We start from the raw sequence: 137,528 nt of genomic DNA, 5'->3' as shown, positions 1-137,528 counted from the left end.
TACTTACTCTGACTTACTTACTCTTACTTACTTACTGTTATCTTCTTACTTTTCATTTCTTAGTCTTACTTACTTAATCTTATCTTCTTACTCTTACTTACTTACTCTTACTTACTTACTCTTACTTACTTACTCTTACTTACTTACTCTTACTTACTTACTCTTACTTACTTACTCTTACTTACTTACTCTTACTTACTTACTCTTACTTACTTACTCTTATCTTCTTACTTTTCATTTCTTCTTCTTATCTTCTTACTTTTCATTCCTTACTCTTACTTACTTACTCTTATCTTCTTACTTTTCATTTCTTCTTCTTATCTTCTTACTTTTCATTTCTTAGTCTTACTTACTTACTCTTACTTTCTTCTTCTTATCTTCTTACTTTTCATTCCTTACTCTTACTTACTTACTCTTATCTTCTTACTTTTCATTCCTTACTCTTACTTACTTACTCTTATCTTCTTACTCTTATGTTCTTACTCTTACTTACTTACTCTTATCTTCTTACTTTTCATTTCTTAGTCTTACTTTCTTCTTCTTAGGTCCTTACTTTTCATTTCTTAATCATATATTCTTACTCATATACTTCTAGACTTAACTTTTTACTCTTACTTACTTAGTCTTATATTCTTTTTATCATGTTCAAGGTCTTACTTCTTAAATACTAGGTCCTTAATCTCATAATTCTACTCTTAATTTCTTATGACTAGGTCCTTACTCTTACTTTCTTCATCTTACATCCTCATTCTCAAGGCTTTAATCTTATCTTCTTACTCTTACTCACTTACTCTTATCTTCTTACTTCTCATTTCTTACTCTTACATACCTTCTCTTCATTCTTCAATCATCAATTCTCACTCATCATTCCTTGGTCTTACTTCTTTCTTCTTAATGTCATTCTTTTATCCTCTATTATCATCTTCTTAGTCCTATATTTCTCTTCTAAGTTCTTCATCTATCACTTTTCATCATCATTCATACTTACTTAACTTACTTTCATCTACTTACTTCTACTACATCTTCACCAAATCCGGACTTAGCTTCATATTTCTTCCTTTATTCTTACTTTACTTACATCTTATTCTTATTCTTCCTTTACTTAACCTACTTCTTACTTACTACTACCTTACTTACCTCTTATTTCACTTACATCTAGGTCCTTATCCTACTTTACTTCTCTTATCTTACTTCTTTATTCTCAAAATCCGGACTTAGCTTAACTTTTCTCTCTTTATTCTTACCTTACTTAGCTCTTACATACTTAGCATCTACTTCTTTACTTACTTTCTTCTTACTTATGTGGTAATAAAATACTCGGTTGGGCACTAAGGTTAGGTTTAGCTGTTCTTTAGTTCTTAAAGGGTAAGAATTTAAGGTTTCTATTGAATTATTGTTACTATTTCATTACTATTGTTGCTGTTTAGGACTTATGTTGTTATGTTTTCTATCCATTTTGTTCTTTCATGTTACTAAATTCATTGTAGATTCCGGATTTAGCTCATTAACTATGCTTCTTACTTTTTGTTTTACCATTTCTATGTCTTATATTTCATCTAAGGTACTAATATTACTTAATTAGTACTTCATGGTCATCTGTTTTGGGTCATATGTTATCATTTCGTGCACCTACATGCATAATATCGTCCAATATATGTCATTTAGTAGTACTATGATGACTTATATGAGCATTATCTTACTCATTACTTCATCTATTATCGTTTTTGTACCTTACTATTACTAATTCTGTCTCTTCAGGTGCACTTTGATGCACAATAATGTCAATTGTAACTCATTTTTTACTACTATCATGACTTATATCATATTTATTGTACTTCTTAGGTCAATTATGTTCTTCATCTTACGCTTTTATTATTATTTTTATGTCCTACATTGCACTTACATGCACAATAATGTCCAATATTAGTCATTCATCACTACTATTCTCACTTAGTTCATGATTTTCTTACTCTTAACTTCATCTACTATCATTATTGTACCTTACTATTACCAATTCCAGGTCTAATGTTGCACTTACATGCATAATCATGTCAATCCTAAGTCATCTTTTACTACTATCATCACTTATATCATCATTATTCTACTTCTCAGGTCAACTATCATCTTTATCTTACCTAACTATTACTATTTTCATGTATTATATTGCACCTAGATGCATAATTACGTCAAATATAAGTCAACTACTACTACTATTCTCACATAAGGTGTCATTCTTCTACATTTAACTTCATCTACTAACATAATCTTACCTTACTACTACCAAATTCATGTTCTTAGTTGCACTTACATGCATTATTATGTTCATCATAACTCATCTACTACTACTATTATCACTTATATCATCATTATTCTACTTCATAAGTGAACTATAACCTGAATCGTACCTTACTATTACTGTTTTCTTGTCCAACATAGCACTTATATGCACAATAATGTCCAACATAAGTCATTTACTACTACTTTGTTGACTTAGTTTATCATTATCTCACTTATACCTTCATCTACTAACATCATCTTACCTAACAAGTACTAAATCCATACCCAATTACTACTTATTATTGTCATATGTTGCACTTTAATGCACAATAAGGTCCAACATAACTCATTTATTACTACTATCATCACTTATATCATCATTATTGTACTTCTTAGGTCAATTACTATCTTCATCTTACCTAATTACTACTAAATCTATCACTTACGTTGCACTTAGATGCACAATAAGGTCCAACATAACTCATTTACTACTACTATCCTCATTTATATCATCATTATTGTACTTCTTGGGTCAACTATTATCTTCATCTTACCCAACTACTACCAATTTTATGTCCTACCTTGCACTTAGATGCACAAACATGTCCAATATAACTCATTTACTACTACTAACCTCACTTATATCATCATTATTGTACTTCTTGGGTCAATTATTGTACTGATCTTACCCAACTACTACCAATTTTATGTCCTACGTTGCACTTAGATGCATAATGATGACCAACATAACTCATTTACTACTACTAACCTCACTTATATCATCATTATTCTACTTCATGGGTCAACTATTACCTTCATCTTACCGAATTACTACTAAATCTATGTCCAATGTTACACCTAGATGCACAATCATGTACAACATAACTCATTTACTACTACTATTCTGTCATTATTCATCACTATGGTACCTCTAACTTCATCTACTAACTTCACTTTACTGAACTACTACTCACTTCCTGTCCAATTTGTACTACTATTTGTCATTTCATGCACCATCATGCACAATAATGTCCAATTTGTGTTCATTATTACTGCTTTTACCTTACTACAACATCATTTACTACTACAATGCCCATATATCTACGACTCCGGGCTTAGCTTTACTATAACATGGTGTTTCTTACTACTACAATGCCCATATATCTACGACTCCGGGTTTAGCTTTACTATAACATGGTGTTTCTTACTACTACACACACTTATAATCTTACTACTTCCTCTATTTAATTACCACTTCCGCGTTTAGCTTCAACATATTACATTGTTTTACCACCTTGTGTTCAACCTCACTAGTGGTGTTGCACTAAGGTTCAAGGTTCTCGGGCTGTTTCTTTAGGTTGGGGGGGGTAAACCTAGTGGTATGTTGGTGTATATGTGTGTGTGTGAAGGGGTAGTACCACTAGTTTTCTAGTTGTTCGATGTGTTTTTAGTTGTGTTGATGTTGTTAGTTGGGTTAGTTGTACCCATTTGTGGTCATGGTTCACCAATTTTTGAAAAATTTTTTTTTTTTTTTTTCGGACTTCTAACTATCACATTCATGTCTCCTTGATGTGTTCTTAATGTTGTTATGGTTTTTTTTAATTTTTATGAAAATTTTTCAAAATCGAAATTTTGACCTACCTGCACCCTCATGCATAGATGATGTTGTAGATGATGTCGTTTTTGTTATGGTATGTTATGTGCAGGGTACATATTTGGTGTGTTGACGTTGTGGAGGTGTTTTTTATCTACATTACGATTTACTTTTATGCTTTTGTGTGCATTATATGTTTACTTATATGCATGGAGGTGCATTTTTTTACTTACATCGCCATTTTTACTATCATATGACTTCATTCAGTTAATTTACTCCTGTTTTTATTCTCTTCTTGGTTGGACTAAATGGTTCCAAATATCAAACAAGCTGAGGAAGATGTGTGCAATGTGGAGCATTAAATTCTTTTCTTACAATTTATGACATGCACCTCTTTGCATTTAACAATGATGAACTTACTAACTGCCAATAATTACTACTTCCTAACAACATCTTCCTGTTTTTCATGAACTCATAATTATAATGTCCAAAATCATTACCCTATATTCTATTTCATGTCTCCTTTGCACACATTTTTACTAAAACAACCTCATTTTTTTCTCATCTATGGTCACTTACCAACTAATGAACACGTCCAACCTCAATTACGAAACATCAACTTTCATGCTAACAACTCCAAATAGGTCTATCTCATTTTTCATTTTTCATCAAAATTTCCATTCCCTAATTACCCCCAAAACACTGTCATTTGTACTTAATCATACCATTATGGTGCATGGTAGTGCAATTCATACTTACTTTGACACTACTATTACTAACATATTAACTCATACAACACATAATCATCCTCTGTTTATTCATTGAAATGACATTGTTTTGATTTTGGACTAAATTTCCCCTTGCACTTTCCTTGCACAATTGACATGCACTTGCTCGCATCTAATTACTATAACTTTGCACACACATTTTTAACATCGAAATTCTCATTATTCATCACTTACTATGTAGCAAAATGGTCCTATATTTACCAAACATCCAACATTTCCCATAGTAAAAATTTACCCATTTTTGAAAATTTTCATAGGGGGGGGTATTGCTCTTTGGGCCAATTTTTCCTCAAAATTTTGGACCATTTTTTCAACTAATTGTCACAACTACTTCATTCAAAAGCTAATACTGCTGCATTTAAGTGCTTGATATTCCTATAATTACGATTTTTTGGTCATCCCAATTTTGGCCTTCATTTTCGACCAAAAAACGTCTTTACTATTTGCACACAAAATTGTATAGACAACATCCGAACATGTCATTACAAAATTTTGGCTGCATATTTTATCATGCAACTCATTACTATCACTTATAACTAATATTTCTTTGTCAAAAAAGTACTTCTTTTATAGGGGGAAATTGTACGTGAAATTCGCGATTTTGACCCATTTTCTACAACATCATAAAAATTTCATACGCACTTCATTACTATTCCATCACATAGTCCATGATTAACTATACATACTACATGGTACTATATGTGTCCAACTATGTCTATATTTTGTGTGCACTTCAATTTTCCTTCATAGTCCATTTTCCCCTAGCACTTTTGCTGCACAATTGACATGCACTTCAAAGCATTCAATTACTATAATTTTGCACACACATTTTTAACATGAAAATATCAATTGTCGGTCACCTACTATATGGTCAAATAGTCCATTTTTCCCCTAACATTACTACTTTCACGTACTAAAAAATGTCCCATTTTTCAAATTTTTCATAGGGGGGGGTATTGCTCTTTCGGCCAATTTTTCATAAAATTTTTGGTCCATTTTTTCACTTAATTGCCACAACTACTTCAATCAAAAGCTAATACTGCTGCATTTAAGTGCTTGATATTCCTATAATTACGATTTTTTGGTCATCCCAATTTTGGCCTTCATTTTCGACCAAAACACCTCTTTACTATTCCCACACAAAATTACTTACATCACATTCGAACATGTCATTACAAAATTTTCGATCCATATTTTGTCTTACAACTCATTAATGACATGCATGCTTACTATTTCTTTGTCAAAATGGTACTTCTTTTAAAGGGGAAAAAAAATTGGAAATTCGGGTTTTAGACCCATTTTCTACAACGTCATCAAAATATGGTACGTCCACTTCAACTCTTCCATCACATAGTCCATGATCAACTATACATACTACGTGGTACCATATGTCTTCTACTTCACAAACATTTTGTGTGCAACCTCTTTTTCATTCATAGTCCATTTTCCCCTAGCACTTTCGCTGCACAATTCACATGCACTTGAAGGCATTTCATTACCATAATTTTGCACACACATTTTTAACACAAAAATATCAATTTTGGGTCACCAACTATGTGGAAAAATGGTGTACTGTTACCCACTTACCCCACATTTGTCGTACTAAAAAATGACCCATTTTCCACAATTTTCATAGGGGGGGGTATATCGATTTTGGTCGATTTTTCATAAAATTTTTGGTGCATTTTTTGGACACAACGTACAAACTAGCTCATTTTACTCGCAATAACGCTGCATTTTGGTGCCGGGGGTTTCTACGCTTATGTTTTGAAAATTTCAATTTTTTGGCCGTTTTTGGGCAGGGAAAACATGGGGCAATTGTTCCTTTACATATACATTTATCACTGTTGTGGTAATAGATATATATAGTTTATGGTCCAGAATTTATATAGTGACTCTTTGTTGTCCCTTGGGACCGTTCTATTAGTCAAAAAACAACATCCAATTTATAGGGGAAACGAAACCGGAAATTCGGGTTTTAGACCCAAATTATACAATATAACTACCACTAGGTACGCCAACGTGGATGTTTCTATGTTATAGTCCGTGATCAGCTATACATACTACGTGGTACGACATGTTGTCTACATCACACACGTGGCGTCTACACACCATTTTTTCATTATACCCAATTTTCCCCTAGCACTTTTGGTGCACAATTCACATGCACTTCAAAGCATTTGATGATTATGATGTTGCACACATGATTTTAACATCGCAATCAAAATTGTGGGTCACCAACTATGTGGAAATATACCCTACAATACACCAGGTACCCCACATTTCACGTAGTAAAAAATCACCACTTTTTCACATTTTTCATAGGGGGGGGTATATCACTTTTTGGACATTTTTTTCAATTTTTTTGGAACAAAAATAAAAATTCCCGTAGCGACTAGTTCATTCGACTCAGAATACCGCTGCATCGCGGTGCAGGGGGTTCCCGCCACTGTTTTTGAAAATTTTGTTTTTTGGGCCCTTTTTGAGAAGGTGCTTAAACCCCTCGCCTGGTGTTTTTACCATATATTTTTTCCCCTTTTTTACTTTTCCTTATAGTTTTATGTGGTTTTCCAACCTTGTGGCAATTCCTGTTTTTGGGGCCCGAAATTTACATGTCTGGATATATATGGTTGTTTTATTGGGTTCCCCCCGAAGGGGGGATATAACCAGTGGGGTTACATGATTCCACTAGGCCAAAAATTTTATGTACCCACAATATTGCACATTTTTATGTACCAAACAAAAACTATAGGTAAAAATGTGTGCAACTAATATGGTGTTGTTCATGTGGTGCAAACACATACGGTTTTATATACCCCATATTTTGGGTATAAAAGTACCCCACTAGGCCAAAAATTAGTATATAAAATTTAGTGGAGGTACAATTTTGTACTGTTTTATAGTTCGATCAAAAACTATACCAAAAATTGCGTGCATCTAAAGTACCATTCTGCGAGTGATGCAAACACGTACGGTTTTATGTACCCATGTTTCTGTCCCCTTTGTACCCAAAAATTAGTACCCAAAATTGCATGCACATTAGAGGTAGTAAATGTGGGTGCACACATAGTACTAATATTTGTCCATATAGTAAGTACCTGTGCCTTTGTATATGACACCTAATATGGGATATGTTGGGTCATTTTATGTCGAAAAAACGACATCATTTCTACCATTTGTAGATATTTACTACTATCATAACTATTTATGTTAATGTGATAGTGGTGATATTAGTACTTCATTCTTCATTATTTGTGGTACCCTTTGTTTATGTGATGTAATAGTTTTTGCATGCTGTGTTTTTAATCATTTTTTTTATCATGCACCATTTTTATGTCCCCTTTTACACTATAAACTGTTTCTTTTTGCATGCAATTTTACGTTAAATGCACACATTCACGCACCTTTACGCAGATTACATCATTACAGTTGCACACAAGTTGCATGAAGGTTGTATGATGTTGGGTTACTTCTGACCATTCATCTTTATACACACACAAATATTTGTTGAAGCATTATTTAACACTTACTAAATCTATTTTGTCAATACATTCGTGACTTACGTGTGCCATTATGTGTGCATGTCATGTATGTTTCTTCCAATATTGGTAGAACCTCTTTACGCGATGTTGTTTTAGAGGTGCCTTCCATTATTACTACTAACTTACTACTATCTTACTTTTACCTTAGTACTACTTTATTACAACTAACTTACTACTTCCTTACTACTACCATAGTACAACTTCATTACTACTAACTTGGTGGAACATTACTACTATCTTAGTACTACTTTATTACTACTAACTTACTACTACATTACTACTATCATAACTATTCGTGTTATTGTGTTACGTGCGATGTTAGTACTTTATTCTTTATTGTTTGTAGTGCACTTTGTGTGTGTGATGTTATTAATTTTGCATGCTGTGTTTTTAATCGTCTTTTTTATCATGCAACATTTTCATCTCCCCTTCTATACTATAAAATGCCTGTTTTTGCATGCAAATTGACATTTATTGCACACATTTATGCACCTATATGCAGGTTACATCATCATAGATGCACACACTTACTACTAACTTACTACTATTAACTTACTGCTACATTACTACGACTAACTTACTACTACTTCATTACTACTTCTACTATGACATCATTACTACTTCTACAATGACATTACTACTTCATTACTATTAACTTAGTACTTCATTACTACTACTACTACGACATCTGTATTACTACCTTACTACTACATTACTACTACTAACTTACTACTACTAACTTACTACTACGTTACTTCTACTTCATTACTACTAACTTACTACTAACTAACTACCACCTTACTACTAACTTACTTCTACATTTCTACTACCTTAGTACTACTTCATTACTACTAACTTAGTACTAACATACTACTACTAACTTATTACTAGCTTAGTACTTACTATTACTAACTTACTACTAACTTACTGATACATTACTACTTCTACGACGACATCACTACTACTTCTACAATGACATTACTACTTCATTACTATTAACTTAGTACTTCATTACTACTACTACTACGACATCAGTATTACTACCTTACTACTACATTACTACTACTAACTTAGTATTATTAACTTACTACTTCTACAACGACATGAGTTCTTCTTCATTAGTACCAACTTCCTAGTACATGACTATTACTTCAGTACTACTAACTTACTACTATCTTAGTACTACTTACTTACTACTATCTTAGTACTACTTACTTACTACTAAGTTACTACTACTAACTTACTGATACATTACTTCTACTTCATTACTAACTTACTACTAACTTACTGATACATTACTTCGACTTCATTACTAACTTACTACTACTAACTTACTACTACTAACTTACTACTACATTACTACTACTACTACGACATCAGTATTACTACCTTACTATTACATGACTACTACCTTAGTAGTACTTCATTAATACTAACTTAGTACTACTAACTTACTACTACGTTACTTCTACTTCATTACTAACTTACTACTATCTGACTACTAACTTACTACTACTTCATTACTACTTCTACAATGACATTACTACTTCATTAATACTAACTTGCTACGACATCAATACTAGTTCTATAACAACATCATTACTACTTCTACAACTACTTCGTTACTACTATCTGACTACTGTTTCATTAATATTAACTTACTACTAACTTAATACTACTAACTTACTACTAACAACATCACTTACATGATTACTTACATGACTACTTACATGACTACTAACATGACTACTAACTTGACTACTAACTTGACTACTAACTTGACTACTAACATCATCACTAACATAAGTACTAACAACATTACTAACATGACTACTAACAACATCACTAACATCATTACTAACATGACTACTAACATTACTACTTACATGAATACTAACTTGACTACTAACATAGTGACTAACAACATCACTAACATGACTACTAACAACATCACTTACATGATTACTAACATGACTACTAACATCATCACTTACATGATTACTTACATGACTACTAACATGACTACTTACAAGACTACTAACATGACTACTAACATCATTACGAACATCATGACTGACCTCATAACTAACATGATCACTAACTTGACTACTAACATCATTACTAACATGACTACTAACTTGACTACTAACAACATCACTTACATGATTACTTACATCATCATTAACATCATCACTAACATGATTACTTACATGACTTCTAACATTACTACTAACATGACTACTAACATTACTACTTACATGACTACTAACATAGTGACTAACAACATCATTTACATGATTACTAACATGATTCCTAACATCATAACTAACATTACTACTATCATGATCACTAACATGATCACTTACATGATTACTAACATGACTACTAACATGACTACTAACAACATCACTTACATGATTACTGACTTGACTACTAATATGACTACTTACATGACTACTAACATCATCACTAACATAGTAACTAACATCACTACTAACATGATCAGTAACATGACTACTAACAACATCACTTACATGATTACTAACATGGTGACTAACATGATCACTAACATGACTACAAACATCATAACTAACATAGTAACTAACAACATCACTAACATGACTACTAACAACATCACTAACATCATGAGTGACATAACTATTAACATGACTACTAACTTGACTACTAACTTGACTACTAACATAACTACTAACATCACTAGTAACTTAGGTCTTAATTGTACTAACGCCGTCTCAACATTAATCAGGTCATTACTTAAATAATATAGATCTTAACTAACTAAGGTCTTAACTACAGGAACATAGGTGTATAGGTAAGTAATATAGGTCCTAACATTACATACATAGGTCTTAATGTAACTAACATAAGTCGTAAGGTAAGTAATATAGGTCCTATCATTACTAACATAGGTCATAAGGTAACTGGTATAGGTCCTAAATACCATAACTTAGATCTTAAGGTAAGTAATGTAGGTCATAGGTAATCATATAGGTCTTAGGTAAGTAATGTAGGTCTTAGGTAAGTAATGTAGGTCTTCAGGTAAGTAATGTAGGTCTTATGGTAACTAATATAGGTCCTTGTATCACTAACGTAGGTCATATGGTAACTAATGTAGGTCTTATGGTTACTAACTTAGGTCTTAAGGTCACTAACATAAGTCATTAAGGTACTATGTTTGGTCTTAACTTAACAAATATAGGTCCTAACTACAGCAACATAGGTCTATAGGTAAGTAATATAGGTCTTACTTTTACTAACATAGGTCTTACTTTCATTAATTGAGGTCCTAACATTACATACTTAGGTCTTACGTTGACTAACTTAGGTCCTTACTATAACTAATATAGGTCCTAACTTAACTAACCTAGGTCCTAACATAACTAACATAGGTCTTAACTTAACTAATATAGGTCCTAACTTAACTAATATAGGTCTTAAGTTAACTAACTAAGGTCTTAACATGACTAACTAAGGTCTTAACTTCAGTAACTAAGGTCTTAACTTAATTAACATAGGTCTTAACGTCAGTAACTAAGGTCTTAACGTAACTAACTAAGGTCTTAAGTCATCTAACTTAGGTCTTAATTTCAACTAACTTAGGTCCTAACGTAACTAATATAGGTCTTATAGTTACTAACTAAGGTCTTACATTCACTTATATAGGTCTTATGATTACTAACTAAGGTCCTAACTTAACAAATATAGGTCCTAACTACAGTAACGTAGGTCTTAATGTAAGTAATGTAGGTCTTAAGGTATGTAATGTAGGTCTTAAGGTAAGTAATGTAGGTCTTAAGGTAAGTAATGTAGGTCTTAAGGTATGTAATGTAGGTCTTAAGGTAAGTAATATAGGTCCTAATATTACTAACATACGTTTTAAGGTAACCAATATAGGTCCTAACTACAGTAACTTAGGTCTTAATGTAACAAATATAGGTCCTAACATTACTAGCTTTCGTCTTAGGGTTACTAACTTAGGTCCTAAGGTAACTAATAGAGGTCCTAACTACAGCAACATAGGCCTTAACTTAACTAATATAGGTCCTAACTTAACTAATATAGGTCTTAAGTTAACTAACTAAGGTCTTAACGTAACTAACTAAGGTCTTAACATAACTAACATAGGTCCTAACATTAGTAATGTACGTCTTACTTTCACTCATATAAGTCTTATGGTTAGTAACTAAGGTCTTACTGTTACTAATATTGGTTTTAAGCTTACTAATTTAGGTCATGTAGGTACTAACATAGGTCTTAATTGTACTATTGTAGCTCTTACTTTAACAAAAGTAGGCATTCAAATAAGTAATATAAGTCTTAATATAAGTAAACTAGGTCTTACTATTACTAATATAGGTCTTAAGGTAACTAACATAAGTCATTAAGGTACTAAGTTTGGTCTTAATTTAACAAATATAGATCTCATGATTACTAACTTAGGTCTTATGGTTACTAACTTAGGTCCTAACTTGACTAACATAGGTCTTACGTTGACTAACTTAGGTCTCACGGTAAGTAATGTAGGTCCTAACTAGAGTAAATTAGGTCTTAAGGTAAGTAATGTAGGTCTTAAGGTATGTAATGTAGGTCTTAGGTAAGTAATGTAGATCTTAAGGTAAGTTATGTAGGTCTTAAGGTAACTAGTATAGGTCCTAACATAACTAACATAGGTCTTAACTTGACTTACTTAGGTCCTAACTTGACTAACTTAGGTCTTAACTCAACTAACTGAGGTCATATTTCGACTAATGTAGGTCTTACCTTTACTGATATATGTCTTACTTTCACTAACACAGGTCTTAACTTCACTAACATAGGTCTTAACTTAGCTAACATAGGTCTTAACTTCACTAACATAGGTCCTAACTTGACTAACATAGGTCTTAACTTAGCTAACATAGGTCTTAACTTGACTAACTAAGGTCCTAACTTAACTAACATATGTCCTAACATTAGTAATGTAGGTCTTACTTTCACTCATATAAGTCTTATGGTAACTAACTAAGGTCTTACCTTTACTGATATAGGTCTTACTTTCACTAACACAGGTCTTAATTTCACTAACACAAGTCTTAACTTAACTAACTAAGGTCTCAATTTCAACTAACTTAGGTCTTGAATTGAGTAACTAAGGTCATGCTTCGACTAACATAGGTCTTAACTTAACTAATCTAGGTCTTAACTTCAGTAACTTAGGTCTTACATTAACTAACTAAGGTCTTAACTTAACTAAATTAGGTCTTACCTTAACTAATACAGGTCTTAAGTTGACTAACATAGGTCTTAAGTTAACTAACTATGGTCTTAACATAACTAAGTAAGGTCATACTTCGACTAACATAGGTCTTAACTTAACTAATCTAGGTCTTAACTTCAGTAACTTAGGTCTTACTTTTACTAACTGAGGTCATACTTCTTCTAACTTAGATCTTACTTTCACTAACATAGGTCTTACTTTCACTAACTTAGGTCTTAACTTCAGTAACTAAGGTCATACTTCGACTAACTAAGGTCTTACGTTCACTGATATAGGTCTTATGATTACTAACTAAGGTCTTACGTTCACTAACATGGGTCATAACTTGACTAACTAAGGTCTTACTTTCACTAACTCAGGTCATACGTTTACTAACGTAGGTCTTACTTTCACAGATATAGGTCTTAATATTACTCACTTAAGTCATTAAAATACTAACTTAGGTCCTAACGTAGATGCTAACATAACCAATATAGGTCCTAACTACACTAACTTAGGTCTTAACTTAACTAACATACGTCTTAACTTGACTAACATAGGTCTTACTTTTACTAACTTAGGTCTTAACTTAACTAACTTAGGTCTTAACTTTACTAAGTGTGGTTCTACGATTACTAACTCAGGTCATACGTCTACTAACATAAGTCTAATCTTGACTAACTAAGGTCTTACTTTCACTAACCTAAGTCTTACTTTCACTAACTTAAGTCTTACTTTCACTAACTGAGGTCTTACATTCACTCATATAGGTCTTAATATTACTCACTTAAGTCATTAAGGTACTAACTTAGGTCCTAAGGTAACTAATATAGGTCTTAACTACAGAAACGTAAGTCTTAAGTTCACTAACTTAGGTCTTAAGGTAACTAGTATAGGTCCTAACTACAGTAATGTAAGTCTTAAGGTAACTAATATAGGTCCTAACATTATATACTTAGGTCTTAACTTAGCTAACATAGGTCTTAACTTCACTAACATAAGTCCTAACTTGACTAACATAGGTCTTAAGTTAACTAACTATGGTCTTAACGTGACTAACATAGGTCTTACCTTCACTAACATAGGTCTTAGGTTGACTAACTTAGGTCTTAACTTAGCTAACATAGGTCATACTTCGACTAACATAGGTCTTACATTCACTGATATACGTCTTAACTTGACTAACATAGGTCCTAACATTATTAGTGTAGGTCTTAACTTAACTAACTCAGACCTTACTTTCACTATTATTGGTCTTAATTCATCTAACTTAGGTCTTAAGTTGACTAACTAATGTCTTAACATGACTAACATAGGTCTTAACTTGACTAACATAGGTCTTAAGTTAACTAACTAAGGTCATAATTTTACTAACTTAGGTCTTATCTTCATTCATATAAGTTTTACTTTTACTGACATAGGTCATACTTTAACTAAAATAGGTCTTACTTTCACTAACTGAGGTCATACTTCGACTAACTAAGGTCTTACTTTCATTCATATAGGTCTTATGGTAACTAACTAACGTCTTACCTTCACTGATATAGGTCTTAATATTACTCACTTAAGTCATTAAAATACTAACTTAGGTCCTAAGGTAACTAATATAGATCTTAACTACAGAAACTTAGGTCTTAAGGTAACTAATACAGGTCCTAACTACAGCAACATAGGTCTATAGGTAAGTAATATAGGTCTTACTTTTACTAACATAGGTCCTAACTTGACTAACTTAGGTCTTAACTCAACTAACTGAGGTCATACTTCGACTAATGTAGGTCTTACATTCACTGATATAGGTCTTAATATTACTCACTTAAGTCATTAAAATACTAACTTAGGTCCTAAGGTAACTAATATAGATCTTAACTACAGAAACTTAGGTCTTAAGGTAACTAATACAGGTCCTAACTACAGCAACATAGGTCTATAGGTAAGTAATATAGGTCTTACTTTTACTAACATAGGTCCTAACTTGACTAACTTAGGTCTTAACTCAACTAACTGAGGTCATACTTCGACTAATGTAGGTCTTACATTCACTGATATAGGTCTTCTGATTACTAACATAGGTCCTAACTTAACTAATATAGGTCATAAAATTACTAAGCTAAGTCATTAAGGTACTAACTTAGGTCTTACATTCACTGATATAGGTCTTACCTTCACTAATTGAGGTCTTAACGTGACTAACTAAGGTCATAATTTTACTAACTTAGGTCTTATCTTCATTCATATAAGTTTTACTTTTACTAACTGAGGTCATACTTCTTCTAACTTAGATCTTACTTTTACTAACATAGGTCTTATGTTAACTAACTCTGGTCCTAATATTACTAACTTAGGTTTTAACATAACTAACTAAGGTCTTAACTTAACTAACTCAGACCTTACTTTCACTATTATTGGTCTTAAGTCATCTAACTTAGGTCTTAATTTCAACTAATTTAGTTCTTAAATTGAGTAACATATGTCTTAACTTGACTAACTAAGGTCATACAATTACTAACCTAAGTCATTAAGGTACTTACTTAGGTCCTAACTTCACTAACATAGGTCTTAACTTGACTAACATAGGTCTTAACTTGACTAACATAGGTCTTAACTTGACTAACTAAGGTCATACAATTACTAACCTAAGTCATTAAGGTACTTACTTAGGTCTTACATTCACTGATATAGGTCTTATTTTCAGTAAAATAGGTCTTACCTTTACTAACTTAGGTCTTAACTCAACTAACTGAAACATTACTTTCACTAATATAGGTCCTATCATAACTAACATAGGACTTATCTTAACTAACTCTGGTCTTACTTTCACTAACTTAAGTCTTACCTTCACTGATATAGGTCTTACTTTCACTAAGTGAGGTCCTTCTTTTACTAACATAAGGTCTTAACTTGACTAACATAGGTCTTAACTTGACTAACTAAGGTCATACTTCGACTAACATAGGTCTTAAATTAACTAACATAGGTGCTAACATTAGTAATGTAGGTCTTACTTTCACTCATATAGCTTTTATGGTAACTAACTAACGTCTTAACTTAACTAACTAAGGTCTTAACTACAGGAACATAGGTGTATAGGTAAGTAATATAGGTCCTAACATTACATACTTAGGTCTTACGTTGACTAACTTAGGTCCTTACTATACTAACTTAGGTCCTAACTTAACTAACCTAGGTCCTAACATAACTAACATAAGTCTTAACGTAAGACATATAGGTCCTAACTACACTAACTTAGGTCTTAACTTAACTAAAATTAGACCTTACTTTCACTAATATAGGTCTTAAGTCATCTAACTTAGACCTTAATTTCACTAATATAGGTCTTATCTTAGCTAACTTAGGTCTTAACTTAACTAACATAGGTCTTAAGGTTACTAACTTAGGTCCTAAGGTAACTAATAGAGGTCCTAACTACAGCAACATAGGTCTATAGGTAAGTAATATAGGTCTTACTTTCACTAACCTAAGTCTTACTTTATCTAACATAGGTCTTACTTTCACTAACTTAGGTCTTAACTTGACTAACTAAGGTCTTACTTTCACTAACTAAGGTCATACTTCGACTAACATAGGTCTTAAGTTAACTAACTAAGGTCACACTTCAACTTATATAGGTCTTAACTTTACTAAGTGTGGTTCTACGATTACTAACATAGGTCTTAAGTTAACTAACTAAGGTCATAATTTTACTAACTTAGGTCTTATCTTCATTCATATAAGTTTTACTTTTACTGACATAGGTCATACTTCGACTAACGTAGGTCTTACTTTCATTCATATAGGTCTTATGGTAACTAACTAACGTCTTACCTTCACTGATATAGGTCTTACTTTCACTAACGTAGGCCTGAAGTTAACTAACTTAGGTCTTAAATTGAGTAACTAAGGTCATATTTCGACTAATATGGGTCTTAACTTCACTATCTCTCGTCCTACTATTACTAACTTAAGTCTTACTTTGCCTAGGTGAGTTCCTTCTTTTACTAACATAGTCTTACTTTTACTAACTTAGGTCTTAACTTCAGTAACTAAGTTCTTAACATCACTAACATAGGTCCTAACATTAGTAATGTAGGTCTTAACTTAACTAACTAAGGTCTTAACTTAACTAACTCAGACCTTACTTTCACTATTATTGGTCTTAATTCATCTAACTTAGGTCTTAATTTCAACTAACTTAGTTCTTAAATTGAGTAACATATGTCTTAACTTGACTAACATAGGTCTTACTTTCATTAATTGAGGTCCTAACATTACATACTTAGGTCTTACGTTGACTAACTCAGGTCATACTTTTACTAACAGAGGTCCTTCTTTTACTAACATAGGTCATAAAATTACTAAGCTAAGTCATTAAGGTACTAACTTAGGTTCTATCTTAACTAATATAGGTCCTAACTTGACTAACATAGGTCCGAACTTGACTAACATAGGTCTTAACTTAGCTAACATAGGTCTTAACTCAACTAACTGAGGTCATATTTCGACTAATGTAGGTCTTACTTTTACTAACTTAGGTCTTACGTTCACTAATGTAGGTCCTAAGTTCAGTAACTTAGGTCTTAAGGTCACTAACATAAGTCATTAAGGTACTAATTTTGGTCTTAACTTAACAAATATAGGTCCTAACATTACTAGCTTTCGTCTTAAGGTTACTATCTTAGGTCTTAAGGTTACTATCTTAGGTCTTAAGGTAAGTGATGTAGGTCCTAACTACACTAACGTAGGTCTTAACTTAACTAACTCAGACCTTACTTTCACTAATATAGGTCTTAATTTGACTAACATAGGTCTTAACTTAACTAAATTAGGTCTTAACTTAGCTAACATAGATCTTACTTTCACTAACCTAAGTCTTACTTTCACTAACATAGGTCATACGTTCACTAACTTAGGTCTTACTTTCACTAATATAGGTCTTAACTTCAGTAACTAAGGTCATACTTCAACTAACATAGGTGTTAAGTTAACTAACTGAGGTCATATTTCTACTAATGTAGGTTTTACTTTCACTAACTGAGATCATACTTCTTCTAACTTAGGTCTTACTTTTACTAACTTAGGTCTTACGTTGACTAACTCAGGTCTTACTTCTACTAACTAAGGTCTTACTTCTACTAACTAAGGTCTTACTTTCACTAACTTAGGTCTTACTTTCACTAACCTAAGTCTTACTTTTACTAACATAGGTCTTAACTTCAGTAACTAAGGTCATACAATTACTAACATAAGTCATTAAGGTACTAACTTAGGTCGTAATGTAACTAATATAGGTCTTATGATTACTAACTAAGGTCCTAACTTAACAAATATAGGTCCTAACATTACTAACTTTCGTCTTAAGGTTACTATCTTAGGTCTTAAGGTAACTAACATAAGTCATTAAGGTACTAAGTTTGGTCTTAATTTAACAAATTTAGATCTCATGATTACTAACTTAGGTCTTATGGTTACTAACGAAGGTCTTACTCTTACTGATATTAGTCTTAAGCTTACTAATTTAGGTCATAAAGGTACTAATATAGGTCTTGATAAACTAACCTAGGTCTTAAGTAATATAGGTCCTAAGATCATGAAAGTAGGTCCACAGAGACCTAATGTAGGTAACATAGTTCTTAGGTTAACTAATATAGGTCCTAAGATCATGAAAGTAGGTCCAAAGATACCTAATGTAGGTCCTAATGTAGGTAATATAGGTCTTAAAGTAACTAACCTAGGTCTTAGGTTAACTAATATAGGTCCTAAGATCATGAAAGTAGGTCCAGAGATACCAAATATAGGTCCTAAGATCATGAAAGTAGGTCCAGAGATACTTAATGTAGGTCCTAATGTAGGTAATATAGGTCCTAACATAACTAATATAGGTCCTAAGATCATGAAAGTAGGTCCAGAGATACCAAATATAGGTCCTAAGATCATGAAAGTAGGTCCAGAGATACTTAATGTAGGTCCTAATGTAGGTAACATAGTTCTTAGGTTAACTAATATAGGTCCTAAGATCATGAAAGTGCGTCCAGAGATACCTAATGTAGGTAACATAGTTCTTAGGTTAACTAATCTAGGTCCTAAGATCATGAAAGTAGGTCCAGAGATACCTAATGTACGTCCTAATGTAGGTAATATAGGTCTTAATAAACTAACATAGGTCCTAGTATAACTAATATAGGTCTTAAACTTATTAAGTTAGGTCCTATAGGTACTAATATAAGTCGCAAGGTCACTAACTTAGGTCTTAAGCTTACTAATTTATGTCCTATAGGTACGAATATAGGTCTTAAAAAGTAGTGCACCTATGGTGCACATTAAAAATAGTATCTGTAAACGAAGTGTTCGATAAACACTGGTTCTTGATGCGACCACATATGTGGTCATACCACACATTTAGTGCACCTATGGTGCACTTTAAAAATAGTGGATCTAAACCAAGTGTTCAAAAATAGTGCACCTAAGTGCACCTTAAAAAAATTGTGCAGCTATCTAAACCTAGTGTTCAAAAACAGTGCACCTAAAACCAAGTGTTAGATAAACACTGCTTCGTGGTAATACCACACATACGTGGTAATACCACACAAGTGGTGGTCATACCACACATACGTGGTAATACCACATATATAGTGATACCACACAAGTGGTTATACCACATATATAGTGATACCACACATACGTGGTAATACCACACAAGTTGTGGTGCGACCACACATATGTGGGAAGACCACACTTTTTTTTTGGTGCAACTAGGTGCAATTTATATTTTGGTGCAACTAGGTGCAATTTATATTTTGGTGCAACTAGGTGCAATTTATACTTTGGTGCAACTAGGTGCAATTTATACTTTGGTGCAACTAGGTGCAATTTATACTTTGGTGCAACTAGGTGCAATTTATACTTTGGTGCAACTAGGTGCAATTTATACTTTGGTGCAACTAGGTGCAATTTATACTTTGGTGCAACTAGGTGCAAGTTATATTTTGGTGCAACTAGGTGCGATTTATAAAAAATTTTAGGATCTAGGTCTTGTCTCAAAAAAAAAAAAAAAAAAAAAAAAAAAAATTTTTTTTAAATCTTAAAAATAGGAAAAACAAATGTACGTTTTAGAAAAAAGAAAAAAAAAAAAAAAAAAAAAAAAAAAAAAATTTTTTTTAAATCTTAAAAATAGGAAAAACAAATGTACGTTTTAAAAAAAAGAAAAAAAAAAAAAAAAAAAAAAAAAAATTTTTTTTTTCTATGTCTTAAAAGTATATAAAATAATATATTTCTTTAAAAAAAGAAAAAAAAAAAAAAAAAAAAAAAATTTTTTTGTCTCAAAAAAAAAAAATTGTGGATCTAGTCTTAAAAAAAAAAAGGACCTAGTCTTAAAAAAAAGGATATAGTCTTAAAAAAAAAATGGATCTAGTTTTTAGGGTTTAGGGTTCCCATCTCTCAGGGTTAAGGATATAACTTTAGGGGTTAGGGTTTATATATGGATTATATCTATAATTGTTGAGTAGGTATATATTTTGTTTATATATTTATGTATGTTTTGTATCTCATATGGTTTTATTGTTATATATGTAAAGGATCTATAGCTACTATATAAAGATCTGTATTCTCATAGAACGTGAGGATCTATATATTGTACCTAATTATATATCATAAGGATATATACATCCGCCATGCAAGTATAAATATATATATGTATATGTATGTGGAAGTATAATGTTAAAGAACACATATGTACATCAAGGTAATTTCATACATATGTGATATTCATATTGCAGTGTCATAAGGACCAAGAAATAATAATTCAAAGTAGAATTAAGAGAAGAAGCCTATATTATTATAGTGAAGTAACGAAATCCATAGCAATGTAAGTGCGAAAAATATGAAAATCGAAATGGAAGATACCCAAAAAATCGAAATCGTGCACGGACACATGCAGTAACCGAGAATTATTATATAAATATATATGTATATATGTATATTTGATTGAAGAATACGTATTCTTATATATATATATTTTTATGTTCGAGGAAAACGTATCCCCACATATATATATATATATTTTTATGTTCAAGGAATACGTATTCTTTTATATATATACATTTAAGTTAGTATTTAGTAGTAGATAAAACACTAAAAAAATATATATTTTAAAATTATTATAATTATTAATTTAATCATTTTTTTTTATCTCCTTGTTATAAAATTCTTTTTCTTTTTTTATTTCGATACCCTTTTGTTCTCGATCTTATATATACGTTATATTACAGGATATGTCATGTATTATATAATATATTATAAACTGCATTATGTAAATAAATAAGAATAAGAAATATTATATTTATAATGTATTATTTTTAATATAATGAAAAATATAAATATATATATATATATATATGCATATATATTTTTTTTATGTAGATATATGATAGATAATATAGATAGAGAGAAACAGAAGAACATATTTGCCTCTTTTGTTATCTCTAAAATATATATATAATTAATTAAAATAAAGTGAAAAAAATATACATAAATTAAAGATAATAATTAAATATATAAACATGTTGTATTCTTTTATATGTTTGTATTTTCGTATTTTTTTTTTTTTTCTCATTTATAATTTTACAAAATATATAAAACATAAAAAAATAATATATGTAATTAAATATTTAAATAAAGGAATACATAATATATATAATATTTTTCATAAAATGTAATTGTTGTTTTTTTTTTTGTTAGAATATTTAAATTTATTATACAAGTATTAATATAAATTTTTTTTAAAAATATATATATAAAACTAATAATTATTATTATATACATATTAAATATTATTTATTAATATATATTATATATATATTATAATATTACTACTATTATAATTAATATATATATATAAATATATATACAATACTTATATATATATATTCCAACACAATACTATTATTATTATTCTACCATATTAAAATATACATATATACATACATACAATCACCCCACACCACACCACACCACCTACCAAACCATGTATGCCACGATATAAACCACGTATGCATGTATGACATCATGTTGTCGGTACAATGGGGGGAAGTAATGGCGGTGGCGGTAGTTCACAGGAGCAGGATGAAAGTGTCAAACATATGTTTGATAGGATAGGGCAACAAGTGCACGACGAAGTGAAGAATGGTGGTGCTGATGCTAAAAAATATGTAGGTGAATTGGAAGGAAGTTTATCACAAGTAAGTATTAATTTGGAATCAGCTGGCACCACAGATACATGCAACCTTGTAAAAGAATATTATAAGCATCCTAATGGTGGTGGTGATGTTAGCGATAAAAGGTATCCGTGCAAAGGGTTAAGTGAAAAATATGTAGAACGTTTTTCTGATAAAATTGGTGGCCAGTGTACTAAGGAAAAAATAAGTGGCAGTACAAATACATGTGGTGCTTGTGCACCATACCGACGTCTACATTTATGTCATCATAATTTGGAAAGTATACAAACAAAGAATTATAATAGTAGTAATGCTAAACATGATTTGTTGGCAGAAGTGTGTATGGCAGCAAAATACGAAGGCGAAACGTTAACAACAGAACATGGAAAACATCAACAAACTAATAATGATTCTCAAATATGTACTGTATTGGCACGAAGTTTTGCAGATATAGGTGATATTGTCAGAGGAAGAGATCTATTTCATGGTAATCCACAAGAAAGTGCACAAAGAAAAGTATTAGACGAGAAGTTGAAAGAAATTTTCAAGGAAATACATAGTGGATTGACGAAGAAAGACGCACAAACTTACTACGATGAAAATGGTGGAAACTTTTTTAAATTACGAGAAGATTGGTGGACTGCAAATCGTCACACCGTGTGGGAAGCCATGACCTGTCATGCTGGAGATAGTGATGAATATTTCAGAAAAACATGTGGTAGTGGAAATAATGCAACTCAGGCTAAAGACAAATGCCGATGTAGCGACAACCAGGTCCCCACATATTTCGACTACGTTCCGCAGTATCTTCGCTGGTTCGAGGAATGGGCAGAAGATTTTTGCAGATTAAGGAAACATAAATTAAAAGATGCTATAGACAAATGTCGGGGAGGAAGTAGTAACGATAAATATTGTAGTGGTAATGGATTTGATTGCGTAGAAACCGTTAGAGGAGATGAACACTTTGTTGAAAAAGATTGTCATGACTGTTCGTATTCATGTAGTCCTTTTGTAAAATGGATAGATAACCAAAAACTGGAATTAGACAAACAAAAAAAAAAATACAAAAGCGAAATAACACGTGGTGCTAGTGGTAAGAGTCCTAAAAGGACAAAACGGGGTGCACGTGCTAGTGATGATAATGGGTATGAAAGTAAATTTTATAAAATACTGAAAGAAAAAAATAACTATGGAACCGTTGGTGAATTTTTGAGACTATTAAATAATGAAAAAACATGCAAAGATCAACCTCAAGTAGGAAATGAAAAAGCAAGTCCTGTTGATTTCACTAAAGGTAAAACTAAAGAAACATTTTCTCGTACAGAAATTTGTGAACCGTGCCCATGGTGCGGGGCGGAAAAGGATAATACTGGAAATGGAAAATGGAAAGATAAGGAGTTAAATTGTGGAAATAAAAAGCATTACCATCCTGAAAAAACTACCACTATAGAAATACTTACCGCTGATAAGAAACAGTCAGGTATAGTAAAAAAATATAGTAAGTTTTGTACTAGTGCAAATGGTGGGGAAAGTGATGAAAACGTTCAAAAAGTTGCACGTAGTGAAAAAAGTAAAAACGGTGATCAAATAGTAACATGGGAATGTTATTATGATAAAGAAAAGGGTAGTAGTAAAAATAATAATAATTGTGTAGAAGGAACATGGAAAGATTTTGAAAAGGGTAAAAACGTTATGCCCTATCATCCATTTTTTTGGAAGTGGGTACATGATATGTTACACGATTCTGTAGAGTGGAAGACAGAACTTAGTAAGTGTATAAATAATAAAAAAGGAAGCAATTGTATAGGGGGTTGTAAAAAGACTTGTGAATGTTTTCAAAAATGGGTTGTACAAAAAGGAAAGGAATGGGATGAAATCAAAGTACATTTTAACAAGCAAGAAGATATTGTCCAACCAGGAAGTTTTATCGAATTTAGTCCCTATGGAGTTCTTGACCTTGTTTTGAAGGGCGGTAATCTGTTGCAAAATATTAAAGATGTTCATGGAGATACAGAGGACATAAAATACATTAAGGATCTGTTGAATGACGAAGAAGCAGCAGGTGTTCTTGTTGTTGGTAGTGGTGGCGAAAATAAGACCACAATTGATAAATTGATCGAACACGAAAAAGAACAAGCAGAACAATGCAAAAAATGCGAAGAAGCACAAAAACCACAACAAGAACGAGAAGACCTCGCTCGCTCTTTACCAACACCTGAAGACAGCTCATCACGACCTACACAGGATGCCGACACCGGCACGGACGACATCGACGATGACGACGAAGAAGACGAAGAAGACGATGTCGACCCGGAAGAAGAGGCGGACCTCGGCGAGGAGAACCACCAGGAGGAGTCGGAGGACAAGGACGACGCCAACGAGGCGGCGGTGGTACCACAACCGGAAGAACCACAAGAACCGGTACCAACAGACGATGTAAATGTGTGCGAAACAGTGGCCACAGCACTCACTGGTGACGATCTCAAACAAGCCTGTTCAACCAAATACGGCCCAAAGGCACCCACAAGTTGGAAATGTGTACCAAGTGGTGTCAGTACTGCCACAAGTGGTGAGGGTGGTGACGCCAAAAGTCGTGAACGACGTGAAGCTGGTGTTCCTACCGCCACATCTAGTGGTAACACCACTGGTGGTGGTAAAGACGGAGCCACTGGTGGTAGTATTTGTGTGCCACCACGAAGACGACGATTATATGTGGGGGGATTAACGAAGTGGGCGAAAAAATACACGGGCAACACAGGCGAGTCGAAGTCACAAGAGGGAGTGTTACAGACAAAGGCAGTTGTTGATGGTAAAGCCAATGCGGAAGGTGGTGGCCAAAAGGGTGCCAGAGGTCCTAATGGTGGTACCGAAGGTGCTAATAGTGGGAAAGGCGCACAACAACAACAAGAACAACAACAAGAACAACAACAAGAACAACAACAACAACAACAACAACAACAACAACAACAACCACATAGTACTGATAGTAGTAGCTCGCCGCCGTCGTCCAACCCACGCGACGTCGACTTGCGCAACGCCTTCGTGGAGTCCGCTGCAATAGAAACTTTTTTTTTGTGGGATAGATACAAAAAGGAGAAAGAAAAAGAAAAAGAGGATATAGAAAAGAACGGACAGGATACAGTAGCATATACATCATCCGTCGAAAAAGACCCCCAAGAGGAATTACAACGTGGAGATATACCTGATGGTTTCTTGCGGCAAATGTTTTATACATTAGGGGATTATAGAGATATACTATACAGTGGTGACAAGGAAAATGGTAATAAGTACATGTTGGTTGACGACATAAAAGATATATCGGACAAAATTAAGAGTATTTTAAATAGTGATGTTGGCCAAAAAACCACAGCAAAACAGTGGTGGGATGATAATGGCCAACATATTTGGAATGGAATGATATATGCTCTAACATATAACACAGACACACCGAGTGGCGATAAACCAACACAGATTGATGAAGTGCGCGCACAACTTTGGGACGAAAAAGAAAAAAAACCCAAAAAAACTGACAACGACCACGACTACACGTATGAAAATGTGGAACTTAAAGAAGATGATGATCAAAGTGGTGCCAAAACCCCCTCAGCCTCTAGTGGTAGTAACGACCCCATCAACAACCCCCAATTGAGTGATTTCGTGGAAATACCTACATATTTTCGTTGGTTACATGAGTGGGGAAGCGACTTTTGTGGTACACGGAAACGGATGTTGGGGAAAATAAAACATGAGTGTCGTGGTGACAAGGTTTGTAGTGGTTATGGGGAAAATTGTGACGATCAGCTTAAAGACAATCCTAGTATTTTTCCTTCTTTAAATTGTCCCAGTTGTGGCACACCTTGTAGATATTATAAAAAATGGATAAATACCAAAAAAACGGAATATGATAAACAAAAAAGTGCGTATGAACAACAACAAGGAAAATGCGAAAAGGAAAATAATGGAGCTGAAGGTAATGATCATGATAAAAAATTTTGTACAAGAATACAAAACTGCAATGAAGCTAAAGACTTTTTAAAAACGTTAGGACCATGTAGAACTAATGATGAGAGTGGAAAAGGTACATTATATTTTGATGATGATACATTTAAACATGCAGATAATTGTAAACCATGTTCTTCATTTAAAATATATTGTAAAAATTGTAAGAGTAGTGGTGGTACGGAAAACAAGTGCCCTAAAGGAAAGATTAGTGCAGATGATATTCCAAGTTTGGGAAATTCTACTCACAAACTTGATATGCGTGTCAGTGATAAAAATGCAAAAGATTTTGCAGGTGATTTAAGCGTTTGTGCAGATGCTGATATATTTACAGGTATTAAAGAACATAAATGGAAATGTCGTAATGTATGTGGTTATGTTGTATGTAAACCGGAAAATGGCAATACCGAAACAACCAGTGGGGAAAACAATGATCAAATTATAACAATTAGAGCTTTGGTTACACATTGGGTACATAATTTTTTAGAAGATTATAATAGAATTAAACAAAAAATTTCACATTGTAAGGAAAATAGTGAACAAACCATATGTAAAAAAGATTGTAAAGATAAATGTAAATGTGTAGATGAATGGATAAATAAGAAAAGGACAGAATGGGATAACATAAAAAAACTTTTCATTGAACAATATAAAATGGATTCCGATGAATATTATTATGTTAGAAGTTGTTTGGAGGACTTTGAATCTCGACCTGAACTTAACAAAGCTATAAAACCTTGTCCAAATTTAAATAACTTCAAGACTTCGTGTGGTCTTAATGACACTGAGAGTTCAAAAAAAAAAGATGGTGACAAAAGAGATCTTGTTGTATGTTTGCTTAATAAACTTGAAAAAAAAGCAGAAAAGTATAAAGACAACCATGAAACTAGTGGCGAAGAAAAAGAGTGTGATTCCCTCCCCCATGTTGAAGACGATGACGATCCCCTTGAAGAGGTAGACCAAAACCCAGAGGAGGCAAAAAAGAACATGATGCCAACATTTTGTGAAATACAGGAAAAAAAAGAGAAAGAAGAAGGCACTTGTGAAAAAGCAGTTGATCCTGGTGGAGACGGAAAACCTAAAGGAGACCAAGATGGTGGCACAGCAGCAGGACCTGAAGCCGATCCTGAAGCCGATCCTGAAACCGAACCTGCTCCAGCTGGTGACCAAAAAGAAGCCTCAACTTCAAAAGTGGCACCAAAACCAAAACCCCCACGACCACAACCACAACCCCCCACACAACTCTTGGATAATCCCCACGTTCAAACCGCCCTCATGTCTTCTACCATCATGTGGAGTATTGGAATTGGTTTTGCTGCTTTCACTTATTTTTATCTAAAGGTAAATGGAAGTATATATATGTATATATGTGGATGTTGTGTATTTGTTTGGATATATATATATATATATATATATATATATATATATATATATGTTCATATATATGTATTTCTGTATATGTATGTGTTGGTATGATTGGATATATATATGGATTTACATGTATGTGTTTTATATATATTTTATATATATGTATTTATATTGATAAAGAAAAAAATGAAAAAAATGAAAAAAAGAAAAAAGAAATATAAAAACAAATTTATTAAAATAAAAAAAAAAAAAAAAAAAGGAGAAAAATATTTTAAAAATAATAAAAATTAATATAAAAATATAAATTTTGATAAAATAAAAAATGAAAAATATTATCAAAAAAAAATTAAAAAAAAATTTTATATATAAAAAAAATGATTATAAAAAAAATTTATTAGAAATAAAATAAAAACAAAAGAAGAATAAAAAAACATTAAAAAAAAAATATATATCATAAAATAAAAAAAAAAGAAAAAAATATATTAAAATAAAAATATATATCATAAAATAAAAAAAAAAGAAAAAAATATATTAAAAAAAAAATATATATCATAAAATAAAAAAAAAATTAAAAAAATGTTAAAAAAAAAAAATAAGAAAATAAATAAATAAAAAAAAAAAAAATTAAAAAATAAAAAAATAAAAAAATTAAAAAATAAAAAAAAAAAAAAATTAAAAAATTAAAAAAAAAAAAAAAAAAGAAAAAAAAAATATTTTATTCATACACATACATATACACATATAATATATATATATATTATATACATAATCAAATTTACATATACATACATATATACTTACCTACATACATACATATACACACCTACATATACATACATACCTCTTTTATTATTTTAGAAAAAAACTAAACACCCTGTCGACCTTTTCAGTGTTATTAATATCCCCAAAAGTGATTATGATATACCGACAAAACTTTCACCCAATAGATATATACCTTATACTAGTGGTAAATACAGAGGCAAACGGTACATTTACCTTGAAGGAGATAGTGGAACAGATAGTGGTTACACTGATCATTATAGTGATATTACTTCATCTTCCGAAAGTGAATATGAAGAATTGGATATTAATGATATATATGTACCAGGTAGTCCTAAATATAAAACATTGATTGAAGTGGTACTAGAACCTAGTGGTAACAACACAACAGCTAGTGGTAACAACACAACAGCTAGTGGTAACAACACAACAGCTAGTGACATACCTAGTGATAATACACCCACACCACAACCCATTACTGATGATGAGTGGAATACATTGAAAGATGAATTTATATCACAATATCTACAAAGTGAACAACCAAATGATGTACCAAATGATTATACAAGTGGAAATAGTTCAACAAATACCAATATTACTACCATGTCACGTGATAATGTGGATGAAAAACCTTTTATTACTTCTATTCATGATAGAGATTTATATACTGGGGAAGAATATAATTATAATATTAATATGAGTACTAATAGTATGGATGATCCAAAATATGTATCAAATAATGTATATTCTGGTATTGACCTAATTAATGATTCATTAAATAGTGGTAATGAACATATTGATATATATGATGAATTATTAAAACGAAAAGAAAATGAATTATTTGGAACAGAAAATACAAAACGTACAAGTACATATAGTGTTGCAAAAAATACAAACAGTGATCCTATACTCAATCAAATAAATTTGTTCCATAAATGGCTAGATAGACATAGAGATATGTGCGAAACGTTGAAAAATGATAATGAGCGGTTAGCCAAATTGAAAGAAGAGTGGGAAAATGATACATCAACTAGTGGTAACACTCACCCTAGTGATAGTAACAAAACGTTGAACACTGACGTTTCTATACAAATAGATATGGATAATCCTAAACCTACAAATGAGTTTACATATGTGGATAGTAACCCCAACCAAGTGGATGACACCTACGTGGATAGTAACCCTGACAATTCTTCCATGGATACTATCTTGGACGATCTGGAAAAATATAATGAACCTTATTATGATATGTATGACGATGATATTTATTATGATGTAAATGATGATAATGATATATCAACTGTGGATACTAATGCTATGGATGTACCTAGTAAAGTACAAATTGAAATGGATGTAAATACTAAATTGGTGAAAGAGAAATATCCTATATCGGATGTATGGGATATATAATATATGTATGTATGTATATTTGTTTGATTTTTTTTTTTTGTGTACATTATATTATATTTTTTATTTGTTGATGTTATATTATATTTGATTTGTGTATTATATTATATTTTATATTTGTGTATTATGTTATATTTTTTAATTGTTCATGTTATATTATATTTTTTGTTTGTGTATTTTTTTTTTTTTTTGTATTTAATTTTTAGTGTTACAAATTATATTATATATATGTACATATATATATCATAATTATATTGTATTATATATATATATTTAATATGATAACAATAATAGTTAAAATTATTTAAATTAAAAAACATAAACTATTGGAAACGCATTGAATATAATAATATATTACTATTTGTATTATTGTTATTAATACTACTATTAATAGTAATATTATTAGAAGTAGTAATTAACAGTATAACTATTAATTTTATTAGTGATAACAGTACTTTAAAAATTTAATATTTTTATTTTTTATTTTATAATTTTTACTTTTTATTATATTAAAAAAAAAAAAAAAAAAATATATATATAAAAATTATTATTATAATTTTTTTTTCCTAAATGTGTATACAAATAAAATATTAAAAAAAAAAAAAAAAAAAAAAAAAAAAAAATTGAAATATATCATATAAATTTCATATATATAAAAAATAACAAAAAAAAAAAAAAAAAAAAAATTTTTAAATATATCATACAACTTTCATATATATAAAAAATAACAAAAAAAAAAAAAAAAAAAAAAAATATATAAATATAAATATAAACAAAAAAGGAAAACATTTTACAGAAGAAAAAATATTTAATAAACAAATTTTTTTTTTTTTTTCTTTTTGCCACTTAATATATATAAAAATATAATGATAATAAATCAATGCATACCGTAATATAGAAACAAATAACACTTAAAAAAAAATTAAAAAGAACAATATAAATTATGAAATATATATGAAATTATATCTCATAAATATATACATATTATCAAATAAATATATATATATAAAAACAAAAAATATCTACATATTATACTAAATAAAACAACATAATAAAAATTACAAAGGCAAAATAAAGAAAAAGTGTATTATTATATTAAAATAAAAAATATACATTATTCTTTTTTTTATTGTGTTCTATTTTTATTAATTTGATTTGTTTTTTGTGTTTTTATTGGTTTTTTTATGTATTGTATCTATTTGTTATATTACGTATAATTATTATATATTGTTATATGTTGACTATTTTTTGAATTCATTGTATTAGTAGTATTTCTAATAAAAAATAATTAAAATAATAAAATATATTATGAAATAAATATAAATAACATAATATATAATATGATAGGTTTTTTAAGGATGATAATTCTGAATTGAAATAATATACTTATTGGTTTTAATTTAAATTATATAAATATAGATATAATATTTTGAATAATATGTTTCTTAAAATATTTATAATAATAGTAATCATAATAATCATAATCATAATAATCATAATTATAATAATCATAAGTTTTATTGTTTTTTTTGATATATATTCCTTTGAAAAACATATGAGGTATTTAAAAAATATACGTTACATTATGTTTTAAAAAAATAATATATTATAATACGTATAAGTATTTTATATAAATTAAAAATTACATTGTTTATTAATTAAAAGAGTTTTAGAAAATAAATAAATAAATAAATAAAATTATAGAAAAATAAATTATATAAAAAAGCGCAATACATATAAAAATATATAGTTATTTATAATGGAGAAAAAAAAAAAAAAAACACACGGTACATTCAAAGAAAAACAATACGTGTGCCAAACGTCCTGACAAGATCGAAATACCAAACACATAATATCTATTCTTCTAATAATTTTATATATTGGAGTTTTTTCTTCATTTTTTTTTTTCGTCGATAACGTAAAATCAAATAAATAATTACCATAATTAAAACTATAACTACAACTGCAACGATGGAAGCAATAATACTAGTGTGGTAAGCTGCATATGTAGTGTTTACTGCATCCACCTTTGCTTTTTCAAGTAGTGCTTTTTGTAATGGTAATGTTTCATTATATTTAGTAATACCAGCTTGCGCGTAACCATTAAACGGTTCTACACGACTGTACGTTATGGAATTACAAAAAGAAGTATAACTTCCATTTGGTTTAGCTACACAGGATTTATTAGCTAGTTCCTTAGCATTTTGAAATAGAGAAGAACCGCAACTGAAATTTGATTTATTAACAATTAGTTTCAAATCAAATATTTTTTCTTTTTCAGAAAAAAGCTTAAGAAATTGCTCAATTTTAAGGACGACTTCTCTCATACCAGCTTGCGTAGCAAGAGCAGTAGCCTCAGCTAAGGCCGCATCCTTAGCAGCTATAATTGCTGCAGGTTTCAACACACTTATAGCACCTAAAAGACTTCCATCTATCAATCCCATTCCAGGCATCACACCACCTCCCAATACACCTGCACATCGCAAACATGTTTTTTCCATTTTGTCCGCCACAGACTTTTCACAAAGACATGTAGGTATATCGTCAGTGGTTATCTTTGTTTCTAATGTGGTTAACTGTTGTTCCATTTGTTTTTCTAATTTATCTTTTAATATAATTTTTTGGATTTCTTTATCGCATTTATCTTTACATTGCATTCGTTTTTCGACCATACGTTCGTCATATTCATGAAATCTCTGTTGTGTTTGACGATTGAAATTATCCATAACTTCTTTCATTTGTGGGTCATTATCATAGTTGGCAGGTGTATATAATTCACATTCGCATAATAATCTAGTGATTGGTATTTTTAATGTATGATGTGTGGTGCTTTTATGGTTCCTTTGATTATATATCTATACAAAATGGTCACATATATATGTAATGTTTATTTGTAGTTTATGATTTTATATATTTGTAATTAATATGTATATTTAAACTATATATATAAGTCATATAGATATAATAATTATATTTATGAATATTTTATTTATTTATCACATAATGTTACCAATATATTTAATTTTAGAGGAAACAATAATATATTAATATAATGGATTTTCATTTTTTATTGTGATACGTATATTATTTTTTGATAAATATTATAACTAAAAAAATCACATAAAATACTTTATTTTATATTATAAATAAATTAAATAAAAATGTTTAACATAAAATATGATTATAATTTATTTAATATAATTAACAATTATTTTCCCATTATGTAAATATATTTTTTTTTTTATAGTGGATCCACATTTGCCATTTTATTTATTACAAAAAAAAAAAACAAAAACGTAAAAAAATTAATATTAAAATAATTTATCAAAACATTCTGCATTTTTTATAATTTTTTTTAATTTTTAATTTTTAATGAAATTTAATTTTAAATCAACACAATAAATTATTATGGTTATTTTTGGTTTATTTTTTTTTTATTTTTTTCATTTTTCTCAATAATATCTAACGATATAGTAATAATACAACATATTTCTGTGTTGTAAATTATTTACAAATGTGCAAAACCAACGTTTTGGAAATTGTGTATGACATATATATAATACCAATTTATAATATATATATATGAAATACTTATGAAATAGTTATTAAAACATATAATTTCGTAACATTGTTGTTATAAAAACAATTAACAACAAATATTTTATAACATAATAAATGATATAAAATCTTCTTCAAATAATAATATATACATATATATTAATAAATAAATTTTCATATATTATGTTATTTGTTTTGTTCTAAAATTTATTGTATGTTATAAAATTCCCTCTAATTTATCTATGTTGTTACTAAGATTAATATTATTTTTTTTTTTTTATAAAAATATTACAAATAAATTAAAACGTTAATTTATCATTAAAGTAGTAAATTATATAATTATCGCAAAAAATATAAATATTTATTATTATTAAAAAAAAAACAAATAACAAAATAAGATATTATACGTACTATTACATAATACATTCTATTGTTTTATGTTATTCAAATATATTATAATCATAACGTGTATTATTATATATATATTTCTTAAAATAGAAGTTATGGTATTTTACAACTTATGATACATTAATTTTATTATTACATGTTGTAACAAAATAATTAATTACTACATATTTTAATAAATATATTATTATACAATAAACAAATAACGCGACATTATATATACTATGGAAAAACAAGGAATCATTTATTTTTATTTTATACGTAATTAGAAGCGTTAAAAAAAAATTCTTCATATTTCTTAAAAAGAATTTATTTCCTATATTGATGATGATAGTACGTATGAATACAAAAAAAAAAAAAAAAAAAAAGGATATCATATAAATATTGTTATTCCAATACAATTATTATATATGATATATTATATTGTTACTATTTTATAATAATACTTATTGTAAGATTAGATTAATTCATTATTATTATATTATAATGTGTTGATATATCCGTATATGGTGTTGAAAACATTTTTGTTGTTACTATATTAAATATATATATATATATAATAAGAAATATTTTAGTGTATTATATTAGTTTATTTTAATATGGAACCATATAATATACTACTATGAATATAATTTATATGGTATGGTATATGTTTCTATGTTTTTATTTTATTTTTTTTTTTTAATCATATATATATAATACAAATGAAACAAATTTATATATACAAATATCCAAAAACAAATTAATAAAAAAATTCAAACAAAATATATATACAAATAATCAAATGTGTCAAATAAACACAAAATAAAACATATATATATATTATACAAATAAAACAAATTTATATATACAAATAATCAAATGTGTCAAAACAAAATAAAACATATATATATTATACAAATAAAATAAAAATTATATATTGAATTATGTACAATGACATTTAAAAAAAATTCAAAAAAATAAATAAAATAAAAATATTACTCAATAAATTTTGAATCCAATATATTTACAAATATTATACAAAAACAAATAAACAAATTATATATATACAAATATTATTATACAAATATCGATTTTTTTTTTTTTTTTTTTTTTTTTGGTATTTAATTTTTAGTGTTAGAAATTATATTATATCATATATATGTACACATATATAACATGATTGTATTGTGTTATATATTATGTTATATTTTTTAATTTTGTGGTCTCATTATATACAATCATATGTATATGTATAGTGTTATATATATTAATTATAATCACATAAGTAGTTAATATTATTTAGATTAAACATATTAAATATTATAAAAATAAATATATAATTTACACTCGTTTCACTAAAAAAAAAAAAAAATAAATAAATAAATATAAATAAAATAATTTAACGACCACATAACATTAAACAAAAAAATATATATATATATTGTTATAAAAATTGAATTATCATGGTATCCTTGTATTAAAAAATATAAAATTGACAAAACATTAAATTGAATTTAATATCATGAAACCATATATTTATTCATTTAATAATTTTGTGTATTGGGCTTTTTTCTTCATTTTTTTTTTTCGTCGATAACGTAAAATTAAATAAATAATTATCATAACTAAAACTATAATCAATATTGCAACAACAGAAGCAATAATAGCAATCTGGCAACTAGCATATGTAGATTCTACTGCATCAGTGCTAGCTTTTATAAATTCTTTAGTAGCCGTTTCTACAGCTGTTTCAGCAGCTTTGGGGGCATCTGAGACGATAGATTTTACAGCTGTTTCTATAACTTCATACGTTGAAACAGCTTTCCCTTGAATTCTCGGTGCAGCTCCCTGCTTTGTCATCACCCAAGGGCAAATAGAATTATCAGTGGCAGAGCGACCTATTAGACATGACGATGCGTTATATTCACTATTTATAGCACGAGCAATCATTGTAACATCATTATAAGTATTTGCAGTAAATAATGATTTCAATCCCTGAACACCATCAGTTGATACACCAAATTCTCTTTCTATTCCTGAAATAACTGCTTCAATAGCTGCTGGAATACGTGCAACTTCACCGGCTAGGGCACCGGATTTTTGAGCACCTGCAATAGCGACAACCATAGCAGCTTTTTTCAACTCATTTACAGTAAGTCCACCAATTAATCCAACACTTGCTGCAACACCTCCTAGCCCACACCCACATATAAGACAACATTTTTCTACTTTTTCTGCTAATGATTTGTCCATTCTATCTTTTTCAATAATTTCTTGTATATTTTTGTCACGTTCTTCTTTACGTTTTTGGCGTTTACCTTTCATACGTTCATCGTATTCTTCAAAACGTTGTGACGTTTGTCGATCGAAAGTTCCCTTCACTGATTTCATGTCCGGATCATTATCATAAATTGACGATGGTATGTCACATTCGCTTAACACTCGTGATGTATATCTTGGCGTATGACGTTGTGTGATGTATGATTTATTTTTACTATACACCTATAAAAAATATATCATATATATATGTATATTATAATTAGTTGCTTTGTTTACTATTTTATATACTTGTAATAAATATGTATATTGTATATTTACATAAATAATAAAACTTCATATATATATATATATTATTGTTGTCATTTTTTTATTCATACATTTGATAATGATGTTACTAATATATTTAATGGAAGTAAAAATAATAATATTTTAGAGCAGTGAAGTTTCATATTTAATGTGATACTTATATTTTTTTATCATTAAAATTATAACTAAAAAAATTCATATATAATAATATATTTTGTTGTAATATAAGAATTACGTATGCTTAATCTAATATGTAATTATAGGCTTGTACTATAATACACAATTTTTTTCCCATTATATAAAAATATATTTTCTTACTGCAACCATATTTTTCCCATTTATTCACAACAAAAAAAAATTAAAAAATAATAAATAGGAAGAAAAAAATAAATAATATAGTAAAAAATTTCCATATTCTTTATAAATTATCGTTTTAATTTCTACTAAAATCTAATTTTATATCATACGATAAATTATAATATTAATTTTATTTTAATATATATGTATATAATAAATAAATCTATAGTTACAAACAACTTGTTCTTTTTTGTGTTGTAAACAACATAAAAATGTGTAGAAAATAATTGTTAAAGGTGTACAATACGTACATAAGAACTTATGAGGATATATATGCATATAATAGATATTACAACATAAACTTGGTATTATTTCAATTATATAAAACAGTTTACAATAAATATTGTGTATGATAATAAAAGAAATAAGTATTTTTCAAACTAATAGTAATTGTATTTTTTTTATATAATGTTATTTTTTTTTTTTTCTAAAAATTGTTGTATGTTATACCTTTCTCTCTAATTTATCTACGTTGTTGCAAAGGTTAATATTATTATTTTTATAAAAATATTTGAACTTATTTTAAAAAAATATTAATTATTAAACTATTTAATTATATAATTATCACAAAAAAATATTTTTAATATTTATTATTATTAGAAAACAAAATTCAAAAAAAAAAAAAAAAAAAAGGAAAAAAAAAAAAAACACTTAACAAAATGAGAAATTATATATACTATTACACAATACATTGTATTGTTTTATGTAGTGTTTTATCTTATACAAATATATTCTATTTATAATAATAATAATTATATATATATATTTCTTAAAATAATCATAGTATATTAGAATTTATCATACATTAATTCTATTATTACATATTGTAACCAAATAATTAATTACTATATATTTTAATAATTATATTATTATTATATATTAAATAAGTAACACAATGTTATACATCTTACCAAAAAAAAAAAACCGAGTTATTTACTTTTAATTTATACATAATTTATAACTATTAAAAAAAAAAATTCTTAATATTTCTAAAAATAAAATTGTTAACTATAATGATGATGATAGTACGTATGAGTACAAAAAAAAAAAAAAAAAAAAAAAAACTAGAACAAAATGAGTAAGCAAGAAAGAAAAAAGAACAACGAAAATAGAAAACATTAAAATATTGCTACAATAGCATGAATCTTATACGTATATATATATTTATATTTTTTTTTTTTTTTTAAAAAAACTTTTTAGCAATATGTGTAATAAATAACCGATGGATGAATTTCATAAATTAATAGATACATTAATACTATTAAAATTGAATTTTGAAATTGTTGAAGAATACTCACGAATAATTATATTTTATAATATATTTTATATTTTTTGTGTTATTAGTTATTACTTTATATACGAACTAATATAAAGCATTTAATAAATATACGTTATATTAAGTTTTTATAAAATAGAGTAATACTATACATATATATATATTTTCCCATATAACAATATAATTGACATTCATATAAATTTAATTTACATATCTAATCTTTGTGTATTTTTTATCCTTTCTGTAAATATTGTCTTATGTTCATTAAATAAATCATTTTTAAATGTATCATAATACTTTATAAAAACATAAATATAATTTTTCATTTCATCAATTGATTTTCCATCTTTATCTAATTTATAAAAATTAAGAGTATGTTCAATGTCTGTAGATGATAGTGCCACTCCAATATCATGCATTGATGTATACAATGTAGATTATTTAATATTTCAACATATACATTTTTTACCCCCTAAAATGATGATAACATTGATATTTATAAGTAAATAATCTTTTATATAATATGATAAATTCCTTCATCCTTTTTTTCACTTTTACCATATATGATTATACTCTGAAGAAAAAAAAAAAATATAATTAATATAAAAAGTAAAATGAATGTCGTATTAATATATAATAATTTATGTATTCAAATAAAATACAAAAAATATATAGATAATATACATATGTGTTATGTACAAAAATTGATACTACAAATATTAATATGATTATTATATATTATTTCATAGAAATAAGTTATATTTTAAATAAAAATTAAAGTGTATCTAATAACCATCACAACTAAATAACTATTATTATGCTATGAATTTCGTTTTACATATTTTATATAATTTTTATTTACATAATACATATATATATATATATATATATATATATATATATATATATGTGCGTTATTATATATATATATATATATATTACGATAAAATCATAAAAAAATATAACAAAAAATATTTTAGAAACATCCATTTATATCTTTTATGGTTAGTATTATTTATACCTTCCTGTTTTATTTATTCACGTTTTATAAAATTGACGTATTGTTAATAAGTAGTTGTATATTATGAATTATAAGGTAATATAATTGCTATAATTATAATAACCATTATCATAATACTTATCATCGTTTTATTATCACAGTTTTAACTTCATATAAAATTTGCAAACGAATTTTCATTTAGATATATAAAATAAGCCAATTATATTATTTTATTGTCTTATTATTTGATACATTTTACTATACATATATATAGATTAATAATTAACTATATCATATCAATAAACATGTATAATATGAATGGTGCTACCACCATGTTAACAAAGCATGCATCTCTATAGTTTTATATTGTCATGACTATATAAAAGATTTCAATGCAATTATAAATTATTTTTAATTGTGATATAAATTTTTTTATATTTTTGTAAAATATATATTCGATAGGTTATAGACAGGTATTTCGATATTTATGGTTCGCTATAATGGTTATTTTGTTTTTTTAATAATATACATATATATATTCTATAATTTATGAGAACACATTAAAAGATAAAAATAAAATGATTATATTTTAAAATAAGTTCACGCTAAATGTATCACAGCATTCATTATTGGAATAATATTGAATTTTTATATACTTAAATATTTGTCATTACCATTATTATTATATATATGTAAAATTGACATAAAAGTATAAATTAATTGCACGAAAAATATTGTATATATATATATTAAGGCGATTAATGTTTATTATTATAATAATAAAAACAAATACTATAAATTAGAACATAGAGTATATATATATATATATATATATATATATATATATTTACTGCTTTATAATAGTTATAGAACTATATATAATTATAATGTAATATATTATTATGTTAATATTCAATAATATATATATATAATTATTCCATACTATCTATAAATAAAATTGAAATTACGATGTGTTAACAAAATTATTCATTTACAAAATGTAAGTATGTGTTGTTTACTTTATATAATATTACAGAAAGTTCTTTTCTCATATGAACCAATATATTTTCTTTCTGTCATTATTTATAATATATTGTTTACATTATATATTTATATATATTTTTATTTATATTTTTTTAAATTATACATACTATTATTATTATAGAAAATAGCTACCATTTTAGAAACAATACGCAAACGATTATATATATATATAATATTAGTAATTGAACATAATAGAAAAATATATTTTTGTTTATCGTATTTATGATATTATTTAAATTCCTATATTTCTTTTCAATATATATATAATAATAATAATTAACATAATTTTTTTTTTATTTAAATATATATAAGTATATTATTACAACTAGTAATCCTACAAATATTATATCAAGAAATTCTAAAATAATATATCTACAATTTTAATATTTAATATAATACATATATTATCAAAATATTACAATAATTTCTATATTATGAATAGTATATATTTGTATAACGCACAACACTACATAAAACTATACAATAGTATTTTATTAATCTTAATAATTTCTTTTTTCTTTAATTTATTTTTAATATTATATATAAATATTTTTTTTTTAACGTAATATAATTTTAAAAATATATATATATATTTATATTTATATAATTTTAGATACATTAGAGAGAAACGTATAACATACAATAAATTTTAGAACAAAAGAAAAAAAAAAGAACATAAATACTTTGTTAAAATATATTTGGTTTAATTATTATTATTAAAAAATATATATTGTTTTTTTTACGTTTAATAACAAATATTATGATATGCAATGATTTTTATATGACAGCAATATAGTTAACATACATGTTGCAATATCAATTTCACTAATAGGTTTTTCCAAATTGTAAATTATATGTGGTATACACGTTCAACAGCCATTAATTTACACATATGTATATATTTTACAACAAAAAAAAAAATATAAGTTCTATTGTTACTATATCGTTACATGTTTTTGAAAAATATATAAAAACATTTTAATTGTAATATATCGTATGACATAAAATTAAATTTTATTAAAAATTAAAATTCAAAATTATAAAAAATGTAATATATTTTTATATATTTTCAATTTTAATTTTTTTTTTTTTTTTTTTTTTTTAAGGTTTTAAATAAAAAGGCAAATATGGTTCCATTATAAAAAAAAAAAAAAATTATATATTTATATAATGGGAAAATAATTGTATATTATGTTATTAAATGTATTATAATAATGTTTTATGTTAAACATATTTGATGTATTTATAACACAAAATAAAATATTTTATGTGATTTTTTTAGTTATAGTTTTTATCATAAAATAATATACGTATCACAATAAAAAATGAAAATCCATTATACTAATATATTATTGTTTCCTCTAAAATTAAATATATTGGTAACATTATGTGATAAATAAATAAAATATTCATAAATATAATTATTATATCTATATGACTTATATATATAGTTTAAATATACATATTAATTACAAATATATAAAATCATAAACTACAAATAAACATTACATATATATGTCACCATTTTTTATAGGTAAATACCCACAAAAAACCATCCATCACACCACGTCATATACAAACTACCAGATTATTATGCGAGTGCGAATTATATATGTCCAATTATGACAACGATCCTGAAATGAAAAGGGTGATGCAACAATTTCATGATCGTACAACACAAAGGTTTCACGAATACGATGACCGTATGATAGAAAAACGCCAAAAATGTAAAGATCGATGTAACAAAGAAATTGAAAAAATTATATTAAAAGATAAAATCGAAAAAGAATTAACCGAAACGTTCGCGACATTGAACACTAATATAACTAATGAGGATATACCCACATGTATTTGCAAAAAATCAGTAGCGGATAAAATAGAAAAAACTTGTTTGAAATATGGAGGTGCGTTGGGAGGTGGTGTGATGCCTGGATTGGGATTGATAGGTGGAAATAGTGTATATATATTAGCCAATTATGAGACTATCAACGCATTTATTGCGAAAACAATTGAAGAATTGGAAGGAATTCCTGGTATAACTAAGCTATTTGGTGCAAAAATTTCACAATTTGTGACTCCAGCAGTTTTTCGTAAGCCAATGTCTCTTGTTGAAACAATTCTAAGTGAAAAAAAAAAATTGTGCTTATGCGCTGCTAACAAAAACGAACTTTTATGTCGTGGAATGAATCCAAATGTCCCAGAAACTTTACCTAAAAAAATAGAAGTTGCTGTGAACGAAGTTTTGTCCAGTGTAAATGATACATGGGCTACGGCAACAACGCCAACAACATTTTTTACAAATCCTATAATTTTATCTGCTATAGCAATATTGGTAATAGTTATAATTATGGTAATTATTTATTTGATTTTACGTTATAGAAGAAAACAAAAAATAAAGAAAAAACTCCAATATATAAAATTATTAAAAGAATAGATATTATGTGTTCGTTATGTAGATGTTGGTAGGATGTTTGGTACATGTACTGTTTTTCTTTAAATGTACAATGCTTTTTTTCCATTATTAATAACTATATATTTTTATATGTATTACGTTTTTATATGTATACGGTATTTTGTTATGTTTCAAATTTTTCATCACTTACTGTATTAATTTACTATTATGTTAATTTTTTTTTTTCAAAGACTTTTAATCATTAATAAATCATATATTTATTAATATATACATTAAATACTAAATACATATAAATTTATATGTAATTGTTTAGTAAAATAAAATATGGCATGTATATATATATATATATATAATACTTTATATCAAATCTTATATAATAAAATATAACAAATAGATATATATGATATTGATAATAAAAATTAATTGTAGGAAACATATTATTCAAACAAAAATATTATTCTATATGTATATAATAAAAAATTGATATAAATAAATATTTTTATTTTGACAAATATATTACCTACAAAAATCTATCATATTATATATATATATATATGTATTCATTTATATATTTAATTTGTCGTTATGTTGTTTATATATTATTAAAATTATGAGAATACAATAAATAGAAAAAGTGGACAAAATATAAAAAATATATAATATATATATATATATATATATATATATATATAAACACTAACAAAAATACCACGGCATAATAATTACAGTAAATAAATAATAACCTAAGAGGGAATTACAAAAAAAAAAAAAAAAAAAAAACACAAAAAAATAAAACAAAATAAAAATTAAAAAAATTTTATTAATATAACAATAATTCTTTTTTCGTCTAATTTCTATTTTGATATTATATATATATATATATATAACTTCATATATTACTTGATATATTATATAATAATTAATATATTTTATGCTATAAATGTAAAACCTTCGAGTATTAAATTAGTAAATAAAGTATGTTATATATATATATATATATATATATATATAATTTTTTTAATATACTAAACACAAAAATATTTTGAACATGTTATATCTATATATCAACACATTATAATATAATAATAATGAATTAAACTAATAGTACAATAAGTATTATTATAAAATAGTAACAATATATTATATATAATAATAATAATTGTATTAGAATAATCATATTTATATGAAATCCTTTTTTTTTTTTTTTTTTTTTTTTACTATACTAATATATATAATTAATATAATAGTAAATTTAAAACAATATATAAATATTAATAACTTGTAAAATATTAAAAATAAATATATATATATAATTTATTTTTTCTATTTATATATGATTATAAAGAATTTATCATTAATATTATAGAATAATATTATTTACTATAAGTTTATTTTTAAAAAGTTCAACTTTAAGAAAGCAATTAATATAATATAATGATACTATTAATTTGTTATTTATTGTACAAACATTATATGTTAATTTGTATAATATAAATATAATAAATATATATATATATATATGTAATGTTTATAACATAAAACAAAAATAAATATATTATAATTATATTATTTATATTTATACACAATAATATAAAGTACAGTATATGACTATGTGGCATCTTTCGAAAATATTTTAAATTATATTCTTGTAATAATAGTATATTTCTAACTTGTACGAAATTAATAATTTATTATTATTTTATATATAATTCATTTTAATATCCTATTATATATATATATATAAAAATTATTATAGCATAATTATGTAACATAAAATAATAGATACAATAGAGGGAATTTTCTATCATAGAATAACGCTAAGAAACAAAGAGAAAAAAATATATATTAAAATATATATGAATATATTTTATTATTTTAGTTTTAGGATTAATATTATATTTTATTGCATAAAACATATCTTGTTAGTTCCACATTAGTAATTATATTACATTATATTTTAGGATATTTCTTTGACAAATATTATAAGGGCTATTAAGATATATATGTGGTATAAACGTTCAACAACTATTAATTTACACACATGTATATATTTTACAACAAAAAAAAAATTTCTTTGTAACTACCGTTTTACTTGTTATGTAAATGTATTAAAATAAATTTTAATTGTTATTTATGATATGACATAAAATTAAATTTTATTAAAAATTAAAATTCAAAATTATAAAAAATGTAATATATTTTGATATATTATATTTTTAATTTTTTTGTTTTTGTTTTTGTTTTATGTTATAAATAAAATGGCAAATATGCTTCCACTACAAAAAAAAAAAAATATATTTACATAATGGGAAAATAATTCTTAATTATATTAAATAAAATATAATAATATTTTAGGTTAAACATATTTAATTTATTTGCAAAATAAAATAAAATATTTTATGTGATTTTTTTAGTTATAATTTTTATCATAATATATGTATTACAATAAAAATGAAAGTCCATTATATTAATATATTATTGTTTGCTCTTCCACGAAATATATTGGTATTTCTATTTTACATATGTATTAAATATTGATTAATATAATTATATAATTATAATATAATATATAACTATATATAAATATATTACGATACCATTTATATAATTATTATATCTAAATATCCATATATAATATATATATAATAAAAATATACATATTTATTACAAATATATAAAATCATAAACTACAAATAAACATTACATATATATGTCACCATTTTTTATAGGTAAATACCCACAAAAAACTATCCATCACACCACCTCATATACAAACTACCAGATTATTATGCGAATGCGAATTATTTGCACCACAAAATTATGACAACGATCCTGAAATGAAATCTGTGATGCAACAATTTGAGGATCGTACGTCACAAAGGTTTCAAGAATACGATGAAAGGTTGCAAGAAAAACGACAAATATGTAAAGATAAATGCGATAAAGAAATCCAAAAAATTATTTTAAAAGATAAATTAGAAAAGGAATTAACCGAAAAGTTCGCGACATTACAAACTGATATACATAGTGATGCCATTCCAACATGTATTTGCGAAAAGTCGATAGCAGATAAAGTGGAGAAAACATGTTTAAATTGTGGAAAAAATCTAGGAGGTTTTGTTCCGGGATTGGGCTTGATAGGTGGCAGTGCTTTATATGTTGCCGCAGTAAAATCATCTGTGGAGTTAGGTATTAAAATGGGTATGCAATCAGTTATTTCTGACCTAAAAGTGTTATGGGATCTGACTAGTTTAATTAAGGCTAAAGTTATAGAAAATTTTGTTACTCCTACAAATTATTGTAATATAACATCTATTATTGAATTTCTCCAGAACATAAATAAGAGTTCATGTGCAGCAAAAACTAAAATCACTCCATTATTTTGCAGTACTGTAGAATACCAAGGACCAGAAGAATTAGCTAAACGTGTAGCAGGTATTGTTGAACAAGCTCAATTTGCTGGTGCTCAAGCTGCAAATGAAAAATTCCTTGAGCTAACAACTTCATATGCTATATTATCTCATCCTATAGTAATTTCTCTTATAGTAGTAGTGGCTATAGCTGTTATACTTTTAATTATATATTTAATTTTACGTTATCGCAGAAAGAAGAAAATGAAGAAAAAACTCCAATACATGAAATTAATAAAAGAATAGATATGCGTTGGTATTTTGATGTTGATAGAAAGTTTGGTACATGTATACTTTTTCTTTTAATGTAAAATGTTTTTCATTATTATTATTAATATTTATATTTCTATATATAATTTATTTTGATATAATTTTATTTATTTATTTTATAAAACTATTTTATTTAATATATAATGTAATTTTAAATTTGTATTAAATATTTCACTCATATATATTATAATATATTATTTTTTTAAAACATAATGTAACGTATATTTTTTAAATACCTCATATTAGATGATTTTCAGTGTAATATATAATAAACAGAAAAAAAAAATTATATTATATAATGACTATTGTGATTACTATTATTATTAATATTATAAGAAATATATTATTCAAAATATAATTACATCTATATTTATACAATTTAAATTAAAACCAATAAATATATTGTTTCATTTCATGAATACCTTCCTTAAAAAATCTATCATGTTATATATTATATATTATATTATTTATTTATATTTATTTGTAATTTATTTTATTATCATTTTAATGATTTTATTATAGAAATACTACTAATATAATGAACTCAAAAAATAGTTAACATATTACAAATATAATAATTACACCTAATATAACAAATAGATACAATACATAAAAAAATCTAATAAAAAAAAAAAGTTACATGGAATAAATAAAAAAAAATGAATAATGAATATATTTCATTTTAATATAATAATACACTTTTTCTTTTTTTTTTTTTTCCTTTGTAATTTTTATTTTTTTTTTTTTGTTCATCTTTTGTTTGCTATAATAATATCTAAATATTATTTGTTTATATATATATATATATATATATATTTATTTATTTGATAACCTGTAGATATTTAATTCTAATATAATTTCATATATGTTTCATAGTATATATATATTTTTTTATTTTATGTGTTATTTGTATCGTATATTATGTGCATATTGGATAATTATAATTGTATTTGTATATATATTTAGTGGGAAAAAAAAACTAAATAAAATAATTTTTTGTTTATTAAATATATTTTTCTTCTACTTGTGTTTATATTTATATCCCTTTTTTTATTTATTTTGGTTTAATATTTTTAAAAAAAATTGGTATTTATGTTTTAAAATTTATTTATAATATATTTTTACTATTTATTTTTTAATTATTTAAATATTTTAATTTTTTATATAACCAAAAATATTATTATATATATATGTGTGTGATATAAATTACGAAATTTCCAGGGGATTCTTATAATTTTAATTCTAGTGAAATCGGGTTTTAAAAATATATTTATGTATTGTAAAAAAAAATTATTTTATGCACTAGAAAATAATCAATTATATAATTAAAATAAAAAATATAAAATTTATATATTTAAATAATTAAATATATTAATATTATTGAAATATTTTATGAGAAATCATTTATTTGAAAAATATATAAATGTTTCAACAAAATATTTTTATTTTGTTTACAAATATGTTACCATATTTTTTTTATACAACATATATTTTTATATAAAAAATAGAATTATTCGTTTTGTATATTATCAATTTAATCTGTATATTTTTTTTCAAATAAAAGATAATAAAACAAAACGTAAATATAATACATTAAGAATTAATATCTTAAATAAATGGAATAGTTTTATTCATTCTAAACAATGGAGATTTACTTTATGGATAATGGAAATATATTTAGTATTTTTCAATTATATGTACATAAATTGTCAATAAAAAATATTTAATTAAAAGATAAATTTCTGTAGGTACGGTGTAAAATATTTATTTAATATAAAAACAGTACAAGAAACCATAAAATAAAATTTAGCATATTAATAAATAAATAAAAATTATAAAATGAATTTTAAATTATAAGAAATTATTATTTTAACGGATAAAAAAAAAACATATATACTCTTCTTTTGTTTTGTTAGATACGTAATAAAAATACATTATGTAAATTATTCAACATAGATATTATAAAAGGATATTAATTGTTTTGTTTATATATATAATATATAATATATTTTTCTTTAAAAAAAATAATTCAAATAATTTTACCTATGTAAAAAAAAAAAAAAATTACCATAAAATATTATTCATATACAATTAAATAACATCATCTATATTCTAAAGATTTCATTACTTACATAAATGTTTCTTGCACTCATGTTTCCATGAATTTTTTCTTCTTCTATATAACCATATATATAATATTATAAGTACAACAGTTAATATAAGTAGAACCAAAGCTGCAATACCACAAGGGTATATTGCGACCAAAGCATTCGCTGCAACAGTTCCGCCTAAATCACCAGCACCACTTGCACAAAATCCAGCGCTTGTTTCAAGAACTGCAATAATAGATTCTCTACTAAGCATGTTAAATATAGTAACAAAGGATGCACACGCACTATAAGATCCTTTTATTCCCACAATATAATTTAGGGCAGCCGTTTTAGCAGCATACAAAGCGATTGTTGTTAAGATTACTGTAGCAAGTGAAGAAATATATATACCACGGGTACATCTCCCTTTTAAGTGCTTTAAATACTTATCTCTTCCTTTTGTTTTTGCTAATTTCACACCATGAATATCAATATATTCACATGTTGAAGATTTTTCATCAAAATTGGGACTCATGCCCGACTTCAACATATCACTATCGTTACCAAACATTTCTTCATATGTTTCCAATAATTCTTTTTCTAGCGTTGACATAGGTTCTGCATCATTACCACCTGTATATTTTGTTCCATTTTTTTCTACTACTTCTTTTAATTGTTTATATGGATCATGAGTTTGTTGATATTTTTTGATTGCTTCCTCGTTCATTTTATCAATTATTTCTTTTAGTTCTGGGTCATTATGATAATGCGGATTATGGATTTGCGTTTGTGCTAAAAGTCTTGATTTTATCGTTGTTCTTTTGGTGTTGTTTTGAATGAGACTTACATTATAATGTTTATTTAGATAATTCTCCTAAAAAAAAAAAAAAAAGAGGATTATTGAATATATGTTGAAAATATTATAACTGTTTTATTATATATTTATGTTATTGTAATATTAATGCATTTTTGTACATACATTATGTGGTGATACTAAAATATTTATTAAAAAGTTAAATATTAACATTTTAACGTGATATATATTCATTTTAATTCAAAGAAATAATATTCTATATTTTAAAATTTATTAATCTAATTTATAAAAAATGATCTATTTTATTCTTTAATATATTTTTTATGTAATATATTGATAAGCGGAAATTTTGTTGTAATTTTGTGATATAATAACATTATAGTTTCATCATAAGTATACTTTAATTTACGATAATATTCATTTAATATTTAAAAAAAAAAATAAAATATATAAATATTATATAAAATAAATAAATTTTTTTTTATTTTATGTTATATTATTTTTATTTTATTTATTTTTTTTTTTAATTTTTCTTAAAATAATTCTCTCATATATATATATATATATATATTATAAATTTTTAATAAATAACAATATATTTTCCTTCAAGTACACATATAAATGTGTATAAAAATAGTTGTTATGGGTGTAAACCATATATATATCATAATAGCCCTCATGATGTTTATAAAAAAAAATATCCTAATATATATTCTAATATAATTATTAATTTTTGAAATAATAACAAATTGTCTTGTAATTAATAAAATATAATATTGATCTTAAAACTAACAAAATAAAATAATTTTATATGTATTTTATTATATATATTTGTTCTTTTCCGTTTATTTTATTTTTATTTCTAATTCTTATTATATAATAGAAAATTCTCTCTATTGTATCTATTAATTTATGTTATTTAATTATGTTATTTTAATTTATAAATAAAAATATATAAATATACATGCATAATTAATAGTATATTTAAAGCAAATATATATTAGCTTATTACAAAATATAATTTAATAAATTAGAAATATATTATTATTACAAGAATACAATTTAAAATGTTTTCCAAACATGCCACATAGTCAGATACTGTATTTTATACTGCTGTGTATAAATATAAATAATATAATAATAATATATTTATAATTCGCATGATATAAACATTACATATATCAATTGAATTTATATAATAAGAAATATCATATAATGTTTTTACAATATATAAAAAACTAATAGTTTGATTACATTATAATAGAAGTTTTCTTACAGATGTACTTTTTAAAAATAAACTTATAGTAATCGTTACTATTTTATAATAAAAAGAACAATAATAAAAATTATAATAGTATTAATAATATGTTAATAATATTATATTAATAGAACAAATAAATTACATATATATTTATTTTAAAAAATTTTGAAGTTATTAATAATTATATATTGTTTCAAAATTTCTTATCATACTAATTTTATGTATTATAAAAGGAAAATAAAAAGGATATCATATATATATCATTATGTTAATACTATTATTATTATTATATATTATAGTATTAATATTTTCTATTAAAATGTATTTTGCAATTAGATTAATTCATTATTATTATATTATAATGTGTTGATATATCAATATATGTTGTTGAAAATATTTTTGTGGTTGGCATTGTAAAAATATTATATATATATATATATATATATATATATATATATCAAAAATGACATCAAAATAGGAATTACAAAAGAAAAAAAAATTATTGTTATATTAATAAAAATTATTTTATTATTTATTTAATTTTAATTTTCTATTGTTCTTTCTTTTAAGTTTATGCTTTTATTTATTTAACTAAATTATTATTTTATCGTATTTTTGTCAACTTTTTTATGTATTGTATGTATTTTTTATTCACTTTTTGTATTCATTTTATTCTAGTATTTTTAATAATATATTATGTATACAACAAATGAAATAAATAAATGAATACACATACTTATATTTCAATATATATAATATTATAGGTTCTTGTAGGTAATATATTTGTCAATTAAAATAAAAATGTTTATTTATATTAATTATTTATTAAATAAATATGGACTAATTGTTTTTTTTTTTAAATTAGATGTTTCCTACAATTAATAATAATTATTATTATTATTATTATTATTATATATATATATATTTGTTCTATTATATATTTCATTATATGACATTTAATATGAGGTATAATATAAATATACGCCCATATTATGTACATATAAATTTAAATCTACTTACACATATAAATGTAGTATTTAATATATATTAAAAAATATATGATTTATTAAAGAATAAGTCTTTAAAAAAAATTATCATAATAAACAATTAAAAGATTTACAGATAACAAAATACATTATATATATAAAACTAATACATATAAAAATATAGTTATTTATAATAGAAAACATAGTATATTCAACTAAATATTTTGTATATACTAAACTATATATCACGAATACCAAACATATAATATCTATTCTTTTAATAATTTTCTATATTGCAGTTTTTTCATCATTTTTTTTTTTTCTCCGATAACGTAAAATCAAATAAATAATTAACATAACTAAAGCTATAACCACTATTGCAACAACGGAAGCAATAATAGTATTAGTTAATATAATAGTATCAGCTGCTAATTTGGTACTTTCAGCTATTTCAGCATCAGTAACAGCTTTTGAAACTAATTGTAGTTGCGTAGAATATGTTCTATTAAACTTTGAAAGGTTATTACTAGCCATAGAAGATATAGCTCCGCAATATTGAGTATACCCTTGAGTATCTAATGTACTGTACAAAGAATCATTTATGTGGTGAACTATATCATAAAGCGTTACAGTATTGGTAAATTTACCTGAGGAAAGAATATGTGTCACATCAACAGGTGGTGTTTTTGCCCCAGGATGCCATTGTGTTGTTAATTTCATAATTTGAGATAAACCCTCTTTTATACCTTCAGTAATACCGGCTTTAGTAACAGCAACAGGAACATATTGTGACCATTTCACATACCATAAACCGCTGACCAGACCCCAAACAGGTGCTACACCACCCCCTAACCCACATGCACAAATAAGACAAACTTTTTCCACTTTTTCTGCTAACGATTTTTCCATTTTATCTTTTAAAATAATTTTTTGTATATCTTTATCACATTGTTCTTTACATTTTTGTCGCTTATCTTGCATATGTTCTTCGTATTCTTCAAAACGTTGAGACGTTTGTCGATCGAAATTTTCCCTCACAGAATTCATATCCGGATCATTATTATAATTGGGAATATATATGTTACATTCGATTAACACTCGTGATGTAGTAGTTGGTGTATGTGTTGTGATGTATGGTTTGTTTTTATTATGTGACTATAAAGAATGTTATATATATGTGTGTGTTATAATTAGTTATTTATGATTATATATATTTTTAATATATATGTATATTGTATATTTACTGAAGTAATAAAATATTACATATATATATATATAATAATCATTTTTTTTATTCATATATATGATGATGTTACCAATATATTTAATAGGAGGGGAAATAATAATATTTTAGAGTATTGCACTTTCATATTTATTGTGATAATTATATTATTTTATGACTAAAATTATAACTAATTAATATATAAAAATGTATTGTTTTGTATTAAATGAATTACATATGTTTAATCTAAAATATTATTATGGTTCCATAATATAATACACAATTATTTTCCCATTATAAAAATATATTTTTTTAGTGCAACCATATTTTTCTCTTTTATCCAAAACAAAAAAAAATAAAAAATAACAAATATTAAGAAAAAAAAATAAAATAGTTACATTTATAAAAAATAATATAATAAAAATATTTACATATTTTATAATTTTATATTCTAATTTCTAATAAAATCTAATTTTATATCATACTATAAATTGTAATATTAATTTTTTTTTTTTTTCTTAAACATTTATATAACAAGTAGAACTATATATATAAACGTGTATTTTTTTGTGTTGTAAATTATGTACCAATGTGTAGAACAATAGTTGTTATGGGTGTAGACCACATATATATAATGATAGCTCTCATGATTTTTATCGAATGAATATCCTAAAATATATTCTAATATATTTATTATTGTGGAACTAACAACAAAAGTTTCTCGTAATTAATAATATATAATATTAAACTTAAAATTAATATAATAAAATAATTTTTATATGTATTTTAATAATTATATTTTTTTTTTTTTTTGTTTATTTCATTTTTTTTTTTTTTTTTTTTTTGCTAAGGGTTATGTTATATTAGAAAATACTCTCTATTGTATCTCTTACTTTATTTTATATAATTATGCTATTGTAATTTATAAATGATAATATAAAAAATGTATATATAATAATATATTTAAATGAATTATATATTAAAAAATAATAAATTATAAATTTTGAATAATTTAGAAATATACTACTATTACAAGAATAATATTTAAGGGATTTTTTAAACATGCCACATAGTGAGATACTGTAAATTATATAATTGTGTATTAATATAAATATTATAATTATATTGTATTTATAATTTACATGTCGTAAAACATTACATATATCTATTGTATTTATGTAATATGAAATATAATATATTATTTGTACAATATATAAAAAACTAATAGTATAAATACATTATAATAGAAGAATTCTTAAAAATGTACTTTTTTAAAATAATATTATAGTAATTTTACCATTCTATAATAAAAACAATAATAATAATAAATTTATTATAATCATATATAAATAGAAAAAATAAATTACATATATATTTATTTTTAATATTTTCCAAGTTATTAATATTTATATATGGTTATAAATTTACTATCATATTAATTATACGTATTAGTATAGTTAAAAAAAAAAGATAAAATATAAATATTATAATTATAATTATTATATATAATATATTCTTATTATTTTATAATAAAACTTATTGTGCGATTAGGTTAGTTCATTATTATTATATTATAATGTGTTGATATATCGACATATGATGTTGAAAGCATTCTTGTGGTTAGAATATTAAAAAAATTATGTATATATATAACATATGTTTTTTGCTAATTTAATAATAGAAGGTTTCCTATTTGTAGCATATAATATATTAATTATGATATAATATATGAAGTAATATATGAAGTCATATATATATATATTATCAACATCAAAATAGAAATTACAAATGAAAAAAAAATTATTGTTATATTAATAAATATTATTTTTTATTTTCCATTGTTTCCTTTTTTTATGCGTATTCTTTTATTGATTTCATGTAATTGTTCTCCTTTTGTATTTTTGTTAGAGTTTTATTATGTATTTTATGTATTTTTTATATTTTGTCCACTTTTTATTTTTATTATATTGTGCTATTTTTAATAATATATTAAGTATACAACAAGATATGAAATATATAAATTAATACATATATATATAATATGACAGGTTTTTGTAGGTAATATATTTGTCAAAATAAAAATATTTATTTATATTAATTTTTTTATTATATAATTATAGACAAATTTTTTTTTTCGTATGAATAATATGTTTCCTACAATTAATTATTATTATTATTATTAACGTCATATATCTATTTGTTATATTTTGTTATATGACATTTAATATAATTTATTATATATATATATATATATATATACATATCATATTTTATTTTCCTAAACAATTATATATACCTACACTTATATGTTTAGTATTTAATATATATATTAATAAATAGATCATTTTTTTAAAGAATAAAAGTCTTGAAAAAAAGAAAAAATTAATATAATCAATAAAATAATTAATACAATAAATAATCAAAAAAAATTGACACATAACAAACACATTATATGTGTACACTTAATACATATAAAATTATATAGTTATTTATAATGGGAAAAAAAAAAGTATATTCAAAGAAAAACAATACGTGTACCAAGCATCCTACTAACATCAACATAACAAAAACACATCATATCTATTCTTCTAATAGTTTTATATATTGGAGTTTTTTCTTCATTTTCTTTTTTCGTCGATAACGTAAAATTAAATAAATAATTACCATAATTAAAATTATGACGACTATTGCAATAATAGAAGCAATAATAGCAGTCTGGGAACTAGCATATGTAGCGTTTACTGCAGCTATGTTTGTTGCTTTAAGTGTTTCTGTTTCAGAAGCAGTAACTTTGGCAGTTTCACTAACAGCGGCGGATTTAGCTTCTGTTACAATTTGGTTTACAACTGATTTTATAGAACCTTCTAATGAATTTTGCTTAACAACATTCTCTTGAGCTAAAATTTTTTCTAACATCGCAGAACAAAAAGTCCCATCAGTGGGACGAACAGGGGGAACTCCAGGGACAGGGCCACCACGTAGACATGACGACACTTGAAATTTAGAATAAAGAGCTTTAGTAATCATTGGGACATCCTTATAATTCGTTGCACTTAAAACTAACCCCATTTTTTGAACACCTTCTATCGATAAACCAAAATCTGAATATAATACATCCATGACGGCTTTAATACCTGCCTTAGTACCTGCAGCAGCACCCTTAGCTGCACCCTCAGCTATAGCCTCTTTTGTAGCAGCTGCCAACGCTGCTGCTTTCCATCCAGTATAAACAATACCGCTGAGAAAACCCCAAGCAGGTGTCACACCACCTCCCAACACACCTCCACATTTTAAACATGTTTTTTCAACTTTATCTGCTAACGACTTTTCGCAAATACATGTGGGAATAGCGTCACTTTGTATATCAGTTTGTAATGTGACAAACTTTTCAGCCAATTCTTTTTCTAATTTGTCTTTTAAAATAATTTTTTGTATTTCTTTATCGCATTGTTCTCTACATTTTTGGCGTGTAGTTTTCATCCTTTCGTCGTACTCATGAAATCTCTGTTGTGTCTGTTTATTGAAATGTTCTATCAAAGATTTCATTTCAGGGTCATTATCAAAAATGGAGGTATATAGTTCACATTCGCATAATAACCTAGTGCTTCGTTTTGGTGTATATGTAATGAAATGGTTCCTTTGATTATATACCTATAAAACAGTATGTATATATATCTAATGTTTAGTTGTAATTTATAATTATATATATTTATGATAATTGTAATATATAATGAATATTGATATAAAGGTAATTTTTATATACAACATATATGGATATATAGGTATAATTATAATATATAATGATTGATAAAAAACATATATATAATTTTATATTATTATAATTATTGTTTAATGCATACTTCTGATGATGATGACAATATATTTAATGAAAGGTAAAATAACAATATATTAGTGTAATTCAACATCATTTTTATTGTTATAGTTATAATATATTATTTGATTAAGATAAAAACTAAATAATTAATATATAATAATATATTTTATTTAATTAACTGAAATACATATGAATAATTTATAATATTATTATATTTTTAATAATATAATACACAATTATTTTCCCATTATGCAAATATATTATTTTTATAGTGGAACCATATTTTCCCTTTTAATAATTACAAAAAAAAAAAAAAAAAAATTAATATTAAAAAAATATATGAAAACACTTTACATTTTTTATAATTTATTGTTTTTTTTTTAATTTTTAATTTGTAATGAAATTTTATATTATATCAACACAATAAATTATAATGATCATTTTTTTTTATTTTTTTTCAAATTTTTTAATAATATGTTACGATATAGTAATAATACAACGTATTCTTGTTTTGTAAATTATTTACAAATATGTAAAACCATAATTTTGAAAATTGTATATGACATATATATATAATAACATTTTAGAACATATATATATATGAAATACGTATGAAATAGTTATTAGAACATATAATTTCGTAACATTGTTGTTATAAAAACAATTAACAACAAATATTGTATAACATAATAAATGATATAAAATCTGTTTAAAATAATAGTATATACATATATATTAATAAATCAATTTCCATATATTATGTTATTTATTTTGTTCTAAAATTTATTGTATGTTAAAACATTCTCTCTAATTTATCTATATTATTACTAAGATTAATATTATTACTTTTATAAAAATATTTAAAAGCATTTAAAATATTTATTTATTACTAAAGTACTAAATCATATTATTATGATAAAAAAATATATTTTTATTTATTATTATTATTAGGTAACACCAAAAACAAAAAAGAAGTTACCAATATGATAAATTATACATATAATAAAATAGTACATTGTTAGTTTTACGTAGTGTTGTATATTATATTAATATATTATATTTATAATTTACAGATAGTAAGATTCTGTTAATATATTATTATTATTATTATATACATATTTATATATTATTTCAATTTTCTATTTTACAATATTTGAAAGTAATGAATGTAATATGGTTCATTTTTTTCTATTATACTTTTCTATGAAAATATTAATTCGTTAAAATTTAAAAGAAAATTTTTTAAATTTTCTTTTAAATTTGTATTGATATATATTATATGTTTATATAAGAGTAATATTATTATATATATTATATGAATTGTATATATTTGGTGTAGTTCGTTTGCTTTGGACTCATAAAATATGATGTTTGCAAAATATATTTATGTATTTGAAAATATATGTTTTATGCATAAATTTTATACTAATTAAAAATAAAATATATTATATCTTTTTTAATGATTATGTATTTTTGATTAACATTAAAATATTGTATTCACATTTATTTTTTTGTGAAATCAAAAAAATTCTTTAATTTATTTTATGATTAGTATTTGAATATATGTTACCATATATTTTGGTAGAATATATATTTTTATATAGAATATTGAATTCTATTTCCTTTTTATTTTGAAAAGTTTGTCTATCTTTTTGTTTAAGATAAAATATAAATAAAATAAAAGGGAATTTTATAGGATATAATATTTAAGAAAAAACAAAAGTAATCCTTTTCTTTAAGAAACCATACTATTTTGTTTAATTTAGATATAAAACAATATATTTAGAACATTCCTATGATGTATAAGTACATGGTAGTTAACACAAATAATATTATTAATAGGGAAGAATTGTTTTATAATTTAATTGTATAATATTTATTTAATATAAAAAATTTAATAAAGTTTTTCAAAATAAATATTAGAATATAAAATTCAAAAGAATAAAAAGTATTATAAATTATAGTAACTAAAATTAACATCAGAATTATATATTTGTTTATATTATTCAAGTCATAAATATATATTCCATATAATAATTGTCTTGTACGATTTTAAGTTTTGAATTAATTAATGTATATAAATATATTTTTCATTGAGAAATTATTATTTAAATAATATTATATTTGTAAAAAAAAAAAAAAAAAAAAAATTATTATAAAATATAATTTATATACACTTAAGTAACATCATATATATTCTAAAAATTCCATTACTTACATAAATGTTTCTTGCATTCATGTTTCCATGAATTTTTTCTTCTTCTATATAACCATATATATAATATTATAAGTACAACAGTTAATATAAGTAGAACCAAAGCTGCAATACCACAAGGGTATATTGCGACCAAAGCATTCGCTGCAACAGTTCCGCCTAAATCACCAGCACCACTTGCACAAAATCCAGCGCTTGTTTCAAGAACTGCAATAATAGATTCTCTACTAAGCATGTTAAATATAGTAACAAAGGATGCACACGCACTATAAGATCCTTTTATTCCCACAATATAATTTAGGGCAGCCGTTTTAGCAGCATACAAAGCGATTGTTGTTAAGATTACTGTAGCAAGTGAAGAAATATATATACCACGGGTACATCTCCCTTTTAAGTGCTTTAAATACTTATCTCTTCCTTTTGTTTTTCCTAGTTTTATATTATTAATATCAGTACATTCACATGTTGAAGATTTTTCATCAGCATTTGGACTCATGCCCAACTTCAACATATCACTTTCGTTACCAAACCTTTCTTCATATGTTTTCAATAATTCTTTTTCTATCGCTGACATAGGTTTTGCATCATTACCACCTGTATATTTTGTTCCATTTTTTTCTACTACTTCTTTTAATTGTTCATATGGATCATGAGATTTTTGGTATTTTTTAATTGCTTCTTCGTTCATTTTATCAATTATTTCTTTGAGTTCTGGATCATTATGATAATGCGGATTATGGATTTGGGTTTGTGCTAAACGTCTTGATTTTATCGTTGTTTTTTGTGTGTTTTTTGGTATGACGCTTATATTATAAAAATTATTTAGATAATTCTCCTAAAAAATGAAAAAGAGGATTAATGAATATGTACTGAAAATGTAATAATTGTTTTATTATATATTTATGTCATTGTAATAATAATGTATCTTTTTTACATACATAATATGGTAATACTAATATGTTTATTAAAAAGTTAAACAATAACATTTTAAGGTAATACATCTTCATTTTTAATTCAAAAAATAATATATTATATTTTAAATTGTATTAATCTAATTCATAAAAAATGATCTATTTTGTTTTCTAATATATATTTTATATAATATATTGATAAGCGGAAATTTTGTTGTAATTTTATGATATAATAACATTATAGTTTCATCATACGTATAATTTAAATTATGACTATATTCATTTAATATTTAAAAAATTAAATATAAATATGATATAAAATAAATTAAAAACAAAATTTTTATTTTACATTATTTATTTATTTATTGATTTTTTCTTTTTTTTTGTTCAATTTTTTTTAAAATATTTCTCTCTCATACATATATAAGAATTCCGATAAATTAATATTCAAGTAAATTTTAACAAATATAAAATATATATATATATTATAAAATTTTAAAAAATAACAATATATTTTCCTGCAAACACACATATAAATGTGTAGATCAATAGTTGTTATTGGTGTAAACCACATATATATCATAATAGCCCTCATGATTTTTATTAAAAAAATATCCTAAAATATATTCTAATATAATTATTATCTTTAAAATAATAACAAAATTTCTTGTAATTAATAAAATATAATATTGATCATAAAAATAACAGAATAAAATAATTTTATATGTATTTTAATATTTACATTTTTCATTTTTGTTTATTTCATTTTTTTTGCTAAATTTTATCCATGTTAAAAAATAATCTCTGTTGTATCTATTATTTTATGTAACTTAATTATATTATAATAATATATAAATATATATATATTATGATATTTAAATAAACTACATATTAGTTAATTACAAAATGTAATTTAATAAATTGAAAATATACAATTATTACAATAATACAATTTAAAATATTTTCAAAAGATACCACATAGTGGCATATTGTATTTTATATGGATGTATATAAATAAAAATAATATAATTATATTGTATTAACAATTTATATGTTGTAAAATATTACATATATCCATTGTATTTATATAATACGAAATATCATATTATATTTTTACAATACATAAGAAATTAATAGTATGATTAGATTTTAATAATAGTTTTCTTAAATATATACTTTTCAAAAGCGAACTTATAGTAATTTTTACTATTCTATAATTAAAACAATAATAATAATAATTTCATTATATTAATATATAAATAGAAAAAAACAATAAATTATATATATATATATATATATATATATATATATATATATATATATTTAATATTTTTCAAGTTATTAATATTAATATATTTTTTTAAATTTCCTATCCTATTAATTATATGCATTGGTATAGGCAAATAAAAAGGATATGACATAAATATGATTATTGTAATAAAATTATAATTATAATTATTATATAAATATATTGTTATTATTTTATTATAATACTTATTGTACTTTTAGGTTAATTTATTATTATTATATTATAGTGTGTTGATATATCGATATATCACGTTTAAAACATTTTTGTCATTAGTATACTAAAAGCATTATATATATATATATATATACAACATAATATTTTAATTCATTTAACATTTTACTAATTTGGTTTTAAAAAATATAATATAATATATTATTTATTAATTAATATATAAAGATATATATATATAAGTAACATCAAAATATAAATTGTAAAAGAAAAAGAAATTATTGTTATATTAATAAAAATTATTTTATTATTTATTTTTTATTTCCTATTATTCTCTTTTTTTAAGTTTATGCTTTTATTTATTTCATGTAATTGTTCTAATGTCATATTTTTATTAGTTCTTTTATGCATTTTGTACATTTTAATCACTTTTTGTATTCATTATGTTCGGGTATTTTTAATAATACATTAAGTATATAACAAAAAATTAAAGAAAAATAAATGAATATACATACTTATATTTTATTATATATGATATGATAAGTTTTTAGGTAATATATTTGTCAATTAAAAGAATGTGTTTATTTCTATTAATTATTTGTTATATAAATATGGACTAATTTTTTTTTTTTTTTTTTTTGAATAAGGTGTTTTCTACAATTAACAATAATTATTATTATAATATATATTTTTCTATATTATATATTTCATTATATGACATTTAATATGAGATATTATATAAATATATGCTACATTGTGTTCTTAAAAAATTAAATCTACTTACACGTATAAATTAAGTATTTAATATATATATTAAAAAATATATAATTTATTAAAGAATAAAAGTCTTTAAAAACAAATTAACATAATCAATAAATTATTAATACAATAAATAATTAATAAAATTTTCAGATAACAAAATACAATATATGCATAAACGTAATACATATAAAAATATAATTATTAATAATGAAAAACATAGTACATTCAAGGAAAAACAATAAATGTACCAAACGTCCTACCAACATCTATATAACAAAACATATCTATTCTTTTAATAATTTTATATATTGGAGTTTTTTCTTCGTTTTTTTTTTTCTTCGATAACGTAATATTAAATAAATAATTAAAAATATAATAACAACTATTACTATTACAATAAAGGAAATTATTATAGGATTAGATAAAATAGCACCAGTACTTGTTACCTTACTCAGTTCCTGAGTTGTATATATAGTAGTCATTTCTTCAGTTGTTGAAGTAGCGACTTCCGTAGCTTCTGCGACAGCCTTTCGTACGTTTGATTGTATTAATGTATATGGTAGAGTAGGTTTTTCTTTTCCAATATAACAGAGAAGTGTTTCTACTTCTGTATTGGAAACTGTACATGTTGTATTATATTTATCCGTAAGTATATATACAAGAAAGTCAATGTTTTTAAAATTGTTTCCTTTAAGAACTGTATCTAGTGTAATCCCACCTAAATTGTCTATATTCAATGATGAATTTAATGCTTCAATAACTGCTTTAATACCAGCAGCATTACCGGCATCAATACCTAACTGAATACCCACTTTCTCAGCAGTTGCCATAGCAACTTTTACAATACTATGAGCACCATAAGCTCCTAAAACTCCCAATCCTGGAACAGCAACTCCCAAATTTCTTCCACATCGCAAACATCCTTTTTCAACTTTATCTGTCATTGACTTTTCGCAAACACATGTGGGTATATCATTGGTATCTATCTTTGTTTCTAATGTGGTTAATTGTTGTTCCATTTGTTTTTCTAATTTATCTTTTAATATAATTTTCTGTATTTCTTTATCGCATTTATCTTTACATTGCATTCGTTTTTCGACCATACGTTCGTCATATTCATGAAATCTCTGTTGTGTTTGACGATTGAAATTATCCATAACTTCTTTCATTTGTGGGTCATTATCATAGTTGGCAGGTGTATATAATTCACATTCGCATAATAATCTAGTGATTGGTATTTTTAATGTATGATGTGTGGTGCTTTTATGGTTCCTTTGATTATATATCTATACAAAATGGTCACATATATATGTATATTATAATTAGTTCTTTTTTATTTTATATATATATGTTATAAATATGTATGTTTTTATGTTTATATATATATGTATATTTGGACTATATATATATAAAAATTATATATACGATATCGTAATATATTTATATATAAATATATATATTATATTATAATATGATTATATTAATCCTCTTTAATATATATGTGACATGGAATTACCAATATATTTAATGGAAGAGCAAACAATAATATATTAATATAATGGACTTTCATTTTTTTTAATTGTGATACGTATATTATTTTTTGATAAATATTATAACTAAAAAAATCACATAAAATACTTTATTTTATATTATAAATAAATTAAATAAAAATGTTTAACATAAAATATGATTATAATTTATTTAATATAATTAACAATTATTTTCCCATTATGTAAATATATTTTTTTTTTTATAGTGGATCCACATTTGCCATTTTATTTATTACAAAAAAAAAAAAACAAAAACGTAAAAAAATTAATATTAAAATAATTTATCAAAACATTCTGCATTTTTTATAATTTTTTTTAATTTTTAATTTTTAATGAAATTTAATTTTAAATCAACACAATAAATTATTATGGTTATTTTTGGTTTATTTTTTTTTTATTTTTTTCATTTTTCTCAATAATATCTAACGATATAGTAATAATACAACATATTTCTGTGTTGTAAATTATTTACAAATGTGCAAAACCAACGTTTTGGAAATTGTGTATGACATATATATAATACCAATTTATAATATATATATATGAAATACTTATGAAATAGTTATTAAAACATATAATTTCGTAACATTGTTGTTATAAAAACAATTAACAACAAATATTTTATAACATAATAAATGATATAAAATATTTTTAAACTAATAGTATATATATATATTTATAAATTAATTTGGTATCTTCTATTTTTTGTTATTTGTTTTTGTTCTAAAATTTATTGTATGTTATAAAATTCCCTCTAATTTATCTATGTTGTTACTAAGATTAATATTATTATTATTTTTATTTTATAGAAATATATTTCAAAGCATTTAAAATATTTATTTATTATTAAAGTACTAAATTACATTATTATGATATAAAAATATTTATATTTAATATTAAAAAAATAACATAAAAACAAAAACAAAGCAATTATACAAATGAAAAATTATATATATAATAAAATACTATGTTTTTATAGTTTTATGTATTTTTATATGTTATACAAATATATTATATTTATAACTTACAGATAGTAAGATTATCATAATATATTATTATTATTATAATTATATATATTATTTTAATATTCTATTCTTTGATATTTTAATGTAAAGAATGTAATATGAATTATTTTTTTGGATTATATTTTTCTATGAAAAATATGAACCCTTTAAAATTTTTAAAAGTTGTGTTTTTTTTTTTAATTTACATTAATATATTTTAACTTTTAATATAAAAGAAAAGTAATTATATATATTATATGAATTTCATATATTTGGTGTAATTTTTATAATTTTCGCTATTAACGAATGATGTTTGAAGAATATATTTTTGTATTTTTAAATATATATCTTATATAAAAAATATATAATAATTAAAAACAAACATATAATATATATTTTACTGATTACATATTTCACTAACCTTAAAATATTGTATTAAAATTCATTTGTTTATGAAATCAGAAAATGGTATAATCTATTTTATCATTGATAGTTGAAAATATGTTAACATATATATTTGCAGAATATATATTTTTATATGCAATGTTGAATTTTCTTTATTTTTCATATTTTTGTTTAATTTATGTTAGAACAAAAATAAAATAAAAGTTAATATTATAATATATAACGTTTAATAAAAAATGAAAAACATATTACTATTTAAAATTTGAACACACATTATTTATTTTAAATATAATATAATATATTTAAACATTTCTATGACATATAAATCATTGGTAATTAATAACAATACGATTAATTGGTGATAGGATTATTTTTAATTTTATTGTATAATAATTATTTAATCTAAAAATTGAATAAAGTGTTTTAAAATAAATATTAGAACATATATTTCAAAAGAATAAAAAGAATTATAAAAATTATAATACATAAAATTTTTGATATAAGAATTATGTAACGCTTTTTAATTATAAACGTAATAAATATATATTATATATAATAATTGTCTCGTGCAAATTTATGTTTTGAATTAATTAATGTCTATAAATATTTTTTTTTATTGAAAAAATACTATTCAAATAATAATATATCAAGGGTAAAAAAATATAATTATAAAATATAATTGATATGCAATTCACAAGTTATATAATTCATATATTTTAAAATACATTACTTACATAAATGTTTCTTGCATTCATGTTTCCATGAATTTTTTCTTCTTCTATACAACCATATATATAATATTATAAGTATAACAGCTAATATAAGTAGAACTAAAGCTGTAATACCACAAGGATCAAAAATTGCACCAGCAGAAGTTGCAGCAGGTACTGTTAAATCAGTAAAACAAGCTGTACTACCTGCAATCATAGAATCACTACTAAGCATACTATATATAGTGATAGAGGATTTGCACGCACTATAAGTTGTTCCATATTTAGTAAACTCAGCAAGGGCAGCAGCTTTAGCAGCATGCAAACCGAACATTGTTAAGAGAAAACTACCTACTGAGCAAGAACATATCCCACCTATACATCTGTGTTTTAGTTTTTTTAAATACTTATCTCTTCCTTTTGTTTTTGATAATTTCCCACCATTAATATCAGTACATTCACATGTTGAAGATTTTTCATCAACATTTTGGTACTTACCCGACTTCAACATATGACATTCGTCACCAAACATTTCTTCATATGTTTCCAATAATTCTTTTTCCAGCGTTGACCTAGGTTCTGCATCATTACCACCTGTATATTTTGTTCCATTTTTTTCTACTACATCTTTCAATTGTTCATATGGATCATGAGTTTGCTGGTATTTTTTTATTGCTTCCTCGTTCAATTTATCAATTATTTCTTTGAGTTCTGGGTCATTATGATAATGCGGATTATGATTTTTTGTTTGTGCTAATAATCTTGAATTTATCGTTGCTCTTTTGGTCTTGTTTTGAATAAGACTTACATTATAATGGTTATTTAGATAATTCTCCTAAAAAAAAAAAAAAAAGGATTAATTATTGTTTACAGAAAATGTAATAGTTCTTTTATAATATATTTATGTTATTCTAATAATTATGTATTTTTTTACATACATAATGTGGTAATACTAATGTATTTATTAAAAAGGTAAACAATAACATATTTAGGTAATACATATTCATTTTTAATTCAAAAAAATAATATGTTATATTTCAAATTTTATTAATCTAATTTACAAAAAATGAACTATTTTATTTCTAATGCATAATTTATATAATAAGTGGATAAGCGGAAATTTTGTTGTAATTTTATGATATAATAACATTATAGTTTCATCATACGTATAATTTAATTTATGACTATATTGATTTAATATTTAAAAAATTAAATATAAATATGATATAAAATAAATAAATTTTTTTTTTATTTTATATTATTTTTATTTTATTTATTATTTTTTTAATTTTTCTTAAAATAATTCTCTCATATATATATATATTATAAATTTTTAATCAATAACAATATATTTTCCTTCAAATACACATATAAATGTGTATAACAATAGCTGTTATGGGTGTAAACCATATATATATCATAATAGTTCCCATGATTTTTATCAAATAAATATCCTAAAATAAATTCTAATATATTTATTATTTTTAAAATAACAACAAATTTTCTTGTAATTAATAAAATATAATATTAATTTTAAAATAAATAAAATTATATTCTTTTATATATGTATTTTAATATTTACATTTTTCTTTTTAGTTTATTTTATTTTTGTTTCTAAGTCTTATTCTATGATAAAAAAATTCTCTCTATTGTATCTATTAATTTATGTTATTTAATTATGTCATTTTAATTCATAAATAATAATATATAAATATATATGCATAATTAATAGGATATTCAAAGCAATTATATATTAGCTTATTACAAAATATAATTGAATAAATTAGAAATATATTATTATTACAAGAATACAATTTAAAAGCTTTTCAAAAGATACAACATAGTGACATATTGTATTTTATATTGCTGTGTATGAATATAAATAATATAATTATAATATATTTATAATTTTTATATTGTAAAAATTACATATATTATAGTATTTATATAATACGAAATATAATATATTATTTGTACAATATATAAAAAAAACTAATAGTATGATTATATTAGAATAGAAGTTTCTTAAAGTAGTAATTTTTTAAAATAAACTTATAGTAATTGTTACTATTCTATAATAATAATGATAAATTCTTTATAATCGTACATAAATAGAAAAATAAATTATGTATATATTTATTTTTAATATTTTACAAGTTATTGATATTTATATATTGTTTTAAATTTCCTATTATATAAATTATATGTATTAATATAGTTAAATAAGAAAAAGAGATATGATATAAATATTATTATTCTAATAAAATTATAATTAATATATATTATGTTTTTACTATTTTATAATAACATTTACGGTAAGATTATGTTAATTTATCATGGTTATATTATAATTTGTTGATATATAGATATATCTTGTTCAAAACATTTTTGTGGTTACTATATAAAATGAATTATGTATATTATATTTTTGTTAATTTGTTTCCTGTAATAATATAAGACATATATTTTTATCAAAAGGGGGGAAAAAAATATAAGATAAAAAATAATTAATATAACATCTTATATTACGCATGACATTGAAATTTAATATAACAATAAATATGTATTATATATGTTATAAAAATAAAATCATAAAGATGAATGTTATTAAATATATTTATATTTATTTATATTAGTATATATTATATTAATATAATTATATTAAAAATAATATATCAATATAAGACTAATAATATAATATATTTATTCTATATTATATTCTATAATATATTATTTTATATGAGGAATTTAAAATATATAGATTACGAGGTCTTCTTAAATAGTATGTAATAAATAAATATATATATATTTATATAGGTTGTTGATTTAAAAAAATATATATATAAACAACACACGATTAACTAAAAAAAAAATAAATAAATATAAATTAAATTTTTTTTATTAACCGCATAAGAATAAACAAAAAAAAAATTATAGGGAAAAAAAATATATAATTTTATAAACGTTTAATAATAATATCCTTGTATTATAAACATAAAATTGACAAAACATTAAATTGAATTTAATATCAAGGAACCATATATTTATTGATTTAATAATTTTGTGTATTGTTGTTTTTTGTTCATTTTTTTTTTTCTACGATAACGTAAAATTAAATATATTATCATCATAACCAAAACTATTACCAATATTGCAACTACAGAAGCAATTATAGCAGTCTGACAAGCAGCATATGCAGATTCTACTGCATCAGTGCTAGCTTTTATAGCTTCTTCAGTAGCCTTTTTTGCAGCTGTTTCAGCAACAGTTTTGGCATCTGTGACGATAGATTTTACAGCTGTTTCTATAACATCATTCATTGAAAGAGCTCCACCTCGAGTCATCTCTGGAATGTTTTGTGCAGGTAGATATTTTTCCATCACCCAAGGGCAAATAGACTTATCAGCGCCAGAGCCACCGATAGGTAATATACATGACGATGGATTATATTGTTCATTTATGGCACGAGCAATCATTGTAACATTATTATAAATATTTGCAGTAAATAATGATTCCAATCGCTGAACACCTAGAGTCGATACACCAAATACTTTTGTTATTCCTTTAATGACTGCATCAATAGCTGCTGGAATACGTGCAGCTTCACCGGCAGCTTTAGCGGTCTCAGCACCTTCAGCTATAGCTGTTGCCAACGCTGCGCTTTTAGAAACATAGATACCAAATCCCCCTAATAATCCAACACTTCCTGCAACACTTCCTAGCCCACACGCACACATAAGACAACCTTTTTCTATTTTCTCTGCTAATTTTTTCTCCATTTTATCTTTATGAATAATTTTTTGTATATTTTTGTCACGTTGTTCTTTACGTTTTTGTCGTTTATCTTGCAACCTTTCGTCATATTCTCGTAATCTTTGTGAGGTTTGTCGATCGAAATTTTCTTTCACAGATTTCATATCCGGATCATTATGATAAATGGACGTATTTATATCACATTCGCTTAATACTCGTGATGTAGTATTTGGTGTATGACGTGGTGTGATGTATGGTTTATTTTTACTATACACCTATAAAAAATGTAATATATATATGTTATATTTAATTGTAATTTATGATTTCATATATTTATAATAAATATGTATATGGTATATTAAATAAATAATAAAAACTTACATATATTTTTTATTATTTCATGCATACATTTCATGTTGATGTTACCAATATATTTAATGGAAGGGAAAATAACAATACTTTACAGTAGTGCAGCAGTTTCATATTTATTGTGATACTTATATAATTTCATGATTAATATTATAACTTAATAATTAATATATAAAAATGTATTGTGTTTTATTAAAAGAATTATATATGTTTAATATAAAATATTATTATTGCTCTACAATATAATACACAATTATCTTACCATTATAAAAATAATTTTTTTTTTCTATAACCATATATTTCCCTTTTATTTAAAACAAAAAAAAAATTAAAAAAAAATACTAAATAGGGGGGGAAAATAATTAATTAAAATTTTTAGTAAATAATATAATAAAACCTTTTACATTTTTTATAATTTTGAATTGTAATTTCTAATAAAATATAATTTTATATCATAAGATAAATTGTAATATTAATTTTTTATTTTTTTAAACATTTATATAACCACTAAAACTATTCTTACAAACAACTTGTATTTTGTTCTAAATAAAATAAAAGTGTGTAGAGAATTAATGGTTAAAGGTGCACAATACATATATTACAACGTATTAGAACATATATTTATATAATACATATTCCAAGATATAACTTTGTATCATTGCAATTATATAAAACAATTTTACAATAAACATTTTTTATGATAATAAAACAAAAAAAAAAAATTTTTTAAATAGTAATTGTATTTTTTTTTTGTTCTAAAAATTCTTGTATGTTATAACTTTCTCTCTACTTTATCTACGTAGTTGCAAATATTAATATTATTATTTTTATAAATATATTTGAATTTATTTAAAAAAATTATTAATTATTAATCTATTAAATTATATAATTATCACAAAAAAAATTTTAATATTTATAATAATTATAAAAAAAATTCAAAAACAAAATTAAAAAAAAAAAAAAAAATAAATAACGAAATGAGAAATTATATATACTATTACACAATATATTGTATTGCTTATATATAGCGTTTTATCTTATACAAATATATTATATTTATTTTTATTATATATATATATATTTCTTAAAATAGTAATAGCATTTCTCAACTTATACATTAATTGCATTATTACATATTGTAACAAAATTAATAATTACTATATATTTTAATAATTATTTTGTAATAAATTGTATTATTATATATATATTAAAACAATAACACAACATTATATATACTATGAAAAAACAAGGAATCAGATATATTTATTTTATACTAAATTAGAAACATTAAAAAAAAATGAGGTTATTTCCTATAATGAGGATGATAGTACGTATTAGTACAAAAAAATAAATAAATAAAAACAAAAAAAAACAAAACAATAATTAGAAAAAAATGAAGAAGCATGAACGAAAAAAGAACAAAGTAAATATAAAAAATAAAATTATTATTATAATATTATGAATCTGGTGATACCATATATTATTTATATTTTAGAAAAAAAAACTTTTAACGATATGTTAAACGAATAACCTATAGATGCATGGATACTATTTAAAATGTGTTTTGAAATTGTTGATGGATACTCACAAATAATTATATATTATAATATAATAAATATATATTATATTTCTTTTATTGTATATGCTAAATAAAGAATTTAATAAAGATAGGTTATATTAATATTTCATCTAATATAGTAAAATTATACACACATGAATTTTCCCATAAAACAACATAATTTACATTCATGTAAATTCGGTTTCAAATCTCTAATCTTTTGGGATTTTTCATCCTTTCTGTAAATCTTGCCCTTTGTTCATTATATAATTCATTTTTTAATATATCATAATATTTTATAGATGAATAGATATAATTTTTTATTTCATCAATGGATGCTCCATCTTTAACTAAATTATAAAAATTAAGAGTATCTTCCCTATCTGTAGATGATAGTGCAACACCAATATCATGCATTGAATTATAGCATGTATGGTATTTAGTATTTACACATATAGGATTAACGGTATCTCAAACATGATAACATTGATATTCATATTTTTTTAAATAATCTTCTATATAAAGCCAAAAATATTTTATCTTCAAAACCTTCTTTAGTTATACCCAAAACATGATTCCATATGTTATAAAGATCTTCATTAGATGGACGTTCTTCTAAATTATCTAATACAGTATGTAATTCTTCTAGCGTGAATTGTTTTGATAAATCATTATAATTTATATTATTACATTTTTTCATAGTACTAACACCATTATATTTTAAATGATCTTTACTATTATAACCTTCTGAACTGAAAGCTATATTATTTTTTAATTCAACCTTTCCATTGTTACCCCTTAATCCTGAATGTTCTACGCATTTTACTTCAGATAAATTTCTCCTATATATATCATAAATTTCTACATTCTCTGTTTCACTTTTGTCACATATTATTATACACTAAACAAAAAATAAATAATACCAAAAGATCAATAAAAATTATATATATATATAAATTGATATTATAAAAATATTCACATTTATTATCTTACGTTTAGTACTAAGACTAAAAATATTCCAGAAATTGTTAACAAATTTGAAAATATTCTCTTATCAGAACAAATTTTCGTTGTATTTTTAATGTGGTTTTGCCCAGAATAATATTCTACACAATGGCATTTCATGTTATACTTATTATTATTATTTTATATTTTAAAAAATAATATTATGTATTTTTAAAATATATTAAAAAAGTAAATTGTTTTATACTTATATTTCTTACATTATTCTTTTAATGTATTAATTATGTTTCAAAAGAATATATAAATATATAAATAATGAATTTTAAATATATATATATATTTATTATTTCAATATTTTATCTTGATGTAAATATATTATTATGAATATATTTATATTATTAAAAAAATTAAAAATATAATTATAAATATATTGGTTTTGTAAATATTATAACACTCTTCATAATACTAACATACAAAATAACACTTATTTTGAAATTCATGACATTTTTATATAATAATTTAATTAAATTAAAAAAAATAATAATAATCTGAATTATAATACATATACATATATATGTGTATCATAATTAAAATGAAACAGATTATATTAATTATAAAAATATATATTTATTATCTAATTTTACAACATTCTGTATAATATATTAAATAAAAATAAAAAAATACACAATTTTTATATTTCTATTACAAATAAATATATCATTTCACCCCAACTCCATAAAATATATAATTTATATAAATTAAATTAAATGTATTAAAAAAAAAATAAAAAATGTCAAAATATCTCTTACATAATATATACAAATATATATTATAAAAATTATTTAGATATTTAATAATTATACAACATAATTAAATAATAACTCAAGAACTACATTTTAGTATTTATAACTATATTATATTTTCTTTTAGTTTCCATTTTTTAATTTTTTAATACTCTATTTTATAGTACATATATTATTAATCACTTAAATATAATATATATATATTTATATTTATATATTTATTTAATAGTTTTAAAATGCTAATGTATTTCAATCAAATCTTATATTAACATTTTTGAATATGAGAAATTTTTTAAAATATTAATGTTAGATTAAATATATTAATTTCTTATTTTTTTTTTTTTTTATTTTGTATTTTTTTTTTTTCTACAAGTACATATTTTCATTTAACATAAAATAGTACAGTTTAAATATTTTTAAATAAATATTAAAATATAATATATAAAGTATTAAATATTAATTTTATATATTCTGAAAAACACTTATTGTTATTAAAATGTCATTAAATGTGTGTCAATTTTAAATATATTAAAAATATATATATATATATATATATATATATATATATATATATATTTTTATTGATAAAAGAAATATTACAAAAGATAATAAATTATTTAAAGTAAAAACGCTTAAAAAATAGATAAAATTGTATTGTAAAACTGAATATATAATATAGGTTACCTGCAAATTATATATATATTATATGTATTTTATTATTCTTTAAATATGATATATAATATACAATAAATTTTATATTTAAAACAAAATTAAAATTCTTTTTTCAACACACACACACAAGAAAATATATATATATATATATAAATGTATGCAAAATTGATATTCATATATATTTAAGAAAAATATATACACTTGCATTTATATGATTAATATAATAATTATTTCTTAAAACTAATATATATATATATAATAAATAAATTATATTTGAGCATATACATGAAGAAATAAATAATATATATGCATATATTTTTGTTTATTCTTCAAAAAAAAAATATAATTTTACATATATATATATATATATATATATATATATAATAAATATTTATTTTTATACAATTCAATAGATTTATAAAACATATTCTTTTAATATTTTTTATATAATTAAAAAAATATGTCTTTTCATTTTTGTAATAATTAATTTTCACTTATTTACTTTTTGTTCAATTTTTTGTAAGAGTTGCTTTTGGTGTTCTTCTTGTAATTCCTTTTTTAATGTCTTGAAATGTTCTAAGAATGAATAAATAAATTTTAATATATCTTCAAGTGTATGTTCATCATTAATTAACCTATAAAAATCGTTACTGTATTGTACTTCTTCATTTGCTACAGTTCTATAAAATCTAAAAATATTTTCTTCCCATATACTTCCATATCCAAATTTTCCTTTAATACAACGAAAGATAGGATAAATATCATTATCTAAATATTCTTGTATTAATTCCTTCAATTCTTTTTGTATATCATCAAATCCTCCTTTTGCTACAGTAAGTGTGTTTGTCCATATTTTTCTAAGATCTTCATTTGATGGACATTCCTCTAAAGAATTTAAAACCTCATATAATTCCTTTTCCGTTAAATTCTTTGACATATCATTATTATTTATACTACTAATAAAAATATTACGCTCATTTTTTACATTAGTATTCTCAATATCATTATTAATTGTATATATATTTTCTTGTATCTTTTGTTCGTTATATTTTATGTCATTTACGTTGTCTATTGATTTATCACTATCTTCTTTTTTAAGTTTTAAGCTTTCTTTTACTTTTGAACCCTTATTATTTTTTTCTACCTGAACTAAATTTCTTTTATATATATTACAATTTTTAACAATTTCTGAGCTACTATTTTCTGAAGAATTCTATACAAAAAAAAAAAAAAAATTAAATAACATATATATATATATATATAACATAATACATATTTTATAGTAAATTAATTTATAAAAAAAAAATTTATATCATCAACTTACATTTAGAAAAACATAATAAAAACCGATCATATATAAACATAAGCAAAGAAATTTAAATGAGATATAATGTAGTATTCCTTTTTGGGTCTCATTAACATACGAAAAAAAAATGCTATAATTTTTTTTATTCATCTTATAAAAAACGTTATTATTTTTTTTTTTTGATTAATATATAAAGAATGAAATTATGACAAATAATAATATCTATATATTTATAAATGTATTAAAAAATAAAAATAATTTAATTTATAAATCAGCTATTATATATATATAATTATTTATTTATTTATTTATTTTATAATTTAATTAAATATAAAAAGTAAATAAATGAACAAAATAATAAATTAAATAAAAAAGAATATAATAATATATATATAATTATATATAAACACAAATACAAATTACGGATAAAGAATATTATCTATAACTCATAAACCAATTCTTTAATAAATATCATTAATTAAATTAATTTTGTTTCTTTTGTTTTTTTATTTTCTTTTATTTTTTTTATTTTTATTTATTTATTATTTTTTTTTTTTTTTATAAAACCTCAAATTATTTTATGCAGTAATACAAAATTCATTATTTATAATTAATACATATGACAAACCTACAAAAATAATATTTACGTGTATATTTTTAATATAACCTATATATTATATATATATAATTATATTAAGTATTTTTAAAATATGCATGATATATTTCAATGAAACCGTATATTAACATTTTTGAATCTGAAAAAATCTATTAATATATGAATCTTCATTTTCTACTATTATAATCAAGAAATTCATTAAATCATTATTATTATATTAAGTATATCAATTTCATTTTCTTTTCGTTCTTTTATATTTTATATATTTCTTATTATACGTACATATTTTTTCATTTAACATAAAATTTTGAAGTATATATATTTTTAAATATAAATATATATATAATTGTAATTATTTATTTTATATATATAAAAAAAAGGTATTTTCATAAAAATAACATTAAAATTATGTCAGCATTTAAAATACAAGAAAAAGAAAAAAAAACATATTTTTCTTTTATTGATAAAAGAAATATTACAAAAAATAATTTATTACATATAAGAAAAAAAAAATTATCAAAATTTAAAATTTTATATTATAATTAAATATATATTAAGTAAATACATTTTATATATTTTTTTTATTCCTTAAATATGCTATATAATGTACAATAAAACTTATATTTATAACAAAAATAAAATTTTTTTCTTTTTTAACATACCAAAAAAAAACAATATATTATATGTAACAAAATGGTATAAATCATATATATATTCAATGAAATAAGATCAAGGAAAACATAATAACAAGATAATAGAGAAGTACTAATAAACATACACAAAAGAATATTATAATTAAATACAAATATAATTTTAATATATATATATATATATATATATATATAATGAATTAAACATAGGTATGTTTAAATATTTGTTATATTAACATAAAAAAAAAAAAAATATTATACTTATTAAAAAATTTTCCTGTAATGATTATATATAATATCTGTCTTGTAAATAATATAATTATGATAATCATAATAAATCACTCAAATAGTTATATATCTATATTTTAATGTAATATTTTATATATATAATAAATATAATACACATATATATATGACATATATTATATTTATCATACAATAAGCTTCTTGTATGTAAAAAAAAAAATAAATAAATAACATACACCAATTAATATAAAGTGATTTAAGATAAATATTAAACATATTTATACAAAATGGTATTCTCATATAGAATCATAAAATAAATAAATAAATATATATATTAAGTACACATATCGAAATAAGTTGTGCAATTTGTTCAACAAATTTATAATTAAATAAGGAAACCTTTACTAGGTAATTATAAAAAAAAAGTATATATAATATGAAAATAAAAACATATTTTTAACAAAGAATTGTATAATATATTCACACATTTTTAAGTGATACATATGATTATTTCTTCATATTAGTTTATAATACCTTCCTATGCTGTTTCAAAATAAATTAAATATCATAGACATATAGTACCAAAACAAACTAGGTTACTACAAAATTATAAACAACATGAAAACATACATTCACTTAACATTATTATAAACGATTTATCACGATTAAAACATATTGAAATTATATTAATATAATTTAACATAGAAAGAGTTCAGAATACAATTTTTTAATTCAATGTGTAATTCAACATATATATATTAATAAAATCATTTGTACATTGTTAATATTTTTTTTATGCTTCGTTTTGTAATATGATTAATGTATTAATTATTTTTTCATTTATTCATTTTCTTAACATATTCATAGACACTATAAAGTATTAATAAATTTATTTTATTATAATATATAATAACTAATTTCATACACAATATTTCACCTGTCATAATTTAACAAATTAAATAATATATTGCTTATATCTTTAAATTTATTTATATTTTATTTCTTTTGACAATGATCCATATATAGTTTCTTTCATATAACAATAAAAATGAATAAAATATATAAAATTTATAATATAGTATATGTTTTTTTGTTCATTTATTATATTTATAAAAAACACTAATATATAACATATAATAAGTTTTTAATTTTATTTATTCTGTTTCTGTCTTTTGGTCTTAATATTTTCTTTTTTTTCCTTTCTTTTTTCTATAATGTAATACGAACATTTGTTCATTTTAGCAGTATATTCAATGATACAATAATACATTTCTATAATTTTTATATTATTTTATTTTATTTCCTTATTACTCGTTGTATAATAAGAATAACAACTATATATATATATATATTAATAAATATATAAGATATTTTGTAAATTGAAAGAAATAGAAAAAACATATATATCGTAAAAAAGACTAAATATATTTTTGTATAATAAAAATAAAACATTTGTTTTATTATTCTTAATATTAAATTATAATTATCTATCAAACATATAAATACATATATATATATATATATATATATCGACCATTTCCAAGTTGAAAATTCAAAATTCACGTTTAATACTATTCATGTAACTAATAATTTATGAAATATATCGATCCCTTAAATATTTCACATAATGGTACATAAAGAATGTCTCCAAAGTAACAATAATATTTTATTTAAAATAAGTTTTTATATTCTAGTTATGTTGTATATAATTATATTTTTTCCTCATTAACTTTTTCCTTATTCTATTTTACTTATACGTTATTGAAAATATTTTATATAACAATTAGCTTTTTCTTTTATAATTATTCATTACAAATAATATTGAATTATATTATTCTTAATATTAATTACTCCATATAATGTCCTGTTGCCTATAATATATATAATAATAATAATAATATTAATAATACTTAATATAATTATTAAAAACTATAGTTTTAATTATATCTTTAAAAGTAATAATTATACAATTCATGTATAAATAAAATGTCAAACAATATATCAATAATTTTAATATTTAATATAATATATATTATTATAATAGTACAATTTTTAATTTATCAATATACTATATTTCTATAACATACAGCACTACACAAAAATTTACTATATATATTATTTTATTATATTTAAATTTTTTTTTTCTTAAAGTATTTTTTAATAATCAATATTAATACATTTTGTAATAGTTATATGATTTAACACTTTAATAATAAATAAATATTATAAGACTCTTTCAAATATTTTTTAAAAAATAAGAATAATATTAATCTTAGTAACCAATTAGATAAATTAGAGAGAAAGCTATTACAACAATTTTAGGAATAAAATAAAACATCAAAAAAATAACAATAACAAAATTAATTTATTAAAATATATATTTGATATATTTTTAAAGTTCTTTTTCATATGATATATTATGTTGTAGAGCGTTTACTTATATTTTGTTATATAAAATTGTAATAATACAAGGTTTCTGTTGGAATATATATTTCATATATGTATTTTTCATATAAATATATATATGTGCTATACCACTGTATCCTATATGTGATCTACAATTTTAAAATATATAGTTTTACACTTTCTGTATTTAATTTACAACAAAAAACGTTGTATTGTTACTATATTGTAAACTGTTAATGAAAAATATAAAAAAATAATAAAAAAAAATACAATAATCATTATAATTTATGATGTGATATAAAATTCAAATTTTATTATAAATTAACAAAAAATAAAAATTAAATCATAAAAAATGCAAAATCTTTTATTATTATATTATTTTATTAATTTTTTTTTTAATTTAGTATTAATTTTTTTATTTTTTTTGGTAAGGGAACAAATATTCATATTCCAATAAACAATACTATTAATATAAGGGATATATAAATGTATTATATCATAATATTATAATAAAAGTATGCATTACTTAACTTTTATATAAAATATATAAAATAAAACTTATAATTTAAACATATTTGTTATATATATATAATAATAAAATAATACATATATATCACAATGAAAATGAAACACGTTTATTTTAAAGTATTATTATTGTTTTCTCTTCCATTAAATATATTAGTAACATTACATCATGTATGCACGAAAAAATTATTATTTTAATAATAATAAATATATATGTAACGTTTTATTATTTATGTAAATACACAATGTAAATAATTATAGAAAAACAATATATATATATAATAAATTACAGATATGTATAATATACAAATACGTTTTATATTCTTTATAGGTAGATAAAAAAACTAACGATTATAGACCATATACTTTAACATATACAAAACTAGAAAATACAATTACATCAAGTAGGTTATTATGCGAATGTGATACGTATGCAGCTACCAATTATGATAATGACCCCGAGGTGAAAAAAGTAATGCAACAATTTGACGAACATACCACACAACGTTTACTCGAATACAATGAACATATGATCAAAAAACGTAAAGAATGCAAAGAACAATGTGATAAAGATATACGAAAAATTATTCTAAATGATAAAATAGAAAAACAATTAAAAGAAAAGTTTTCATCGGCATTACAAACGGATATAGGTGCCAATTATTTACCAAAATGTACGTGTGAAAAGTCTTTATCCGACAAAGTTGAAAAAACTTGTTTGAAATGCGGAGGTCTATTAGGTGGTGGTATCACACCAACTGTTGGATTTTTCAGCACAATTGTTACATATTTATTAACAGATGCTGCTGCAAAACAAGCTGGTATTCTTGCTGCTAAAAAAGTTTCTGTAGAAGCTGGTATTCAGACATTCATTCAACAATTGTCAGATATGAGTAACTTACATGTGTTAATTGGTCATAAACTTGTAAATTTGATTACTCCAAAAACTGTTGGTAATATAATGGAACTTAGTAAGACTATTCATGAAACACTTCAAAGTACTTGTTTTGCAGCTGAACCTCGTATAAATGACGTGATGACGATTCTTTGTAGTACAGATTCTTATATTTTTGATGCACAATATTTACAACAGCAAGTAGCAAACATTGCTACGAAAGCTGCAGAAGAGGGTGCTAAAGCAGGTGCTCTCGCTTCACAAAATGCCGAGGCAAATACATGGTCTTTGGGAACAATTAGTAATTTCTTTTTTACTAACTCTGCAGGAATTGCATTTACAACAATAGTACTTATAGCTATAATTCTTTTAATTACTTATTTAATATTACATTATCGAAAAAAAAAAGAAAATGAAGAAAAAACTACAATATATAAAATTATTAAAGGAATAGATATGTTTTACTATGTTGATGTTTATAGATAGTTTAACATATGGATTATTTTACGTATATAATAGAACGAATTATAAATATATACAATTATATTTATTATATATATATATATATATATATATATATTTGTTATTTAACTATTTATACATTTTCGTTGTTTTTTAAATACAATTTTATTTTTTTCTTATTAAAAACTATAATTTTTAATTTCTTTTTTAAAAATAATTATATATATATATATATATATATATATATAATTATAATATATTCTTTGTAATATCAATATAATATATATTTATTAAATTCGCTCTCTTAAATACTATACAATTGAATATATAATAGAATAAATGTATTATAATCCTATTCTTATATTGATTTACTTTCAAATTGTAGTTATATTTTTACAAGATAAATGAACATAAATAAATATAATTTTATTTGTTCAAATTAATCCCTCTTATTCATATCTCGTTATTTTTATAATATATTTATTAATATGTTTCACATTAACATAATTTATACCTTGAAATATTATATTTATTAATTATTATTTTATTTTTACTTTTACTCAATATAAAAATGTCATATTTATTAATTGTAACATTGATATCAATACAAATATAATATAAATATATAATTATTACTAATTACTAACTATCAACAAAAAAAAATTTGGAAATATAAATTTTTTTATGTTGATAAGTATATAATATAATAATGTGTGTATATAAGGATTCATTAAGTATTATATATATATATATATATATATATATATATGGTGCATGAAAATTTACTTTGATATGACTACATATCTATTCTTTTAATAATTTTTATATTTCATTTTTTTGTCCAACATTAAATTTCTATAATATTTTAAAATGTAATGAAGAATTAATATAATTTATTCCATATCATATATAGCAATAAATGAATTATAAAATATTGTAATATAATTAAGATCTGCACATGCATTCTCATGAGTTACATGAACACGGGTTACATGTTTACATACATCTCCATTATTAACCCCTTGTACACTTGTAATTTCATTATCACTACTTTTAAAAAAAAACATATCTACAGCAGGCATTACAATATGTTCAAGAATCTCCCATAAAGCGTAAATAGAAAAAAAAAAAAAAAACTACCTTGTTTTTTAAAACTGCTACCATTAAATGTAACATCGTTATCTATATATTTTTGAAATAACGCATTACAAGAACTCATAATGGAACTAAATAAGTGAGCCATTTCAATATAATATTTTCCATCTTTATTACCAAGATAACCAAAATTAATAGGACCTATATAACCAATATTTATAAGATCATCTTTCATAGTTTTTATATTACCATGAATTTTGCCTTCAGTAGAAAAAAAGATATACATTCACACATATCAATATTAGCTAAAATATTCCATTATGATAAGGTATGACCTAATGTTTTCTTAGATTTACTACAGCATTTTTTAATTTCTACCTTTAAATAAAGCGTCCGTATGAGTTACTTTTTCTAATGCTGATAATTGTTTTGTTAGTTGTTTTTGTATTTTGTCTTTTAAAATGATTTCTTTTATATCTTTATCACATTTTTCTTTATACTTTTTTTCCTTTTCCTTTTTTCGTTCATCATATTCTTTCAATCATATTGTTGTTCGTTCATTATATCTTTTCATTATTTCTTTCATATCAGTATCATTATCATAATTATTTGTATATTTATCAAATTCACTTAATGTTCTAGATGTTGTGACATGTAACTGTTACTTTGAAATAGTCTCTAAAAAAAAAAGAATTAATACAAATATTATTATATATATATATATATATATATATATATATATATATATATATGTATGACATATTAATAATATTTATAAATTACATATGCATGATAATCATAATGGTGACAATAACAATAATAACAATAATTTAATCAATAAAAAAAAATTATAATGACATTTTAACGTTCTTGGATTTATTTTTGTTTATATGAAATACTTCGTGTCGCAATATTATAAGAAAATAAAACTATAATATTAGTTTTAATATTATGATATTTTTACAAACAAAACAAAAAAAAATGTTAAAATACAAGATAATATAATAAAAATAACATTCCACGATACAAACATAGTTCTTTATTATTATTTCTTTTTTATATGTAGAGTAATTCCAATTAACATACAACAGAATGGAAAAAAACAAAAATGTATACAAAAAATAAAAAAAAAGGAAAAAAAGGAATAAATATAAAATCTCAAAATAAAATATAATACATTTTTTATATTTATATTCTCCATACAATATGTTTTCAAAAAATTCTAAGATAATAATATTTTTACTTTTTCTTACATATATATATATAACATATTATAATATATTAAGAACTATCTATATTTTCTTATTTTAACCAATGCAAAAATGTGTATCAAAATAGTTCCCCAAGGTTCCTATAAAATATATTATAACATATTACCACATCTGTATAAAATATATATAATAACATATATTATCAAGTCATCACAACAGTATAATAAATATGATGAAGCCTTATATATATTAATATGTAATATTAAATATTAAACTAAAAGTATGTTCTTTTTAATAACTGTTAATTTATAAATACAAAATTTATTTCTAATTCTTATATTTATTCTAATTCTTTCTTTTGTTTATTTTCTTTTATTTTTTTTTGCGTTCTTTATATTATGTTGCTAATAATGATTTTTTATTAAAAAATTCTCTCTTATATATCTACCTTTATTCTAATATAAAATTTTTAATATATTGATTTAAAACAAGTTTTTAAATTTATTATTTATTTATTATATTATATAATACAATCATTAAAACAGAAGAAAAAAAAAAACAAAGTCCATGTCTACAAAGATTTATTATAATTTAAAGTATTGTGTAATAATTTATATTATAAAATATATTATATTAATAAATAAAAACGCTTTGTATTATTACTTTTATTTTAATATACAATAAAATAATAAATATATTATATTTACCATTTCTAATATGTTAATTATATATCTATATGGTGTAAATTTTAACCTAAAATTACCGTCTGTAATAATTATATTTTAGTATATTTAATGTTATGTAATTTATAATAATAACACATTTATTTATTCTACTAAATGATTAATATATATATATATACAATAAAATTAGATGTATATGATATCCTCTCCAATTTTTATTTTCTTCTTTTTATTTTTTTAAATAATTACAACTTCCTATATATAACATATTTTTATTAACAAAATACACATAAAATATGCAAATATCATTTTTATAATAATACGTATGGGGAAAAAAAGAAACTAATAATAAAAAAAAAATATGTTATATTATATATTTTATTAAATTATTATATTATAATAAATATGTATTATATATTATAGAACTCATATAATAGGAATATTGAGTATCCATATGATTAATTAAATTATTGTAATATATAATTATAATAGAAATTAAAATATATGATACTATACATATAATTAAATACTATACAGTATAATTCTCTATACATATGTAACACATATATGTATATAAACATTCCATTGATAATTTATACATTACAAGTTGCTAATAATATATAAAATGTATCAAATAATAGAGTAGTGTATATATATATATATATATATATATATATATATAATATTTCATAATTCACCATATATAAATTGTATAATTATGTGTTGTAAATGTAAAATTAAAAATGTCCTTTTTTTATAAAATACGTTATACTAAATTATTACTACCATGTATATATTAATAATTAATGCAACATTACACGTAGTAAAAGAAAATTAAAATAGAATACATTTTTATTTTATATGTAATAAATAGCCTTTAAGTATATTAATAATATTTCATGAAAACTTTGTATTTTCTATAATTATAATGCTAAATATGAGTAAAAAAAAAAAAATAAACGAGAAGCGAACACATACATAAATATAAAATGTAACGACAATATGATAAATACTGTTACATAAAATGTGGTTATGATTTTAGAAAACACCTTTTTCTATAATTATATTAAAAGAAAAAACAGCGGCGTATTTCATTTTATGAATTAATAATACCATCAATATTTTCTTATTTTGATATTTTTAATTTCAATATTCTTCATCGACATTATCGACAAATCATATAAATATATATATGTATATATATATTATATAGAACATCAATATGTTTAATCAAAATTGATATTAAAAAAAATTTATTAATAAGACAATAAATACATCTTTAAAAAAAAATTAAACTGGCATATTTTATTTTTATATAATTTATATAAATATATAAATGGATACACAAATATTATAAAGAAATCATTAAAGAATATTTTTATAACCTTTGCATATTTAACTAATGTTTCAAAAAGAATTAATTATAAGACCAAAAAAAAAAAAAAAAAAAAAAATTAATTCCATTTTGTTTATAATATAAGTATTATATAGAATTATAAAACATTTTGCATATATGACGAAACAAAATTATCTTAAATATAATATATTTTTTCAAACTAAATTAAAAAAATATATTTCAATTATATGCTATAATAATATAATAAATAAAATGTACATTATTCACTTTATTATAATTTTTTTTGGTTTTCATGCACACAATTTATAAATCTATCACATATATAAATTATTTTTAAAATAAATAAAACAAAAATATGCACATAATTATTATATTTTATCTATTATATATAGAAATCCATGTATTATAAATTAAAATAAAATCAATCGTAAATTTTCTTTTTAATCATATTTTCATTACAAAATGTTGATAATACATTCATAGACAATATTGTAGACATAAATATAACAAAACAAATAATTTGCAGAAGTATAATAAGTTTATTTTGAGATAATACAAATTTATACTTATAATAATTTTTATTTTTATTTTTTTATAAAAAAAGGAAAAATTAGTATTTTTAAAAAAATCCAAAACCAGAAAAAGAATATTATTAAAATTATATGTATATATTAAACTATATTGTGTTATTATTAAATAATATTTATAATAATATACCTACACATTATATTTACATTAAATATATATTCATATAACAATCCTTGGAATTTATATAATAAAATTATTATACATAAATAATTAATCAAAATATTGTGATTAAATCGATAAAACATAATTATATAATAATAACAAATAATATACATAATAATTATATTTAATTACATTCTTGTAAAATTTTGGAACCACATATTTAATTAAATGTTTTAATATATATATATATATATATATATTTAAATGTGTATATTAAATTATGTGTGAAATACAATATTAATAGATAATTGAAATATATTATCAGTTTAATAATAAAGTTTCAAAATAAAATATATATCGTATGTGTCTGTATTAATTTTTCTTTTTTTTGTAATATATATTTTATTGTATTTAATAATTAGCTCAATATACCTTAAATATGAACTATAATTTTTTAATATTTTTTACACAATATACTATTATTTTTATAATAAATATAATAGTAATTCTTTTAGTTTTTTTGTCACAAACAATAATGTTACATTTTGTAATTATACGCTTTTCCTTTATAAAAATATTATTTATTTTAATGCATATTCACATTTTTATTTTAAATATATATATATATTAAGAAAATATTATTTCCTATATAAATTAATTTTAACATAACATTATAATATAATTAAGGTTAAATAAAATATATTTTGTCATATAAACATAAACATATATATATATATTATTTGTAAAATATATATTTTTATTCCTAAAACAAAACCGTTTATAAAATTTCTGTTAAATATAATAATATCTCATATTTATAGTTAAATTATATATATTCAGCTATTTTTTTAACGTATATTTAATTAAAGTATTATTTTTTAAAATGTGTATAAAACAAAATATATTAAAAAATGATGTAAATATATTTAGGAAATAAGTTTACACCTTACAGAAGGAAAAAAAGAACTTTTATTATAAATATATTAAATATTATTTTATATATAAAATGTAATTATAATTAATTTTTTCATTAAAAAGTAATGGTGTGATTATATATATATATATATATATATATATATGTATGAATTAATCTAATAAAATAAGGATTTTTTATTTTTTTTTTTTTTTTTTTTTAATTTTAATATGTGCATTTAATTGATAAAATTTTTCACCTAAAATATTTTTACAAATGTTAAAAAAAAAAAAAAAAAAAAAAAATACAAAAACTTATATGACATAGAACCTACCATTAAAGAACAAAATAATTGTATTTTTAATAATATTAATGATGTTTTAATTAACATGAATTTTATTAATTTTAAAATATATATCTTTTTTATCTTATTTCATACATTTATATTATCGAATACGGTAAGAACATTATTTTAATTATAAAATATATATATATATATATATATATTATTTTTTTTTTTCTTCCATTAGAATATTCCAAGAACAAATAATAATAAAAATAATAATCAAAAAAATGTAACAAACGATACAACACCTTTAGGGACAATAAAGGATATAATTGCATTGGATTATATAAGGGATTTGTTAAAACACATTGAATTAATAAAAGATGAAATAATCAAGGATAAGTTGAAAAAAATTAAATTATTAAAAAACAATAAGAATTTAATAAAGAAAATTGAAAATTTAGAGAAAGGATTAATTGCTACTAGACTACTTTGTAAAAATTATATTAAAAATGAATTAAAAGAAATAAAAATAATAAAAGACCAAATTGTAAACGAAAAAATACAACAATATAGAGGTAAGAAAGAAAAATTGATAGACACTGAATTAAATAAACTTTTTCTTCAAGAAAAAATGAAAAAAGACAAAAACAAATATGAGCAATATATGAAAAAACAATTACAAAATACTTTGTTACAAAAGGGAATTTTAAAAACGAATGGAATTATATTAAAAATATTACAAAAAATAAATAATTTATTCATAGAAATTACAAATGATAATCCAAAAGTACAATTAACATCATGAAAATATTTTATAAGTAATAATAATATTGATATTATAAACCATATATATAAAATCAAAAAGGGAATGATATAATTTTTTTATATGAATAAATTAATATATATATATATTTTTTTTGTCTAATTTGTTTTATACAAATTGTTTACATGAAAAAGTTGATTATTTAAATGAACACATTTGTTCATACTTAATATTGTACTTTTCATGTACTGTATTAATTTTTTTTTGATACCTATATATATATATATATATATATATTATTTTAAAACCATAATATATACTTTATTTAATATGATTATAAAATAAAAATATTATCCATTTAAAAAAAAAATGAAGTAAAAAAAGATTAAAGTTAGAAAACTAAAAAATTTTGTCAACATAAATAATGTTGAAATAGATATAGAATGTATATTGTTTTTATAAAATATATTAATTCATAATTATTTAAATATATATATATATATATATATATATATATATATATATATATATATATTATGAATAACAAAATTTCATAAATATTTATATTTTTCATATAATGCAAATAAAATATTAATAATTATTATAATAATTATAAATATATGATTTTATTTCATTTCATTTATTCATTTCTTTTTGACGTGTTCCATATGTAGCTCCCAATTTGACCTTTTTATTTTCAACATATTTTTCATGTTTTCCCATATCGTTTTTATTTTGATTTGAAGTAGACTCATTTGATAATTTTTCTGAATCTTTTTCTTCCTTTTTTTTGCTATCATTTTTTTTTTCTTCGTCCTTGTTTTCACTATTCACACTAATAGGAGCACATCCTTTTAATTTATTATTATATATTTCTTTAACCTGACTAATGAAAAATGCATAATCTTTAAATACATAAAATCTTTTAACCTTAAATGTTGGAGTTAGGTAATTATTTGTGTCCCAAACTTTTGAAGTTAAATATATGTTATTAATAATATTGTATCTATTTAAATTTGTTTCCTTATAAACTTCTAACATTTTTTCTTTAACATAATCAAGAAAAATATTATTATTTATATTATCATCAGTTAGTTTATCTAAATAATTTTGTTCATTAACTCCAGTCATTTCTAACATATTATCATCTTTTAAACTTAAAAAAAGTAAATATTTATCCACTGAAATTATGGCTAGTGGACCATCCATTGAATCGTCACCATATACAACACAATTATTTATAAAACTAATTTGCGAATAGAGATTATTCAATAAATCTGTTTCTATGTATTCACCTTGAGACAATTTAACCAAACCCTTTGATCTATCTAAAAAGGTTACAGAACCATTATCATTAATTTGTACAATATCTCCCGTTTTAAAATAACCATCATCTGTGAAGGCATTTTTGGTACATTCCTTTTCTAAAAAGTATCCACTAAACATGGAATCACTTTTAATTAATAATTCACCTTTTGGCAGTGTATCAGTTGCTTTATATGTTTCCCATGTTCTTACTTTATATTTTGTATTTGGTGCAATGGGACCTCCTATATATTCGAAATGTTCATCATCTGCATGATTACCAAGAATAGCACCTGCAGTTTCAGTTAAACCATAACCTTGACAATATTTTATATTTAATAAATAACAAAATTCTTCTGCTATATCTGGTGATAACTTCCCACCGCCACTTAGTATAATTTCCAAATTAGGATTTACTTTATCTTTTATTTTTTTCGATATATGAAAAATGCTTTCAAGGAATTTACTAAAAGGACCATTGTGATCAGATTTACGTAAAGATAAAATTTTTCTTACAAGCCGCCTTTTAGGAGATGGTAAATTGTCTATTTCTGTCATTATATTAGTATAAATTCTACAAAAAACCTTAGGTACCCCACCCATTATATTTTCCTTAGTATTATATATATCTTTAGAAAAATAATTAATATCTTTACCCCATACATTTAATGTTCCACCATACATTAATATACTATAAGCAAATGTTCTCTCGAACACATGAGATATGGGTAAATAAGATAAATGATTTTTAAAACTATACCTTTCTCTTACACTATGATTATATAATGAAAATAATTGATTGTAAATATTTTTATTGCTCAGCATAACACCCTTCGGTTTTCCTGATGTTCCAGAGGTATATACAATAGACGTAACAAAATCAGGGTCTTCATTTTTAATAGTGAATTTTTTAGTTTGAGTCTTTGTCATATCATCAAACAACATTAGCTTCTTTCCACATTTCTCACATTTTTTTTTTAATTCATTATACTTTTTTAGTTTTTCCTTATCATATTCCAAAGGACCTGAACACGTAATTTCAATCATGTTCGATAAATCATTTCCTTTTACACTAGTGCTATTTCCTGAGGATTTATTCTTCTTATCATTATTATTTTCTTCCTTATTTAAATTTATTTCTTTATTTTTAGATAAGGTATCTAAAATTATAAGATTTTTTAGGTGTGGTAATTCATTTATATGATTTAATAATCCTTCAACCAAATCTAAATCTAAACATAACCATTCCAATTGTGTTTCATTTAATATATCTACAATTACATCAATACTAAATTTAGAATGCATCACTAATGTAGTAACTCCACTCATCATTGCACTCAAATCAGAAGCTAGCCAATTAATTGAATTACTTCCATATATACCTAATAATTTAAATATACCATTATTTTGTTTTTCATTATATTTTTTGGATTCAATACCTTTTCCTTCATAAGTATTCAAAGTATGACTAAATGATGATACTTTTCTAAAAAAATTGTCATATGTTATATAATTTTGGGGTTCCCCATAAGAATGTTCTACTAATGCTATTTCATTGGGAATTGATTTATATTTATCTATGAAAAATTTCATAATATGTTTATAAACATATAAAGAATTCTTCTTCTTATGATCCTTCATACAATATACGCTTGATTCATTTTCATTCGCCCCTTTTCCACAAATCTCGGAGTACACGTATTTATGAGTATCTTCCGTAATACATGGAAACACACAAATTAAAAAAACAAATAAAGCTAAAAAGGTTAAAATAATGCTCATTTTAAAAAAAATTTAATTATAAGTAAAAAAATAAATAAATAAATAATAAAAAATTAATAAGTTTATGAAAAACACATCAATATAATAATATATATATATATATATATTTATTTATTTATACAAAACATTCCAAATAAAATTATATATACTTTTTTTTCTTCATATAATATATTGCTTTTTAACTGTTAGGTATTATTAATATAAATGTTAACACATTTATAATTTATATTATACAATAAATTTTTAAACAAAAATGTAATAACTAAAACAAACAAAATGTGAAATTCGCTTTAGAATTTCATAAAATTATATTTATGCCAAAAAATATATATTAGATATATATATATATATATATTATACGTTTAATATGATTCTTATAATTAAAAAAATATTTCATTTCATAATTGTCAAATATATATATATTTTTTTTTCTTTTAGGCTTTTTAATTATATTAATTAATAATATATCTTTTTATCAATACACATTTTTAATTATATAATATATATAAAATAATAATTTATAATATTTAAATAAAAATTATATTTAATATTAATATATATATATATATATATATATATATATATAATAATTTTATATATTATTATTAGTTTCACACATTTAATGAAACTAAAGTGTATTACAAATATTATAATGTACCCATTTTTTTTGCCTTTGTATATTATATCAAAAAATAAAATAAAATAAAATAAAATATGGATTATTTTATATTTTTCTATTATTATTTTTAAAAATATATAAATATATGTAAATTATTCATCTTCGTTCTAAAAATAGTTTTATATTTTTATTTCTATTTTATGATTTTTAATTTATATATTTTTAAGCTTTTTTTTTTTTTTTTCTTAAGTTATATATATATAATATATATTATTTTGTTCAATATTTTAGTTCTTAATAGTAGGTTTGATTTCACAAACAAATATAAGTGTAATCAGCATACACCTTGCCTTCACAAAAAAATAAAATGAAATAAATATAAAAAATTAATAGTTATACAAAAAGATTGGAAAAGTATTATAATATAAACATATATAAATATTCATAGTTTCTTATAATTATTCAAAAATTTTCAATATTCTTTTTTAAAAAATACATATAATTAAAAGGAAACTTTTTTTTTTTTCTTTTTCTATTTATATAATTTATACAAGAGTAAAAATATATTAGCTTATTAATATCATACACACATAGATATATTTATACACATGTCATTAAATATTAAGAACACAATTATCTTTTAATATTAAAATAAAATTTTTGTATTGTCCTTGTTATTTTATAATTTTTTTTTTATTTTTTTTCTTTTGTTGTTAATATTAAAAAAAAAAAAAAAAAATTTTTAATCCCTTGTAAAAATTATGTACAATACATTTTAAGAGTTAATATATGTTTTCCCTAATATTTATACAGACATATATATTTTAATAAATATTCTCTATATAAATTTTTAACTCAATTGGATATATCTATCTATATATATATATATATATATATATATAGATTGATATAGATATATAATATATTCCTAATTAATTTAATTAAAAAAAAGAAGAAAAAGTATTCATATTTTGCATAAGTATTTTTATTTTAAAAAATATTTAATTATATATAATATATTTTTACTTATATTTAAATTATCCCCCCGTGTTTTAATTAATTTTCTTTAGGTTCTTAAATTATATATTAAAAGAACCATAAATAAATTAAAGTTAATTTTAAATAAATATGTACATTATTTATAACAAAATTAGATATTAAAATGTAATGAATTCCTTAAAAATATTACGTATTCTTTTATATTATTATTATTATCCAAATAATTATGACCATTATATGAAATAAATTTAATGCAGAGAAAAAAATGATAATAAGGAGTAATCAAAATAACAGAATTAATCTCATCCTTAAAAACAATTATAAAATTATCATATATAAAGAACATTGGTTATGTTATAATTAATAATATAAATGTAAACAGGAATTCATATTAAATATCTTATAAGAAATTTAATGTTTATCTGCACAATAAGAATTTTCTTCTCTTAGAACAAAATCTCTCTAATGTTAATATTTATAAGAACAATAATTAACTTATAAATAACTTTAATAACTAATTCATATTATGTATATATATATATATATAGATATACATTAAATATAATTTTCATATTATAAATTAAAATTGAAATATATCTCATAAATTTTTATATAATTTAACACACATTTCATATAAAAAAGTAAATATAAATATATAAATTATTAAAATACACATCCTATTTTATTTAATGAATTATTAATATGATTAACTATTATTGATGTATTATAAGATTTATTAAATGAATATTTTCTAAAAAAAAATTTATTAAATATATTATTTCATTCATATATTATATTTAAATATATAAATATCTTCATTAAATTAATAATATATCATATATATATATATATATATATAAAATACTTCTTTTAAAATTAAAAATCTTTTCAATACTATAAAAGAAATTTTAGAGAAATTATTTTTTCGTATATACTTATATTTTTTTTTTTTTTTCATTAATATATAAAAAAATATATAATTATGTTGAGTGTATTTATATTTTACCTACACATTTAGGAATAGTTAAATGCTAAATATAAAAAATTATACACATTATTATATATTCATATTTTGTTAATATATGGCATTCATATTATATATATAATATATATATACTATTATTATTGAAAATATGCCAAAAATAAATTTTTTTTTTTTTTTCTCTTAAAATAAAAATAAAATAATATAATATAAAACCATTTTCTTATTTATATATATAATTAAAAAAGTTTCAAATAATTAATTATATATATTCCTTTTTTCTTTTTTAAAAAAAAAAAAAAAAAAAAAACTTTTTAATGTATATGTAAAAAAGAAAAAAAAATTTTAGGAAATATAAAATAATATTCATATTTTAAAAATCAAATATATATATATATATATATATGTTTTTTTTTTTTTTTTTTTTTTTTTTTTTTTTTTTTTTTTTTGTTAGCATTAGAAATAAATATTGTTGTATAAATATCGTAATAATTTTATAAGTTATATAAAATATATATATGTATATTCAAAATCCAAATTTACAAATGTGATGAAAATTAATATTTTAAATATAGAACTAATTGTATTCACATAAATTGTAATAATTATATTATATATCTATATAATATTCCCATGTTAAGCCTCTATTTTTTCCATAAATAATTTGTTCTTTCTCTATAATGCAATTTTTCTTTATTATTAGTAATACTTTATTTTACACTAGAATTAAATGTATAAAGTTTGTTCTTATTAAATAGGATATTTATTTATTAAAAAAATTTTATAATTTTAGAATGAACATGAAGTTTTAAATAAAATAATTATATATATATATATATTTAATGTATACGTATAAATAAATTATATCTATTTAATATGTATTAATAAGACAATATAAATACATAATACATTTATTTATTATTTTTTATATTAATAGAAAATTATATCTATTATCCATTATATATATTTATACAATCTTATAACATATATTATATATATATATATAATACCCATTTTCTCATGAAAAGAAATTACGAATAATATAATAATAAATAAATATATAATCATATATATGCCCAAATATTGTCATTTTTTTAAGTTAAATAATATATTAGAATATCATCCTTATAAAAATTACACTTTCTTATATATCAAGCTCTTTTAAATAATAATATAGAATCATTATGCTTTTTGTCCAAATATAGTAGATACTAACTATTATTAATTTTTAATAATTAATTTCATATTTAAGTATAGGTATAAATTTTGTTACATAAAAATATAAAAGATCAAAAAACAGAATAATAAATATAATTCTTCAAAAATTAATTAAATGTCTCTTATAAATGATCATTTAAAAAATACTAAACATATATAACTTATATATATATATATATATATATATATATTATATAGATTTCATCCAGTTTTAATATCAGAAAATACAAAATTTATTAATATAATAATTTAAGAAATTAATTCAAATGAAAATTCAATTATATGAATATTAAAATTTTTTTTTTTTTTTTTTCTATTTCTTTTTTTTTAATATACATACAAAAAGATTTAATATACATATTTAAGAAAATAGGAAAAAAATTAACACAGTTATATTTTAATTAAAATAATTTCAAACGATATTATATATATATATATATATATATATATATATATATTTTTTTAATAAATTTTTTATGTTAAATGTTATAAACGATTTTTAATTTATTATTTCTATTTTTGTTCACTAGATATTTTTTCATACTTCACATATAAATCGGTATGTAATTTATCAAATTCATCTATACATGAACGAATGAAACTTTTTATTTCATCAATTGGAGCCTTTTTATTAAGTAGGTTATAAAATCTATTAGTTTGTTCTGTTTCCAAAGTAGAAACCATCATATTACAATCATACGAACATCCTTGCCATGTGATTTTAGGAGGTGATTTACCATATTGATTTGGGTTACCCGTATGTCTATATGTAAGTTTAGGTGCAATTCCTCTTAAATTTTTTAATAAATCCTTTGTTCCTTGTCTACATATACCATTTTGTGATTCCATATATTAAGAAGATAAGTTCTTGGTGGTACTTGAACTAATAAATCAAATAACTCGTATAACTCCTCTCTTGTCAACTGTTCAGTTACGCTCTCGAATTTGCTATCTTTTAATAATGAATAATTACTTAATTTTAACTGTGCCAAATTCCTTGAATATATATTATCATTTTTACCAAAACCTAAGCTATTTTTATGTATCTCCTGAACAAGAAAAAAAAAAAAAATAAAATAAATAAATAAATAAATTAAAACATTCACAGAAATATATATAAATGTACATATATATATATATATATTCCAAATTAATATTGTTCACAAAAAAAATTATGGTTCAACTTACATTTCGTGATGAATATATAGTTAAAATAAGGCAAACTGTCAAACAAAGAAATTTAAAGGATCTATTAAAATATACGTTTTTCATTGTTCTGTCTGTTCTCAATCAATTTATATATATATATATATATATATATATATATATATTAAAAATTTATTTTATTTTAAAATAAAATTTAAATATTCTCTAACGAATATATATAATTAATTTCCTTTAAACTGTCCTATTTCAATTATTGATGAATTTTTAAATATATTTTTATCTATTTAAATATAATTATGTATATAACAAATTCTTTACAAATTATTTTTATATACTAAAAACAATAATACTTAAATAAATATATAAATATAAAAAGATTAAATACTTCTATATATTTTTTTATAAAAAAAAAAAAAAAAAAAAAAAAAAAAAAACATAAATTAAATATCTTAATTTTAACACAAAATATATATTATATAAATATATATATATATATTAATATAAATATGATGATATATATATTATTATATATATATATATTTTATTAAATTAATAAATGTTTTATCAAAATATTCGTTATTTTACCCAAATCAATTCATCGGCATATAATTTAAATTAAAATACATTATATAGGTATTGATAACAGAAAAAAGCTAAATATGAAATATGATATAATATATATATTTTTCATATATTTAATGCATACTTCAATAAAATATTTAATGATATATAATATATATTTATATATATATATAATAAAATATTCTTGAAATATTATTATTTATATATTATATATATATTCCTTATTGTTTTCAAAATAATCAAATTTATTATCGTTCCTATAAAACCATAATACATCATAAAAAGAGAATACAAAATATAGATCATAAAATTAATTTATATCATATAAATATTTTCATAAAAATAAATAGCTTATGAAAAAAAAATATATATATAAATTTTTAATATTAACAATTATTATTTATATTATCCATTTGAAGATTATAAAATAAGTTATATATATATATATATATATATATATATATATATATATCAATAGAAACGATAGATATGTTAACATATTAATTAGGAATTAAAATAAATTCATACAATGTCAAGAGTTCTAAATTTTTTTAAAAATTTATTATTAATATATATTTCGAATTGCCTATTATACATTAATAATAAGGTTAGTATATAAATATTATATATTTTTATATTCATAAAATATTTATATATTTTAATCGCTTTATTTTATTTATTTATTTTTATAAATTTTTTTTTAATTTCCAGCATTTATTAAGTATCATGCATTATGAAATGTACAATACTAAGTTGGTTTCGAATTTAATTATAAAACGAAGATTAAGTGAAACGTTAATGTATAACAAAAGATCACAATTAAAGGTCTCAAACATTAATAATTATAATGATGATCATGAAGAAAATAAAAATAGTTTAACTGAAAAAAAAGAAATGTTAAAAACTTCAAACAGAAATGAAAATAATAGAAAATCAAAAAAAAGAAGAAATTATGATGTAACTAAAAAAAAAGAAACGTTAGAAGATTTACTAAAAGAATATGATGAAGAAATGAAAGAAATAAAAAAAAAAAAAAAAAAAATCCTTTTTTAAAAGAGCAAAACTTGTATTAGAAGCCCTTGATAATATTTTTATAGACAAGGTAACAGATACAAATATACATGAAGAATATTCAGAACTAGAAGAAGAGGTATTTGAAAATGCTATTATACTTTCCAGTTCCTCTATGATTTTTGCTATACCAATATTTTCATATATATGTAAGCGCATTAATTTTTTCGATTCACCTCAATAATAAATATAAAAAAAAGTAGGAGAATAAAATAGATTTAAATAAAAATAATGAATAATTAATTTTATAATAATAAAATGTATATTCAATAATAGTATATACGCATAATATATATGTATATATGTAAAACTCCAATTTATATAACATTTATATTTTTATATTGCAAAATATTAAAAGAAATTAGTTATTATTTTCATTTAATTTAATCTTTTTTGGAGGAATATTTATTTATTTATATAATACACCTTCAATATTTTTATATATATTTATATTTTTATCAATTAAATAAACTTAAAATAAAAATTCATACAATTACTTTATAAATATTTTAACAATTGTATACTTATGCTCTACATAATATAATACCAGTTATTAAGAAAATGGAAATGTGATATATAAAAATGAATCAAATCAATCATCATATTATTTAATAATAAAACAAATATATATATATATATTTATACAATATATTAATTACATATTTGAAATTTTCGAAAATATTAGGAATTATTAAAAATAATATTTGTCCTTTTTTTTTTTTTTCCTTGTGCATTTAATCAAATTTAATAAATTTTTAAAATAAATGTTTATTATTATATAAAATATATAATCATTTCAATTCTTTAATATATTCTAAACATACATTATATTAATATGGTGTGTATAAACTAAAAACAAAATGTCAATGATTCTATTATGTGTCATTTGTCTATTTAAGTTTTATAGCAACAAAAAAAAAAAAAAAAAGTATATCCTATTAAAATTAAGATAATTAATATATAAAATATATATATATATTATGTATCGATAGATATACTACGGTAACATATATGATTTATGGATCTTTTAAAAAAATAATTTATAAATTATAAACATAATACATAGATTCACATATTCCATAGTTTTTAAAAATATAACATTATAAAACAATATCATTAGAAAAATCCAATATATATATATATATATATATATATATATATATATATATATATATATAATATATATATTAGATTATTTATTCACGAAAAAAAGGTTATGTAATAATATAAATAAATAACTAAAAAAATAAATGAATACAAATGTAAATATTTATATATATATATATATACATATTTCCTTTACTTAACAGTTATTTATATCAATTCCTGCAAGGAATTGTATAATAATAAATTATTTTTATTCTACTCATATTTTTCATAGTGTGTTATAATTCTGTTAATATTTTTAATTTATTTTTTTTAGCTATATAATTATTTTAATGAAAGAGTGTCCTTTTTATATTTATTACAAAAATTATTAATAAGTTTCTCAAATTGTTCTATACATGAAAAAATAAAATTTCTTATATCATCCATTTTCTTTTTAGTATTAAGTAAATCATAATAACCTTTTGTTAATTCTACTTTTTTTATTGCTAATTCCTCTCTACAATTAGTAACACATTCATCAAATATCTTTTCACGGCTTATAATTTTATAAAAAGATCTACCTTCACTATTCTTTTGGTTTCTATAAACACGATTTGGTAAAAAATTATATATTTCTTTTAATAAATCTTCTAATTGTTCATTATATAATCCAATTGTCTGATTCCACAAAAGAAGAAGAATTTTTCTTTCTGGAACTTCCACTAAAGTATACAATAAATCATATAATTCTTCTTTTGTTAACTGTTTTGATATAAAATTATTATTATGAACTTTTATAGAATCTTCTTTTTTCATACTATTAGCATCAGTTACATTATTACAAGAATCTTTATTCTTATTTATATTTTGTTCCTTAGAATCTTCATTATTTTCTTTATTTTTTTTTTTTTTTATTTTTTTTTTATTTAAATCATCCTTTTTATTCCATAATTTATATTTACAAATTTTATTTAGAAATGACTCGAAACCTCCTTTTTTTATCTCACATAAATTTCTTGAATATATACAATCATATTGTATTTTCTCTTCACCTTTATTCTGATATGTACACTATAAAATAAATTAAACAAAAAAATTCAATATATATTATATATATATATATATATATATATATATTTTTTTTATTAAATTAAAAAATATAATATAATAATAATAATATATGAAATATCAAATGTATTCAAATAAAATTACTTTTAGAGATATATAAAAAATTCCAATAAAATACCAAGTCAAAAAAAATAAATATGATCTATAAAATAGCATCCCATTTTTATTCATATAAATATATTCAGATATACTATCAAATTTTTTATTAATTATATTTTTCATTAAATTTTATTTTTTATTAATATTCGACAAATGAAATTCAAAAAAACACTTATATTTTTTTTTAATAAAATAAAAAAAATAATTAATTACATATATTATATTTATATATTATTATATATTTATTTATTAATTTTATAATTGTTTAAAAAAATTCATAACGTTCCAAAAAAAAAAAAAAATTAATATGAGAATAATGTACAAGAAAATATTACATAAGATATAAACAAAAAAATAAAATATTTTATTATTATAAAAAAAAAAAAAAAAAAAGAAAAAAAAAGTGACAATTATATATTAATTATATAAATCAAATGAAAATACAATTTATTTTTAAAAATAATTTAAAAAAAAAAAAAAATTCTCATGTTATATTCATAATATTTATTTATAAAAATTTTAAATTGTTCATATATAGAAAACATTCTTTAGAAATATAAGAAGGATATAATATATACTATATAAAAAAAAAAAAAAAAAAACATTATTTTTTCAGATTTTTTTTTTTTTTTTTATATCCTTTTATGGGCACCAATAGTATTATATTTTTATTAATTTTAATCTGTAAAATTATATTTTTATAATTATTCTTATATATTTGATTTACAATTAATTATATTCATTTATTTATTTAATTACTTTTTAAAATCAATAAAATAATGATTATTATATATATCAATATATATATATATATATATATATATATATATATATATATATATGTCATTTTTTATTTTTATTTTTAAAAATTATGAATATGCTTTTTTATAGAAAACCTTTATAAAAATTATAATATCATATAATATAATAAATATATTTTATATGTGTGCAATAAGTAAATAATAAATACTTTTTTAAACAAAAGAAAATTATTTCTTCTACACGTACAATAAAAACTACATATAAATTTGATGCATAAAAATGAATAAATAATTTTTTTTCATATTATTTTGTCAAATTTAATAATTTTATTGAAAATACATTAATAATTTTTATAGCGATAATGTATTAATTTCTATTTTTAAAATATAAAATATATGTTTTAATAACAATATAATTATATATGTTGATAAAATACATAAAGATGAACATATATTAAATATTTATTATCACATAAATTCATTCATGTTATATTTTTAGTTACATATATTAATAAGATACTTACTCTATTGTTTTTATTCTAACAAATAAAATACATAATATATATATATATGTATTTTTTTTTTTCTTAATTCCTTATATCATTTTAATTTATGTCTCTAAAAAAATAGATATATCAACAAAATAAATGTTATAAAAACAAAATTCTTAATTTCCTTTTTTATTTTTTATTTTTTTTTTTTTTTATTATTAAAGAAAAAATTATAAAATAAAATATTATTTTACTAATATTCATATATTTTTAATACTATAAAAAAACTAAATTGATATTTCATTTTCACACAATCAAATCTATAAATATACATACCATACATAAAACACACAAAATTTACATAATATACAAAATACGTACAATACATATATAACATATAACACACATACTTAGTATTACATAAGATAATATTATATATAAATTTATTATCATCTAAACATTGATCTTTTGGAGTATCATACTTCCTAAAAGTCTCATTCTATGTGCTCGTTTTGAACGGGTATTTACATTCACGTCATTATCTCTTAAAACAACTTCGGCAATATTTCTAACAGTTTCTTCGATATCGTACACATTTATATATAAAATACTTATTAACAAATCGTTTAATAAATTATATTTTACTTTATCAGATATATTATTAACATTTTCATTATATAAAGCATCATATTCAGAATTCATTTTATTTTCCCTATTGCTTGTTATACATTCTACATTGGTTCTATTATATTGTGCTCTTTTTAAAAATGGATTAATTTGTTCATTATAAGGATAGAAACTATTTATTAAAGAATGAATATGATTTCTGCTATTGTCAAACATTTCTTCATTCTTATTTATTCTCTCATTCGCTTGAAACATATATATACCACGATATATTTTCCCCACATTTTCAATTTCTTCTAAATATATATTAGCTACATTTTGATACGTCCATCCAATAGATTCTAAAATGAAATTAGAGAATGATTTATTCGATAATAAATTAATTTCATTTTCCATTACATTTTTCCATTGTTCATCATTATCCATATGTAAGTCTAATCTTTTTTTTAATAATTCAGTCAATTCTTCTTCCCGTTTTATCTGATATTCCATTATATTTTCGTTCATTTCTTCACGAAAAGATGGTATATTTTCAGAAGAAATATTATTTTCTAAAAATATCTTGATAATATATCCAATTTCAGTGGTTCCAATATATTGATACATCATATCAAAAATAAAGATTCCATTGAAATATAGAAGAGGATGTATTATATTCATTTTTTCTATTCCACTTATTCCTTCATTATCATATATTTCTTTTCTAATTTTATAACTTAATATTTGATATGCTTCACTTAACTCTTCAAATTTTTTATTCAACTCCAACAACTTTCCATTTTTCATCTTCGGATAGTATTTCAAAGATAAATTATAAAAATTGTTTTTGAGTTCACTCAAATCTCCATATTTATCAACATTCAATAAATCATAATAACTCTCTACAGGATCATCAGTATCCATGTCAGGTGAATTATCATCTTCATTATAATCATCAAGAACATTATCATTTTTTTCTTCTAAATAACTAATAATATCTTTCCCATTAAAAGTACTCATTCCGCTAGTATCGTCATTATAATAACCAAAACTATATTTAAATTCACTATCGTTGTATTTCAAATTACTATTATTATTATAAGACTCAGATTCCCTTTCTTCTAAATCGGACAAAATTCTTGAATACACATTATTAATATTGAACGATAACACACGTTTTCTTCCTACATTATTCTACAGAAATAAATAGAAAAAAAAAAAAAATATATTAATATGAACATATGTTACCAAAATATATATTTACATATATATATATCAAATACTTTATAATATAAAAGTAAAAATAAGAAAATAATATAACAAATAAATAAATTATTAAATTTTAATTCATCATGTAACATACATATACAAAAGCAACTACACACAACAAAAAACATATATTTTTTAAGCTTGTTTTTAAAAGCATGTTTTTAATATTTCTATTTTTTTTTAATATTCATAAGAATTCCTGTAATTTTTATTCTTCGCTTTAATTCTTTTGAACTTCATAAATATGTATTCAAAGAAATAATGATTTAAAATTTTCTTCATAAATTAGTATAATAATTGGTCATAAGAAATGTTTTTTCAATACAAAATTGAATATTAAATATTTTAAAATTATATAAATAAAAATGATTATTGATACAATTTTTTTTTATGCAAGGATTAAATTGAAAAAAAATAATAAATATAATTTTATAATTTCTATTATATTTTTTATATAACATAATGGGAATATATATATATCCCATTTTTATATCATACATAAATATATATATATATATAATGTATTCCTTATTTTCATATGATAAAAAGGAAATTCATACATATATAACATAATTTTTAAGTATTTTATGTTCATGTAAAATTATTTTTTCATGTAGAACATAAGTACCTATTTCGATTACAATATAAATATAAGTACATAAATTTCCAAAGATCAATAAAATTTGTTACTTTATTAAATAAAACATTATATTAAAATTAAAAAGAAAATATATATATATATATATATATATGTACGTACGTTAATCAAAATCATTATTAAATTGAATGTACTTTTTAAACGAATTCTTTTCATGCAAATACTATCATCGAAAACATTGAACATAATAAAAAAACGTACATAATTTTATATACATAATTAATATTATAATAATATTATTACATTTTCTGTAATTAAAATAAAATGTTTTAATATTAATATTATATCAATAATATAGCCTTTATTTATAAATGAACACAGAGCCATAATAAGACTTACATTATATTATTTCTTTTATTATATATATATATATATATATATGTGCATGTAATGATTCAGCATCTTGTTTAAATAAATAATACGTTTTAAAATAAGTAGTAAAACATTATTACTACATATAATATAACATTGCATTTAATTATAAAAAAAAAAAAAAATCTTTTATATATAAATTAATGATATTAACATAAAATCGTGATAAATATATTACCAAATATATGTATATATATATATATATATATATATATATATGCTTAAAAATAAATTACAAGATATATGCACGCAAAAAATAAATCTTACAAAAATACAATATTTTCATTATTCATAATTTAATAAAAAAAAAATTTTTACATTTTCTTTTATTTATTTGATTCATCATAATATAACGACACTTTTAAAATAACTTTGGTTTATTCTCATTTTTATATTTAAAAAACAAATGCATAAATAATAATAATTATTATTATTATTACTATATATCAATAAAGGATAAAAAAGATATTAATTAATATTTTTATATAAAACTATAATGTATAAAGAAATAACAACATATATCTTCATATTATATGTCTAAGGAAAATATAATTTTAATTTACAACTTTTGCAATTGTATATTAATCTGCGCTTTATATAAATAAATACATATATTTATTTATAAAAAAAGAAAAAAAAAAAAAAAAAAAAAAAAAAAAAAAAAAAGAGACAATATTTATAAAATATATATATATATATATATATATATATATATATATTTATATATTATAATGGTTCAAATAAAACTACCATTTGTAATGAATAATTATTCTTTTTAATATGATTGAAAGATGTTGTAAATGTTTAAGAGTTAAAAGGTTAAATACTATATATATATATACGATATGGTTTTTCGTTTTTCATTAAATATTCAACATAATTACAAATAAAATGTGATATAAAAAGAATCATTAAAATATATATTATAATGGAATATCTAAAAATATGTTAAATAATATTTGCATGCATATTTTTCATATGTCATATTATAAATAATATATATTAAATTTTTTTTATTACAACTCAGAATAATTTAATAAAATATATTTTTATAATTATATTATGATGAGACAACTGATAATTTTAAATTAATATATTTTTAATATTATTCAAATTATTTATATTTATTTTTATCATTAATTTTTATATTTTTATCTTTAATTTTAATTTTTATATTTATTTCTTTTTTTTGTTCTTTTTTTTAAATTAATATAAAAATATTATTATTATTTTATTATGATATATATATATATATATATAACCCTTTTAATATGTTAGAATAATAATGAGACATCTTTTCAATTAACTTTTTATATAATACATATTTTATGTATATTTAAAAAAGTTTAATTATTATATTTATGAACATTTTTATGTCTTATTCAATATTATAAAAAAATATGAAACCTTTTTCATATTAATTATACAAATATATATATATATATATATATATATATATATATATATATATATATGTTGTTCTATAAATATTTTTTATTTAATATATATTAAAAACATTTTATATATTTTCTTATATAAATCCATTCATTTTGTAATTAAATTACGTTTTAATAACAAAATAAAATTATAACTATAACATATGGATATTTTTAAATATGAAGTAAATTATAATGATGTTCAAGGATAATCCATAATTAAATAAGACGGGGTTATTATATTAATAATATCTAATATAAAATTATATATATTATATATGTATGTAAGTTTGGGTTTATATATGTACATATATTTAACATATCTATAATTGAAAAAAATATAAATAATTAATACAAAACAATCAAGTAAAAAAAAATTTATAATATTTATTATAATAAAAATATTAATTTTTTAAAATTTCTTCATTCCATAAAAATTATATATTTAAAAAAATATATAAACAATTAAATAATACAACTAAATATTTAATTATACTTTTACTATAAATAATAAAATAGAAATAGGAATAATTAATTTTTAACTATAAAACGAAAAGTCCATATTATTTAACCAAAATGAAATACATCCTGTACATAGTAATGCTAACAAAATATTCGTGCATTATTTATAACATAAACAAAATAATATATATATATATATATTCTTGAATTATATGAATTTTATAATATAAGAATATTTGTAACTATAATTTACTTTCTATATAATCTTAAACTTTATAATTATATATATGTATTTACGTCGTTCCTTAAATGATTTAAATATATATATAATAACTTTAATATGAATACATATGTCTATATCCCTTCATATAATTTGTTTAATGAAAAATATATTATATTTAAAATTATTCTCATTTCAACCTATACACATATATATACATATATATATATATAATAATTTATGTGTATCTAATACATAATATATTGCTATTACCTATTTTAACTATAAATTATATTAATAATAAATATATATACATATATTTTTTCTCATATAATTTTTTTTTCTTTTGTCTTTTTTTGTATATATATTCTAAACCAATTTTCATATCTACATAACATATTCAATTTTTGAATAAAAACATAATCTATAAATATAATATATATTGTTAACCATTTATCATTTTATAAAATATTTTCATAGAATATTATATATTTTACTTTACTAGAAAAATAAGCATACCTATTTTTACATTTCTTCAAATAATGGCATAGGTACATAAAATCAATTTGAATTAGTATAAATAATCATTAATCTATAACAAAAATAATTTTTGCACTATCATGAATTTATTTCTTTTAAAATACGCAATGTTTCATATTTTACAAAAAATATAAAAAATGTACTATTCCTATTTTATGTCACAAATTAAAATTATATATCTTTTATATATTAATTATAATTCAGCATATATATATATATATATATATATATATATATATATATATATATATGTATTAATATCAAATGTCCTTAAAAAGTTTGTAATATTTTACAAATGTATATTTATACTTGTTTAATTACATATCATAACCACAATAATTATTTCTTTTAAAGAAGATTAATTAAATTATAGAAACCTTACTATTATCTATAAAATATTATTATTGTTTCAAGATGATAAGGATATATAATATACTAAAATATATTTAATTAACATAATACTTACATATATCCTTATATTATAGTAATATATATTATATTTTTATTTTATATATTAAGTTCTTATTTGTATTATATTAATATAAATATATATACATATATAATATACATGATTATTACATACGTTCTTTTAATAAGAATTTGACTATATAGTTTAAAAAATCCTTACTATATATACACGAAAAATGTAATAATATATATATATTATATGGTACAATACCGCTTTTTATGTGACTTATTTTATAAAAAAAAATAAGATAGAAAAGAATCTCTCAATTATAATTTAAAATAAATACTTAATTAACTCAACATTTTTGATATCTGTAATAAAAAAAAAAGATATATTTAAATACTAAGATTAATATAAATTTTATTTTTATTATTTTTTTTATTTTAAAGATATTCTTCAATTTAAAGTACAAAAATTACTATACTTTTATTATTATAAAAACCCCCCCCCAAAAAAAAAAAAAAGAAAAAAAAAAGGCAGGACTGAAAAATGGTTGCAGTTAATATATTTTTACTTTCAGTACAAAACTGGATATAATCATTAATATAAAATATTATTTTATATAAAAATTTAATATAATATTTTGTAAAAATAAGTACAAATTTATAATTAACATTTAATATATTTAATTCTTAAAAATATAATTCTAATATATATACTTTTTGCAAAAAATGGACGATCAAAAATTTATTCCTTTTTTCTTTTTTTTTTATTTTATTATAAATTAATATAACAAAACAATAAAAACTATTTTAGAATATATTATAAATATATAACATATATATTTTTTTCTCTTTAATTATATTTATAATTATTATTTTTTTTCTTTTTATAAAAAAAAAAATATATTATTATTTTCATAATTTTATTCCAAAAGTATATATTCTTAACATAATTAAGAATTAAAAATAAATTATATTATATGATATACCTTAAAATTATATAAAAGAATTATCTTATCCTATATTATATTATATTATTTTATTTTTTATTTTTTCTCCCTTTTTTTTATCCTTTTATAAAAATATTTTTAAAATGTTCTATTATTTAAAAAAAATATCATTTCCCCTTGCATTGAGTATGCTTGTTTTAACTCAATATGTAAGTTTCATTAAAATATATTTTAAAATAAATTATATTTTATATATATTTTCTATTTTATTTCAATATATATATATATATATATTTTTTTTTTTAGAGTAACCATGAAAAACCAAATACTAAAATATGCAACCAACTTAATAATATGAGTCTTAGAAATTTTAGAACCTTAGTAGAACTTCAAAGTGACATTTTATCAATATACGTTGAATTAGAAGATGAAAATGATGCACAAGATGATTTATATGATAAAATAAAAAATATATATAATAATGACGATGAAGAAATAAATAGGGAATTTCGTAGTTGGTTACAAAAATATATGGAAGTTACAAGAGAATTAAAAGAAAAGTTCAGTCAAAATGTTGAATAAATTATTTATTCAAATTAGAACAGTCCAAAAAAAAAAATTAAAATGAACAGAAAAATTAATTTTGTATTTTTCATAATTATTTCTAATTTTTTCTTTCCTATAAATATTTTTTATTATTTTTTGTACATTTCTTTTATTTTTGAGGATTAATTATTAATTTTGTAGTTTATTCACTAATTAAAATAATACACAAAAATGTAAATAAAACAAAATATTCATAAAAAAAAAAATATATATATATTTATTTATTTATTTATGTGTTTGTTTATCCCCTAATTATATATTATATATATATATATTATTATTTACTTATTATTTACTACCCTTTTTTTCTTAAAGAGTAAAATGAAGCTTCATTTTAAAAACATTTAAAATAAAAATTAGAATGTGCGTAAAAAGTTTTTTTGGAAAAATTTCCTTCATAAAGATTCAAACATATAATATAGTAAAAATGCATCTTTCGCTAAATTTCACAAATATTATAAAAAATTAAATAAAATAAATAAATTAAAAAAATATTTATTTAATAAATTTAAAAAAAATTATAATAATCTAATAATAAAAACGAAGGAAATTAATGAATAAAATAATAATATATAACAAACAAAAAAAAATAAAATAAAATAAAATAAATTAATACAACCTTATACATATATATTATTGTATAATGATACATATTTCGTATTAAATTAATAAAAGAATTATGCATCAATTTAGTTTTTTTTTTTTTTTAAATTAATACTAATAATTAAAACATAGAATATTTTTATAATATAAAAAATTATTATATTCATTAAAACTATATATATATATATATATATATATATATATATATATATGTGTGTTCCTAATTATAATTTTTGCTTCATAAAAAATAACATAAAATTAAAAACAAATAAAAAATAATAGGAACTCATATATCAAGCACATATATCTTATAGAAGATAATGTATTTATAATATATATATATATATATATATATATATATAATATACTACAAACGTCCATCATACCAAAAGAAAAAAAAAATATTCATCTATATCATCATTTTTAAGACAAATAAAAAAACAAAAATTATCTTACCTACACATTCAGTAAGTATTAAATTTTCTCCAATATAACAAATTATTTTTATTACTTACATATTTCCATATAGAAGAAATAATATTATTTGAAGACTTATCCTTATCTGAAATGTGAGTAAGAGATTTCCATTTTCTTTGTAAATATGTAGGATTAGAATTATTTTCATTACAAAATTTTTTATTACAATAATCTAAATATCCATTTGTACTATTATTATTCATACATTCAATTTGTTTATCATAATCTTCAGGTTTATCTATAAAAACACATGAATCAATTGAAGTACCATTTTCTCTCTTATTAATAATTTCCTCAGCTTCTTTTATTATATTTGTTGATTTATCGAATATATCTTCTAAACTTATTTCAATGTCATCGTTCTCATTTTCCTCATCATTATTATAAAATTCATTTTTGTCTGTTTCATTTAATTCTTCATCATCATTATAATTTATATTTTGATTATCCCCCTTTTCTATATTATTATTATAAATTTCATTTTTGTCTGTTTCATTTAATTCTTTACCATCATTATAATTTATATTTTGATTATCCTCCTTTTCTATATTATTATTATAAATTTCATTTTTGTCTGTTTCATTTAATTCTTCACCATCATTATAATTTATATTTTGATTATCCTCCTTTTCTATATTATTACTTTTTTCTACATTATTGCTTATTTCTTCATTATTAATTTTATAAATATTATTATTTCTTCTTATATTTCTTTTCATCATATTATTTTCTTCCTTTACCCTAACACCCGAAGTATCAACATCTACATATTCCGCCATTTTTAAACATTCAGTATAATTTTTTATTGTTGAATTATTTTTAACTATGTTGTCATATAATAACTTTTTATCCTTTACATTTAAATTATTATTATAATTCATTTCCATATTTCCTTCTTTTTCTGTTATTGGCATTTTTTCTATACATGACATTTTTTTCATATTTTCATTATATTGCTGTGTATTATCTTTGACATTAATATGATCTAAATAAGAATTAAATATATTATCTCCTATAAAATAAGGTTTGTTCATTTTTTCAATTAAATTATCAGTCAAAATATCTTTATACTTTTTTTTCACATTAGTGGTTAATACTTTCCAACCATGTCTAGTAGCGTTAATTATATTTTGAAATTCTCCAATACTCACAAACCCTTTTTTAAACCATTCATTAAACATATTATTTAAATGACGTTGAAGATAATGAGCGCTTAAACAAATAATTTCATTACATTCTTTCAAAGCTTTATCATTTGATTCAATTTTTATATTATATTTCTGATTTAAATTTTTATAAAATTTATTTAAACTGTGTCTTATACCATAATATTTCATTTGTTCATTCTGCATTAATTCTAACCATATATTATACATTTTTAATCTAATCAAATTATCTCTTCCGTCTAATGAATCAATATCATTATTTATACTATTATCTTTTTCATTGTAAAATGGAATTAAATGTTCATTACTATAAGGTACAAATCCATATTTATTTTGTTCCATATTCTTTCTTATTTTTTTTCTTAATGCATTATATAAATTTACATTATCAGGATATTTAATACTCTTAATTGATTTAATCACATTATCATTTTCCTTATTTATATTTTCTTCTTCTTCTATTTTAACATTTACAACATTATCTATAATATCTGGGGTGCAAAGAATTCTTATGTACCTAGTGCTGATATATTTTGAATCTAGTGTTATACCATTATTAGTTATACAGACATTCTAGAAAAAAATAAAATAAATAAATAAATAATAATTATGTATAAAAAAAATAAAATAAAAAAAAAATAAAATAAAAATAAAAATACATAATAAAAATCAAACTAGCAAAAATATTTATTCATTTATTCATTTATTTATTCATTTTATATTCTTTATGTTTACCCATAATATAATATTCAATATCAGAACAATAAGTATATTATTTCTTCCATATAATAAGGTACACCAAACACTTCTGTTATACCTTTTCATTTCCCTTTCCAAATACTTCCATACTAAACTATAATTCATATTTAATTTTTATATTAAATCATTAAGGATTTATACATCGTATAGATACGTGCATAACCTTAATAATAATATTCTCTAAATATCAAATAAGATTTCTTTCATTATTTTTTCTTTTTAAATACTTCGAGATCTTTTGATATTCATTTATTTTAATACATAAAGATATCTATCATAATATTCCACAAAAAAAAAAACCAAAAAAACTAAAAAACAAAAAAACAAAAAAACAAAAAAACAAAAAAACAAAAAAAACAAAAAAACAAAAAAAAAAAACAATAAAATAATAATAATATATAATAAAAAATATAAATTAAAATAATATTTATATATTGTATTAATTCAATTAATAACCATATATATCAATTTTGTTATTTCAATTTTTAAAAAATTAAAGGAAGATGTGCTCTATTATATTTAATAAATAATTACACATATAATTTTTAATTAATTCATTTTCCTTAAGCATTATTTTTACAAATATTTAAAATTTTTATATATATTCATACATTATATATATCTTATATTATATTCCAAAAAAAAAAATATAAAATTATATATTATATTATATTATATATATATGTATGTATGTATTATATATTAACATATAATATAAATATTAACATTTCCTTTAATTATCCCAATTTCAATAAAAAAAAAAAAAATATATAAAAATAAAAACCTTGTTCTTATAATAGTTTTTTTTAGACCATATCATATATACAAATAAACAAAAAATCTCTAAAAATAAATAAATACATGCACCAAAAATAAATTTTCACATTTAACAATCTTGTTTACTAATTGCATTTATATATATATATATATAATATTATATATAGTACATTATATTTATAAAAATATAAATATTGGAAATATATATATAAATTGACTAGGTAATTAAACATATAATTCTATTTAATTTATATATAATATATATATATATTAATAAAATATATAGGTTTTTTGCGAATTTACCATAAATATACAATTTTTCTTTTTTTTTTTTTTTTTTTTTGCTCTTATCCTTTTTTCATTACAATATCTAAAAATAGGAAAAAAATTCATCCTATATTTAATTATTAATTACTACAAAAAAAAAAATAAAAAAAATAAAAAAAATAAAAAAAATAAAATAATAATAGCAATAATAATAAATAAATTATAACATTTTCTTTTATATTAAGTTTATTTTTTTTTTTTCAGATTATAGATAATTATATATTCACCAAAATCCATAGAATTAAAGAAATAAAATTTTTTATTTTTTATATTTTATTTTATTTATTTATCATGTAATAATATATATATAATTTTTTTATTTTAATATTTTATAAAAGAACTTTTTTTTTTTTTTTTTAATTTATAATATATTCAAAATAAATAAAACTTTTAAATCAATGTTTTGTTATATAGATAGATAAACTTAATACATATAATAATGTATATAATTATATATACAACAAATGAGCTGAAAAAATAAAATAACGGGTAGTAGTTGAAGAAATACAAAACTGTGTTTATATAATGTTTTATAAATATATATAACTATTTATATATATATAATATATTTTTTATAAATTTTTCTTAAGAAATATTTATTTTATATAAAACTGTATAATAAAGATAATTCTATATATTTTTGTTAAAACATAATAAATTATCTATCCTAATAAATAAAATAATATTGATTTTTTTAATTTTTTTTTTTTTTTTTTTCTATATATATATTAATAAATGCAAACTTTGTTGTCGTATAAACCATTTTCAAAAAGAAGAAAAAAAGAAATAAATTGTTCACAAATGTTTTTACATATATATTTATAAAAAATGAAGTATAAATATAAAATCAAAATAATATTTCTTTATAAAAAAATTCAAGGTGGAATTTTCTAAATTTAGGTACATACATAATATATATATATTATATATATATGTATATAAGCATTTAATTATAATAAAAAAAACAAAATGGAAAACAAATAATTTATAGAAGAACGTCTATAAATTACCATGTTGCCCCTTATAAATATTTATTTAATTTCGTAGTGTTCTATATTCATGAAAATAATACCAAGCATGGTATTATAATTATGCATTCTATTTATACATATATATTTTTTCTAATTTAATTTTAGTTTATTCATTTTTGAATGTTAATTTAAATTTATATAAATAAGTATATCAAGTTTTTAATAAAAAAAAAATATATATATATATATAAATATTCTCTATATTTATATATATTCCTTTACAAAATATATACTCATAAATTTTATCACTTCACTAAAACAAAATACTAATATTTATTATAAATGTTTATCTTTTTTTAAATATAATACACTTATACATTAATAATAATCAATATTATATAAATATATATATATATATATATTTATACATTTAAGACTTTTTTCATTTTTTAGTGTTCTTAAATATATTTATTTTTTATTAAATTTTTATGTTTTAAAAATTCCTACAATTCATAAAAATATAAGTTATATATATTAAGCACATGAAAAACATTAAAAAAAAATTCTAATTATTAATTTTTAATTCTAATGCAAATTATTTTTTTAAATATATTTATATCTTTCTTCTTGCATAAATATATTCAATTTTTTCATTAACGTATAACAATTATGTATAATTAATTGTATGAACTATTATAATATATATATATATATATATATATATATATATATAATATAATATTATTCGCATTTATATTTTCTATTAAAACACTTCGGTAAAAATATACAAGGTAATTTACATGACCTATCCAAATCATCATATCAAAATATTATAAACATTTATAAAACCAAAAAAAAAAAAAAAAAAAAATTTATATAATATAAAATCAAATAATATTAAATAAAATAAAAGTAATAAATACTAAATTAGACAAATACAAATATACAATATAATGAAACAAATAAGCTTTATAAATATATCCGAATATAAAATCTATTTATTTTTCATTATCCCTTTTGGTCCTTTTCTGTATATCTTAAACTCAAATTTTTTTTCAAAATAAAAAATAGAAAATTCACAAATTATAATTATATCTATATTTTATAATTTAAAATATAAAAAAATATATATATTAGAAACATTATCCCAAAATAAGTTTCATTTTGGAAATTTACATAAAATATTTTAATGTTCTATAAACAAAAACAAAATGGTTGACTAAAATTTATAAACAAAAAGAAAATTGTGTGAACAATCTTGTTTCTCTGATTATAAGGGAAAAACATATATATTTATATTCTTAAAAATCTTATAAATTATATATTCTTTTATTTTAACTATTCCATTTACATCTTTATTTTTGACTTTACAACTTTAAAATATACCTTAAGGTAATTTTTGAAATTATCTTTTATATATTATATTATATATATATATATATATATATATATATATATTTTTTATTTATTTATTCCTTCTAATTACGGAGTTTACCACAGAAACCACCCCCTGCTGTAAACTTCAATCTTTGAGGTGATGAGAGGGTTAAATTTTTGGGGCGTCTTCTTAAATATATAGTACATTGACCCTCTAAATTCAATACAATAGTTTTCTTTGAATCATCAGAATCACCACTATTAGTAGTTTCATTAGAAACCTTTGATCCTGAAGAACTATCAGACTCTTCTAATTCAGTTCCATGATTATCTGTATTTACTGATTCTAAATCATGATCACCTTTAAGACATTCATTTGTTTTTTCTGTTATAACACTACTGACATCATCATCAAATTGAAAATCATGATTATTTAATAAGTCATCTTTAATTAATAAATCATCATCTGCATAATCACCCTCTTCTAATTCATATTTATATTTATATATATATTCATTTGATTTTAATTCATTATGTCTTTTTTCAAAAGATTTTGTTAATGATTTTTTTAATGCTTTTATCATTTTTGTTCTTAATTTTTTCCATGTAACTCTACATGTTCTTACTAATTTTATAAATTCATCATTATTTATGGAATCTCCATTTATCCAATCAAGGAAAACTTTATTTATATAATTTTGATATTCTACTCTTCCTACTATAATATTCTTTTTACATTCATTCCATTTATTTTCAGCATACGAGTTATCTACATTATATTTCTTTCTTAATGCTTTATAAACTTTATATAACTTATTATTAACAGATACATATTTCAACTCTTCATTCCTCATAATTTGCCACCATAATCTATTCAATTTTTCTCTATCGTAATTACCCCCATTTAAAAATGATTCAATTTCTTGATCTATTTCTTCATTACTCATCACATTATCTATAAATGTATTTCCATGATTATATATATCTGAACTATTCAATTTACTTGATAGTGCAATGTTTTTTATATTATTTATAAATAAATCTAAAGCTTCTAAAATATTTTTATCATCAAAACCTAAAATCTTTTCGGCATTCTTCTCTTCTACTTCTTTCTTGGGCCCTTTATTCATATTATTTAATATCTTATTTGTCAAAGAGGAAACGTAACCATTATTTCCATTATTCGTTTCAAATAAGGTTCGAGAATATTTTTCATCAAGCGACATATCCAGAGCACTATATCCAAAAGTTGCATCACCATTCTAACAATAAATAAAAATATATATATATAGATATACAGAATAATAATTCATATTCAAATATGGTCATATGAATATTTACACATAAAGAACATATTCTTTATTTTTCTCACACAAACACACATATTGTTCTGATAATAAATTTCATAAAACTTACCCATAATAAAGCATATATTATCCCAATAATAGGTATAGCGAAACGAGTAGAAAATACAGGGGTCCATATATTTGCTTGTGAAGCCTTCTTTTCCTTATCACTATATGAGCAAGAATTCCATGTTTTAAATTTTATATAAGAGTCAATAATCCCTTTAGGTAAAATAAAACTGGATTCTATAAATAAACTCATATTTAAATATACATATATTATAAATCCTATATAGATAAAGTAATAACAAAAATCCTTATATGACTTTCTAATTATAATATTTCTTTTTTCCACCTATTTTTCTTCTACAATATATTATTTAAGATATATATATATATATATCTAAAAATAATGTGTATTTTAAAAACAATTGTAGAAAAAAAATAAATAAAAAAAAATAAATTAATTAAATAATACAATAATTAAAAAATCATATTTATAAAATTTATTAAATACTTTACCATAATTATATATATATATATATATATATATGTATATTATTTCTTCAAAAAAAGGAAAAAAAAACTTAAAATTATGTAATTAAATAAATTATAATTACAAAAACACATATATCTAAATACATATGAATACTATATATTTTTTTTTATTACACATTGTTTTTATCATTATGTAGTCAAATGTTGTTAGCGCATCTACTTAAATCACTATTATTAAAAATTTTTATATACATATAATAATATATATTATATATATATGTGTTAAATATAGCAAAAAATATGGATGATATATTAGGATAAACATTCATTTTCAAAATAAATTATAAAAAAATATAGAATACTCGTTTCATTCATTCTTTTATTTATATATTTATTTTTTTTATTTTTTTACAGTACATAAAATAAATAAATAAATAAATAAACATACATATATATAATAAACTTTAAATAAAGATTTCATAAATGTATGCAATTCTTATAAGGAAAAACATATAGAGAAATATAATATTTCCATATTTAGCATATTATATTTTGGGAACATATTTTTCATATCTTTTGCGAATAATACTTTAAAATATTGCATAATATAAATATATAAATATATATTATATATATATATATTTTTTTTTAACTTTCATTTGGTTATTTTGCGCAACTTTTTTCTTCCTTATTTCGTAATAATTGATAATAAAAATAAAATAATGTGAAAATAAGAAAAAATGTAACTATATATATAAATTTGCATATTGTAATCTATTATATTTGTAAAAATATATTCATAAAGTATGTTAAAAACATTATATATATATAAATATATATATATAAATAATTATATAATAAATATAATTTTATAAAAATATTATATGTAAACTTTTAAATATTATAAATATATTTCATAGCATTTTTAATATACTTTTTTGTAATATTTTTATGCATTTATTTTTGTTTGTATGTCCAAATGTACATATGATTTTATGAAAATATTCTTTTAATATCTTTAATAAATATTTAAAAAAAAGTAAAATGAATAAATTAATATTTTACATAAGATAAATGAGTACATATAAATGTATATGTTGAGAAATCTTAAATACATAAAATATTTATAATTATGCTTTTTTATTTAAAGAAAAAAAAAAAAAAATTGTGATTAAAAATGTAATATTTTTATATATGATATTAAAAATATTATATATTATTATTATATATATATATATATATATATTTTTTTTTTTTTTTTTTTGGAATATTTATATCCAAGAAAAAATTAATAAATATTATTATATATATATTAAAAAAAATATATTTTTTATTCATATGTGCGACGATAATATATATATGTATATGTATTAATAATTATTCCTTTTACCTACCTTTACGGAGTACACAATAATAGTTATAAACAAATTATAATTAATAAAATAAAATAAAAGGTTCAAATAATTAAGAAATAAAAATATAACATTATGATTACACTTTCATATATATTATAACATAATAACACATCTTGCAATTTCTAATATTTTGAATGAAAATGTAATAATATAAAATGAGTCTTAAAAGAAATACAGAAATATTAATTTGAAAAAGAGATAAATCTTTCTTATTTATTTTTATACGTATATGATACACATATGTATATATAATAAATTTAATTTATAAAAATTAGTTCTTTAGTATATTATATATATATATATATATATATATATATATTTATTTATTTATTTATTTATATTTAAGAATTAATTTTTTTTACATTTCTTTTTCATAAATGTATTATTTATCCCCAAAACAATTATTCATCCATAATATAATAATATATAAACTCAGTAAAAAGAATATTTAAAAAAACATATTTCTTCTTTTTATATTTTATATTTTACTTGACGTTAAAAATAATTTTATAAATATTATATGCTCTTACTGCTATATATATTGCAAGTTATTAAGATTAATATAATGTAAAATTTTAATTCAAAAATATATCATACATAATATATATATATATATATATATATATATATATAGATGAAATAAGATTAGAAATATTTATAATTTATATTTTAATATTATTTCATTGTCAACTAAAAATTAAAAATGAAAAATAATTATAAAAAAAAAAAAAAAAAAAATTAAAATTAAAAAAGAAGAAATAAAATGACAAACATAATATATCCATGATATTATATAAATCAGAAAGGTAAAATATATAATAATATGGTTGTACATAAATAACACATGAATATTTTTACTTTATTAAAACGTTTTCTAAAATAAACAGCGATACATATATAAATATATACATATATACATATAAATATATACATATAAATATATACATATACACATATAAATATATACATACAAATATATACATATATAAATATATACATATAAATATATACATATAAATATATACATATTGATTCCCTTTTTGAACCTTCCTCAATTAATTACAAGTTCTACCTCCGAATGTGTCATATTGTTTTCAATTATTTCTTTATCACTAATATTACAAAGATCCTTTTCATTATCTAAAGGTACAGTAAACATTTCAATATTTCCCTTTTGTGCAATAAAATCATCATTATTTTGTTTTTCAAGTTTTACGCGTTCATTGCTTCTTTTTATTATTTCATCTTCAATGTGTGAAATAGCATTAAGCATATTTGTATCATCCATACATTGTGCTGAATTATTATCATCATTTTCTTCTCCTAAACCTTTAATCCACGTAATAACCTTATCCAGGACTCTTTCATTTCCTGGCTCCATGGTTAGGAGATGATCCATATCATATATTGTATGAAGTTCTTTATTATTAATTCCTAATTTATTAAAAAAAATTTCAACCCCTTCATAATAACATGCACAGTCATCCTTCGAGTGAATAAATAATACAGGTATGTCTTTCGGTATATATTTCATATCGTCCCGTAAATTTCTTGTTGCTTCTATAAGTTGATGCGCAAATCTCATAGTTATCCATTTATCATATCTGTTCTTATCAAAATTTATAATATCATTTATATAAGGGAATTTTTCAAAATTTAAATTGGGACTAGGACGAAAAGTGGGAAAAAAATAAGCTACATATCTTGATAAAGGTATAAAAAAATATTTAAATTTAAAAGGAATTTTAGATGCATTTTCATCAATCGATATCATACCTGCTAAGGATATACATCCTTTTACATTTAAATTATCATTAACTTCTTTTGATTTACCTATTAATTCTAGGACCCTCAAAGCAATATTTCCACCCATAGAAAGACCCATAATATATAAAGGAGATCTCACAATATTAGGCATTTTATTTTTAAAATTATAATTATAATCTGAATATGAATATTCCTTTGGATCTTCCCTTTCTTTTATTACAGAACTATTTATTTTATTAATATATTGTATAACATCATATACTAAGTCATCAAAATAATTTACATTACCTCTTAAATTCTGCCATCCATCTGATTTCCCATGACTTTGCAAATCTAAACCATAAACAGAATATCCTTCATTATTCAAACGTTCTATCCAACTATCCTTATATATATAATATTCATCTGAATTTATCAATACTGCTTTATCATTACTTATGATATCTGCATTATGTTTTAAATATTGTAACCGAAAATGAGAATTTAAACCATGAATTAAAACTATTATACCTATTGCCTTCTTAACTGTCCAGGAATATGTTCTTATTAATAAACCATCCTTGTTAAAAAAGGAATCAAGTTTTGGCGTTCCATCTAACCTCTTATGAGTTAAGTTATTCTCATTAATTAATTCATTCTCAACCATTATAAATGTAAAAATTATAAAAATAAACAAAAAAAAAAAAGAAAAATATATATATATTTATTTATTTATATATATATATTTATATTTATATATATTATATTTTTAAAACTTTATTAAAAAAAAAAGTAAATTAAACAAGCATATTTACGTACAACAAATAAATTAATATATATATAAATACGTTCAAAAAGAATAATCACGATGAACAACAAAAAAAAAATAAATAAATAATAAAATAATAAAATAAATAAATAAATAATAATAGAATGAAATTAAGAACCGTAATAATAAATATATATATATGTTTAAAAAACAATAATAATAATAATAATAAATTAATTTTAAAATAAATTTGCCAGATCAAAAAAAAAAAATTAAAAATATAAAAAATAAAATAATAACAAAACAAAAGAACTATACCATATATAACCATATATATAATACATATATTATATATATATATATATATATATATATATATATATATATATATATATATAATATATAATAGAACAGAACAATAATTTTCAAAATTCCTTTTTTAATAACTACATTGGTTCAAATTACTAAAACCTAACAAAATTATTTTCTTAAATATATAATTTCAAAAAAAAAAAAACATATTATATATTATTAATGATACAAAAATTAATTATAACATATATCATATAAAAATAAAAAAAAAAAGAATTTAATATAACATAGTTGTAATGATATATAAAAACATGGATGCGTACAAATGGAGCCATATAAAATTAATTCAATATTTTGAAATATATATAATTATTTATAATTATATATTATTAGAATTATATTTTTCTTTTTTTTTTCTCCTTAAAAAATACAACAAAAATATATTTTAAATAAATTTTTATATTTATACATATAATATATATATATATTATTTTTCATTTTAGTCTATCCAATAACATGAACTTTTAATTAATATCCCTTTTTTACCATCATTTGTAAAAATAAAAAAAATAAAAAATTGTTATATTAATGAAAAAAATAAACTTTTGGAAAAGTTAAATTCCTTTTTGTAAATTTTCAAATTATTTTCTACTTCAACATGTAATTCTTTTATATTTAAAAAAAAAAAAAAAAAATTCGGTTCGTTTTGTAGTTTAATTTAATATTATTAATACATACATATATACAATACATACATACATACATACATATATATATATATATATATATATATATATATATCCCCACATTGAATAATAAATATATTTTATATAAAAATTTGCTCTTGGAAATCATAAAGAATATATTTGGTTTTTAAAATAAATATTTTTTATTTTACCTTACATTCTTTATATATTTTTCTTACATTTAACCAATAATATTTTTTATATAATATTTAAAACATAAACTAATTTTTAATTAAACCCTATTTCTTAAGAATGGTAGTAGTAAAATTTAAAAAATCATATATATTATATATATAAATTATAATAGTTTCGGTTTTATATTAATATATATGAAACACATTATATTGCCTTCTTTTTACATAAACAAGGGAAAAGGTATATATAAATTTGAAATTAAAAAAAAAAAAAATTAGGAAGATCCTTCTATATATTATTAAAAATAAAATTTTCCTTTTTCTTTTTAATATATATATATATATATATATATATATTTATATGTAATCTAATTAGAAAAGCGCTATATATTAAATAATATGATAACTAAATACTTTTGGATATCTTTATAAATTTAATCCTAAGGGAAATCTCTAATAAATAAATAAATAAATAAGCATTATAGAAACTATATGCAAATCAAAAACAAGATGCTATTTTTATGTATTCATATGTTGTACATTATATATAATAAGTATTTTATATATATATATAATAAATGTGTCTATGTATATATATTATTTTATGTTAATAATCATTGAAAAAAAATCTAATTAAATAAATACGATATAGTAAGTATATATATGTTTTTTTAATAATAATAGTCACATAATATTATATAATAAAATAATAACAATAATAATAATAATATATAGTATATAAATATATAACATTTATAAAGAACATTATTGAAGTAAAAAAAAAAAAAAAAAAAATGTAGAAATAATTCAATGTTAATTCTTTAATATATTATAATATACATATATTATTATTCATTATTTTTATTTTAACATTAAATATAATATATTATGACAAAATAAAATTTATTATATTATTTATAAGTTTATTATAAATATATATTTTTCTTTTTTTCTTACCTACTTCACAAGTTCTATAGAGTATTCTAGATATTTAAATATTTATATATATATACTTATAAATAATTTTTTTTATTTTTTTTTTTTGTACCTTTAAAAATTTTTAATGACATAATTTTATAAATATTTCTATTATATATTAGTAAACTAAATATTTTCATTTCATAATAAGGATGAAGGTTACTTTTATTATAATATATATATATATATATATATAATAACGTTAAACTGTAATAACGCTACTTTTATATATATTTATATTCATTATCAAAATTTTTAAATTTTAATTTTTATTATTTAATTTTTCTATTTTTTTTTAAAATAACGAACAAATATATATATAATATCCATTTAAATAAATTGGTACTTCATTATATTATATATACAAATATATTTGTTCAAAAATATTTTTTTTCTTTTCTTATATGTTCATTTGATTTTTCCTATTTATTTCTTTTTTCTTTTTTCCATTTTATATTAATATATTTTCCAATATTATATTATACACAAATAAAAATTATAATATATACATATATATATCATCATTCTCATGTAAATTTTCTTAAATTATCTCCTTTTATTCAATTTCCATCTGATTCCTTTCTTATAAAAATTGAATGATGTGTACTTAAAAGAATATAGAATATATAAAATATATAAAATAAATAAAATTATAAAAATAAAATAAAATAAAATGAAATACTAAAATTCAGTATTAATCAAATAATATTATATTCATAAAATATTTAAATAATAATAATATTTATAAAATTAATAAAAATATATAAATAAATCCTCCCATCATTTTTATAATATTTTTTTGATTTATCAATATATATACATTTTTTTTTTTTTCCTTTTTTTTTTTTTTTTTTTTTTTAAATACTACAAAATAATAATTAATATTATCTTTATTATTTCATATGAAGAAGTACTATTAATAATTTCCTTGTCCGATTTTCATTTCAATTTACTTCTTTTAAAATGGACGCAAAAATATATATTTCTATTTTTAAAAAAAAAAAAAAAAAAGTTCGTACATATAATTATAATTAATATTAAATTAATAAATAAAAATATGATCATATAACTTCATATTTAAGTAAAATTAAAATAAATAACAGTTCAATTTATAGTATATGATTATATATAAATATATAATATTTATATATACGATAATTTTGTAAATAATTTATGTATTTTATATATAAAAAATAATATAAAAATATATGAAAAAAAAAAAATATATATATACATATATACATAAATATAATATTTATAATAACATTTAAATTGTATTTTCAATTTTCCATATTAATAATAAATATAAGTATTCTTAAACAATATACCGATAAATGTTATAGGTATTGTCCAAGAGCTAATTTTATGAGTTATATTTTCTTTTTTATAAGTTCTACAAAATTATCATGTACATATTATTATAATTATTATATTATATAGATAATCTATTTGAAGTATTTCTATAGTTTTTAAGCATGTTCTTCTATTTTTTGTAATCCTTGCATATTTTATTCTTATATCTTTATGATCCTATATAATACATAGAAAAATAACAAAAAATTACAATAATATAAATGTAAATAAATAAATAAAAATATATATATATATATATATATATATATATATATATAATTATATTTAGTTCTTTTAATTATCCTTTAGATAATGAATAAAACTACTAGTCCTCTTTTAAATTTTGTATATCCTTGTCTACAAAACTATAAAAAGAGCCACTGTTTAGGGATAGAACATAAAATAAAAAAAGGACTATTTCAAAAATTTAAAAATAGTTCATGGTTTTTTTGTATCGTATTTAAGTTCCTCCTTTTATTTTGTATATTCTTTCCTACCAAAAATGTAATTTTCAAGAAAAATTCATGATAGAATTTTTAAAAAATCTGAAAAAAATATACTGTACTAAAATTTAAATATGAACATAAACATTTATATATATATATATATATATATATATATATATATATATTTTTTTTTTTTTTTTTTTTTTTTTTTTTGAAATATTTAGGACATCTTTAGACAACATACCAACAGAATATTTAATCAAAGAGGTATAAAGAATTCAAAACCTTCTAGAATTTTAGAAGAACGTGAATGTTTAATGACAAAAAATAAATCCTTATTAAAAATTGATGAGGATATCAATCCACAAAGCGAAGATCACGATGAGAAAAAACATAAATTAGAAAAACGTCTAAAAGAAATATTAACAAAATATAAAATGTATCAAACAGAAGAATATATATCACCTATAAATAAAGATGATACAATAAAAGAACACAATGAACAAACAAATATAGAATCATATGATCATCATTATAAGGATCAAAATGAAAAATATAAATATCATAATACTATTCCTCATGAAATTAATTATTTTAATGATAATCAACAATTTAATCATCCATATAATTTAAATGATATTAATCCTACCAATGACATTCATCAAATTAATAATTTCAATTATTCTCCATACAATAATAATTTAAATGATATTTCTACATACGAAAAGGACAACGAACAATCCTTAGGTACATTTAATTCAACACAGATTCATAATACAAACAATGAACAAACATATTTCGATCCATTATCAGATGAACAACAAATTAAGACGTTCTGTTCCGAAGAACATGAAAATATTACATGCTATAATGAAGCATTTTTTAGAGCTTTATCAGATTTGAATCAAACTAATAATAATATATCACAAGAATTTAAAGATTATATAGACTCCTATTTAGAACAAAAATATCACATTATGACTAATGATGAATTAGATAAAATGAATACATATAGAATAGATTATATTAAATACAAAACTTTATATGAACAATTAATTAAAAAATCAAAACACATAAAATTATATAAAAAATTAAAAATAACTTTTAAGGTAATATTTATTATGATAACCTGTGTTATCACATCTGTAATATGTCCTACATGCCCAGTATCTGTTATATGTGCTTTAGCACTTAGCACATATCTTTCTTTTTTTTAAGTACTTTATATATATATATATATATATATAATAATTATATATACATATAAAAAAAAATTCTTTATATTATATTTCTATAAAAACTACAAATTTTTTATTTTTTTTTTTAAATAAAATATTACTAAATTTATACATACATACATATGTATATATGTATATATCAAAATTGGATTATATATACAAATTTATATTGTCATAATTATAGCACATAAAAAAAAAAATAATAATAAAAAAATAATAATAAAAATAACTTTTTAAATAATATATATATATATATATATATATATTTATATATACACATTTTTATATATATAGATCAAAATCGGATTATATATATACATCAAATTTCCTGATGTATTATTATTCTTGTAATTTATAAAGAATATTTATTTTAAATATAATCATTTGCATTAAATGGTACTTCAACTATTTCATCCTTTTCTCTCAGATTATTTGCTTTAGTAAAATGGAAATCTTGAACATTTCCATTAAAATCAACTTCACTGTTATTAATTTCTTTTCTAAATATAAATCCAACACTAGAACAAATAATTAAACCAATAGCAAATCCTGAAGCATATTTAATCTGAGTGTAATCAAAACCTTTATTAGAATAATAATTATAATTAAATCTATCTCTACCATTATTCGAATTTTTCGTGTTATCTTTACTTCCATTTACATATTCTTCATTTAATAATTGTCCTTTGTTTGTATTTTCATTTTGTCTAGCTTTTTCATTTTCATGATAACTTAATGTGGTATCTTGGGAGTTGTTTATATTTTTTTCATCTTCCTCATCTTCTTCTTCTTCTTCTTCAATATCATTCTTACCATCACGGGATAAAGTAACTGGATTATTACTATACAACTTAGGATCTCTATGGATTTCTAAATTCTTTGTTTTCCCATCTATAATATTCAAAAAAGTTTCCATAGCACTTACAGATAATTTTATTTCATTAATAAAAGCATTTACATTGCTCAAATATTTTAAGGCAAATTTATTTTCATTGTTATCAGTATTTACAGTTAATGTTCTATATATCTTATTCATTTCTTGATACTTATCTTGTACTCTTTTTAAGATATCTTTTGTTAATAAGAATTCATTTTTATATTTATCTTTAAGTGAAAATAAATTCTCAACCATATCATCTGTTATTGCATTATTTTGTTTAATTTTATTTATTTTCTCCAATTCTATATCTAAATTTCTGGTACATGTTTGAATACTAACATCAACTTGTTCTTTTCTCATAAGTTCATTCATTATATTTTTTATGTCATTTAAATAACTTTTAATTAAAACCAATTTTTCATTTTGTGGTAAAAATGTAGAAAAGTTTGCTTTTATAGTATCTAAATGATTCCAAAAATTATCAATGACTTTCTTAATTTCATGATTATTATTTACAAAGTAATTATTTGTCTTTATATTTCTTAATGTTATATCAAATTCTTTATTAGTATTATTTATATTTTTATTTATTTTATTCATATATTCATTTATATCATTTTTTAATTTTTCAGTTTCATGAATCATTATATATCCAGTATTTCTAATATCATAAAAATTATTTATTAAATTATTTGATTTATTTCTTATCTGATATATATATTCTATATATATATTTAATTTTCTTCCTACATCATATTTTGATTCTTCTAAATCATATAAATCACGCATATGAAATAAAATATTATCATAAGCTTTATTAAATTCTTTAATAGTATCTAATGTAAAATTTTTATTAATATTATTTAAAATGGTTTCTTTCTCTTCTATAATATTTTTTATATTATTCATCCTATTTATATTATCTGATAATTTTTGACCTTGATATTTAACCACATTATTAAATGCTTTAGATATATAAAAATATTTTTCAGATGATTTTTCTATTTCTTCTAATTTACTAAAAAATATTTTTAAATAAATATTTTCTAAATCCTTTTCTTTCTTACCTAAATTTTCATAATTCGTTATAAGGTTTTCTTTAGTATTATTTATAAAATTTATTATATCATTATTATTATTATTATTATTATTATTATTATTATTATTATTATTATTACTGTTATTTATTGATATTTTTTTCGTCAAATTATCAATTAATTCGATAACACTTGTTCCTTTCTCATTTGAATCATTTATGTAATTCATCATTTTCTCAACATTACCTAAAGAATAATTATTTATCTGATGTTTATCAAAATGATTATTTATCTTATTAATCATTTTATTAATCATATTAAAATTCAATTTCATAGAATCTAAAAACGATTGAGATATTTTTTGTCTATCAACCAATCTCTTTTTATCAAAAGACATTTTAGTATTCACCTTTCCAATTAATGATGTATACCAAGATGCTTTACGTTTATTTTGTCTTTTAACTAATTCTTCTAAAACCACATTTATTGCTTCCGCATCCATTTCTGTATTACCAATACGCCCATTTATTTCGTCATATGATTTTTTTATATCCTCTATAACCTTCTTAGGAGATTCTTCTTCAATGGTGTTTTTCATTGTGTTTTGTAATTCATCTAACAATTTTTTACAAGAATTCAAATTTTCTTTTAATTTATTTGTATTCAATTCATTTAAAGTAGCCAATTTTTCTTCATTATAATTTTTATAATATTCTTTTAATTTATCATATTCACCTTTTTCCATTATCATATGATAACTACTATCATCACATGTCATTTCTTTTACATTCTTAATTTTATTTATAGATACATATATTTTATTTAAAACCACACTTATTTTATTTCTAGAATCATTAATCATATTAGCTAGTTCAATCTTTATTGTAATATGAGCATGTACGTTATTTATTTCTTCCATTATACTATTAATTTGTCTTTTCTTCTTTTCAATATCAAACGAATATTTTACTATATCAAGAGAAGACTTTAAACAATCATTTACTTTATCATATACATCAGATTCTATGGTAGAATATAATTTATTTATAGATGCAGTATGAAAATGTAAACTTGAATTTAATAAAGACATAGTACCTAAATCAACATCTTCTTTTAACTCTAAACCTAAACCTGTTATTATTTTCATGCCTATAATATTTGAAGACTTTACAATAATTCCAAACAAACTTTCTGCTTCATTTTTACAAACAAAATTAGACTTTTCATGTATTTCTTTATATTTATTAATTGCTTTATTTAATTCATTATATACATTATCATCATCACCAGAAACATTACTCTCTTTAGCACATTTATTTATAAAATCAAAACCTTCATTTAATATTGTATCGACTGATTTACATCGATTGTCTAATTCTAATAACATATCTTTAATATAATATACTAATTTATTATATACATCATTTTTAATACTATTCCAATATAATTTCATATCTTCTTCTGCTTTTACAAGTTGTATTTCAAATTTTTCTATGTTTCGGTTTACTTGTTTTAATTCTTCATATTCTATATCATCATTAGAAGATTCAATAATAGTTTTTTGTAACAAATTGTAGGATTCCATGAATTCATCATATATATCATTCATTTTCTTTATATAACTATTTAAATCTTCCATTTTAACACTATGCTTTTTTAAATATATGCTATTTTTTATAGATGAAAATATATTAACTAATACACTTAATGAATTTTTTGTTTCTTCTATACGATCTTTGATATTATTAGAATTGTTATATACATTTTCTAAATTCCCTTGTTCATAATATTTTCTATATTTTTCTAACAAATTTTCTATATTATCAACAAATTGAATAACTTCAATTAATTTAGTTAATTCATACTTAATATGTTTTTCTTCATCTTGTATATATTCAATATTTTCCATATAATCATGTTCTTTATTTTTTAATTCCTCTAAATTCTTATTTTCTAATATAAGAGACATATCCAACATGGGTTTCATCAAAAATTGAGCTTTGCTAAACATTCTTTCTGCCTTATCATGTAAACGATTTATATCCGGTATAGCATATTCTAGTTTACCCATATATAATTCGAATTGTTCATATGCTATTTTAGATTTTTCATTATTTAATAATTCTTCATCATCTTTTATATTTTTTTGATTTCTTAATACTCTTATTTTTTCAGACAATACGTGAGATTTCTCATTAATTATAGATGCTGTTAATTTCATTCCTTCCAAAATATTATTTACACTGTCCTTTTTATTTTCAAGGGTTTTTTTCATATTAAAAATTAAAACATCATTTAATATATTTGTTATTTTCTTTTCAAATTCTAATAAAGAATCTTTTCTATAAGAAATTTCATCATAATTATCCGAAGCTTCTTCTGAATATGTTTTACACTTCTGATAGTAATCATTAATATTTTGACCTTCATATTCTTCTGATATATTTCCACTTTCTGCTGGTTTTGATATTACTCCTTGATTTTTTTTATTTAAAATGCCAATAAGATCTATACCTCTATGTACATTTTGAAAGTGCAACATACTTTTAGTTTTATTATCATAAGCATTTTGTATGCATGTCATTATATCAGATTCTATAACAGAAATATCTTGTTTTATTTTTTCAATATTTCTTATATATATATCAATTGATTCATGTTTTTCAGATCCTAAAACTTTATTTCTGTATTCTTCTGCTTTTTCAATTTTTAATTTTATATTTTTTGATAACGCACTCTCTTTTTCTAATTCCATTTCTAAATCTCTAGCATGGTCTTCACATTTATAACTATTATCTAAGATATATTTAGTAACTGCATCTAATTTAATAGATTGTAATATGGCATACATATTTTTTAAACTAGCTAAACTATTTTTAATATCATTGTTATTTTGAATAGATGTCTTTAAGTATTCATCAAGAACTGATTTGTTAGTTTTAATAATATCCATATTTTTATCTCTACAAGACTCTTCTAATAATGAAGATGATTTTGTATAGAGCTCTTTTATATTGTTTTCTTTCGTAATACATTCATCATATATTTCATTATATTTGAATGTTGTAAGTTTTGATATATCTTCCTTTATAGAATTATTCATACTAAGAATAATTTTTTCTTTATACAATTCAATTTCTACTCGTTCCACAGAAGCTTCTTTGATTTGATTTTTAATTTTTTCATTAATCTCTTCTATTAATATTAATTCATATAATAATCTAAATTCATCTACATTTTGTAATTTATATAAATTTTCATCAGTGGTAATAATAGATTTCAATAAACTGCTCATACTTTCATATATATCAATTAAATTCTTTTTCTTAATTCCATAACTTATATTGGTATTCTCCATTTCCTTTTTAGTATTATTCATGTTTTCTTCTAATTTTAATTTTAGTTTTTCTATTTCCTCTTTTTTATCATTAATATTTTTAAATAAATCCTCTTTTTTTTCTTCTAAAAGTTTCATATGGTTATAATCCCTGTTATCAATACGTATAGTAATAAGATTATTATGATCTAATTTAATATCATTTGTGTTAAATTTTGTTTGAATAAAATCTTTTAACCTTTCTAAATTAGGTATCACCTTCTTAATTTTATTTTCTATATTATGCTTCAAAGATTCTATTAATGATATAATATGATCAATATGGTCTATATAAGGTTTAATTATTAAGGTATCTATATTTGCTTGTAATATATTATAATTTACATTTAAACCATTTAATTCAATTTTGAGAACTTCCCATTCATAATTATCTCCTATTAATTTCTCTAAAAATGTATCATCATATGTATTTATATTTTCCTTTAATTTCTTATATTTCTCATTTTGTTTTTCTGCTTCTATTTTCAATTCGTTCATATAAGTATTAGATAATCTATTTTCTATTTCTTCTAAACCTTTATTTAAATTATCTTTTAAAAATATTTTTTCATATATATCTATAAAATTATCTGTCTGTATTAAATAAGATCTTTGAGATAATCTATTTATAATGTCACCTTTATTTTTCATTACTGAATCAATTAAGGACAAATTATTCATAGATCCATTTATGGCATTATTTAAGTTTTTGATTGCATTGGTTTTCTTATTATATAATTCAATATCTTTTATTATGTCATCGAATATTTTATTCTTTTCAATAAAAATATTTTCATCCTGTTTTACTTTACTTTCGACATTTAATTCATCGTCCTTTTCAGAAAAGAAGTTACGTAATTTATTCAATTCAGTAGAATTATATGTAGAAAGAATAGATGAAGAATTAGACACAGCTGTAGCAACATCAGAACTTGGTGTATTTTCTACAGAATTAACTACATCATGAGATGTATCATTTTCTAATTTATATGATAGAATATTATAGCTTTTTAATTCATCCTTAATTTTTTTTACTTCATCATTAATTATAACAATTTCATTATTTATAATAATTCTTTTTTTTATTAATAATTGTTCTTTATATTCTACAAATTGATCATAAATATTTTTCCCATCAACTAAGGTTTCATCATTATTATTTAAATTTGTAATAAATGCATTTAATCGACTTTCCATTTGCTTTTTAAAATCATATAATTTATTTTCTTCTTTAGAATATTCATTTATATTTTTTTTTAATTCTTCATATTTTTCTAATACTTGATTTAAACTTTTTAGAGGATCCATTTTCAACACATTGTGATTCATCTTCATTAAGCTTTCTTTAAGTGTCACAAGATCTTGTAATTCTTTTTTTAGTTTCTTAGAAATATTATCAAAAATGTCTGAATTGATAAACTCTAATTTGTTGTATTCACTAATAGTATTATTTAACATGATATTAATATCTTGAGTACTATGATTTTCATATATATAATTAACATTTTTATCTATAAAATCTGTTCTATCTTTAAAAAAATTTTTCAAATTATTATGAATATAATGATGTTCACTGTTTATATTATTATTATTATTATTATTATTATTGTTGTTGTTGTTGTTATTAAAAAAATCCTTATTAATAATATTTATATTATCTAATATCTTATTTTTTTTTTGTTATATAATCATTTAGAACTAATGAATTTTCATCAAATAATTTTTCAATTTCTAATACTGTATTATTTATTATATCATTTATATATATAATATCATACATATGTTTTAACTTTTCATTTATATTATCCATCTTTGATTTTATTTCGTTTATTAAGGTATTCTTTTTCTTTTCATCTTCCTTTAACTTCATTAATTGGTTTAATGAATTTTGCACATTTTCTATTAACAAATTGGTTTCTAAATTTATATTATTGATATCTATAAAATAATGTTCTAAATTTTGTATTTTATCATTTTCTTTTATACTTTCTATAATATGTAAAAGATTCATTAGATTTTTTTTCTGTTCAGTACTATCAGCGGATTTATTTTCAACTAATCCGTCTAATTTTATTTTAGCCTTTTTAATTGTTTGATATTTATTATTTATATCATTAAGTAATTTCTTTAATTTGTTTATAGATTTTTCTAATATATATAATTTTTCATATCCATTATTTTTTACACTTATCATTTCTAAGGTAGAACCCATATCATAATCTTTTATTTTCCACTTATTTTCCGAAAAACACTTTTCAGCTGCCTCTAATGTTATTTTAGTTTTAGATGTTATATTCTTATATTCTGAATCTAAATTGTTTGGATATAATATACTCTTCAATCGTGTTTTTATATCTTCTATTAAAGTATTTAATAACTCTTGTAATATGCCTTTTTTTCCTACTCAATAAAATATTTAACATATCAAGAATTTCTGTACTAATTTTAAAGTTGGAAAAGGTCTTAGCAAGTTCAAAACTTTTGTTCATAAGTATTGTTTTATTCATATTAGGTAAACGTGCTTGATTCGTTGATATATGTTTTATTTCACTTATTCCCTTGTTAATATGATTTAAGTGAAAATTATATCTCTTAATAATATCATTAATTTCTGATTGTACAAAATTAATAGAATATAAAGTTTTCTTATCTCCCAATATTCTCTTGTCCATATCATTTATGACATTAGAAGTAAATTCCAAAAGCTCTTTTGCATTATTTAGATGATTCTGATAAGCCTTTTCAGGTAATTCGTTAATGTGAAATAAATATAATTCAACAATCAAATTATAATTTTTTAAATCACATATATTATTTCTACAAATTGTATTACTTAACATATTTCGAATATCTGTATTCATTTCATAAATTTTTTTATTAATATTTTCATCATATTTATTTAAGCATTTTTCAAATTCATTTCTTAAGAATTGATAATTTTTTATATTCTCATCATACACATCTTGTACATTGTTCTTATAATATTTAGGATCCTCTAAATTGTGTATTTCATTTAATAATTTATTCTTATTATTCAAGCAATTACTTTTAACTTCATGCATATATTTAGATAAAGGTTCTAATATTTTATATAAATTACTATTCTTGTTTTCCGTTCCATCATTATAATAAGTATTATAATGAATCATTTCTTTGCATACATGTATATTCACATAATGTGGGTATAAAGAAAATTTTAAATTCCCATTTTCATCTATCATATCTATTTGATATAAATTATTATCATCTAATAATTTAGGATCTTCATTTTCTATAATATTATTTCTTAAATCATGTGATAAAGGATTTTTATCAGAACTCATAGCATTATTATTAACCTCTTGGGGACCCGTTACCTTTATCTTACTTAAGAAAGAATTATGTGTTGGATTGTTAGCAAAATGTTTTTCATTCAATGTAACAAATAAATGGGGTCTAAATAAATTTGACGAATGCACATTATTTTTATTATCTTTTTTTCTTCTAATACTACTATTATAATATTTATAAGAATAATCATTATCATTATTATTATCTGAAGATTTTTCACTTGGTAAATTACTACCCTTCGAAACTTTACTCCTTCCAAAATTTAAACCTTCATTGTTCTTTGAATAAAAATTCAAATGTGAAAACTGAAAGTTTTCATTATTTCCATTTACTTTATATATATTATTCTGATGACTCTTTTCTACAAAAAATAAAACAAAATAAAATATAAAAATTAAAATTAAAATGAAAATAAATATATTGGAATATTCACACATAAATATATATATATATATATATATATATATATATATATATATATTATTGTTTTTTTTTTTTTTTATAATAATACCGATTAAGATAAGTAAAATATAACAAAGAATTGTCCTATATATTAACCCTTTTCTCATAGTTCATATATTTTAAAGCATGCATTCATCTTATAGTTTTAAATATACATATTAATTAATCGGTTCTAAAACACATCATATAAATGATTTATATACTTAATATATATATATATATATATATATATATATATCCTAATGTATTTTGATAAAAGTTATATATATTTATTAAATACAAATAGTCACTTCAATTTTTCCTTTTTTTTTCTTAACAATATATTAATATTATTATTTATATAGAACAATTATTCAAATCATCTCAAAATGTGTAAACCAAAAAAAAAAAAAAAAAAAAAAAAAATATATATATATATATATATATATATTTATATAATAAAAATAAAATAATAAAAACAAATGTAAAAAATATTATTAACTAAAATATATATAAACTAACTAAAAAAAAAAAACATTATATATAAGCAGTATAAAAAAAGTTCAATGATCATAAAAATAGAAGCGAAACTCATAAATTAACAGAACCATTAATATCACTACAACATAATATTGTGTATATTTTTAAAATATATGCATGACATTAAAATCCTTTTATTCTATTTTTTTTTTTATTTGTTCTTTTTCCTAAATGAACAGTAAAATTAGAAATTCATAGTAATCAAAAAAAAAAAATAAATAAATAAAATAGAAAATTCTAAGATTATAAAGGATATTATATTTACTGCATTATAACGTCAAGGAACATATAGATTTAAAAAAAAAAAAAAAAAAAAAAAAAAAAGAACAATTCTTAATATTTTTATTCAGATTAATCTGTATAACATAATTATATAATTTTATAATTATTAAAAATGTAGTTTTATTATTAAATCCTCAAATAATAAACTTTTTTATAAAATTAAAGAAAAAAAAAAAAAAACAAATCCTCATTTTTATATTAATATAATAAGATTTCCACATCTGTGTGGCTTGCTTAAAATCTTTTTTCTCATTTTGTTTTTCTTCTTTTTCTTACTTTTTTCCCTTTCTCTTTTACATTTTGTTGTGTTCTCTTTGTTTTTATTTGATTTCACATTTCATTTTTTTATTATTTATAATATAAAAATAAAAATTAATTAAAAAATATTTTTTGTAAAACAAATTTGTAAAGTTGTTATATAATATAAAAACAAATAAAATCAAGAAATATATATATTAATATATATACACATTTTATATAGTATAAACCATTTGTATTGTAATTTTAAAATTACACATGAAAAAAAAAGTAAATAAATATAACAAATAAAATTAATATATATATATATATATATATATATTTATTTATTTATCTACATATTTTATTAAAGGAACAATTATTTTTAAATTTATACAGAAAAAAGAAAAAAATTAATAATTCAATTATAAATAACATTTTTTGGTGTTAATATGTTAAATTAAGAAAAATAATAAATACATATAAAAATAGATCATATTATTTATATTTCAATTCTTTAATTATTTTTATTCTTTTATTTATACACTTCTATAAAGAACAAGTTAAAACAAAATATTAAATTGTAGAAAAAAAAAAAAAAAATTAAACTGAAATATAAATAAATAAATAAATAAATATATATATATATATATATATTATATGTTAATTAAAAAAGTAAAGACAAATTTATAACGTATATTTTTCAATTAATAATGTATATCAAATAATAACTTAATATTAATATTTAAAATATAGAGTTCAACCAAATTTTCATATATCTAAGACAATTTCACATTTCATAATATTTCTTGCGTATATATAATATTTTGGGAAATTAACAAAATTAAGATATAGTGCATTCATTTGTAATAAATAACAATAAATAAATAAATATATATATATATATATATATTAGCATTATTGAATAATATATATAGACAAATAGAATAAATATAAAAAATAAAAAAAACATGTGCAGCATAGGCTGAATATATAAAAAATATATATATCAATTAAAATATTAAGAGATTAAATAAAAGATATATGGAATGAATATAATATTACATATACATATATTATTTCAAATAACATTATAATAATTATTAATAAAAAAATACATAAGTTAATATAATTTCTTAATATTATTTTATTAAA

At 20.6% G+C, this 137,528-nt stretch overlaps 25 protein-coding genes and 4 pseudogenes across 25 annotated transcripts, besides 4 other annotated features; 8 read left to right on the top strand and 21 right to left on the bottom strand.

Moving 5' to 3' along the window:
- Positions 1-22,532: 22,532 nt before the first annotated feature.
- On the top strand, positions 22,533-30,224 carry PF3D7_1255200 (erythrocyte membrane protein 1, PfEMP1; the record flags this gene model as incomplete). The annotated part of the gene is made up of 2 exons (XM_001350899.1): positions 22,533-28,007; positions 28,893-30,224. 2 exons carry the CDS (start codon positions 22,533-22,535, stop codon positions 30,222-30,224), a joined length of 6,807 nt encoding a protein of 2,268 aa, XP_001350935.1.
- Positions 30,225-32,077: 1,853 nt separating this feature from the next.
- Positions 32,078-33,285, bottom strand: PF3D7_1255100 (rifin; the record flags this gene model as incomplete). The annotated part of the gene is made up of 2 exons (XM_001350898.1): positions 32,078-33,076; positions 33,232-33,285. 2 exons carry the CDS (start codon positions 33,283-33,285, stop codon positions 32,078-32,080), a joined length of 1,053 nt encoding a protein of 350 aa, XP_001350934.1.
- Positions 33,286-35,702: 2,417 nt separating this feature from the next.
- On the bottom strand, positions 35,703-36,895 carry PF3D7_1255000 (rifin; the record flags this gene model as incomplete). Its single annotated transcript, XM_001350897.1, has 2 exons — positions 35,703-36,668; positions 36,824-36,895. The coding sequence occupies 2 exons, from the start codon at positions 36,893-36,895 to the stop codon at positions 35,703-35,705; spliced, it is 1,038 nt and encodes a 345-aa protein (XP_001350933.1).
- A 1,696-nt stretch (positions 36,896-38,591) lies between these two features.
- On the bottom strand, positions 38,592-38,804 carry PF3D7_1254900 (Plasmodium exported protein, unknown function, fragment; the record flags this gene model as incomplete). The annotated part of the gene is made up of 1 exon (XM_001350896.1): positions 38,592-38,804. The coding sequence occupies one exon, from the start codon at positions 38,802-38,804 to the stop codon at positions 38,592-38,594; it is 213 nt and encodes a 70-aa protein (XP_001350932.1).
- Positions 38,805-41,754: 2,950 nt separating this feature from the next.
- PF3D7_1254800 (rifin) lies at positions 41,755-42,863 on the top strand (the record flags this gene model as incomplete). The annotated part of the gene is made up of 2 exons (XM_001350895.1): positions 41,755-41,808; positions 41,964-42,863. 2 exons carry the CDS (start codon positions 41,755-41,757, stop codon positions 42,861-42,863), a joined length of 954 nt encoding a protein of 317 aa, XP_001350931.1.
- Positions 42,864-45,293: 2,430 nt separating this feature from the next.
- Positions 45,294-46,498, top strand: PF3D7_1254700 (rifin; the record flags this gene model as incomplete). Its single annotated transcript, XM_001350894.1, has 2 exons — positions 45,294-45,347; positions 45,572-46,498. 2 exons carry the CDS (start codon positions 45,294-45,296, stop codon positions 46,496-46,498), a joined length of 981 nt encoding a protein of 326 aa, XP_001350930.1.
- Positions 46,499-48,646: 2,148 nt separating this feature from the next.
- Positions 48,647-49,660, bottom strand: PF3D7_1254600 (stevor; the record flags this gene model as incomplete). The annotated part of the gene is made up of 2 exons (XM_001350893.2): positions 48,647-49,486; positions 49,592-49,660. The coding sequence occupies 2 exons, from the start codon at positions 49,658-49,660 to the stop codon at positions 48,647-48,649; spliced, it is 909 nt and encodes a 302-aa protein (XP_001350929.2).
- A 2,301-nt stretch (positions 49,661-51,961) lies between these two features.
- On the bottom strand, positions 51,962-53,043 carry PF3D7_1254500 (rifin; the record flags this gene model as incomplete). The annotated part of the gene is made up of 2 exons (XM_001350892.1): positions 51,962-52,828; positions 52,990-53,043. The coding sequence occupies 2 exons, from the start codon at positions 53,041-53,043 to the stop codon at positions 51,962-51,964; spliced, it is 921 nt and encodes a 306-aa protein (XP_001350928.1).
- Positions 53,044-55,475: 2,432 nt separating this feature from the next.
- On the bottom strand, positions 55,476-56,824 carry PF3D7_1254400 (rifin; the record flags this gene model as incomplete). The annotated part of the gene is made up of 2 exons (XM_001350891.1): positions 55,476-56,546; positions 56,756-56,824. 2 exons carry the CDS (start codon positions 56,822-56,824, stop codon positions 55,476-55,478), a joined length of 1,140 nt encoding a protein of 379 aa, XP_001350927.1.
- Positions 56,825-58,940: 2,116 nt separating this feature from the next.
- Positions 58,941-59,952, bottom strand: PF3D7_1254300 (stevor; the record flags this gene model as incomplete). Its single annotated transcript, XM_001350890.2, has 2 exons — positions 58,941-59,780; positions 59,884-59,952. The coding sequence occupies 2 exons, from the start codon at positions 59,950-59,952 to the stop codon at positions 58,941-58,943; spliced, it is 909 nt and encodes a 302-aa protein (XP_001350926.2).
- Positions 59,953-62,379: 2,427 nt separating this feature from the next.
- On the bottom strand, positions 62,380-63,665 carry PF3D7_1254200 (rifin; the record flags this gene model as incomplete). The annotated part of the gene is made up of 2 exons (XM_001350889.1): positions 62,380-63,381; positions 63,612-63,665. The coding sequence occupies 2 exons, from the start codon at positions 63,663-63,665 to the stop codon at positions 62,380-62,382; spliced, it is 1,056 nt and encodes a 351-aa protein (XP_001350925.1).
- A 2,115-nt stretch (positions 63,666-65,780) lies between these two features.
- PF3D7_1254100 (stevor) lies at positions 65,781-66,771 on the bottom strand (the record flags this gene model as incomplete). Its single annotated transcript, XM_001350888.1, has 2 exons — positions 65,781-66,599; positions 66,703-66,771. 2 exons carry the CDS (start codon positions 66,769-66,771, stop codon positions 65,781-65,783), a joined length of 888 nt encoding a protein of 295 aa, XP_001350924.1.
- Positions 66,772-68,808: 2,037 nt separating this feature from the next.
- PF3D7_1254000 (rifin) lies at positions 68,809-70,000 on the bottom strand (the record flags this gene model as incomplete). The annotated part of the gene is made up of 2 exons (XM_001350887.1): positions 68,809-69,792; positions 69,944-70,000. 2 exons carry the CDS (start codon positions 69,998-70,000, stop codon positions 68,809-68,811), a joined length of 1,041 nt encoding a protein of 346 aa, XP_001350923.1.
- A 1,648-nt stretch (positions 70,001-71,648) lies between these two features.
- Positions 71,649-72,569, bottom strand: PF3D7_1253900 (annotated as a pseudogene).
- Positions 71,649-72,569: a sequence feature (Plasmodium exported protein (PHISTa), unknown function, pseudogene).
- Positions 72,570-74,372: 1,803 nt separating this feature from the next.
- Positions 74,373-75,338, bottom strand: PF3D7_1253800 (Plasmodium exported protein (PHISTa), unknown function; the record flags this gene model as incomplete). Its single annotated transcript, XM_001350884.1, has 2 exons — positions 74,373-75,095; positions 75,207-75,338. The coding sequence occupies 2 exons, from the start codon at positions 75,336-75,338 to the stop codon at positions 74,373-74,375; spliced, it is 855 nt and encodes a 284-aa protein (XP_001350920.1).
- Positions 75,339-79,724: 4,386 nt separating this feature from the next.
- On the top strand, positions 79,725-81,012 carry PF3D7_1253700 (rifin; the record flags this gene model as incomplete). Its single annotated transcript, XM_001350883.1, has 2 exons — positions 79,725-79,802; positions 79,963-81,012. 2 exons carry the CDS (start codon positions 79,725-79,727, stop codon positions 81,010-81,012), a joined length of 1,128 nt encoding a protein of 375 aa, XP_001350919.1.
- An 869-nt stretch (positions 81,013-81,881) lies between these two features.
- Positions 81,882-82,735, bottom strand: PF3D7_1253600 (annotated as a pseudogene).
- Positions 81,882-82,735: a sequence feature (rifin, pseudogene).
- A 4,591-nt stretch (positions 82,736-87,326) lies between these two features.
- Positions 87,327-88,031, top strand: PF3D7_1253500 (Plasmodium exported protein, unknown function; the record flags this gene model as incomplete). Its single annotated transcript, XM_001350881.1, has 2 exons — positions 87,327-87,395; positions 87,468-88,031. The coding sequence occupies 2 exons, from the start codon at positions 87,327-87,329 to the stop codon at positions 88,029-88,031; spliced, it is 633 nt and encodes a 210-aa protein (XP_001350917.1).
- A 594-nt stretch (positions 88,032-88,625) lies between these two features.
- PF3D7_1253400 (acyl-CoA synthetase) lies at positions 88,626-91,076 on the bottom strand (the record flags this gene model as incomplete). The annotated part of the gene is made up of 1 exon (XM_001350880.1): positions 88,626-91,076. The coding sequence occupies one exon, from the start codon at positions 91,074-91,076 to the stop codon at positions 88,626-88,628; it is 2,451 nt and encodes an 816-aa protein (XP_001350916.1).
- A 4,331-nt stretch (positions 91,077-95,407) lies between these two features.
- On the bottom strand, positions 95,408-96,166 carry PF3D7_1253300 (annotated as a pseudogene).
- Positions 95,408-96,166: a sequence feature (Plasmodium exported protein (PHISTa), unknown function, pseudogene).
- A 1,006-nt stretch (positions 96,167-97,172) lies between these two features.
- PF3D7_1253200 (uncharacterized protein) lies at positions 97,173-97,696 on the top strand (the record flags this gene model as incomplete). The annotated part of the gene is made up of 2 exons (XM_001350878.2): positions 97,173-97,250; positions 97,355-97,696. The coding sequence occupies 2 exons, from the start codon at positions 97,173-97,175 to the stop codon at positions 97,694-97,696; spliced, it is 420 nt and encodes a 139-aa protein (XP_001350914.2).
- Positions 97,697-99,145: 1,449 nt separating this feature from the next.
- Positions 99,146-100,153, bottom strand: PF3D7_1253100 (Plasmodium exported protein (PHISTa), unknown function; the record flags this gene model as incomplete). The annotated part of the gene is made up of 2 exons (XM_001350877.1): positions 99,146-99,874; positions 100,016-100,153. 2 exons carry the CDS (start codon positions 100,151-100,153, stop codon positions 99,146-99,148), a joined length of 867 nt encoding a protein of 288 aa, XP_001350913.1.
- Positions 100,154-101,735: 1,582 nt separating this feature from the next.
- On the bottom strand, positions 101,736-103,314 carry PF3D7_1253000 (gametocyte erythrocyte cytosolic protein; the record flags this gene model as incomplete). Its single annotated transcript, XM_001350876.2, has 2 exons — positions 101,736-103,082; positions 103,252-103,314. The coding sequence occupies 2 exons, from the start codon at positions 103,312-103,314 to the stop codon at positions 101,736-101,738; spliced, it is 1,410 nt and encodes a 469-aa protein (XP_001350912.2).
- Positions 103,315-108,349: 5,035 nt separating this feature from the next.
- PF3D7_1252900 (Plasmodium exported protein, unknown function) lies at positions 108,350-108,788 on the top strand (the record flags this gene model as incomplete). The annotated part of the gene is made up of 2 exons (XM_001350875.2): positions 108,350-108,415; positions 108,513-108,788. 2 exons carry the CDS (start codon positions 108,350-108,352, stop codon positions 108,786-108,788), a joined length of 342 nt encoding a protein of 113 aa, XP_001350911.2.
- Positions 108,789-109,879: 1,091 nt separating this feature from the next.
- PF3D7_1252800 (Plasmodium exported protein (PHISTb), unknown function) lies at positions 109,880-111,922 on the bottom strand (the record flags this gene model as incomplete). Its single annotated transcript, XM_001350874.1, has 2 exons — positions 109,880-111,631; positions 111,794-111,922. The coding sequence occupies 2 exons, from the start codon at positions 111,920-111,922 to the stop codon at positions 109,880-109,882; spliced, it is 1,881 nt and encodes a 626-aa protein (XP_001350910.1).
- Positions 111,923-115,370: 3,448 nt separating this feature from the next.
- PF3D7_1252700 (Plasmodium exported protein (PHISTb), unknown function) lies at positions 115,371-116,877 on the bottom strand (the record flags this gene model as incomplete). Its single annotated transcript, XM_001350873.1, has 2 exons — positions 115,371-116,531; positions 116,686-116,877. The coding sequence occupies 2 exons, from the start codon at positions 116,875-116,877 to the stop codon at positions 115,371-115,373; spliced, it is 1,353 nt and encodes a 450-aa protein (XP_001350909.1).
- A 2,702-nt stretch (positions 116,878-119,579) lies between these two features.
- Positions 119,580-120,941, bottom strand: PF3D7_1252600 (esterase, putative; the record flags this gene model as incomplete). The annotated part of the gene is made up of 1 exon (XM_001350872.1): positions 119,580-120,941. The coding sequence occupies one exon, from the start codon at positions 120,939-120,941 to the stop codon at positions 119,580-119,582; it is 1,362 nt and encodes a 453-aa protein (XP_001350908.1).
- A 3,937-nt stretch (positions 120,942-124,878) lies between these two features.
- PF3D7_1252500 (Plasmodium exported protein, unknown function) lies at positions 124,879-126,229 on the top strand (the record flags this gene model as incomplete). The annotated part of the gene is made up of 2 exons (XM_024473420.1): positions 124,879-125,070; positions 125,237-126,229. The coding sequence occupies 2 exons, from the start codon at positions 124,879-124,881 to the stop codon at positions 126,227-126,229; spliced, it is 1,185 nt and encodes a 394-aa protein (XP_024329184.1).
- Positions 126,230-126,620: 391 nt separating this feature from the next.
- PF3D7_1252400 lies at positions 126,621-135,442 on the bottom strand (annotated as a pseudogene).
- Positions 126,621-135,442: a sequence feature (reticulocyte binding protein homologue 3, pseudogene).
- Positions 135,443-137,528: the final 2,086 nt, after the last annotated feature.

Source organism: Plasmodium falciparum (assembly GCF_000002765.6).
Source record: "Plasmodium falciparum 3D7 genome assembly, chromosome: 12".
Classification (NCBI taxonomy): Eukaryota; Apicomplexa; class Aconoidasida; order Haemosporida; family Plasmodiidae; genus Plasmodium; species Plasmodium falciparum.
This window is presented reverse-complemented; position numbering and strand designations above follow the sequence as displayed.